Genomic DNA, 144,179 nt, shown 5'->3' with positions numbered 1-144,179 from the left:
ATGTTTGCATACTCTGTATACTGTATGTTTGCATACTCTGTATACTGTATGTTTGCATACTCTATATGTTGTATGTTTGCATACTCTGTATATTGTATGTTTGCATACTCTGTATATTGTATGTTTGCATACTCTATATGTTGTATGTTTGCATACTCTGTATATTGTATGTTTGCATACTCTATATGTTGTATGTTTGCATACTCTGTATATTGTATGTTTGTATACTCTGTATATTGTATGTTTGCATACTCTGTATATTGTATGTTTGCATACTCTATATGTTGTATGTTTGCATACTCTGTATACTGTATGTTTGTATACTCTGTATATTGTATGTTTGTATACAATAATAAATCCAAAATAAGATAGCTTCAAGTAGATCATGGACTAATTATGGCATCCATGGCAAACAGTTTTTTCTTTCAAATCAACTGTCAGAATGTTATATAGATTTGTAATTTAGTTCTGATAAATTATTTATCAGCTGCTGTATGTCCTGCAGGAAGTAGTGTATTCTTTCCATTTTGACACAGTGCTCTCTGCTGCCACCTTTGTCCATGACAGGCACTGTCCAAAGCAGTAGAGGATTTTTTAGAGGGTTCTGTTACTGATCTGGACAGTTCTTGTCAAGGACAGAGGTGGCAGCAAAGAGCACTGTGTTAGACTGAAAATAATACACCACATTCTGCAGGGCATACAGCATAAGCATTGGAAGACTTATGATGTTTAAATAAAAGCAAATTACAAAACTATATAACTTTCTGACACCAGCTGATTTGAAAGATTTTTTTTTACCTTTTATTCCACCACCATAGACAATAAGTTTGCATACTCTATATGTTGTATGTTTGTATACTCTGTATACTGTATGTTTGTATACTCTGTATATTGTATGTTTGTATACTCTGTATACTGTATGTTTGTATACTCTGTATACTGTATGTTTGTATACTCTGTATACTGTATGTTTGTATACTCTGTATACTGTATGTTTGTATACTCTGTATATTGTATGTTTGTATACTCTGTATATTGTATGTTTGTAAACTCTGTATATTGTATGTTTGTATACTCTGTATACTGTATGTTTGTATACTCTGTATATTGTATGTTTGTATACTCTGTATACTGTATGTTTGTATACTCTGTATACTGTATGTTTGTATACTCTGTATATTGTATGTTTGTATACTCTGTATACTGTATGTTTGTATACTCTGAATATTGTATGTTTGTAAACTCTGTATACTATATGTTTGCATACTCTATATGTTGTATGTTTGCATACTCTGTATATTGTATGTTTGTATACTCTGTATATTGTATGTTTGCATACTCTGTATACTGTATGTTTGCATACTCTATATGTTGTATGTTTGCATACTCTGTATATTGTATGTTTGCATACTCTGTATATTGTATGTTTGCATACTCTATATGTTGTATGTTTGCATACTCTGTATATTGTATGTTTGCATACTCTGTATATTGTATGTTTGTATACTCTGTATATTGTATGTTTGCATACTCTGTATATTGTATGTTTGCATACTCTATATGTTGTATGTTTGCATACTCTGTATACTGTATGTTTGTATACTCTGTATATTGTATGTTTGTATACAATAATAAATCCAAAATAAGATAGCTTCAAGTAGATCATGGACTAATTATGGCATCCATGGCAAACAATTTTTTTCTTTCAAATCAACTGTCAGAATGTTATATAGATTTGTAATTTAGTTCTGATAAATTATTTATCAGCTGCTGTATGTCCTGCAGGAAGTAGTGTATTCTTTCCATTTTGACACAGTGCTCTCTGCTGCCACCTTTGTCCATGACAGGCACTGTCCAAAGCAGTAGAGGATTTTTTAGAGGGTTCTGTTACTGATCTGGACAGTTCTTGTCAAGGACAGAGGTGGCAGCAAAGAGCACTGTGTTAGACTGAAAATAATACACCACATTCTGCAGGGCATACAGCATAAGCATTGGAAGACTTATGATGTTTAAATAAAAGCAAATTACAAAACTATATAACTTTCTGACACCAGCTGATTTGAAAGATTTTTTTTTACCTTTTATTCCACCACCATAGACAATAAGTTGCTGCCACCAGTGTCGGATTGGGGTACCCGGGGCCCACCAGAGGAAATTATCCTGGGGTCCCACCAATAAAGAACCAGTGAGAGGCGATATGCTGACTTGGTTTCATCTTTGATTGATCTGTATTTGTGTCCACAACTCCCTTGTGAATAACAAGTTTTCTATCGAACTACAACTTTCAGAATGCCCTACATTTAGGAAGCTCTAGGGGTATGCTGAGAGTTGTAGTTTCTTAGAGGGCAGCCCTTTAATAAATGATGGCTGTGTAGAGGCTCCTAGTGGTTAAAATCTGTGGGTCACGACTCACAACCATCAACCCTGAAGGTCCATTAATAAATCTCTCTACAGCGCTAGTGGTTATTAGAGAGTTGTCTGATATATGATTACTATATTATAAATTAGTACACACCGCACCAAGTCTGACCCAAGTTTATATACAAACCAACGTAATGTGCTGGGGACAGCACTTGAATAAACTCCACTAGATTTTGTCACACCTTCACCACTACTATTACTACCACATAGTAACTAATGCCACCATACCATTACTAAATAACGTTAACTTTATAACATTAAAGTTATATAGAGGTGTCTATACAATGTATTAATATATCTGTGCGGTTCTGCCACACTGGTAGCTGATAGAAATCCAGGAAGTGAAAAAAAAATAGCCCCTGTGCCAATCCACATTGTCTCCTGCTCCTTCTGCTCTCCCACCTTAGGAGACAAATCTTCCATGCCTCTGTCCCACATTGTGTGTGTTTGCTGAGATCAGGCTGATGATGCAGACAGGTGGCAGGGCGTGATGTCACAGAAGGCTTGGCTGGATCTGAGTGATCCCCCATTTATGACTGGCCAGAAGCAAGTGGAGCACTAATTTTACTGATTGTGATGGGTGGGGGACTGTGATGATCAGCTGAGGGAAAGCATTGCATTCTGGGAACTGCTCAAACAGGAAGGACAGAAACAATACAGAACAAAAACTCCCCAAACAAATGGATTTTTGGTAGTTTTAAAACTGGGATAGACAATAGTTTTTTGAAAAAAACACAAAATTTGCACAAAAATTAGAAAAATTTACATTTCTTTATATTCAAAATTCTCTTTTCCTAAGAACGATAGTCCTGCCACATAAACTTATTATTACTGCAACATCTACAACATGTCTACTTTATGGTGACGTCATTTGGTGAACGTCCTTTTACTTTTTAGGATGTTAGAGGGTTTCGAAATTTTGCAGCAATTTTTCAAATTTTCATGAAAATTTCAAATTCTGATTTTATTAGGGACCAGTTCAGTTCAGAAGTGGATTTGTGGGGCCTGTATGTTAGTTACACCCATAAATCCCTCCATTGTAAAAACTCCCCCCCTCAAAGTAACATTTCATAAGTTTATTAAAGGGGTTGTCCAGCAAATATCTTTTTCTTTCAAATCAACTATTTTCAGAAAGTTATATAGGTTTGTAATTTACTTCTATTAAAAAAGCTGCTGTATGTCATGAATGAAATGTTTTATCTTCAGTCTGCCACAGTGCTCTCTGCTGACACCTCTGGCCGAGACAGGAACTCTCTTGAGAAAAAGAGGCTTTCTATGTTAATCCCCATGACATGTTATCTTTATTTGTCAGGTGGGTACGGTTACAGTGATATCCATTTTATAAAGCTTTTGTTATAGTTAAGGCATTTATACTATAAAACTCTTTGTGTCTTGCAATTTGTAAGAGCGGTAATATTTTTATTTTTTCACCAATGGAGTTATGTGAGGGATTTTTTTTTTTTTTTTTGCGGCATAAGCTGACGCTTTTAGTGGTACACCTTTTGGCTGGGTTCACACTATGTATATTTGAGGCTGTATTTTTGAGGCTGTATAGCAACCAAAACCAGGAGTGGATTGAAAACACAGAAAGGCTCTGTTCACATAATGTTGTAATTGAGTGGATGGCCGCCATTTAATGGCAAATATTTGCTGTTATTTTAAAACAACGGCTGTGGTATTGAAATAATGGCCGTTATTTACTGTTATATGGCGGCCATCCACTCAATTTCAACATTGTGTGAACAGATCCTTTCTGTGTTTTCAATCCACTCCTGGTTTTGGTTGCTATGAGGACCTGACATGAGGACCAAATACAGCCTCAAGTATACATAGTGTGAACCCAGCCCCAGGGTGCATGTGACGTTTAGATTTTTTTTTACATTTTTTAAGGGGTGGGATTAACAAAAAATTTCATTTTGATAGTTTTTTTATTTATTTTTTTGCGGCGTTAATCGGGCGGGATAATGTAACAGGTTAATAGACGGGGTCATTACGGACATGGTGATACCAAATATATGTATCTCATTTGTAGGGGATCATTTATAAAAGGGAATGTGGAGAATGTGTTTATTTATTTATTCATTTATATTTATTTATTTTACATATTTATTTTATGTAATTGTGTGTATTTTGTTTTTTTTTACTTTAACTTTTTCATATATTTAATGCATTACAGTACATGATCTGTGCTCCAAAGTATTATATATTGAACTAGCTGTCAGAACACTGACAGCTCATTCACACAAATGAGGGCCTGACCGTTATATACCATAGCAGCCCAGATGCATTAAGCAGTGCCTGGGTTGCTAGGGTTAACAACCCCCCCCCCCCCCCCCCCCCGGAGCCGTATGATCGCTCGCGCGGATCCAGGGGGGAGGGTGATGGAGGGGGCGGAGGGAGCGGAAACTTCCTTCCGGATTCCCCATAGATGCTGCTGTCCCACCGACCGTGGTGCCTATGGGGTTAACTGCCAGGAGAGGAAGTGTGAGACAGCCTCCTCCCGCTGCCCAGTCGCCGCTAGGGAAAGCGGGGGGAGGCAGGGTAAGGATTACGTTTCGGGAACGTCATTTTGCAGGAACTACCTGCATTACATGATGTTCCCGATACGTCATATTGCGGCAAAGGGTTAAAATGCACAGAAATGAAGCATTTTCTCCAATAAAGTTTGTTTCTGTGCATTATAAATAAAATAATAACGATCATATATGTTATATATTTGATCTCTGGAGTTTCTTCTTGGGCAGCAGTGACTCCTAGGGAATACCTTTTTTTTTTTGTTTATTTTCTCTCTCCAATAACTACCATGAGCCCCTGTTGGGAGTATCCCATTTGTTTTACCCTGGTCAGCTTACAGAAGCCCCCCAACCCTGTAGTAGTAAGGTAGTATCATCCTGTTGGTATCCCCACCTGGAATTTAGCCCCCTCCTCCCAGTAGATAGTATCCCCTCTTTCAGATATAGGGCGGGTTCACACTACGGAATTCTCGCGGACAATGTCCGCGGAATTCCATCAGCTGTCCGCCCGCACATCTGGGCGCCTTTCCGCTGGCCCCATAGACACCATTCTATGGGCCGGCGTATTCCGCTATACGCTGAAAGAAGTGTCATGTCACTTCTTTTAGCAGATCGCGGAATACGCCGGCCCATAGAATTTTGTCTATGGAGCCGGCGGAAAAGCGCGTGCCCATGCGGGCGGACAGCTGACAGAATTCCGCGGACATTGTCCGCGAGAATTCCGTAGTGTGAACCTGCCCATAGTCTGAATCTCTCTCTCTCTCTGATCTATCTACACAAATGCAGCAGATTCACCTACACAATACACATATATACACCCTGGACCCACACACTATATCTATACACACATATAGCAGATTCACTTGCACAGATACACATATATACACCCTGCACCTGCACACTACAGCTACACACACAGCAGATTTACTCACACAAATAGACATCTATAAACACTGCACCTACACATTTCAGACCTCTCTTTACATTTATCCATCTTACCTGGCTGGATTTCTGGAGCTTTCTTCTCCTGAGACCGCCACTGGACAGGAGAGGAGGGGGTGAGGGCTGACCTCCGACCTCTGTCAGACAATTGTTCAGCGGCAGCTATGGATCTTATCAGCACACACTGAGGTGCTGCTTTATGTTATCTGCTGCCAGAAGTTCTTTCAGAGAGGGACAGCGTTGTGGGGGTCAGCAGCTACTCCCCAGAGCTCCTGACATAACTGTGCAGCATAGAGGGACTCTCGGGGGGAAACAGGCGCAGGATGTTGTGTGCTGCGGCCCACTAAAGGCCCAAGGAGAGCAGCCACTGTATTTGCCTGGTAGGACAGATTGGCAGTCGGGGCCTGACAATCCAAAGAGAAGCTGCACAACCAGTCCTGTTAAGATGTAAGTGCCAACGGTGAAAGTCCCTCAGCCTGGGTCCCTGAAGTATACAAAAGCAGAAATCCTCAGCACACCAACATGAGGTGAATGCATGATTTATTCCATCCAAAGGAGATACAAAAAAAAGTTGTCATTATCAAGCAATGGCTTCTTAATCTGTCAATCACAGCACCACAATTAACTGTTTGTCATCAGGAACACATACAGTTAAAAAGCTAGACGTAGCTGGCGGCCAATTGTGCCTCCCCAGGTGCAGGGGGCCCCAACACTCACTATCATCTTACTGGATAAGTTAGATGACAGCTAGCACACACTGACTACCTTCAGGGGAATAGGACAGTCGGAGTCAGTGTGCAGTCCCAGTGTTACTACAGCGTCTGAGGGCCCATCATAGGACCACAGGATCAGTCCTGGCACTGCCTGCCACATCCAACCTTTGACTAACAAAGAACCATAAGAAGAAGAGCATAGCCATTTCTCATTCCTCCATGTTGGTGATGACCATCTCTATATAAACTGAACTTTATGATATAAACTATTGTAGGGATCTTCCCGGGGGATGGTGTGTTTGGACACAGTTCAGGCAGCAAACTTGGGCTCATAAAACAGCTTTGGGTGTTTATTTGTAGCATAAACGGTCCAGCAACATAAATACAGCAACACCGTGCAGTGAGAATAAACAAAACAAAAAGTCCTGCCCGTCTGGGCGCTTACTAATACAGCAGGTTACCTCTCTGTCACTTCACTTGGCAGGTAATATTGCAGGGTGTGCATAAGCCCCAGCTCCCAGCGAACACACCATGCAGGCTGTTCACTCCTGTCTGAGAGCAAACCAAGGATCCTCTGCAGGGCTTTTCTCTGTCAGGCTTGATTAGGGCCAGAGACACCTGACCCCAAAACCTGACCTGGATCGGGGGGAGGGAATGGAAAATCCCACTACCAAAACCTATCTGCCATTCCATGTAAGTCCAGGCCCGGCAATAATAAATAATAGCTCAGCAGCATAACACTGCTGAGCACAGATGCCTCCTGGACTTACCATCTCACACTCCGTATTAACCTGGGTGAGATGTACACCCCCTCGAGCACTTTTCCCGTGACATGTCCACACTATTCATTGATTTAGAGTTTAATTTCACCTATTTAGGCAGGGCGGTATTACCAGCTCCTGCTGCTCTAGGTACTACACCTGCAGACGCCCCATCTTCCCTCACCAATCAGCATGATTTTCTAATTTCTGAACATCATATTGAAAACTGATCAGTCTTAGGCCACGTTCACATTTACTGTACGTCAACACATGCAGCCGAAACCAGACCCTCATGCGGTAACCAATATGCCGATAATCCTGGTAACAGCACATGACTACTAGGGACTACCATGCCCCCCCCCCCCCCCCCCTGAAAAGACACCAGATTTACTGGCAAGTCTTAAAGGAAGGTGGCAGACTAAAAAAATAAATGCCTAATGGTAAATACGGCCCTGAGAAGAGGTGGAATTTCTGCCTTTCCTATTCATTGAATAGGATGCCTCATGCACGCTCCACTATCTGCTAAAAGAATTGACAGAATTGACATCCTATTAAATGAATAGGACAGGCTGAACTCAAACGGAGTCCGTGGCCCGGGCTTAGCTTGAAATTCCTCCTTTTTTTGCTCTGTGTAAACAGGCCCTTATTGTGCATCTGTATGGTCTGGAGGAAAGAAGGGAAAGAGGAACATGATCGAAACCTTTAGGTCATGTTCACACAACGTAAAACAACAGGCGTTGTTGCAGATTTCAGCAACGGCCATGGTTTATTGACCACGGCCATCTGCATTGTTTTCTGTTGAACCATGGCTGCACTGTATACACTCTGTATAACGTGAAGCCAAGGTTCTGTGCGCCCACACAGAAAACTGACATGTCTATTTTAGAATAGACTGTGCAGACAATGTAAAGTGCGGCTCCGGCCATACTTTACATTGTGTGCTATGCTTAATTGGAGCGCCGGCACACCCGAAATCCTATTAAGATAAAGTGATTATCCAGCCGGTACTGCGGTACTGGCTAGGATGAACCGGCTGTCATACATTGTGTTTATCTGGCCTTAAATATGTTAAAGACCTAAATAAGACCCAGGAGTAAAGTGTTCTTATTAGGAAAATTAACAAAAGAATAAGTGGGCACAATCTGAGGTTATTGGGGGGAACATCAGAAACACCATAAAAGACTTTACTGAAAGAGTAGTAGATGCTTTGAGCACACTTCAAGCATATGTGGTAGGTAAATCTACAGTAAGGGTGCGTTCACACCTACAGGATCTGCAGCAGATCTGCAGCAGATTTGATGCTGTGTTCAGTTATTTAAATGAAATCTGCTGCAGAAAATCAGCTGCAGATCCTGTAGGTGTGAACGCACCATAAGTGTATGTTTACACTGAGTAAATTAGGAGGAATGTCAAGCGGAGAGCAGCAGCAGAGGAGGCATGTTAGCTCTCCCATAGACAGGCTGTGGCACAATGAGGCAGGTGGGATTCAGCGGTGGTGAGTCCCGTTGCGGAATTCCACCTAATTTACCCTATGATATAATCATACCCTAACTGAATGAAAACCTGCCTGGGATAAACATATACCTAAGAGCAGACTAAATTGACCAAGTGGTCTTTTCCTACTGACAATCTTTTTTGTTTCTATGAATAATGGCCCTATTCCACGGGCCATCTAGAGGAGCAAACGAGCGCAGCATCTGCTACCGATGCTCCTATTCAACGGAGCGACGGCAGCAGATCGTTGCTGCATAAATCGCTTGTTTTTCAACATGTTGAAAAACAAGTGACTGCAACGATAAGCCGACATGAACGATGTCGGCTGATTGTTGCACTCTATTCCACGGGACGATTATCGTCCGTTGCGGCGGATATCGGCCGAATACAGACGATAATCGTTCTGTGGAATAGGGCCTTTATCCCTTACTATTGAAGTTGTTTTTTTACAGATCTTCACAATATGGTTACCTATGTGTACTCAGGCCTGTATTTAGAGTTTATGCTGCCCTAGGCACTTTGCATGCTGAGGCGCTTGGGTGCTGCTCTGCTTTATGCCCGCTATTCTCATCAAACAGACGTGATGAGGAAAAGAAAGAGGCCGGGGACGTCTTATTTTGGGGACCGCTTCTGTCCAGTGTGGGACTGGGGTACCTGGGGCCCACCAATATAGAACCAGTGAGACTTGACATGCTGACCCGCTCCTTTCCTGGATTCATCTGTATCTGTGACAAATCCCTACATTTATACAGCTCTCAGGGTATGCTGGGAGTTGTAGTTTCTGAGATAATAACCCTATAATAAATCACTGTGTGCAGAGGCTCCTGGTGGCTGCAATCTGTGGGTGACAACCATCAGCCCTGAAGGTCCAGCAATACATCAGTCTACACTGTACTACAACTCCCAGCATATCCTGAGGGCTGCAGACTGTCAGTACGTGCTGGGAGTTGTAGTGCCTGCAGCTGTTGTAGTTGGGTCCTATACACTGGATGCTTTGTGGGAGATCAGAATACAGAGATCTGTGGGGGCTCAGTGCAGGGAAGTGATCCCAGAACATCACTAATAGGGGATAGGGGAAGATGTTTTTGTTCTATCCCCTATTAGTGATGTTCTGGGGTCCCTGCACTGAACCCCACAGATCTATGTATTCTTATATGCTACAAAGCATGAAGTGTATAATGCACCTAGGACCCAACTACAACAGCTGCAGGCACTACAACTCCTAGCATTTACTGACAGTCTGCAGCCCTCAGCATATGCTGGGAGTTGTAGTTCCTGTGGCTGTTGTAGTTGGGTCCTAGTTTAAAAGTTTGCGCTAGTGTACTGAAGTGACTGCGGGGCTGTGTCAGTACACTACCGCAAACAATGCACTGACCCATTTAGACCCCAATGGTGCACAGGCTCTGCACACTATAGAAGTGATTACAGTGCAGTTACTAATGACTCACAGGTGACATCTTCTCCGATTGCCGTCGCTCACTTTTTGCTTTCTCCATCTGGTGCAGCCATCAAGAAGACTTCTCCGAACACAACTAGTCTGCAGGCGGGCAGCTGGGAGTGACTGGGGAAGGGAGGCAGCTGGGTGTGGGTCTGGGGAAGGGAGGCAGCTGGGGGTGGCAGGGGGAGCTGCTGGGGTGATGGGGAGAAGCTGGGGTGACAGGGGGAAGGAGAGCAGCTGGGGTGACAGGGAGGGGGAGCAGCTAGGGGTGGCAGGGGGAGAATCTGGGTAGGCAGAGGGAGCAGCTGGGGGCAGGGGGAGTAGATGGGGGCAGGAGGAGCAGCTGGGGTGAGAGGGGCAGGGGTAGTAGATGGGGGCAGGAGGAGCAGCTGGGGGGGGGCAGGAGGAGCAGCTGGGGTGACAGGCTGGGGGGCAGGGAGAGCAGCTGGCTCTGCCACTGCTGTCCTTGACAGAAACTGTCCAGAGGAGTAACAAATCCCCACAGAAATCCTCTCCTGCTCTCTGGACTGGAAAGAATACACCACATCTTGCAGGGCAAACAGCAGCTGATAAGTACTGAAAGGCTTAAGTTTTTAAAATAGAGGTAATTTACAAATTTGGCACCAGTTGTTCTTCTTTGTTCTCCTTTATTATTTGGAAAAACAACGTACCTTTTTACATACAGGGTACCACTACCCAAATGGCATCTGATGGGACATGCCACAGTTTTAGTTAGTTAGTTAGTGCACATGCAGTGTAAAATATTGGTTGTTATTTCATTGGACTAATGCATTGTGGAGAATTCCAAGTGTTTCTTCAGAATATAGATGTAAGCACAGATATCAAACTGCAAAGAAGTCATAGTAGACAGCCCAAACTGTAAATGGCATCCCGGTTCACTCATGCATTTCTTGTCCAAACTTTCTGAGCTTATTTAGACTATTTAGTCTTGGATAATTAATCATTCTACAAGAGCAAACTTGACTTCAGCCTCCGTGTAGACTTTTGATATATTTTAAAGGTAATTTGGACTTTCAGCTGTTGATATGTGGCCAGCATGGGTGTTTTGGAAGTACTTTTTGTTACTTCTGCCAGCACTTGGCTCTTAGTTTTCCTTTAAAGCAAATACAGATTATTAAATAAAAATGTTAATTCTTTGTGGGTGTTTAGGGAGATTTGATTTTCTGCTCCCACACTGAATTGTCATTTGTGAAGCTTAATAATTCAAGGTGTGGCCCTTCGGCACAATTATAAATCGCTGGCATCTTCCCATAGGAATACCTGCAATCACTGGCATCCCTGACACGCTTCGGCCTGCAGCATTCTGCTGGCACATTATTTTTCTATTAAATAGGTTGAGCAATTATCATGTTTCAACAAAATTTGCTTTTGCCTACAGAATACATTTGTTCATACAGACACATAGTTGAACATTTTTGCTGTATAATTATATATATATATATATATATATATACACACATATACACACACACACACACACTACCGTTCAAAAGTTTGGGGTCACATTGAAATGTCCTTATTTTTGAAGGAAAAGCACTGAACTTTTCAATGAAGATAACTTTAAACTAGTCCTAACTTTAAACAAATACACTCTATGCATTGCTAATGTGGTAAATGACTATTCTAGCTGCAAATGTCTGGTTTTTGGTGCAATATCTACATAGGTGTATAGAGGCCCATTTCCAGCAACTATCACTCCAGTGTTCTAATGGTACAATGTGTTTGCTCATTGGCTCAGAAGGCTAATTGATGATTAGAAAACCCTTGTGCAATCATGTTCACACATCTGAAAACAGTCTAGCTTGTTACAGAAGCTACAAAACTGTCCTTCCTTTGAGCAGATTGTGTTTCTGGAGCTTCACACTTGTGAGGTCAATTAAACGCTCAAAATGGGCAGAAAAAGAGAACTTTCATCTGAAACTCGACAGTCTATTCTTGTTCTTAGAAATGAAGGCTATTCCATGCGAGAAATTGCTAAGAAATTGAAAATTTCCTACAACGGTGTGTACTACTCCCTTCAGAGGACAGAACAAACAGGCTCTAACCAGAGTAGAAAAAGAAGTAGGAGGCCGCGTTGCACAACTAAGCAAGAAGATAAGCACATTAGAGTCTCTAGTTTGAGAAACAGACGCCTCACAGGTCCCCAACTGGCATCTTCATTAAATAGTACCCGCAAAATACCAGTGTCACCATCTACAGTGAAGAGGCGGCTGCGGGATTTCGGCCTTCAGGGCAGAGTGGCAAAGAAAAAGCCATATCTGAGACTGTCCAATAAAAGAAAAAGATTAAGATGGGCAAAAGAGCACAGACATTGGACAGAGGAAGACTGGAAAAAAGTGTTGTGGACGGATGAATCCAAGTTTGAGGTGTTTGGATCACAAAGAAGAACGTTTGTGAGACGCAGAACAAATGAAAATATGGTGAAAGAATGCCTGACCCATCTGTTAAGCATGGTGGAGGTAATGTGATGGTCTGGGGTTGCTTTGGTGCTGGTAAGGTGGGAGATTTGTAAAGGGTAAAAGGGATTCTGAATAAGGAAGGCTATCACCATGCCATACCCAGTGGACAGCGCTTGATTGGAGCCAATTTCATCCTACAACAGGACAATGACCCTAAACACACCTCCAAATTGTGCAAGAACTATTTACAGCAGAAGCAGGCAGCTGGTATTCTATCATAGGTAATGGAGTGGCCAGCGCAGTCACCAGATCTGAACCCCATTGAGCTGTTGTAGGAGCAGCTTAACCGTATGGTACGCCAGAAGTGCCCATCCAACCGAGCTGCTTCTAGAAGCGTGGGGTGCAATTTCTCCAGCTTACCTCAACAGATTAATAGCTAGAATGCCAAAGGTGTGCAATGCTGTAATTGCTGCAAAAGGTGGATTATTTGACGAAAGCAAAATTTGATGCAAAAACAATGTTATTTCAAATACAAATCATTATTTCTAACCTTGTCAATGTCTTGACTCTATTATCTATTCATTTCACACCATATGTTGAATAAGTGTGACTTTTCATGGAAAACACAAAATTGTTTGGGTGACCCCAAACTTTTGAACGGTAGTGTATATAAATATATATATATATATATATATATATATATATATATATATATATATATATTATTTTTTTTTTGTTATCATGCTGTAAAACAAAGCTATACTTACTTGTATCCAGGTCCAGTCTTGTGAAGGCAGATCTTTAGTCTTGTGCTGATTAAAAAAAAGAGACCAAACACAGGAAGTCCCGGGCCAGTACACTTTGTCACGTCTCAATGTGTCCATCAATTAAATTACCACATTCGCTGTGAGTGTGCAGATGACCTGTGTTTAGTCTCTTTTTTTTGTGAGAGGTTTTTATCATTCAGTTGAAAAAGCAGGTAGATAACTGCACTGCCAAATAGTCCACTCTTCACCATGTATCAATGAGATTCTAAACAAGTATTGAACCAAAGACATTTATTGCAAGGCAAGGGGCAAGATGGCAAGATGTTGTCTTGCTATATGCATCCTGTCAGTGTAGTGACAGGCCATCTTCTCCCTCTTTGGGTCCTCCTACTGAACTCACAGTGATGCCAGACATGCTCTTCTTCACCCAAGGATACCACCATAACACAATACATTGGTTCAAACAGTGAAAGATGCCACGTGACTATAAAGGATGCCAAGTACAACCTGTTTTGTTGATAAAACATTAAAAGAGTAATTGCTCTTAGAAGGCGGAAATAACTAAAATTGGCTGTAACATTAAACTGGACCTGTCTTCATGAAAATGCTGCTTAAGCTATTGGCATCATATTATAGAGCAGATGGAGCTGAGTGGATTAATAAACATCTTTTTGAAAGATTAAGCATAACTATTGATTAAGTTCGATAATGTTTCCACCCTTAGTTTCCTATTAAACGTAGCAATAATCTGTTGAATCAGCCGATGACAATGGTCGCAACCAAATCATTGGTTGGTGAACCGCGCATCGTTGCATTTATTAATGATGCACCGACTACGGCTAATAAATCTGTAAAGATAATATTACCCTTTATACGTTACCTCTCCAGTGTCTTCCATGATTCTCCCCACAGCCAAAGGTACTCTCTGAGGTGACAGGCTTCGCAGCCAATCACTGGCAGGGATGGGACCGTCATAGCCAGTCATTGGCTGAGCAGCCTGTCACTTCAGAGAGTGTTACTTTTTTTTTTTTAATTGTACTAAACTTTAATGAGGAAAAAGGGGCTAAATCCCTTACAACACTCAAACAACCTAAATAACAACCTAAATACTAATACCACAAGGGCCTTAGTAAGTGCACCATGACTATTTCTTTATGGTGATCACACGGTCATTGCCACAGTGATCAATAACATTAAGAGCATGCCATTGCCATTCAATCAATAACAATAAGAGAATGTCTTTGTGTGCATGAGGCCTAAAGCCCCTATTACACGAGGCAATGTTTTGTTTTGGTTTTTTTTCCAGGAAAATTAAAACATTTGGTTTATTGTTAAAATCTGATCAATGGATAAACTCCACAAATGCTCTTCAGCTTTTCATAAAATTCATAACTTTTATTTCTTGTTCACGATAAAACAACCGACGCGTTTCAGACCCAAAGTCCTTAATCATGACTCTTTTCCCCATGGATTAATCTGTGCCAAAGAGGGAAGTACAGAAGGACAAATAAACCGGCAAAACTGTATGTTACCAGTGTCCTTGCAGTGGCGCGGTTAAAGCATGGTGCCGCTGTCAGCGTCCTGCCATTGTTAAAATCAAATCAAAAGAAAATAAGACTCCACATTGTTAGAGTGACGAGTGGTTAACTTTAAAAAATACCAGGGGAGAAACAAAAAGGGGAGAGGGCAAAAAAAAAATAATTACAAAATAAAAATCTTTATTTGTTGGAGACCTTGCAATATCCGCTGTCATGTCACATGTCATGTGTAGATTAGGGAATTAAATAATTTTGAGCGATCGGCTATGAGCAGGCGTTATGGGCGTCCTGTGAGCGGCTGTCGCGTGGTCTAAGCTGTGCCAGAAAAAAAAACTGAAATTAGGGAAAAGTTACTGCTCACAACTCCCGGAGGGTGAAGGAGGTGAGGGAGATGAGACATGTACAGCACCACTGAGCACCTCCCAATGCCAGGAGACCCCCAACTGTCTAGTGTCAATAGCATAGAGGATTTGGCCACTTCCCAGAATGCTCGGCGGTCAGGACTACAGAACAAAGGGCCCAGATGGTTTTGTCAGGCTTTGCGCATTTGTGTGGGTTCCTGCTTTGACAGATGGCTTGTAGTTATTAAGAGGACTGAGAGCCCAGCAGTCTTTCGATGGCAGCGTTCATGTCTCTGCCTGTTGCTATGAGTGCTTACGGTATATGTTAGCTTCACGGTTGATAAAACCCATTGTGTTTAGTTGGTCTAATTGGGACTGAAAGTGCACTTCTGGGGTCTGTCCCGGGGTGCTTCCTCCTGCTAGAAGATGGATCATCATCTGTTGCTGAGCGTTGCTGCTGCCCCTTGCTGGAGAGGCACTGGTTGGTGTAGAGGGATTGTCGGGGGCTGTGCTTCTACTGGATACAGGGGGCATCCCTAGGATTCCAAGAGGACCAAGACCGGAGATGAGACCTGGGGCCTCTATCTAGAGACTCTGAAGCCCCTGCTGGATCTGGAGGAGGGCTTGCATGGCTCTGGGATTGGTCATTATAGAGATTCAGGGTTCTGCATCTGCTATAGGAAGACGGGCAGCTGAAGCCTAAGCTGTTCCTGGAGCTGGGGGATACCAGAAAAGATTGGAATGTTTCCCATCATCTGAGCAGCGCAGTCAGGATTCTGGGAGAGCGTCTGCATCATGGTGCGCATGTACGGGGCAGAGGTCATGCTCTGTATTAGCTAAGGGTTCTCGGAGATTTACTGCAACAAGCCCTGCATTTCTGAGCTGTTAAACATGCCTGTCCCCCTGTCCTGTGGAGAGGGCTGCCCGGGTGATCGCTAGATCATCTGGGCAGCCCATATAATGTAGCAGCGATATGCTGCTGCCGCTCCTCTTCCACAGAGCGACGGCAGCAGATCGCTGATCGCTGTTGTTTGTCTTTTAACATGTTGAAAGACAAATGACAGTAACGATCAGCCGACATCATTCATCGTTATCTTCTATTACACAAGACAATTATCGGCCGTAACAGCCGATATCGTCCGATAATCGTTTTGTGTAATAGGGCCTTAAGGCTAGGTTCACACATTTTGTAAATAATGAGCATGTTCCCTGTTTGGTCATAATCAATGACCAACATTATTCTATACAATGTGTGCACTGCTGGCCAATATCCCATGCTGTATTTTTTACCGCAAAATTCCAGCCGTATTTTACCCTTATTTTATGGTGTGTGAACATAGCCTAAAAGTGATCAGGAAATATGTTTATATATCTAACAAGGTTAGAAGTAACTGTAGGGTGGGGCTCCAGATTCAATACCACTGAGGTACCAACAAAGTTGTGGAACTCTCTTATTGTATCTACAGTGCCTTGAATGGTATGATGGATGGTACATAATTTTAGGTCACTAGTATACAAGAGGAATGATGAAAGGAGAACGGAGAGATGGTAAAATGCAGGGCTATTGATAATACAGATATATTTTATTACTTTTTAGTGGAGTAGGAGGTTAATACTCCCCTGTAGGAAAACTATTATAAGATATAGACGGACCTTTGGTTTTCCCACTGTAGCACTGCAGGAGTTTCGAATGCGCACTTGATCATTGCTCATTGTTCTTAGGAAACTCTTGGTGGAGGGTGGAGCTCTTCCTATGAATTTTGTTTATGTTTACTCATGTTTGGTAAGTACATGTTAGTCTTTGATTTATTAGTTTTACAGCTGGCACTGCATTTCATATACCCAGCTAGCTACAAATAACATTTAATTAAAACAGGGAGCTTGGTTTTGTATTGCGCAACCGCAGAATTAAATGATATACTGATAATTGATAGAACATAGTATATCTTGTTGCAACATGGTGTTTAGCTGGTCTGCAGATCTTGGGATTAGGCTACAAAGTAAAATAAAAGCAAAATTCAGCACTAAAATATGTATGAAACACGGCTGTATTTTAAATCTATTATGTGCTGCAGTAAAGTCAGTCTGCACACACATTGTAAAAAAAACTGTACACTGTGATCTGTAGTTTTTATCATTAACAGCTTACCATTGGACTTTTGATTGCTTCTCTTTCTAGAATGTAATAAAGTTTTAATTTTTAATGTAGAAAGATTTTTTTACTTTTTTCTAACACTTTTTTTTACCATCCTACAGGGCCTATTATAAACAATTAGATAAACCAATGTAATGCATATGCAGTGCATTGATCTATGCAATCAGTGCCCTATATGTCAATATATATTTAATGTCTCATATTTTAAGTATTTTTGCTTCATTCTATCCCACTATTTCAATATTTTTCTCAGTGCTTCATGAATTGTCACAAAGCTTTTATGGAAACCGATCAGTAAGGGTTCGTATACCAAAACCTTTTCTCAGTTGACTGAGATTTTCTATAAGCATTGATTCACTCTATATAGTAGCTCACCAGTTAATACTATCAGGTATTTAACCCGTAGGGGAGAACCTGCTGACTATAAAGATATGTCCCTAATCTAGGAGGAGCCGCATCAGACTAAATCATACAATGAAATAAAAGTTCAGGTTCCCATGCATCCAAGAGTGACTTATTGGCCAAACCTCTCAATAAAATAGGATAGGTGCCAAAAAATGCTGCCATAGTACTTGGTTAGTCAGCAGTTTTATTGTGCTACAGGATCCACCTTTGTTTCTGGCAAGAAATGACTAAGTTTTACATAACAAGGAGAAAAGCCATTACATGTACTCAAAGTCTCTCCTGAAGCTAAATGGAGAAAAAAATATAATACAGACTGGAACTTTAAAAAGATAAGTATATTTTTTAAAGTATTATATTAAAGGGGTATTCTGTCGGGGAACCCATTTTCCACAATGCCCGGGGAGGGGGTGGATGAAAACAATAACGTCCACTTACCTCCTTGGCTGCAGTGCTAGCGCCGGCATTCTGCTGCTCCGGTCCCTGTTGTGCATACTTTTTGCCAACATACCTTTTGTAAGTTATGTAATTTTGGGAGCACTTAGATATAATTTATAAAATAAACCTGCTGCAGAAGCATATAGCCTTCCTTACCTGCCTGCCCCACTTCTGCATCCACAAAATAATGGGGGTCTTAGTTCTGTATTTTGTGGTTGTACTTCACGGTGGAGCAGTGGAGCAGTTCAGGTTCGTGTCCAAACCTGAACCCATGGAATTCACCTCCCGGTATCTGGAGAAATTGGATGCCGCCCTAGGGCTGCCAGGAAAACAAGGGAAGACAAGGATACAGCCTGTGGGGAGTTAAATGCCAAGGGTTCAGGGTTTGCCATGTGGCCAGAATGTAGCTTTCCCTCAGCTCTCTATCACAGTCCTCCCAACCTGCCTACATCCCCCCCCCCCCAGCACTCATGCCATTTTCTCCCCCAAAGCTGTTGCAGAAATCTTTCATTTTAAGTTATGTTGTAGCACCTATTTCTCACACTCCTTGTCTGCTCAGATGTAGGCCGGACAAGCCAATCAGAAATGGTGAGTTACTTTGGGGGTGGGACTAGAGTTCTGAGACAAGATCCCGCTAAGGATCCTGTGACATCAGAGGATGATACGTTGAGAGGGAGAAGTTTGGGTCAATATAAATGTTGGTGAATATGTTTTTGGTGAAGCATGCTGAAGCCAGTACTATTAGCTATAACACTATATCAGAAAGTTCTATGCCTTGGGGTGATTTAAATACAGTTTAATTTAAATACAATATTTTGATAAAAGCAGTTCCCATGACAATCCGAATTAATCCCTGGATCAACGTCCTATCACAAGAAATTAGGTAAACATAACTTGTCAAGTTAACTCAATTCATTTAAATATTATAAATTGTTATTAAAAATGTAATATTTTTTTATGTAAAATTTGTTTTTTTGGGGGGAAGGGAGATTTTATTATAAGTTTAACTTATGGTTTGTTTGTTTGTTTGTTTTCCTTTTATTGAAGCTTTGACAGACCTAGGGGCAGTTGTCATAGAGAATCTGTTGTTACTGTTAGGTAGCTTTTAGGACAAGGTGACACATGGTACCTTTCATATATCCAGCTGTGCTTCCAGCATGTAGAAAATGCTTTTATTCTCTGGTACAAAGGGGCGTCAGAGGGGCTTTTCCAAGCTCCTGATATGCAGCAAGCTGAAATGCCTCCTCTCTCCACCTCCCTAGTTAACTGACAACTGGAAGCCGAGTGTCAAGCAGGGTCAGCTATGGGAGGGGGTGTAAGGAGGTATTAAAGCTTGCTGCATATAAGGAGCTTAGGAAAGCTTTTTAATAAGAGAATAAAATAATGTTTCTATGTCATGGAAGTACAGACAGATAAATGAGAGATACCATGTGTCTCCTTAACCTAACAGCATCTAACAGTTTGGAACATGAATTGCAGTTGACAGATTCCTTTCAAGTCCCAAGCTGCTATCATAACCAGAGCTGAGAGAACCTCCCTAAATTTGTGGATTCAGAAGAATTAGCCATTGGCTCTGATACAGATTCAACAGCCAATTTGGATTTGTACAGGTGCAGGATGCCTCTCAAAAAGTAGGAGTCCCTGCTCCTGTACACTGAGGGGCAAGGCATATGCTGCGTGCCTCACTGCACAGTCAGCAACTGATGAGCTGGTCTGTCATAATTATTCATTGTTATCTACTCAGGAAAATTACTCAAGGATACCCCATCCCAGTACCATCTCCAGAGATCGTTGCCAAGTACTGAAGAGCAGCAGTGCAAGATGTTGGGAGTCTCCAAAAGGAGGGCAAAGTTACATAATTCCAGACAGAGAGTATCGATACAGTATCTCCCAATGTAGAGCAGGTGCTGCATGTTTTAACCCTGCAGTGATCTATTATGATGTCAAGTGGTTGATACTGTATCTACCCCTCTACCCTCAGACCCCCCCCCCCTTTCCCCAGTGCACACTTGTGTGTCTAGGGGAAGACTGAAAGCAGGAGGCTGTAAGTCCTCTTATATAGCCCTTTAGTGTTCTATTATGATGTCACGCCTATTGCGAGGTCATAGACAAGTAGAATCCCCAGCCTTCTGCGTTAGGTGAAGCAGACTTCCTGAAAACTTTCAGAAGAGCCAGCCGCGCATTACAGCAAGATACGTAGGCAAATGGCAGCTTTGTCCTGCTGGGGTCAGTACCATGCTCAGGTCTACTGCCCTGTATCTTGTAGAATGTATCACTGGCATGGACAAGGTGATCCTCAGAGGACATCCTTTCCTCCTGAGGGGTCTAGCACTGCATGCTAACGGACATTACTGACTTTGAACACTCTCTGTGCGTCTCTCTATCTCCAACTGACTAGAGAACTAAAGACCCTCCAACTAGGAACTAACCTCCCTTTATAGGGGCAACTAAGTCTCCCAGTGATTGGTGTGTGTAAAAGGAAGACATAAGGAGATAGGATAGAAAAAGGAGGGAAACAGGCCTGCACCTGTGCCTGGACATAAGAACAACATGTGACAAGAACAGTTAGCCCAGTTCATTCCTTCAGCGGTGCAGAACATACGAAAATACAGTAGTGACACCCAGTGAGGAAAACACAGAATACACTTAGACCATATCCCACTGTGAGAACCTGATACGAGTTACTTTACCCAGGTGCAATAAAAAGTTAGTAGCACACCTATGCTGGGACACTACATCAAGATAAAGAGGCTGTATTCTGTGCAATAACCTACATGCACTGCTCAGGGCACTTCTCTGGGCTGATCTGTCTTTTGTCTTGTCTTCTGTGCTGTGGATTGCTGCTTGGTTTGCTATGGTTTACCTGTTTGTTAAGCTTTTCAAATAGTCCAACTTAACATACATGTACATAATAGTGATTTAAGGGTAAGCTAACAGCAGTTCTGGTGCACCGATCTGCCTCTATAGCACCTATTAAGGCAGCACTCTGCAGTGACACCACTGATTTCTGCAGATTGCCAGATTATTCATGAGAAGGGGTGGTCAGGCGCGAAAATCACCTTCTTTCTCACCGTCTCCTGCTCTATAGGAACATAACAGCAGTTTAGATATTTCAAACATGCTGTTAGTTTCCTTTTAACAGATTACTCAAAATCAATCTACACCAGGATAATTTTGAAATAAATAGCAGGGAATGATCTTTTTATGTCATAGAACAGCATTTATCAATCTGCAACATTTTACACAAAATTTCACTTGGGTTTCTAAAATATAACCTAATATAGGATAGCTATAACATAGCATAGCATAACATTATAAATCATTTTCCAGCACTGCTGTGGATAAGACTGGATAAACCGGTCAGAAAATTGCAAACCTTATTAAATTGCACAATAAGGCAATGTTCACACAAGGTAAGTTAAGTATTAATCACGGCCGTTGTTGCCAATTTGCAACACAGCCGTAATTAATACTTAACTTACATTGTGCTGCAGCTAAAGGGAGTCCCGGCCAGAGTGTATACACATAGTATACACTCCGTCTGGAATTGCTAGCGGCCACGCTAAAAACTGACATGTCAGTTTTCTGTGGCCGCTATTCATTGCATAGCAGCCGCAGAGAACCTGTCAGTTCACACAATGGAGAGTGCGGATCCGGCCGCACGCTCAATTGTGTGCAGAGGTGAAATCAGATGTGGGCGCACACTAGCTAAAATCTTTGTAAACATGCAGGGGCAGTGGGGGGGGGCTGCCTGGCCAATCCTTAGATCATCCTGGTGGTCCATTGAAGATCATCCTGGCGGCCCATTGAAGTCAGCAGCGATCGCTGATATGATCAGGATTTTTTTACATGTTGAAAAACCACCATGCATGTTGGCTGATCGTGGTCTTTTAACATGCGCTACTACTCTAATTGATTATGGGCCTGAATGGCCGATAATCGTTTTGTGTAAAAGGGCCTTTTCAATACAGGAAAGAGATATGGAGACACTTAGCACTCTTGAAAACAAGTAATAGCCAGCAAGGACTATGGGAACTTGGGAACATTATATAAAAGGTCACCACAAACACATGCATAGAAACTAATTTGACTGGCAAGAGACCTGCCAGTCACACAATACAGTGCAGTACAGTTGCTGGGATATAAATTCTCTCACCAATGACGGAACCAATGGTGGAACCGCTGCATCCCAGGTTGCTAGGAACTCCATCGGGTATCTGTGACGTCACCCGGCTAGGAGCGAGACACAGAAGGTCAGAGAACAATGTTTGCTGCAGAACTATGTCTCCTCAATGAAGTGTGCCCAGCAGAACTGTTCCCAGCTAATCGCTAGTCATAGAAGAAGCACTGAGTGGCCAGGCAAGGAGCTGAGTGTTTAGTGGCACCCATTAGTGTTCAGCTATTCAATTCTGTCTACGACTGAAAGTGTTTGTCATTTAAAAAAAAACATCTTGCAAACATTTCAAAGATTTTCTTTGGTCAGGGGTCTCAATACTAAGACCATCACGATTTCCAGACATAGTCATAAGAAACTTAGATTAGCACGCTTCACTCCCCATCACTGTGCTGGGTCTGTCTCATTGTAAGAGACATGCTCTATACACATAATGAAGTCCACCTCCTGCAGTGTGATGGACTATACACCAAGCTAATGAGTGAAGAGTAAAGTACTATATCTAGAGATCCTTTAAGGTCTTAGCACTAAGACCCTGACCTATCAAAACCTGTGACATTAGGAGCCCTGAATTCTGTGTATTGAGAATTTTTCCTGCACATATCCGTTATGATTAACAAGACCAATGGTCTCCTGATTGAATGCTAGAGCTGCCAATCATAGATAAGAGGAAGGGTCAGGGAAGCTTAGTACAAGTTGCTCTGTGCACCTAACTAGAAGAACCTGCTTTCTGGACACTTACCATGGTGGTGGAAGTAACTTGAGTATGAAAACCGCTGACAGATTCCCCTTAATAATCTGTTTATGTTGGACATTCACCTAGCCCTTCCCTAAGGCTTCACAGTATCATCACAGTTAGTCTTCTGAATCAGACAGATGACATTTTTAGACACTTACTTATTCTAAGGTAAACTGAGGTTATGGCTAATATACAATGAATCACAATAAATATGTGCAGTTTACAACAAAAATGACGTTTTCCATGTTCCTCAAGTCAGTATGATTATGATGATAAACAATTTATATGACATTTATTTTATATAACTGGTTTTAAAAAATGTAACCCCTTAAGGACCTATGCCGCATGGGTATGTCATGGAATCTTGTCACTTAAGGACCCATGCCGTACCCGTTCAGGAGCTGAACTCACTTCAAAGCAAGTGAGGACTGGCTGCTATTTGCAGCCAGGTCCTCACTGTTAATGACGGGCCACCACTGCAGCTCCTGTCACTGTCCGATCGGGACCCCCGCAGGTCCCTTACCATCCTCCCGGCAGTCAGATCGGCTATCAGTGTATAGTCTGCACAGGCAGGCTGTATGCAGTGATCGCAGATTACACTGATCAATGTTATGGTATGGCATAGCAATGATCAGTGTATGTAATGTAATGCAAAAATGTTAAAGTCCCCCAAGGGGACATAAAAAGTGTAAAATATATATATTTTTTTCAATCTTTTAAAGCAAATCAATATTGTTCTGGCACGGTGAATGGCGCAAACAGTTGGGATCCACATTAGAACATCGCTGAGGCCCGGTATGGTAAGTATAAGTTTTCTTACGATTGCATCATGAGAAGCTGTTACTTCCACTACACCACCACCTTAACTGCATTTAAATGCGACTGTCCATTTTGACAGCCACATTTATATTGTTCATTAGCTTCTGCGGACGATTGCCCCATGTTGGCTGGTTGCTGATAGCAGCCTGGAGCAGCAAGCTATTGAGAGGGCTCATGGGAACTGAACACATATATGCTTGTTCGTGTACTGTTATTTTGTAATATTGTTATATTAAACAAGCAGTCTGATTGGCCAGCATATATTATATTAATAATAATTATTTGTTTACAGCTTTGGGAGGAAAGATTCGAAGATTGAATTTTATTTGACCCCTAGATGACCCCTAGCTGTCTGTCTTTTGTTCCTGGCTGCAGTAAGCCGGACAATAGATCACTTATCTCATTCATCTATGCAGTATATCTATACTGTTCTGCATAGATCTCAATGAGAGATCAATATAAAATTCTAAAATGCACAATTGTGCTTTTTTGGATGCATCAAATCCAGAAAAATTGTAATAACAAGTGATCAAAAAGGCTGGGCTTCTTTCTGTGAGCTGAGAAATGATGAAAAACTGCACAAATTTGAATGTATGTGATATAGCCTGTTATGACCCCATTAATAATAACTTTATTTTTTTATTACATATAGATTTGCTTTACTTGTTAGTGCGTTAGTCTCTAAAAATAGGGAACTGGTACAAGTGATGACCGTTAGTGACATTCTATAAAAGAAATTCCAGAAAATCACATTGTATAATTTTTTAATAATTTACATTTTATTGCATGAAATACGTATCTGATCATCTACGAACCAGTAATAATTTTTAATATGTTCAAGAAGCTCTCCTATTCTTCACTCATTACCTGTATTAAAGCGACTCTGTATCCACAATTTGACCCCCCACAAACCGCTTGTACCTTTGCATAGCTGCTTTTAATCCAAGATCTGTCCTGGGGTCTGTTCGGCAGGTGATGCAATTATTGTCCAAAAAAACAATGTTAAAACTTGCAGCCCCGTGCCCTAACACAGCTGATGAATAGGAGGCAATCTGCCTGGAACATTCCTAATGATGAGGTGGGCGGGGACGAGGGACAGAGAGGTTGTGCCTGCCTAATGCATACACAATCTAGGCCACGCCTGTTGGGAACGGGGCTGCCAGTTTAAAAGTTGTTTTTTAGGACAATGACTGCATTACCTGCTGAATAGACCGCAGGACAGATCTTGGATTAAAAGCAGCTATCTGACGGTAGAAGCTGTTTGGGGGGGTCAGATTGTGGGTACAGAGTCCCTTTAACTGCACCTGTTTAAAGTCCTTGCCTGTATAAAAAAAAAACACCTGTCACATGCTCAATCACTTACACTTCAATCTTTCCACTATGACAAACAACAAAGAGCTGTATAAGGACATCGGGGACAAAATTGAAGACCTGCACAAGGCTGGAATGGGCTACAGGAAAATATTCAAGCATTTTGGTGAGAAGGTAACAACTGTTTGAGCAATTATTAGAAAATGGAAGAAATACAAGATGACCGCAAGATCTCGCCTTGCCTTGTGGGGTGAGAATAATTCTGGAAACGTTCAGCCCAGAACTACATAGGAGGACCTGGTAAATGACCTGAAGACTGCTGGGATCACAGTCTCAAAGACTACACACTACGCCATCAAGGTTCAAAATCCTGCAGGGAAGTTCACAAATGACCATCAAGATGATCCAACGTGTACATCTATGGCCAACTTTAACACAGTGTAAAACCATCCTTTCTTGGCTTCCGTTGATGTTTTTTCTAGTGTGCATATACAGTCATTGCCAAAAGTTTTGAGAATGACACAAGTATTATATTTTCACATGATCTGCTGCCCTCTGTCTGTTTGTCAGATGTTTTTATCACATACAGAAATATAATTGCAATCATATTATGAGTAACAAAAGCTTATATTGACAGTTAGAATGAGTTAATGCAGAAAGTCAATATTTGCAGTGTTGACCCTTCTTCTTCAGGACCTCTGCAATTCTCCCTGGCATGCTCTCAATCAACTTCTGGACCAAATCCTGACTGATAGCAGTCCATTCTTGCACAATCAATGCTTGCATTTTGTCAGAATTTGTTGGTTTTTGTTTGTCTACCCGTCTCTTGATGATTGACCACAAGTTCTCAATGGGGTTAAGATCTGGGTTAAGATCTGAGTTTCCAAGCCATGGACCCAAAATCTCTATGTTTTGTTCCCTGAGCCATTAAGTTTTCACCTTTGCTTTATGGCAAGGTGCTCCATCATGCTGGAAAAGGCATTGTTGATTGCCAAACTGGGACAGTAAAGGCGGTGGGTGCAGCTCACTATAATCTCTGGGGCCGAGGTCACAACTAGGCAGTGACTACCCTGATCACTAAATATCAAACAGAGAATAAAAGAAAGAAGCCTAGACCTCAAAGCTAGTGTAGGTATGCAGATGGGTAAAAATTGGTATGTGAAATGAAAATGGATAAGTGAAAATCCACAAAATGACAAGAACAGAATAAAAGCAGTTCAGGCAATGGCAACCCTAAGTAACAAAAAAAAAAAAGGAGAGAGAGAGAGAGGAGCCTGGATGTCCAGGCAATATACCTAATGTCTACTTGATATTCCAAATAAAAAGCAATTTAATATTGGTAATAAAAGTAGTGAAAATCTCAAAGCATGAATCAATGCGTCAGTGTAAAAACCGAGATATAAATATAATTACTAATAAACACATATTAGAAAGAACAAAAAAACAAAAAACAATAATACATAGTTTAAAATGTAAAATGTGACATGTAACCATAGGGCCCTTATGGTGTTATGCTAGTCACAGCCGTGGTAAAGAGACACAACAATAGCGCATTGGAATATATTAAGCGCTGTAGAACTATAAGTCTCAGCTGACTGTGCTGCAAAAAAAAAAAGAAGGAATCACACTGAATTGGAATAAAACCACACTGGGATTGCAGGAATGGCGCTGTACTGTCACAAGTCTCAGCTGGAATACACTGCAACGAGAGTAGAACCACACTGGACTGTGATTGCTGATATTGCACTGTAGTACCACAAGTCCCAGCTGGACTACACTGCAGTGAGAGTAGAACCACACTGATAAGCAATGAAACCACCCTGGGATTGCTGGCAGTAAATGGAGTGCTGGTGCTGGACTCCTGGTTAGTCCACGGACTCTCTGCTCATTAGCATAGGGGAGAGATGTTAAAGGAGAAATCCAGACAATATTGTCTCACCCGTCCCTCGGCTTGGAGATGTCGTCAGGCCGATTCAGTTCAGGTTAGGCTTAGTTTAAGTTCATGGGGAGCACTCTCACCAGCTGATCAGTAGCATGGCCTTGTTCTCAGATAGATGCAGGGAGCTGAGGTGCTAAGTCGCTGGGTCCTAATGCCAGTGGGTTCTCAATCTGATCGTTGGTAGCAGGGCCCCTGGCTACATGCGGTGGATGTATAGATGAACAAAATGTATGCCAGTGCTGTGTATATGCCAAACGCGTTTCAGAACCACTCCTGGGTTCCTTCCTCAGTGGCTGAATTATGAAATGGTTAGTGCAATCTGTGTCTTGTCTCCTTTTATGGACCAGATGTAAGTCTCAAGAACCGGCATCTCTTCCGGATAAGGAGTTAGTCCATGTAAAAATAAGTGTTCCAGTCCATAGCTTGTACCGGGGCAATAAAGTTATACACACACATACATATATATATATATATATATATATATATATATACACACATACATACATACACACATAACTATATATATATATATATATATATATATATATATATACATACACATATACATATATACATATATATACATACATACACACATAAATACACACATACACATATACACACATAGAATCTGATTTATAGAAAGGTAATAATAGCATACTATAGTGTTCACAACCTCAGATAAACAATTGATGTCGTCATGTAAATGGCGGTATCATCGATAGACTGTATATACAATGAATATAAACCATACAATGCAAGTGGACACACGATGTATTGTCATTTTTATGGACTCTGATTTGTATATACAATATGTTGATAATGTTAACACACTATAAATATATTGATAGCCATAATGAGAACTATAGGGTTAGATGGGTTGTACTGGTAGAGAAAGTGGATGACATCAGGTGAATATCGGTGTCTTAGGGTAGTTCAGAGTGAACTGTATATAAGAGATATATGAAGAAACAGACAGGTGTACAGTACATAATGCCATATAGGTAGCCTCTCTAACAACCTGGTTGGCTTGTATTGTCAAGAGATAAAAAGGATATAATTAAAAGGTGAAAATTCTAGCAGGGGCGCTTGGTCTGTTGTGCTGACCGAGGTATGATGAGAGGTCTGTTGGTGGTAGGATCACACACTGGGCCAGTCGTCCAAGCGCTGATATGCAGCCTGGCGAGGACGCTTGCGCTATATGTGACCGTCCACCAGTTTCAAATGAATGCGTAAAGTTCCAGGTCAGAGTTGAGACCCCGGGGTTCTAGGGAATCGAACTCATATATTTTTTGCGTTTCTGCACTTGACATCTTTCTGATATAGTCTCCCCCCCTCCAGTCTTTGCACACTTTCAATAATGCAGTATATGTCAAGGAACTTGGGTCATTTTGATGGTACATGGTGAAGTGTTTCGAAAGTGGGTGTGTCTTGATTCCTTTTTTGATGTTGTATATATGTTCAACCACCCTCACCTTAAAGGGTCTTTTAGTTCTCCCAACATATTGTTTACCACACCCACATTGGAATGACACCTTTCGAATTGCATGACAAACAGTCTTTAATCTCCCAACTAAAGTCATTAGAGGTTGATTTCACAGGGTTTTTTTAGCAAATGAGGTTGCATTGCAGTTGGAACATACTCCACATCTATGGAAACCCGCTGCTTCCAGCCATGTATTGGTTTTGGGTCTCGGTTTAGGATTGCGAATAGAAGGTGCCACCTTGATGCCCAAATTTGGGGCTTTGGTGTACACCACAGGTGGCTGGGAGGGTATGCTGTCCCCTATGATTTTGTCTCCCTTGAGTATGTGCCATTTCCTCTTTAGGATACCCTCCACCTTTTTATGGTCTCGATTGAAGGGTAAAATGATTTTCGGCCCTGTGGGGTCCACAGCAGTTTCAGTTCTGGTCTCAAAGAATGAAGTTCTGTCTAACTCCCTCACTTTTTGTAAAGATGACTTATGTTTGTCCTCCGGGTATTCTTTCTCTATAAATCTAGAGGTGAGGATCTGAGCTTCTGCTTCAAATTGGTTAGGGTCTGTGCAGGTCCTCTTTAGCCTCCTGTATTGTCCACCAGGGACATTTAACAGCCACCGTGGTAGGTGGCAGCTTGTGAATAAAATAAAGCTGTTCCTAGCCGTAGGTTTTGAAAATGTGCTACATGAGAGATTAGTCTCTGACGCTGTTACCAAGAGGTCCAGAAATTCAACAGATTCTCAACTAATTTGGGGGGTGAATTGTAAATTGAATTCATTATACCCCAAGTCTAGAATGAACTCCTCTAGTTCTGTTCTTGGGCCCTCCCAGATCATAATTATGTCATCGATATAGCGCCGCCATAGGACCAGACCCGCGCCAAGCCTGGGGGTGATGGTAGATTCTTCCCAGGCAGCCATATACAGGTTGGCAAAACTGCTCTTGGACGGTTGGGAGAAGTTGCTCTTGGAGGACATTCTGGTACCATTCTTTATTCATGGCTGTGTTTTTAGGCAAGACTGTGAGAGAGCCAATTCCCTTGGCTGAGAAGCAACCCCACACATGAATGGTTTCAGGATGCTTTACAGTTTACAGAGACAAGACTGGTGGTAGCGCTCACCTCCTCTTCTCCGAATAAGCTGTTTTCCAGATGACCCAAACAATTGGAAAGGGGATTCATCAGAGAAAATGACTTTACCCCAGTCCTCAGCAGTCCACTCCCTGATGTCCCTGATGTTTTTTCTGGAGAGAAGTGACTTCTTTGCTGCCCTCCTTGAGACCAGGCCTTGCTCCAAGAGTCTCCGCCTCACAGTGCGTGCAGATGCCCTCACACCTGCCTGCTGCCATTCCTGAGCAAGCTCTGCACTGCTGGTAGCCCGAAACACTTTTAAGAGACGATCCTTGCGCTTGCTGGTCTTTCTTGGGTGCCCTGGAGCCTTTTTGGCAACAATGGAACCTCTCTCCTTGAAGTTCTTGATGATGCGATAGATTTTTGACTGAGGTGCAATCTTTCTAGCTGGGATACTCTTCCCTGTTTGGCCATTTTTGTGCAGTACAATGATGACTGCACGTGTTTCTTTAGAAATAACCATGGTTAACAGAAGAGAAACGATGATGCCAAGCACCAGCCTCCTTTTAACCCCTAGGCGACCTAGGACATACTGGTACGTCTTGGAAGTCTGTCCCCAGATGACCATGGACGTACCGGTACGTCCTGAGCTAGGAAGCGCGTTCTGGAGCAGAGCGCGCTTCATAGCAGGTGGGGGCCGGCTGCAATTAGCAGCCGGCACCTCACCATTAATGACACGCTGCAGCGTGACATTAACTCCTTAAACGCCGCGGCCGTGGCCTTTAAGTGTAAGTGACAGGGGGAGTCCCCTGTCACTTACCGATCGGGACCCCCGCAGTGTGACTGCGGGGGTCCCGATCGTTAAAACGGACCGCCGGAGGTCTCTCACCTGCCTCTGATCCGATCGGTGCTCTGGTCACTGAGCCTGCACAGGCAGGCTCAATGAGCGGAGCGCCGATAACACTGATGAATGATATGCCTATGGCATAGCAATGATCAGTGTATAAAATCAAAGTAGTGTATGTACAAGTCCCCCAAAGGGACTTAAAATGTGTAAAAAAAAAAAGTAAAAAATCACTAACACACTACCCCAAAACCCCTCCCCCAATAAAAGTTTAAAACACCCCCCTTTCCCATTATATAAATAAAACATATGAAAATAAATAAACATATAATATACCGTAACGTGCGTAATTGTCCGATCTATTAAAATATAACAAGCGTCATTGCGAACGGTGAACAGCGTAGACAAAAAGAGGGAAAAAAGTGCGGATTACCGATTTTATGTTACATTATATATATAAAAAATAAAATAAAAAGTGATCAAAACGTCCGATCTTCACAAATATGGTATTAATAAAAACTAGAGATCATGGCGGAAAAAATGACACCCCATACAGCCTCGTAGGTCAAAAAATAAAACTGTTATAAGCGTCACAATAGGCCCATTTCATTAATATTTAATTGCCAAAAAAAAGGATTTCATTCAAAAAAAAAATTAGAACATTAGAGAATCTGTGTAACCTGCATATGGTTGTGTTCGGGCTGACCTATAGAATAATAGTATCATGTCGCTTTTACCATATAGTGCATTACGTAGACACAGGAACCCCCCAAACGTTACCATATTGCATTCTTTTTTACGATTTCACCAATTTATATCTTCATAAATAATATATTTGGGATTCAGTCATACATGTTATGGTAAAATGAAAGATGCCATTACAAAGTACAACTATTCCTGTAACAAACAAGCCATTACATGGCCTTGTAGATAGAAAACTGAAAGTGCTAGAGCTCTTAGAAGGGGAGGAGGGAAAAACGAAAGCGCAAAGATCAAAATTTGCGCGGTCCACTGGGTCATTTTGGGCCTGGTCCTCAAAGGGTTAAAGTGTCCAGTGGTGTCATTCTTACTTAATCATGACAGATTGATCTTCAGCTCTGTCCTCATCAACAGCCACACCTGTGTTAATGGAGCAATCACTGAAACTATGTTAGCTGGTCCTTTTAAGGCAGGGCTGCAATGCTGAAATGTGTTTTGGGGGATAAAGTTCATTTTCTAGGCAAATATTGACTTTGCAAGTACTGTAATTGCAGTTAAGCTGATCACTCTTTATAACATTCTGGAGTATATGCAAATTGCCATTTTAAAAACTGAAGCAGTAGACTTTGTAAAAATTAATATTTGTATCATTCTCAAAACTTTTGGCCATGACTGTCATGTATGTGTTTGGGATAGTTTATTTTGCCTTCAGAACAGCAGCAGCTCTTCTAGGTAATTTGCACAGAGCTTTGGAATTAATTCAGCAGGGGGGTTGTTCCCAACATCTTGGAGACCATAGATCCTCTGTGGTATCGGGCAGTCAGAGCCTTCTTTCTCTTCATATAATACCGGGCAGATTAAATGAGGTTGAGATCAGGGCTCTTTGGGGGCCTTATCATCACTTCCAGGACTTCATATTAAAGATAGTTAAAGGGGTAGTGCGGCGGTAAAGAATTATTCACAGAATAACACACTTTACAAAGTTATACAACTTTGTAATATATGTTATGTCTGTGAATGGCCCCCTTCCCCGTGTCCCAGCACCCCCACCCGTGTACCCGGAAGTGTGGTGCGCTATACATTACCTTTCACGTGCCGACCCCCGTCTCCGATCTTCAGTCAGTGACGTCTTCTTCAGCCATCCGGCGAACAGCTCCGACTGTTCTGAGTGCCAGCCGCCCTCTGCAGCGTCATCCGATGCTCAGCCGCGATTGGCTAAGCATAACTGTGCTCAGCCAATCGCGGCTGAGCGGCTGATGACCCTTACAGGATCCTGGGAAAGTTGGGTGACCTTCAGCATGGGCATGGGAGTTACAGTCTGGCTCCCAGGGACTTAACCCCCTGGACCAGACTGTTCTGGCACTGCACCTGCACCAGCAAGGAAGGGGGTTAAGTGCCCCCTTCCTTGCTGGGGCAGATGCAGTGCGATCTCCATAGGGAAGGGGAGGGGTTGATGCTAGGGGCTAGGAGTTATCTGCTGAGTCTTCTTCAGCAGTTGGAAGCAGTCCCCGAATGTCCCGGTAAGCACCGCCCCCCGCGATGATAAGCTCCGCCCCCGAAATGCCGCCGTGATTTTGGGGGCTGGGCTTACCGTATCGGGGGGGCGGAGCTTACCAGGACATTTGGGGACTGCTGCCAACAGCTGAAGAAGACTCAGCAGGTAACCCCCAGCCCATAGCATCAACCCCCACTTCCCTATGGAGATCGCACTGCATCTGCCCCAGCTTTCTGCTTCTGGGTGGAAAACTAAGCGCTAAGCACCCCTCCTTACTGTACAGCCACAGGGGGTTAGTAGTGATGCTCCTGCATCACTACTTAACCCTTTACACACCGTGGACCAGGTGCACTGCACCCGACCCACGGAGCAAACTGTCTCCACATTATAGGTGGCGAAATAGACCACCTCTAGTGTGGAGTGAGTTTGCGACACATGTGCGACTATTTTAGATAGTCGCACATGATAAATCATGCCTACTTTCAGCAGTAAGCTAAAGCAGGCATGATCAGTCTATGTTGGGGAAAAGTCGCAAAATTTTGCGCAGCTATGCGGTTGCTCAAAATTTTGAAACTTTTCCACTCCAAAAAAAAGGTGTACATTTTTGATAACTCTCCCCAAAAGTTTTTACCTTAATAAAATAAATCCCCTCCCCTAATAAAAGTTTAAGTCACCCCCTTGTCCCATTTTATAAATATTTGGTATCGCCCTGTGCATAATCGCTCGAACTATTAAATTATTACATTCCTGATCTCACACTGTAAACGACGTAAGCGCAAAAACCTGCCAAAGTACAAAGTGTGGATTTTTGTGTCACATCAAATCCAGAAAAATTGTAATAAAAAGTGATCAAAAAGCTGCACATACGCAAGCAAAGTACCGAAAGAGATAACAGATCATGGCGCTAAAAATGACACCTCACACAGCCCCATAAACCAAAGGATAAAAGCGCTATAAGGAAGGGAATAGAGCAATATTAAAAACATTTAAAAAAAAAAAAAAAAAAGGTTTTAATTTTTTAAAAATAGCCAAAATAAAAGCTATATAAATTATGTATCATTGTAATCATCATCACTTGAGGACATATAAACATTAGACTAGCATTTGACGGCATTTGACTAGCGGCGGCTGCTGAAGTTGGATAAAGCCCTAAGGCTATGTGGAAATCATGGATATAGTCATTGGCTGTATCCATGTTTTCCAGACAACCTTAGAGCTTTATCCAAGTTCAGCAGCCCCAGCTAATCAAACACCGAACGTTCGGGTTCGGATCGACTCGAACCCGAACCCGGTTCGCTCATCTCTTATAAACATATATAACATATATAAAATGATAAAAAAAGAAGGATTTTTTTTTTCAATTTCACTGCACAAATATTTATTTTTTTTTTTCGCAACATACTTTATGGAAAAATTAAGTCTGCCATTGCAAAGTACAATTGGTGTTACAAAAAATAAGGGCCCATAAGGGTCTGTAGGTGAAAAAGTGCAAGCGTTATGGCCTTTTAAACTCGGAGGAAAATTAGCCCAGGAAGGGGTTAATGAAACCGGCTCTATGTTTGGGGTTGATGTCCTGCTGTGGAATAAAAGTATGGATTTTTACTATGCAGCATTTCTTCCACATTTTCCAAAAACTTTTACACAAAACTATAAATAGTGACATAAAAAACACTAAAATAAATAAATAAATACTAAGTAGAACCTGAGTTAAATAGGTTGTTTACTGATGATACCTTTTGCTTAGTGTTGAGCTGTACGTCATTCTCCTTTCTACAGTCAAGCATTACAATGATCTTTTCCCACACGTAAAGTTAGGTATGTCTAAAACTAACGTCATCGAAGTGACAGATTCTAATACGTCCGGAGAGAATTAGGCAATCCCTTGTACAATATTTACTGTATTAAATTTAAATTAGCGCTACAGATATAATCTCCCTTTATGGGATTATTGAAAGAGTGACAGCCAATAACACTGTCTAGAAGCTTTTAGGAGAATTATATTCTTAAATTCATTATCAGTTCAGATTTTCCGTGTGAAAGCAGTCTTTATAGTACTTATCATTTGTGTTAAAAAAGAACTCTATGTAAAATTATTGTCATGATGAAAGATATCGAAAGATTTCGGATCACTGTCTTTTGTTACTGGCTCATTTACGATATCAGAGGCTCTATTTTCATTTCTATGAAACTAGAAAACAGAAGGCTAATGGTAATCCAGAGGCTCCCACTCACGTGCTGCTGACAAGTTTTATTTGTCTTTTTTCTATAGGTTAAAACATATTAAAGAGAACTTTAAGGCTATGTGTACACACGGGAAAAAAAAATCAAAAGTCAGCAACGTTTAAAATGCAGCCGTATTTTTCATCTAATAATGCACTATATTATTTTATATTATATTTTTGCATGCATTGTAAAAATTAAGCTTGTAAGCTATAATGCCATAGTCTTTACCTTCTCCTGCTTTACACCATACCTGTACGGTGCAGCAGGAAGGTGGTAAACGCTAAGTGCCGTAACTGTACAGGGTTGGCATTAAACAGGCCCAAGTAATTGATGGCAGGAATTGTCTGTCAATCACAGCCAGGCTCCTGCTACAGCTGCTGAGACCTGCAATTTAACCCTACAGATGCAGCAGTCAGCACAACCGCTGCATCTATAAGGTTGACAGGGAAAGGGCTCCTGATCTCAATCATCAAGACCCCTGCAATGCAATTGATGGTTGACCGGAGGTCAGATCACGACCTTCAGCCTGCTATGTAAGCCTGTGAGGCCCAGCATTTGCATGTTAGCGAATAATCACACATTATGTTATACCCGGATTTGACACCTCTTGGCCCATGGCTTGTCATGGTAGTCAGTGCCACTGCTCCACTTCCCTGCCATCTGGCCCCGGCTTCCTCCTCTTGTCTCTCGTTTCCTCCTTTATTACTGCAGTTCTTGGTCTACCATATGGGGCTGTGCATGTGCACTAGCGGCAAGAGCCCCTGTGGACATCAGACGCTACCCATACCAGGACAAATCAATGAGTACAAACCCCATACCCTTTACCAGTCCAGCTTCCACATCCTGCAGTGGCATAAAGGGTGGAAATCTGTAGGGTACTTGGACAACTACACAAAAGGGATTTTGAAAACTTTGAGAAATTGATCTAGAAGTACCAGGAGCACCTCCGCATTTCGATTTGGATGTTCACCGATACCTGGAGTAAACTATCACCTAGATATCTGCAATGTCAGCAATGGAAATGACTTTGAATATTTGTAGTGTGTAGATAAGACTAGAGTAGATAGTGTGTCTTCATGTTAATCTGTTATTTGCACCATCCTTTTTAGTCACCCTGTATTACATTACTTGCACATATCCTGAGCTACAGCCTGTATCACAGCCAGCCCTATATTCAACAACAGAAATACAAGTCACATTGATATTCAGTGTGTGAACATATCCTAATGTGCTGAAGTCACTGATAACGTGTATTTGTCTGGGATTCTTATAACATATAATATGATTTCTTAGACATACATACATACATACATACAATAGACCCATACAAAAACTAATGGTTAAATTCCTGGTAAATAATTTTTGCTGAATACGTTGAATACGTTCACCATTAAACTTGTACATTTTCCCTTTTGTAAATACATTTTGCCATATGTCTGCATAAATCATGGTGATGTCAGCTTGTCATACATAGATCATTTCAGTCAGCTCCGAGCAGCAGCCACACCTTGTATGACACAGAAGTAGGTCTCTTTTATTAATGAGTAAAGTCTGTATAGTCAGTCTGTAAATAGTTGGAGACCTGAGAATTCATAGTCTAGTCAGAGTATCACACTATGACACTTATGTGCATATGTGCAGTGACTAGGACATTCAGTTTATTTTTATTACTTCTCATATACATTAGCCAGTCTCATATTATTACGAGTTGTTAATAGCCAATTTACACACTGTTTTTTATAGCTTGTATTGGTTGTAAATTAGTTCCCATAAACTGCACTGGCAAAGCAAAAACAATAGATACATTTCCTAATGGCTATATACATAGATCTGAGCAAATTATATTGTATACAATTACAATATGCATAAATACAAATCATATAGAATAATAAAATGAAGGGCTGTACTCATTTTCACAGAGAAAAGCCAGCCTAGGCAAAATGTGCACACTAAGCTAACCTTTCCATCCTTTATTGACATCTATCGGCAGTCTATTGATAAATCAAGGGTCTAACAACCAAAATAGCATGCTCTGGGATTCAGTGATTGGTCTACATTTACTGTATTAGGAGCCTAAGAAGTTAGGGATTGTTAGGGTATTCTCACACAATTTTTTTTTTTTTTGCCTATATTTTGATAATTTTGGTCGAAAATAAGGATTATGCTCTTTATTTTCAGACATATGCTCTTGTTTATGGACATATTTCCATGTCAAAATGATGTCTGTGCTAAAATATGTAAAAAAAAAAAAACAACAATGTGTATATACCCTTAGTGCAGTGAACTTTTATGCAACTTACCATTTCAAATTTTCTATACCCTGAGATTTCAAAATAAATTTTACCTTTGTCAGTTTTGCAAAAAGAGTCCTGCAAACAAATTGCACCGTGGTGTACATCAGAATACTTTTGTATTTTGAAAATGTGTTGTGAATAGGGCTCAATATGTTGTACATCTGTACCATTGTTTCCAACCGTCCAAGATCCAGCAGGACATTCCTGATTTTGGGGTGATGTTCCGCTGTCCCGGAACGGTCCCCATGTGTCCCGCTTCATATTTAAAGCGACTGTACCCACAATCTGACCCCCCAAACCGCTTGTACCTTCGTATAGCTGCTTTTAATCCAAGATCTGTCCTGTGGTCCGTTTGGCAGGTGATTCAGTTATTGTCATAAAAAAATTACTTTTAAAATTGCAGCCCAGTGCCCTACGGGCGTATCTGTGCCCTAACTTTGCACCACCCCTCTGTCCCTCCTCATCATTAGGAATGCTCCAGGCAGATTGCTTCCTATTCCCCACCTGTATTACCACAGCACATGGGCTGGATCATTAAGACACCTGTGCAATGTTCAAACAGCATTCCTAATGATGAGGAGGGTGGGGAGGAGGGACGAAGGGGGTGGTGCAAAGTTAGGGCACAGATACGCCCATAGGGCACGGGGCTGCAATTTTAAAAGTAATTTTTTATGACAATAACTGTATCACCTGCCGAACGGACCCCAGCACAGATCTTGGATTAAAAGCAGCTATCTGAAGGTACAAGCGGTTTGGGGGGGTCAGATTGTGGGTACAGAGTCGCTTTAAAATCCTGGTTTGGCCCTGCACAAGAGAGTTGATGTGCTTCTCTGTTTTTAGCCTCGGACCAGGGGGCGCTGGTCCGCCTCAGTACGCTTAAGGGCCATGGCCACCGGGAACCCTTTAAAATATGTGTGATTAGTGGCAGACATGCTGCACAGACACATCTACTTAAATATACCCTCACTGATGACATCATCTGGCCCTGCCCAGATGCACACTGAAGAGAAGTAAGGCAGGGGAGAAGACAGCGCAGGCTGGAACAGGGAACTTCTGGTGCATGCAGCCGTGTAGCAGGCTCTAAGCACCAGAAGGAGTGATAGGGGAGTATGCTCTTGCTTTGTTTATCACATGGAGACTGCTGCACAGCAGAGGGCCTTTACTATATGGGGATGCTACACAAGGGGAGGGACATTTGCTATATGGGGATGATCCACGAGGGGGGCATTATTATATGGAGATGCTACACTGGGGGGGGGGGGGGGGCTATACTATATAGGGATGCTTCACAGGAGGCAGTATTATTTGGGGCTGCTGCACAGTAGGGGGATCTTTATTATATAGGGCTGCGACACAGTGGAGGGCCTTTACTATATGGGGATGCTGCATAGTAGGGGGGCTTTACTATATAGGGTTGCTGCACAGTAGGGGAACCTTTACTATATGGAGCTGCTACACAGGGGGGCCTTTACTATTTGAGGATGCTAAACAGGGGGTTCAATATATGGGGCTGCTGCACAGTAGGGATCCTTCACTATATGGGGCTGCTACACAGAGGAGGGCCTTTACTATATGAGGAAAAGGAGGAGGGCCTGGCTACTAAATGGGGACACAGAGGAAGGCCAGCCTACTATATTGAGGCACAAAGGGGAACCTGACTACTATATGGAGGCACAGATGAGGGCCTGGCTACTATATGGGGAAAAAGGAGGGCATGGCTACTATATAGGGCAAAAGAGGAGGGCATGACTACTATATGGAGGCACCGAAGAGGGCCTGAGTGCTCTATGGGGCCACATAGAACACCCTGACTACAATATGGGGACACAGAGGGGGCCTTACTACTATATAGGGCTGCAGAAAAGTGCCCAACTACTATATAGATGCACAGAGGGGGGCTTATCTATTATATAAAGGCATGGATGGGAGCACAAAGTGGGCACTGTTACACTTTGTAGCAATATTTGGTGATGGGGCGTGGATATGAAGGAGGTGCAGCAATGAGGGCATGGTAATGAGGGGTGGCGATTGGGCATGGTTATTGGGGCCACGGAACATGTCCCTTTTTGCTCTCAGCAAAAGTTGGAAGGTATGCTATACATCTATTCCACACTTACTACATGAGCTCCAGTTAACACTCATTTAATAATGATATAGAATGGAAGGGTAATAGCTCCTGTATAGTGCAAATCCCCTATACTTATTAAAGAGAAATTATTTGGGTAATTCACAGAAACTCATAAATAAAGACATTACTACCCTAATTATGAATGCTACTTCCTGCAATATAGATGATAATATTGTGTTAATGATGGTAAAATTTTGCCAGTAAAGTTAGTTTTAATCATACAATTAATACATTAATTAAATTGTCACATTACTCATGTGTAATAGCTGTAACAGTAATCTTCATAGACTGCAAATGACCAGCTGTAATGTATTACTGATGACAGCCATAACTATTTAACATGGCATCCTGTTGCCACAGTGACCGAACAGGCCGGGAAGCACCCTCTGTGGACACGTGCAAATGTCCGGCATGACCGATACGCTGGGTAATGGCTTGTACAGGTGGTGCATTAATCAAGGATGCAAAAGGAAACCAACTAGAGAAGCCTTTCACTGTCCCTACAGATCCCACACTAGGCATAGCAGGGAGGCTTTACTGTGTTCACAACTTTCTTTAAAGGGTTAGTCCAGCAAAAAAAAAAAAAAAAAATTCCTTCAAATTAACTGGTGCCAGGAAACGCTAAAGATTTGTAATTTACTTCTATTAAATCAGTATATTGTATACTGATCTGATGGACTCTGATCCTTTCACATGCTAAGCACCGTGGCTTCCACACAAGTGTCCAGGTGAGCCGTATCCATATGACTGCTGAGAGGTGGGGAGATAGTGCCGTGGCTCCATAGTTCTCATTATATGTTACTTCTATTAAACATTTCAAGTCTTGAAGTACTTATCAGCTGTTGTATGTCCTGCAGGAAGTGGTGTATTATTTCCAGTTTTTATTAGCCAATAAACATGCGGGGAAGGGGTTGGGAGATCCTGCTATGCACCAGCCTGCCTGGCTGCAAGCAAAGCAATGATTGGCCAGATGCATCAGGTGACTTGTCGTCTGTTAGCTGACAGGAAGAGCTGCTGGAGCAGGGACAGAGCAAGTGTAGGGACTAGTGTGGTTGGTTGGTTGGTTGGTTAGTTAGGTTGGTGATTAGCTAGTCCTTGTCAGCGTGACTGAAAAAAAAAATATATATATTTCACACAATATACCAGTATTATACAGAATAGTGATACTGGTATACAGCTAGTAATAGTCTGTAATCCAGTCCTCTACTGTGTTTGGCTCCAGTACTGCATGTATGACTCTGAGATAAGACAAGGGTCTAGATCAGGGGTGGGGAACCTCCGGCCCGCGGGCCGCATCCGGCCCCTGAGAACTCCCGATGCGGCCCGCAGCTCCTGGTTACCCCCAGGGACATGCCTGATGGGGGTTAACTAGGCCACCTGGGACATGCCTGATGGGGGTTAACTAGGCCACCTGGGACATGCCTGATGGGGGTTAACTAGGCCACCAGGGACATGCCTGATGGGGGTTAACTAGGCCACCAGGGACATGCCTGATGGGGGTTAACTAGGCCACCAGGGACATGCCTGATGGGGGTTAACTAGGCCACCTGGGACATGACTGATGGGGGTTAACTAGGCTACCAGGGACATAACTGATGGGGGTTAACTAGGCCTACCAGAGGCATCACTGGGGGGGGTTAACTAGACTACCAGGGACATGACTTGGGGGTTAACTAGACTACAAGGGGCATCACTGGGGGGGTTAACTACAATAGCAGGGGCATCACTGGGGGTTAACTACAATAGCAGGGGCACTAGGGGAACAATACTGTGCCTTGCCCCGGGTGCTGCAAACCCACGCTACTAACTGCCGCACAAGGTATGCGGCCCTCAAATGATTTTATTAATGCCCGACCGGCCCTCGACATGGAAAAGGTTCCCCACCCCTGGTCTAGATCATGACCACACCCTCTTGTTTTATTAGGATTTATGAAAAACAGTGGTTCTCCCACGGCAGATATACGTCAGTATAAAACGGTATTCCAACACATAACTAGAAGATGTTACAGGAGTAATACCAGGAAGTGTTTTAAGAGTAATGCCAGGAGGCGTTGCAGTAGTTATTCCAGGAGGCGTTGCCGGAGTAATGCCAGGAGGTGTTGCAGGAGTAATGCCAGGAGGTGTTGCCGGAGTAATGCCAGGAGGTGTTGCAGGAGTAATGCTAGGAGGCGTTACCGGAGTAATGCCAGGAGGCTTGGAGGAGTTATTCCAGGAGCCGTTGCCGAAGTAATGCCAGGAGGTGTTGCAGGAGTTATTCCAGGAGGCGTTGCCGAAGTAATGCCAGGAGGTGTTGCAGGAGTTATTCCAGGAGGTATTGCAGGAATTATACCAGGAGGTGTTCATGAGTATAACTAGAAGATGTTGCAGGAGTAATACCAGGAAGTGTTTTAAGAGTAACGCCAGGAGGCGTTGCAGGAGTTATTCCAGAAGGTGTTGCAGGAGTAATGCCAGGAGGTGTTGCAGGAGTTATTCCAGGAGGTATTGCAGGAGTAATGCCAGGAGGTGTTGCAGGAGTTATTCCAGGAGGTATTGCAGGAGTAATGCCAGGAGGTGTTGCAGGAGTTATTCCAGGAGGTATTGCAGGAGTAATGCCAGGAGGTGTTGCAGGAGTTATTCCAGGAAGTGTTGCAGGAGAAATGCCAGGAGGTATTGCAGGAGTTATTCCAGGAGGTATTGCAGGAATTATACCAGGAGGTGTTCATAAGTATAACTAGAAGATGTTGCAGGAGTAATACCAGGAAGTGTTTTAAGAGTAACGCCAGGAGGCATTGCAGGAGTTATTCCAGGAGGTGTTGCAGGAGTAATGCCAGGAGGTGTTGTAGGAGTAATACCAGGAAGTGTTTTAAGAGTAACGCCAGGAGGTGTTGCAGGAGTTATTCCAGGAGGTGTAGCAGGAGTAATGCCAGGAGGTGTTGGAGGAGTTATTCCAGGAGGTGTTGCAGGAGTAATGCCAGGAGGTGTTGTAGGAGTAATGGTGTTGCAGGAGTAATACCAGGAGGAGTGCATCATGACAGCACACCTGGAGATTGATTCCAGTTAGTCCTAATAGGAACAGGAAGCAGAGAGAGGTTAAAATGCCGCAGCAATGAAGGACTGGGAGAAGCCAGGGAAAACAGACTCAAGCATCCTAAGCCTGGGTGACAGCCGGAAGAGCTGTGCCGTTGCTGTGCAAACTCCCGAAGCATGACCACAGAGGAAACGATGGGACTGGGAAGCAGAAGAGAGTCTGTAACCCGATACTGGACTACCAGAGGAGGGAGCCGGGCTGGATCGTCCTCATACAGTTGCCAGGCCCAAGACCAGGAAAGAAAAAATCTCAGTGCTAGTCCTGATAGGAACAGGAAAACACTGGGGGGTTAGTGGAAAGGGTTCTGTTTTAACCTCTCTGTGCTTTTTTTTTATTATTGGGACTAATGGGAATCAATCTCCAGGTGTGCTGCCATGACTGGATGTATTAAAAAAACCCACATTTTTTACGATTAGCAACCCACACTGCAAAATTTTGCTAATTGCTTTATGATTTTTGTCAATTACCAAACAATAGACTTTTCTCTTTTGTGTATGGTAAGTGCTTAACAATTAGCAGAAGGGGCTACTTAAAGAGGACAAATTATAGCCACCATAAAAAAATATTACAAACTGAGATTAATCTGAAATAATTGAGCTGTTTAATTGAGTGCCAGAGTCACATGACACAAAGCGAAGGTGGGTATCCCAGGGTGGATCATTTAATTAGACAGGAGGATGAGTCCTTCAGATACAATACTCTCAGGGCAAAGCTTGTATGAATGATAGAGACACACCCAATAAGCCAAGCTAACATGAGGAAAAAAATCACACAGGAAATGCTCTAACTCAGCACTTTTGCTTGTACAAGAACCAGACTGACAGATTCAGCAACAGTCTGTCAGCATTGTCTTTTAGTTTCTCATGCACCTTCTCTATTTGTACGGGCTTGTAAAACATCTTCCTGGCTTTATGTTTAAAGGTCTCTTTCACTTCTAGAGCTCCTTTACACATACTAGTTCTTCATGGTTTCTAAATGGCTGTAAAAAAAAAGAAGTAAACTTTAAGCATTTTCTAAAAGCCTTCGCTGATTTTTTTTTTTTGTTACTACAGTAAAGCCTGTGGAGAAACATAGAAAAAACAACATAACAATTTTAAAAAATACAAAACCCAAAAACATACTGTATACCGTATGCTGACTCTTCAATAATTTGCTATAGACTTTAATGCAAGCCTTCATAACTAGAGATGAGCGAACCTCTAGCATGCTCGAGTCGTTCCGAACCCGAACTTTCGGCATTTGATTAGCGGTGGCTGCTGAACTTGGATAAAGCTCTAAGGCTATGTGGAAAACATGGATATAGTCATTGGCTGTATCCATGTTTTCCAGACAACCTTAGAGCTTTATCCAAGTTCAGCAGCGCCAGCTAATCAAATGCCGAACGTTCGGGTTCGGATCGACTCGAACCCGGTTCGCTCATCTCTATTCATAACCTTTTCATATCTGAGAACTACATTTCTGCTGATCCACTCCCAGGAGCCACAATAAGACCGGGTTCACACTAAAAACCTTGGGCGTATTTCATAACAATGGGCGTAGTTGTGCAAACAACAGCCGTTACGGCCATTGTTCTGAGATATGGTCGTTGTTTTTACATAGTGTGAACCTGGCCTAAAACTGGTCTGGTTTCACAATGGCTAAAAGCGTTTTATCTTTTTGAAGCAAAAACACCACGGCCACATGTTAGTTGTGAGTCAATAGAATTTCAGGAAATTCGTTACTGTCTTTAGGTTTTTGTTCATGGCATTTTTCTCTCTTCTCTGATTTTTTTTTTTTTTTGGCTCTGTGGCACTTTTGCCAACATGCAGCATGCTGAGGGTTTGGCATTTCTCTCCCATAGAGTTCAATGGAATTTCTTCTGTTCGTCTCAAAAACACCAAAGGCAAAAAAAAAAAAACGATTACATCCAAAGTAAAAAATGCCAGGAAAAAAACTAAGATAATTTTTGGCCTTCATTTACCTCCAGATGACATAATGAGTACTTATTTAGTGCATACTTTTATTCTTGTGCTGATGCATTTGCTTTTGGCACATTAATTAACACCTGAGATGCCTACACTGGAGCAGATACTCCAACAGATGAAGCACTACTATGGATCAATTCGATGCGGAGCCCTCTAGGGAAAAGAGAGCTAAATCATTCTTCAATAAGTGGAAAAGATTTCTTACCTTTCCAAAACCTTCAGGGAGTTAGACGATAATAAGGCCCTATGAAAATATTATGTGCTATTTGAAGGCAGATGTGGCGGGATCCCTGGGTAAACTGCACCTACCTGACTCACCCCTTTGTATTGGTATGTATAGTTGTTTATTTTATATCACTACTGTCTTGAGCTATGCTATGCTAAGCTATGTTGTAATGTATACCATGACAAATGTATACGCAATGTACCTGGAAAACTTTAATAAAAATAAGTTTTGAAAAAAAAATCTTTAGCGGTTTTATGCAGTTTTTGTTGGAGTCCAGAAAAAATACCACAAAAAAGCTGTGTCCGGGGGCACCCTAAAAGAGTTATTAATTTCTGAGACGTTTATGGTATATCAAAACTATATGATAGTTTCAGATTTAATTTCAGATTTAATTTCCAGAACTCCTGCCTATCAAGAGAATGAGGGGCCCCTTCTCCCCCAAACCATCACTCTAAAGAGACCATATATGCTGGTCATGGTACCTTCTCCTCATATCAGGGGGCTACACAGTGCACCACCGTTTTTCAGACAGTCCCCACCTTCTCCAGGCAGCAGGATTAAAATGCCAATCATTTGGGTTTGTGCGAACTCGAACTTTCGGCAAATTCACTGAATTGCTCTGGAAAAATAAAAGCTGAGCTGTGATTGGTTGATATGGGCAAATCAGACACATGAGACTGATAAATCTAGCTCAATATATTTTTTTTATATAGTTAATTTAGTGCTACAGTAGCCATTTAAGTGGAAGATGGACCTATATTTATTAAACTGACATCTGGCCTTCTCCATTCATTATCATTAGAAAGGGGCTGGCCGGCCAGAGGGGATCCAGGGTGGGGGAATGCTCCTAACAATCTTACCAGACCATGGAGCTAATGATTAACTGCACCGTAACGGCACCGAGGAGGAAGGTAACAGACATACCTTCCTTCTTAGCATCTCCTGTGCAATAGGGACATATCAGAAAGTTAGACAAATCTTTAAGTTCCCCTTTAAGACAAAGGTGGCAGTCACACACTCCATAGATCATGGATGCTACGGAGTGTGAAGCTGTGAGCCGAAATCTTTGAACTCCTGGCGTCATGTATTATGATGCTGGGAGCTCCGAACTTATACAAATTTTCCCGATACTCTAGTGACACAACCGTTCTCTATGTGTCAGTACAATAGCAGGAAGATTTGAATAGGTTCGGAGCTCCCGGCATGATAATGTTACATGACGCCAGGAGTTCCTTATGCCTGCCTCAATCTTCACACTATGTAGCAGCCATGATCTACAGAGCATGTGAATGCCCCCTTAGACATGCAGATGTAACAAATGCAGATTCTGCCCCAGGTTCTCGGCAAGTTTACTCCATTACATCCATATTGTAGACTGTGTAATAGTCACAATCTTGTGTTAGTCTTTTAAAGTGTTAATCATTTGCTCCAGTATGTTGTTCCACAGGTTTGTAGACAGGTGAACTGGTGCAATATCCTTGCATGTATATTTCTTTATACTGTATCTATAGTCACTGAACCTTGCACCAAGTTCCTATCTGAAGCTATGTGTTGTGATACGAATACTCAGTTACCAGGTAACAATCTGGCGGTGTGAGTCACAGCCACTAACAATCGCCACTGCATTAATAGACCCTTCCAGATTCCTCTTTGTTAGGAAGTTATCAGTGTTAACTCTCCAAACATACTACGACAGAACATGAAACCGAGTTATACTGAGAGAGTGTCCTCAGTCCATGTGAAAAAGGGAGTGATCAATGGCAGCCTTCCAAACTGAGCTGAAACAATAATTTGGAACGTCTGCTGTGTACACACCCAACAGAAAACAGAAGCTGTGCTTCATATTTTGATGAGTGTTTAGTTTCCTTACACGCTGTACAGACGACGTTTTTATGTCAACATTTAAATTCAGATTATGCTTCATATAATGTAGACAGGCAAAAGATTATGGGCACAAAACAATGTGCTTCACATGCCAAGAGGCACAGAGGCGTGACAAGGGCTGGGCAGGAGAGGAAGGTGACCACAGGAGTCAAGAGGAACATATATATATAACAGACTGTGGTGTTTGTGTCCCATAGAATTCAATGAAATCCTTCTATTCGTCTCAAGAAGCCAATCCAACATACAGTCAAAAATGCCTGAAATAACGTCAAGAAAGTCTTTGGCAGCTTTCTTAGTGTTTTATTGGAGGCCAGAAAAACACCACACAAAAGCTGTGTCTGGGGGTACCCTAATAGAACTTTTTACACTGCACTTCTATAACTTTGTGTCACCTTTAGTAATAGGTGCAATGTTTCTGAAATAGCTTCCAATATCATATGCTTTCATTGGAACAACAAGACTGAGCAACTGAAAAGAGTGGAGCTTACCAGGAAGTGGTTGTTGTCGGTCTGTCAGGATATGGAATACGCTGAATCAATTTCCTTAATATGTTTAATTCCAAAAATGACACGATTTACATAGTTATAAATAATAACCTATAGAAAAAACATGTTGTGCATCCAGTAGGAATTCATCAATTTCTTAAATACAAAGAATTTATTCGATAATTACACACACAATATAATATAATATTTAAAAATCTCACATTAAAAAGCCTGATGGGGAACCAGGAGAATGCATTTATTAAAAGACAGCAACACGTGTACAAGATCGGTTATATACAGACAAGAAAGATCAAATATATGTTGGTGGTATATATATATATACAGGGCCGGTTTTAGACTAGATGTGGCCCTGGGCAAAGTTAAAGGTGGGGCCCCAAATGCTGAAATATTTTAGCAACAATTTAAGGTCCCCATACATTTTACTCTTTTGTTGGTGGTACCTGTTGCTCCTGGTGGGTTCGGCCATCAGTGTAAGGTGTATGGGGCTCTCTGGACAGTCCTCTGACAGATGATATCAGTGGACATAGGGGATCAAGCTTGATGGAAAATCAATGCCCAACCTCTTTGTTCTAAGAGAGATAAGCCGCCATCAGATCTGTATGGCTATGGCTTTACCCTCTCATAGAAAACACAGGAAAACTCAGATGTGCCAAATTTCTATGTATGGGGAGGACGGGACCAGATGGGAGAGATAATTGTCAGCTGAAGGATTGTTCAGCCAGCAGTTATTGGAAGTGTACGGACACTTTTAAGACCGTATTACACGGCCTGATATTCTGCAGAAGTGAGCGCCAATCTGGTAGAATGGAGCTCGCTTAGAGAGCCTACTACAGCAAAAGCTATGGAGGAGATTTATCAAACTGGTGTAAAGAAGAATTGGCTCAGTTGCCCCTAGCAACCAATCAGATTCCACCTACTTAGAATCTGAGTAATGAAAGGTGGAATCTGATTGGTTGCTAGGGGCAACTGAGCCAGTTTCACTTTACACTATGTTTGATAAATCTCCCCCTATGTGTATATATACAGTATATCATTAGTGATGTGTGTGCAATCCTTGCTGTATATAGTAAACAATAAAGATACTTATACTACCTGATCACGTTCCCCGGTGTCCTCAGGCCATGTCTGTGATATATACTACCTGATCATGTTCCCCGGTGTCCTCAGGCCTTGTCTGTGATATATACTACCTGATCATGTTCCCCAGTGTCCTCACAGAGCGATAGCGTCCTGATTCGGACTATTTTCGCTCCATGTATTAGGGCCCTTACTCAGTTCAGAAGTTTACATGCCGCTACATGTCAGGACTACCGCTACATGCCGGGACCGCAGCTACATGTCGGGACCGCGCTACATGTCGGGACCGCCCCTACATGTCGGGACCGCCCCTACATGTCGGGACCGCCCCTACATGTCGGGACCGCCCCTACATGTCGGGACTGCCCCTACATGTCGGGACTGCCCCTACATGTCAGGACCGCCGCTACATTCTGGGACTGCCCCTACATGTCAGGACCGCCGCTACATTCTGGGACTGCCACTACATGCCAGGACTGCCGCTAAATGCCAGGAATGCCGCTAAATGCCAGGACTGCCCCTACATGCCAGGACTGCCGCTAAATGTCAGGACTGCCCGCTAGTGGTGTAAATACAAGAACTATTTATATGAATTGCTTTAAAAAAATAAATTTAAAAAAATCACTATAATCAGGACCAAATATTACCTCCATACCGTTATTGAAGAAAACACACTATATATAGGCCAATATTACCACCATAAAAGTGACCGCCCCATAATGACTCTATATACACAATATACAGACCAATATTACCGCCATAGAGTGACCACCGCATAATGACTCTATATACACTATATACAGACCAATATTACCGCTATAGACTGACCACTGTATAATAAATGACTGTATATACACTGTAATACAGACCAATATTATGTGGCTGTCACCCTATGGCTGTACTATTGGTGTATATAGTGTATATATAGAGTCATTATGTGGCAGTCAATCTATGGCAGTAATGACTCTACGCTATATACGCTATATACAGACCAATATTATTGCCATAGGCTGACCCCTGTATAATGACTTTATATTCACTCTATATACAGACCAATTTTACCGCCATAGAGTGACCACTGCATAATGACTCTATATACAGACCAATATTACTGCCATAGACTGACCCCTGTATAATGACTCTATATACACTGTATGCAGACCAATATTATGTGGCGATCACTCTATGGCTGTACTATATATACTGTACTGTGGCTGTACTGTATATAGTGTCATTATGTGGTAGTCAATCTATGGCAATAATGACTCTATATATACGCTATATACAGACCAATATTAATGCCAAAGAGTGACCACTGCATAATGACACTATATACAGACCAATATTACCGCCATAGAGTGACCACTGCATAATGACTCTATATACAGACCAAAATTACTGCCATAGACTGACCCCTGTATAATGACTCTATATACACACTATATACAGACCAATATTATGTGGGCGATCACTCTATGTTTGTACTATTGGTCTGTATATAGTGTGTATATAGAGTCATTATGTGGTGGTCACTGTATGGCGGTAATATTGGTCTGTATATAGTGTCATTATGTGGTAGTCAATCTATGGCAGTAATGAGTGTATATATATATACACGCTATATACAGACCAATATTACCGCCATAGAGTGACCACTGCATAATGACACTATATACAGACCAATATTACCACCATACAGTGACCACCACCTAAGGACTGAATACCACCTTATTTTTTTCTCAATAAAATACACCGTATTGCCTTAGTGATGTCATCATACACTATACATAGGAGCTGCAGCAATTACATAGGACTGATGAGGCCGGAGTATGGCTGCAGCTCCTATATACAGTCTATTCACCTCAACACTTGGAGTCAGCAGTGCTTATACACACACACCATTTTATATATATATATATATATATATATATATATATATATATATATATATATATATACACACACACTCACACACCCATGAAAACACATTATACAGATACAAACCATCCAGTCCACACACTATACACAGGACATGTAACACACACTGCATTCATGCATTATACACCTACATTCATACACATTACACACTACATGTACAGAATACTTACTCCCTCTAGCATGCTGGTTGTAGTGGTGAATCCCCCTCATGTTCCTTGCAGCAGCAGGCTGTCATCCTCACCTGGCAGCCCTCTCCTCCATCGTCCCGACAGCTCCACACCAGAGGAGGAAGTCACGTGCAGTGAGAGGAGCTGGAGGGAGGGGGAGGGGGAGCAGACACCGAGCAGCGTCCTGCAGCCTCTGCGTGACCCCTGATAGCAGCGGCCAGGGATCACTGCCAGACGCTGGAGGACGCTGTCTGTGCTCTCCTCTCCACTGGAACTGCGGTAGGGGGCCCCTGGGGGATGGGGGCCCTGGGCATTTGCCCTGCTTGCCCCCCCCCCCCTAACGCCGGCCCTGTATATATATATATGTACAGTGGTGCCTTGGATTACGAGAATAATGTGTCATTTGTTCTGGGACGGTGCTTGTAATCCAAATCCACTGTTAAACCAAATCAAATTTTCCCATAAGAAATTATTGAAATGCAGGAAATTGGTTCCCCACCCCAAAAATAATTATTTGTTTTTATTCTGAATAACATGTAAAACAAATGAAACAAATATTCAGAAACAGTTGAATATGTTATATTATAAGTTACTGTACAGTATAGCAATCAGCATGTGGAGTATAATGTATAGTAACTGCATAAACCTCAAAAAACAGCAGCAGTTTGTAGATACAGGATGGAACTGCAGATCCACATAATGCAGTAGCGTAGTACAACAGGCTGGAATAGAGAAACAGGGTTGCTGTCAGAAGTCTGTGTGGTCACATGACAGCAATGGGGAAGGTGTGTGTTCAACATAGAGCAATCAGGAAGTGAGAATCACAGAGCTGTGCAGGAGGACAGTGACAGAAACCTTTCTATACAGCAGTGTGAATGGCTGAGTACAAGGGCAGGAATGGAGAGGATGGGAAACACAAGGGCTGTCAGAGACTGCACGGAGCATGGAGGAATGAGCAGGGCAGATGTTTGCACAGTAGAGCACCACTCTCTGTCCGGGTAAAGAGAGGTTACAGCTATGAAGAGATTACCTCCACAGTCCTGTTCCCTGACGCAAGCCCCAGCCTGAAGTGGATCTGCTATGATTTGGAAGGTGAGGGAGACTTTCCAGGTCAGAGTACAGTGCTGTAGACCCCACTGTGCAAAAAAGCTAAATAAATACTATTAATTTTATTTACCTATAATATATATATATATATATATATATATATATATATATATATATCTCATAGAGATTGAAGGTGTATGGTCAGCTTGAAGGGTTTTTTTCTGGGCAAAATGTACTGAGATGCTGAGGTTAAATAAGCACAGGAATATAGCGACAAATTGTTGTTACAGACGACGCGTTTCAAGTTCGGCCTTTAGTCACTATGTTAAGGTTGAAACTTCCTGAAATGTTTGATTCATGGTTTGAAAATAATGTACAAATAGCAAGACTATCTGAGTGCCAAATATTTTCTAAGTTGTAAAAATCAAAGTTACTTCAAAAGTACAAAAAATGTCTTCAATGGAAACTCTGGGCCCCTCCCTTGCGATATCTCTGTTTATAGATGAATCACTGCACATGTAATGATGCAATGCTACCTTACTAGAAAGGTGTGGCTATACCGAGAAACACCTCAGCTGTTAGACAGAAGAAAAACATTGCTATAAGACGCCAGCTTTCTCCCAAAACTGAGCTGTCAGTCACAGTACTATGATGTCAGGTGTGACTACATGTTAGATCATACCGAGAGGTGGGCAGTCATTATTAATATAGCTTACTTATACATCTTAAAGTCATTCACCACTCAGATTTCTATCAGTACAACTTGGTAGAAGAGAAATTTCTGTAGTAGTTCTACTCTTCTAGGTACTCAACCATTGTGGAAATAAAAAATAAAAGAAATACAGTTTATGCTTAATACTGATCAAAGCTTAAAGCATATGAGTCATTTCACGTGACATTGACGAGGAGCAGCACTTATATAACTTGTACTCACAAGCAATAGAGAAACAATCAGTCGGCACAATCTTCTCACCTGTATTATGGAGGTTACACTGTGTATGAGCCTTATCTGTGCAGCCAATAACAGGGAGCATTAAGTGTGTTGTCTGATGCAGCAAAATAAGTTGTGGTACTCAGCATAAGAAATGCAGTCTTTTCAAAAATCACACAAGCCTTTGAGACAGAACAGAAAACATTTTGTTGAGTGCCGCTTTCACATTTTTTCTGTTCTGTCTCAAGGGCTTGTGCGATTCTTGCATAACTTGTATATGGCATCTTTCATCAGATTTTTGCTCTGCCAGCTCCAGTGGGTGGGGCCTAATGTTTATGGGTGTCTGCTATATACCACACATACACAGAAGAGGTTTTTCTGCTCTTTCCTCTCATTAAAGTACACTCTAAAAAAGGAGCAGCAGCATGGAGGACATAATAAAGCAGCTGTGAACGGTCTAAGTTGTGAATCAAGCCTCAGGGAGAGATCTAGTACTTAAAGGACACTTACTAAACCCACTACCCTCCTATCTCCCTCCTGGCCCCTCCCTTCTCCCTTTCAGAGTGAATGAAAGTTTAGCAACAGGGAAGAGGTAAGCAGTTTGATAATAGGCAAAATGCATTTTTCGGTGATAAGATGCATTTGTCTGGTAGATATTAAATTATTTTAAAGTTTGAATCCACTAAAAGTCATAATGACAACACTGCATGTGACAAAACAGAATTCTTTTTCTTAGAAGTGGAATCTCAGACCCTAGGCCTAAGGACTTATGCTGCATATGCTGTATTGGGTGCTGTATACATGGAAATATTCTCCTCTAGAAAGACTGCCTCTGCTATTGTGCATATAGGAGGGGGGGCAGTCAATCCGGCGAATCAGAGATTTGCCATGAAGGAGCACAGAAGGAGGATGATAACAACACACACACACAGAATCCAATGGCATATGGCACAGAACACTTTCAAGTTAATGGCCTGCAAACATTTTGGTACTTCTTCTGTTTTTTTAGCTGAACTACTAAATAGACTATGACATTATACAAACAAGTGATAACTTAGCTGGCCATACAAAGTGCATAATGCAGCACTGCAGGTGATCATCAAAAGAAGATATTTGGCTCCAGGTGCTTAACAAATGCAACCTTACTTACCTTCCCTGATCTCCCATCACTTTCACTCCAACAACTCCCAGTCTCAGTTGCTTTCTGCTGCATTGTGCTTCTTGTCCCTGCTGGAAATAGCCAATCAGCTGATCGCTAACTAAGGCTTTTTGGGGTTTCTCAAAAAACACAAAAAATTCTCCAAACTAAGCAAAATGTTGTTAAAAAAATGCCAGGAAAAACATAATGCCCCAAATGTAATAATTTGCTCTCAGACAGGTTGATAAAGCTAGGCCAGTATTTCCTGAGTAATGCTGTTTGGGAAACAACCCTGTTTGCTACAGTTTCATTGCATGACAGCTGGTGCAGGTAAAATAATAAAGAAATCATATAATACCTGCATACTCATGAATATAATATCAAACTAACCTAACCACTATGCTCGACCAACCACCTACTTTATTAGTCAAATCAGCCAACCCCTATGGTCAGGATTACATACAATGGCCACTGGGTAGTTTATGTAAATCAAACCTTTTTCATTTGTTTAATTACCTGAATGAAAAGAAATAGACAGTAACTTTTCTGGACTGTTGTATCCATGTACAAGACAAGTGGCAATATTGATGTTAATGCTTAAGTCCCACTGATTGTACAGTACTACAAATTAAAGGGCTTTTTTATACTTGAAAAATGAAGAAAAAAAAAAGATCAAATAATTGTGCACAATATAGATTTTTTTCCATTTTTTTACAATATTGCATAACTTGAAGCATATTTCACTATTTTTTGCCTTGTAGTTTCCTAAGGTTTGGGATGCAGATTAGCAGGAAATAGTGGGAGTAATCCATCCTTCCCAATATAAGTGACATGTAACCAACAAAGATTTGTACTCCGCATAGAAAAGAATATGTGGCACAGATTACAGTGAAAACAATGGTTACAGTAAACCAGCACTGCGCATGTACTACTAGTGTTTAGTCCTTGATAGGTTTTAGTATAAAAGGAAGCATGGGAAGTCTACGGGCCAATATAATAGATACAAAGTAATGAGAATCCAGTTCCCAGATAGTGTAGAATAAAATAAAATATGCTTCCTTAGTCCTGGACTTTACTCTATCTACACAGGGTACAATGTGATACAAATCTATGATCAGTAGGTGTGGGACTGATACTAGGGGTGTACGACCTGTGTCATCACACGGTTAGCTGCAGATAGCAGACTATCGGGATAGTGATGGGCAGTTGGTGGAGTCAGTCCCTTTGACAACCTGCCCCTCTGTGCAGTCTTGAATCGCCCCTTCAGCTAAACTGCAACTAGGTGACGTACAGGAGCTTATGTGACAACAAGGTCAAGGTCCTGCACCCCAGCACTAAAGAGATGAAAAAAATATTCAGGTGAGTGGATGTGTATAGTGAAAGTGTATGGTGCATGTAGTGTGAGTTGTGTTCTGTGTGTGCCTGTGTCGGTGTGTATAGTATCTGTAATGTTTGTAGTGTATGTTCTGTGTAGTGTGCCTGTTGTACGTGCTCTGTCCATGGTGCCCTTAATGTATGTGTGGTATATGAGCTGTGTGTGATTTGAATTGTACATGTGATGCAAATCAAATCCTTTAAAAACTACAGAACATCTTACTCCTCTTCACCATTGGCACTGCTGCAGAAGATCTTTATGTGCAGCACTTAGATATGAAGAGCCCACGATAAGGAGCCATAAGTAAATGGTGAGGTCCACCCCTACCCTGGTATCTGAATACATTTTTTTGTAATTAAATCTGAATAGATTTTTGATGTTTGGTGTAAGTAAAATTTGGGTTCAGTCTGGGGTCTAAATTAGTCTTATGGGCAGGTTTTGTCTCTGGGATCTGAAGTTTGATACTCTTATTGGTTTCTACATTTTAATTTTACACTTTCCATTTATTACGTTGGTTGTATGTATGTATGTATGTATGTATGTATGTATATATTCATGAAATGGATACTCAATATCTCAAGAGGCTTAGGATGCTTTAACACTTTAAAATTACTGTGAAAAATACTTGGACCTCTGGCGGTTCTTCCGGACCAGACTCATATTAGGCTAGGTTACCACTGCATTTTTGGAGTCTGTTTAATGGATCCATTTTAAAATTTTTACTTTTAACATACTGAAAAACATGGTCATTTAAAATTTTGTGTACACTTAAAAAAAAAAAAAAATAATATATATTTTTTTTTTAATAAAAGTCAATAGAATAACAGATCCAAAGAGATGCACACAATTGCATCCATTTAGGCATCCATTTTATTCCATAAAATGGATATGTTAGACAGCAAAACTAGTGTAAACCCAGCCTTACTGTAGAACCCAACAGTCATCTAAGGGTCCATTTACACAGAAAGATTATCTGACAGATTATCTGCCAAAGATTTGAAGCCAAAGCCAGGAACATACTATAAACATAGATCAGGTCATAAAGGAAAGAGTGAGATTTCTCCTCTTTTCAAATCCATTTCTGGCTTTGACAGATATCTGCCAAAGATTTGAAGCCAGATAATCTTTCTGTGTAAATGTACCCTAATGCTGGGTTTACACGGAATGATTATCGTGCGAATTTGCACGATAACGATCGAATTCGAATGATAATCGTACGTGTAAACGCCGCGAACGATCAAACAACGAGCGAGAAATCGTTCATTTTGATCTTTTAACTTGTTCTTAAATTGTCGTTCATTGTTCGCAAAAAATTCGCCGATCGTTCCGTGTAAACAGTCGTCGCGAAAGTCCGTATTGGCACTGATTGGCTGAAGAGAAGCCTTTTGAAATTCCCGGCTCACCTCTTTAGCCAATCAATGCACGGCAGCACTGATTGGCTGAAAAGGAGCCGTTTGAAATTCCCGGCTCTCCTCTTCAGCCAATCAATGCACGGCAGCACTGATTGGCTGAAGAGGAGCAGTTTGAAATTCCTGGCTCTCCTCTTCAGCCAATCAGTGCTGCCGTGCAATGATTGGCTGAAGAGGGGAGCCGGGAATTTCGAATGGCTCCTCTTCAGCCAATTAGTGCTGAAGAGGAGCACTGATTGGCTGAAGAGGAGCTGTTTGAAATTCCCGACTCCCCTCTTCAGCCAATCAATTCCCGGCTCCCCTCTTCAGCCAATCAATGGCGGCGGGGAGGGGGGCGGTGGGGGTGGGCGATCATAGCGGCGGCGGGGGGGGGGGCGATCAGAGCGGGAGCGGCGGGGGTGGCGATCGGAGTGGGAGCGGCAGGGGTGGCGATCGGAGCGGCTGGGGTGGCGATCGGAGCGGCTGGGGTGGCAATCGGGGTGGCGATCGAGCTGGCGCAGGGGGCTGTGGATGAAAGGGGGGCCGGACTGCGGGCGGGGGGCCGGGCTGCGGGCGGCCGATCTTAAGGCGATCACAAAACGCAGGGATGGGGAACATTCTGCCCTCCAACTGTTGCAAAACTACAAGTCCCATCATGCCTGGCTGTCCAGTTATCATAGGAATTGTAGTTTTGCAACAGCTGGAGGGCTGAAGATTCCCCATCTCTGATATATAGCACCAATACAGCTCCTTGTGGAAAGACCACAAAGCAAAGGTCACATAGCACGCTCAGTAATGTTTCACATTTATCTCAAATGGACAGGATCTGTCCATTTGTTACAGTTGTTGGTACAGTCCCTTAATCAGGCACATATGTCCATTAGCAAAGTCCTGCTTAAAGGGAAACTATCAGCAGGTTAGAAGAATCTAACTGGGGCATGGGGCACTAAGGATGAAGGTATGTCTGTCTGTTACTTTCATCCTCAGTGGTGTTCCTTAGCAGTTTATTCTGAAATCCTCTGTCTCCCCCCCAGCACCAATGCAGGCCACCCTAGGGACAGATCGACGTAAGGAGGGCAGGTCTATAGCCCTCGCCAGCCCGCCCCTTCTAACGATCATCCATGCAGGGGGGTGGCCGAATCAGTGAACGGGGGAAGTAGCCCCGCCCCCAGTGCTCCTAACGGCATAGTGGGTAAAGGATTTCAGAATAAACAGGAACAGTGTCAAGGATGAAGGTAACAGACATGCCTCCATGATCAGCGCCCCACACCCACTACGGAGCTATCAGCAGTTTAGATTTGTCTAACCTGCTGATAGTTCCCCTTTAAACAGGCCATAATGTACAACTTAAAATCAAGAAACTCTCGTTTAGTTAGTTTTTTAAGGGTACACTAGGGAATAGTGACCGAAAAATAAAAATACTGTGTATAAACCCAGCCTACAAGTGCATTCTAATAACTAAATCCCAAACACTGAACTGCAGTTATACAAACTAGGAATGAGCGAACTGAACCGCTACGAACCAGTTTCGTTACGAACTTTGGAAAAAGTTCGGTTCGGTGCCGAACAAAACTTTGAGAAAGTTTGTTACAAATCTGGTAAAAATAACAACGGCGACGCAAAGTTGTACTTTTTTCACAGAAGAGACCAGGATACAAGGGATTATTACTCCTATAATCCCTTGTATCCTGGTTTTCTGTGAATATCAAGATGTGTGACGTCACCCCTGTTAGGGTGAGACCTTAAATTAGTCTCCTCAGATAAATCTGGGTGCTGCCTAATCAAAAATGTAATGTGACAGCTGTCTGTGAGTATTAAGTATTAAGACACATGAAAGCAACTTCAGTGTTCAAGCTCATCGAATTTATTAAGGGAAAATCAGTTCATATCTTTACAAAAAAAATAGGAGAACACCGTTTAGCCACAACAAAAAGTAAAAAAAAAAAAAAAGTCCGAAAAAGTCCCATCACTGTCTGAGAAACAAAAAAAATCAGATCACTGTCAAATAAACAAAAAAGTCCAAAAAAAAGTCCCATCACTGTCCGAGAAACAAAAAAAGTAAAAAAAAAAATCCCATCAGCTGTCCCATCGGCTGTCCCATCACTGCACAGTTGTGTAGAAAAATGTTGGCGACTCATTGGGTATCTTGGTGTCCAAGACCGTGCACCCCAGTGCTGATGTCTGGTCCTTTAATTATGGGAAAGGGCAGTACATGTCTGTTACTGTCCATTGGGTCATCATTCCCCCAGAAGACCACCAGAAAGTTAGCCCATTCTTGCCACTGCCACCTCCCCGATGCTTTAAGGGGCCCTTTCTGCACAAGTTCTGCCTCCACCAGCTTGCAGCCATCCACCGCTTTGACTGCAGTCCAACCTGACCCGGTGTCTTACCAACGATGTCAGGCCCGCCGCTCTCAGGCTGTCCTCCATTTTGTGAGCCTGAGTGAAAGAAGCCACAGTGGGCTGGAGCTCCTCCGGACCATCAGGTGGGAGATATATGAATGGCTGACCCCAAGTCAACTAACGGTGGGAAGTGTTGTAGCCCACAAAGGGAGGAACCTTTTCTCTGCAGTGCAGCAGGGAGTCATACACTTTGTATGACACATGTGATAAACCTCATAGTGCACAGGTTTCTTCGAACATGTCGTGCCAATTGTTGATCTCTTTTGAGGACACGACTCTGTAAGCAGGCATTAACGACATCATCCCACTCATCCATGTTCTTAAAAGTGCGGTGAACAACATCATCAGCGAGGAATCCCAGGTTACCACTCCAAGGCTGAACATCCTTCTCCATAAATAGTGTGATTGCAATAATACTGGCCTGGGTGCAATCAGGTACTGCCTCCTCCTCCTCCTCCTCAAATAGTCTGTTCTCAATCATACTGGGCTTGGTGCAATAAGGTACTGCCTCCTCTTCCTCAAATAGTCTGTTCTCAATCATACTGGGCTTGGTGCAATCAAGTGGTGTCGCCTCCTCCAATAGTATCTTTTTAACCATACTGGGCTGTTTGCAATCAAGTGCAACTGTTTCCTTCTTCCCCCACCTCCACACTGGGTCCAATACAGTACTATTACTGCTGCTGGTTCCACTGTCAAATGTCTGTTTTCCATCCTACTGGGTCCAAGGAACTTTGTTTCCTATGTCCCGTCTAATCACTTACACCTTGGCAAATTTTTGTTCACTATTTTTGCACTTTGATTTTTTCCACTTTTTTCATTGTAATAGCAACTGCAACTAAACCAAACTATACCCTATCAGACTCCCACTATTGTAGCTGCAATTATTCAGCCGTTATGGCAAGGTTCGTTTTAGGTTCGGTTCAGCCGAATCCGAACTTCGTGAAAGTTCGCCGGATCGAACCGAACCAAACCCTAAAGAAAACACAATTTGACTAATGCTACGTTTACACGGAACAATTATCGGGCGAATTTCCGCGATAACGATCGAATTCGAACGATAATCGTACGTGTAAACGCGGTGAACGATCGATAAATCGTTCATTTTAATCTTTTAACATGTTCTTAAATCGTCGTTCGTCGTTGGAAAAAAATTCGCTGATCGTTCTGAAGAGGAGCACTGATTGGCTGAAGAGGAGCCGTTTGAAATTCCCGGCTCTCCTCTTCAGCCAATCAATGCGATGAAGAGGGGAGACGGGGATTTCGAAGACATGCTACGCGGAGCAGGTAACATATGCTTGTGGCGGGGGCGACAGGGGCGATCGGAGCAGTGACGAGGGGGGGGGGGCGATCGGAGCAGCGGTGGGAAGGGGGTGATCGGAGCGGCAGCTGGGGGCGATCGGAGCGGTGGCAGCAGGGGTGGCAATCAGAGCGGCGGGGGTGGCGATCGGAGCATCGGGGGCGGCGATCGGAGCGGCAGGGGTGGCGAACAGAGCGGTGGCGGCGGGGATGGCGATCGGAGTGGGGGTGGTGATCGGAGCGGCAGGGGTGGCGATTGGAGCGGCGGGGGTGACGATCGGGGTGGCGCAGGGGGCTGCCGTTGAGCGGGGGGCCGGGCTGCGGGCGCAGGATCGCAAAACGATTTTTCCGTACGATATATTGTACCGTCTAAACGCTGATCGTTATGAAAAAAAATCGCTACTCCGACATCGTTAATCGTACGATCGGGCCAATTATCGTTTCGTGTAAACCTAGCATTAACCATATTGATGATACTTCAGCACATCCTTAACGCTAATGCCACAAGGAGCAGTCAAATCTCATCCACATTACTTATAATATAAATGATACATATTTTCTGTAGTGAAAATGTATGAACGAGATTATAGTGATTGAAAATAAAATTATACCCTATAAAACATTAATGTATAAGAACAACACAAATAAAGTGCCAATATAAATGCACAAAAAGCCATTTGGTTTCCTCCCAGAAAAACCTGAAGTGTTACTTTGTGTGGTTCTTCCAGACTTATTTTACAGACAGAACATAGACAGAGCATAGGCCTTAACCTTTGTCACTGGTGATTCTATAGGAATAATAGAAGGAATTTTCTCTAGTTTTGAGATGAAAAGTCAAAAACATGTCAGTCTCTCCCATTCAATCCCACAGATTACTGGCCTTTCTTGTATCTCTAGTTATCAGTAAAATAAAGAAAAGTTTAACCCTAAAACCACTTGAAAGTGAATGTATTGCTTAGATATTTATTTACTGATTAGGGACAGATACCCTCATTTCTGTTCTGTTATTATTATTATTATTATTATTATTATTATTATTATTAGGACAGTCATCTCAACTAATCTGTAAAAATATGCTTTACAGAATGCCCCATGGACATAGGCACAATAGTTCCTATCAATTTGTATGGAAGAGGATTTTAGACATGTGCTACAAATGTTATTCCATGGGAATAGGAATGCTGAGCACTGACCATCAACTAATGTGAATGTTGTGATATCCTGTTGTCTGCTGTATATAGTGGTGTTACTTTTCACTGTAGTTGTGTTTGTGATGATTAGAGGTAATGCTAAAGATATGTTGCTGAGGATGCTAACCATACTACTTGCCTATAACTTTCAGATACTTCCATTTTTAGGCAATTTGGGGCTGCTTACCTCATTTTCATTATCATATAATACTTCCACAATAGGCCATAAAAAAGACCAGGGAGCGCTAAAATGTCTGCAAAAATGTTTTTGTTTTGTGTTTGTGGATCTCTATGTATGTTAAATAATCATTGTGCTTCCTGGTTAAGCAATTCCCAGAATGCATTGTTTTCCCTCAACTTCCCATCACAGCTCTCCCACCCTGCCTTGACCCCTCCCCCAGCGCTCCATCCAGTTTCCCACCCAAAGCTGTTGCAGAAGATGTATTTTGACTACAGGCTGTTAGGGCCCTATAACGTCAACAGATTATCTGACCGTTTTTTTTAAGCCAAAGCCAGGAGTGGACTATGAAGAGGGAACAGGTCATAATGGAAAGATTGAGATTACTTCTCTTTTTAAAATCCATTCCCGGCTTTGGCTTTAAAAAAATCTCAGATAATCTGTTGTTGTAATAGGGCCCTTAAACCTACTAGCACCTGCTACATTATTTAGCATAAGGATGAGCCAGGAAGCAGTCCACAATACCCCATTAATGTGGTGTAAAATGGTTTGCGCATGGTGTAGAGATAGTAGGTGCTTTTCAGTTTCCCATTGTGAGAAGGCAAAACTATGCGTCCATGCGATGTGCAATAGCTGCACAATGCTGCCACAGTATCCAAAACACTGTGTATTGATCATAGCATAGCAGACATAGTTGTGCCCAGAATCATTGATTGCAACTAACACCTCCCCTTCTCATCGCCTCCTCTCTCCTCCTTGTCCCTGCCCTCCATGATTGATGTACAAGGCTTTACAAACAGCCATCAGTTAAGTGATGGGTATCATTTGTTTTATCTTCCTGCCCATATCTGTAACTCTGAGCGTTATATAGAGGAGAAAGATTCCTTCTAAGACGTGATTTCTAACTTACATTTCCCAGTACATGTATAGTAAAATTTTATTTATATTAAGGCTATGTTCACACACTGCAAAATGTATAAAATGTGGATGTAAATGGGAAATTAGCCAGCAGTGCAAACACGACCATCCAAATAATGAACGTGCCCATTGTACAACATTAAACATGTACAACCTGCTTTTGTAAAAAAAGAAATATTAGCTTTTAATGTGTGTGAACCTAGTCCTAAGTGCAAAAGTAAAACTTTAAAACAATTTTTTTATCATTAAAATTCATAGTTAACAACTGTAGGGTCATTACAAGTTAGGTGGTACCTAATATGTGTAATATGTGTTGGTTGAATGCTTTATATGGTTAGTCCTTTTTTTTATTCTCCAGAGGTTACTTTCACGTATTTTCTGTAAACCATAATGTACTGTTATAAATCTATGACTGTATATTACTGTCCATGTATTTAAAATGCTTTGCTGTGATTGCTACAGGTGATTACTACAGGGCAGCTATCACTCAAGAGTTTTAATTTGAAAAAAGTGTAATCCTAAAAACTAGAGTTCATGGTTCGCCATTTTAGGTAAAAAGCTGTCCTTACTTGTGTGTGAGTGATCTAGAAGCCCCAGGCTACATTCACATTAGTGTTCGTGATTCCGACACCATTCCGTCATCCTTTTCCGTTTTAGAGAAAGCAAAACGGAAATTGTTGGATCCGTAATAATCCCCATAGGTTTCAATGATATTTTATTGTGCTCCGTTTGACCGAATAATGCTCCATTAGCATGCTATCCGTTCAAGTTCCGTTTTTCTGAACGGACGAAAAAATCGTGTTTGCAGTATTTTTTTTTCCGTTTTCAAAAACGGAACTTAAATAGATCTATTCAATCCGTTTTTTTTCAATAATCATAGTCAATGGTGACGGATCGAAACGGAAGGTTAATCCGTTTGCGTCTGTTGTTCAAGTTTCCGTCCCATTCCGTTTTCTAGTTGGAGGATGCGCAGAAGGGGAGAGAGGACAGGAAGTGCTTCTGGGAAGGAAGGGGAGGAGCAGAGAAAAAAAAAAGAAAAACGGACACGAACGGAATTACAAACGGATGACAACGGAAGCAAACGGATGGCAAGCTTCCACTAATTTTACTAAAATAAACGGATACACTAACATTTTTGGCTATCCGTTTGCATATATTGACATCCGTTAGCAAATCCGTCTTAAGCTTTCCGTTTATAAAAAATTAACGGATCCGACAGTTTCATGTAAAAACGCTAGTGTGGCCGAGCCCTAAGAAGTCAAATAAGCTGAATATACATGCTACAAATAAAGCTGGTCCGTTGTTTGTTTGTTAGATTTGCTCATTGCATACTGTAGTATTTCATACAAACCCTCTGTATAGTTGTCCATAATTTTGCATAGACACAGCCTGTACATGCATACAAGTACAGACACATCAGTATGCAGATGGTTACATTTTACTATCTCATTAATTTTGCTCTACCTTCATTGTCTTGACATGTTGGGCATCATGTAAATATGCAAAAAAAAGTTTTATTCTAGTGGGAATATGTTTGTATTATACTAGTAAATAAACAAAAAGCAAACAAGCATCACTCCTGATACCTTATCTATCTCATTAGGTAGTGCATTTGTATTCAGCTATGTGTGACATGACAACAATGGATCACTTCTCTGTTTCTACAGGAGTGGTTTGGTTTTCTGGGTGGTAGCATATTTTCTCAGTGTGCAGAATGTTGATATTAAGCCACACCTGTCCCCTCCCGAAATTCTGGTGTGTGTGTGTGTGTGCGGGCTGGTCCCTCTGCATCTCGCTTAGATAATTGCACATGAGGAAGAAGAGCAGGACCTGGAACATAAGATGTGACACACTGGTTTTATTAGCTCATGTGCTGAATGAAGCGGTAATACTGAAAACATCCCCCTTGTTATATTAACAGATTAATGTAAGCACAGTAAGCTTTAGTCATATACATGTCACCGCTTTGCAGAAGGCTTCCTAAACTTAAAGTTTCAAAAGAAACCCCAGACCTTTTTATTCAGAATAAGCCATATGATTGACGTAATCTTCTTAAAGGGATATTACAGTCAAAGAAAATTGTTTCCTACAGGATATTAGAGTGATAACAACATAGTCAAATGGGGAAAAGAAAGGAGATCCCACAGCACTCCGAAATATAGCGTCACCAATGTGGCGGGAAAACAGCAATATCTCAACCCATCAATTCTCAAGCAGCATATTCAACTCTCCCAGCATTTTGTCTTCATTGTGATAGTCACTGACTAGTGCTGCCAAATGTGGGTTACAAGACCTCCTATACTGCCAAGAGGAACCCAATCACATTATGTGGTATATCCAATAAGTATGCCATACATTTCTTGGGTTGCTCTGCAGAATCTGTTGGCGCTAAACAAATAAATATTGTTATTATTATTATTATTATTATTATTATTATTATTATTTTCTTTGGTTTGAATAATTTGATTAATTTATAAATTTTTTTCTTTTATTTCTCAAAATTAATTGTTTCTGAATAAAAATGTAAATGATTTCCCATGAATACAAGTGTATCATTCATCTGTTGGGTGGAACGCTATAAGGCTACTTTCCCACTTACTAGTTTCTGATTCCTATTAACCTGCATGGAATGAGATACAAACAGACATGCCCTTCTACAGAAACTCTACATGGTGTATTGCCAGCTTGCTCCAAATGTAGAAGCTGCCATAGAATTAATGAGTGAATTACTAGAACTAATGACTACTAAGTGCACCTACTCCATGGACTGTGACCTGGAGAGCTCCATTAAAGAAAACTGATTTACAGATTGTGGGCCACTTTAATAGGTGTATTTAGGGAGCATTAGTGCTACTCACTGTTAATGCTTATGAAGAATACCATAGGTTATAGTCAGCTGTTACAGGTCATCCTTATACCCAATCATCTCCACATACTTCTAGTGATACGGCATAGACAGTTATTAGTTTATACTGACTTATTCTGGATTTTAAAGATGATTCAGAAACTTTGTGGCTTGAGGATTGGAAGCTTTCATTGGCTGTTGATGGGTAAAACATGGATGACTTGAATCTTATACGGCGGCTTTCTGTTGTGGCTCACAGAGAGGATTTCTGAGTAAAGACCGCCTAAGTGCAGAAATCCACAGCAGATTGCCCTACATCCACATTACCATGTAAATGTCATCTACACACAGCAGAAATGTCCCGACAAATTCACCAGTGGTATGGGTATTAAAATCTGCAGAATGTCAATTCATGATGTGGAAATAATAGGGAAGGTATAATCCGCAGCATTCCCACAGAAAATCGGCCCCCACAACCTGTGCAGATCTAGTGTGCATAATCCTAATACTGCATATATGGCTCTCACTATTTAGCTGATCGGCACATCCTTACAACCCAGATATTGACAGATTCCATTCATATGCATCACAAGTAGCAGAAATGCTGCAATTTTTTACAGGCACATTTGCACACAGAGGGGAAGAATTTATTAAGATTGGGGTACCTGTATGCCGGTCTTTGTTTAGTCCCCACCAACATGCCACATGGCAGATCTTCACAAATCTACTTCTCTATAAGAGCCTGCTAGCAGCCATAAGTCATGATAAATCAGGTGTGGAAGGAAACCATGCCTCCTCCCCATCTTGCTGCACCCCCTACCTGCCCATCAGGTGAGCAGAGCATACATTACCAAAAAGGCGCTGAATTTTTTTTACTTGTGGTTCTGCGCTAAATTTGGTATATCCAGATAGAAGTTTGAAATAAAAAAATAACAGTAAAGTCACCTTAACGATTTCCTGGAGAGGTCCTTTGCTGGTCCCCATCCATGACGTGTTGTATCGAAAAGACTACTGCTGCTAATCATATAGTACAGAAGTCACATGTGTCAAAATATAATTGCTGAAGCTTTGCTCCAGAAGCTTCAGGCAATTGGTAACATCAGCATAGTTTCTAATTATTTTAGATCAGTGGTTTTCTCGTGGGAAATCCACAACAAAAACCATACGATTTGGTGCAGATTTCTCAGCTAATTTTGGTTAAAAAAAAAATAATAATAAAAAAGGTGTAGAAATTTTCTGCTGCGGTTAGAGGCTATGTCAGCTTACCCCAAGGGGGGATTTATAAAGGCTTGTGTGCCAGCTTTCTATTGTATAAATTCCTTATTGTGAATTTGAAGTGATTTTTCACATTGTTGCACCTTGCACATTGTTGTACTTGCACCAAAATTATTGCAATGGCGCATGTTCTTTAGAAATAACAAGTGTTGTGCAGACTGGAGTGGGAGTGTGCAAAACTTTGTGACAACTTAAAATTGTCACATATGATAAATCAGCTACCACTGCAGTCAGAGCAAAGTTAACTTCATCTTAAGGAGTTTTGATAAAATAACCGAAGTGGTGTGGAGGTGAAAGTCCCGAAACTTTGTGTTTGTGTAAACCAAATGCTGTGTAAATATAATGATAAATTCCCCTCTAGGTGCATGCTATGGGGAAACTTATTGATGCTTTCACCACAAAACTGGTGTGAAAAAAACAGAATATTGGTACACCTGTTTTGCAAGAAGCTGTTTTGGGGGGAGGAGTGTCTTTAGAATTTTATTTAAGATTTAAAAAGGTTAAAAAGATAGAGACCAAATATATAGTGTGGCTGTAAATGCAGAGAGGGAACATAGCTTTGCTGACAAGTGCACTACTTTACAATTCATGTAAATCAATGGGATTTGGTTATGGGCAGAACTGGTTTTTTTTACCATACCATGCAATGTTTTAGAAATTTCTAAGGCACTATGGACATTTTATTTTGCAATTTTTAGTCAGATAGTAATCTGCTGGCCCACCCGCTTCATTATGCTAACTAAGGATAAATGAATGTACATAGTCAGAGATCAGCACGTGTAGGTGGTAATCATGTGTGATGAATAACTGATCAATGCAGCAATGAGTGCAGAGTAAGGAAGAACGGTATCATACTAATTATATTACTAACTAACCAGAGGGTTGGGGAACAAGTCACAAGATAAACATATACTCTAATAGTCTAATACTCTAATATACACTAATAGTCTAGAATATCACTGTGATTATAGTAGTAATATTCGTCTATACTCAATAAAGGGTATTCCAATCATAGGAATTTATCGCTGACATATGCCATTACTTGTGGAGCTGAAGAAAGGGGCAGAAGCCTCTTAGACGAAAAAATAGGGGGACGATCACGGCATGGAAACCCCCCACACACACACACCACCCAGCAGCAGAGATGACAGGAGCGCATAATCTGACAACTACTCTCCTACTCCTCCCGTGCCAGCCGGCTTACACATGTTCACCAGAAGTGGCATGGTCTATGCTGGTTAGTGCACGGGGAGAAGAAGGCAACAAGGGACCACGCCACTTCTGGTAAGTGTGGGTAAGCCGGCTGGCACGGGGGGAGTAGGCAAGTAGTTGACAGATTATGCGGTCCTGTCATCTCTGCTGCCGAGCGGCAGGGGGGCTGCACTTCTTTTGGGGATCCATGCCGTGATCCTCCTCCGCACTAGGACATGTCCCATTTTTTAATTGTGGTGGTGGTTGCAGCAAGGATCATGTAGATGAGTGCATTCATTTGAATGACACCTAAAATTGTCCGTGGTCGCAAATCCGGGACATGTAGATGCAGCCTTAGGGTGCTATTACATGGGCCGATGGGGGCCTGATATTACCTGTAAACGAGCGCCGATCTGCTAGATCGGCGCTTGTTTACTGGGCCTATTACACGGCCCAATAATCGTTTAACAAGAGCTGCAGGGACATCTTTACCGATGTCCTTGCAGCCTTTGTTTAAACTGTATACATTACGTATCCATGTTCCAGGGCTCCTCTTCCTCTGTGCTTCTCCCCGGGTCCGCGCGCTTTAGCTTCAAAGCGGCTTGTCTCAGCTGACAGGCCGCTCGGCCAATCACTGGCCGCAGCGGTCCGGCCTGTGATTGGCCGAGCGGCCTGTCAGCTGGCACAGGCCGCTGTGAAGCCGGAGTGTGCGGGACCCGGTAAGAAGCACAGAGGAAGAGGAGCCCTGAACCATGCATAGGTATGTATTCCTCTTTTCTAATCGTCAGCATCGGACACGCACCGCTATTACACGTAGCGGTGCGCGGTCGGCGCCCTACGATTATAGGTCTGAACTTATATCAACGATCAGCCGATGACAACGATCATCGGCTGATCGTTGTCTTTATTACACGGAATGATAATCGGCCAAATCGAATTCGTTCCGTGTAATAGAACCCTTAGACTATGTTCCCACACAGTATTTTTGCTCAGTATTAAGTTCTGTATTTTGCAACCAAAACCAGGATTGGATTGAAAACACAGAAAGACTATGTTCACACCCTGTTGAAATTGAGTGGATGACCGTCATTTAGTGGCAAACAACAGATGTTAATTCAAAACAACGGCTGTCATTTTAAAATAACAGCAATTATTTGCCATCAAATGGGCAGTGTGTTGTAGCATCTGCCTGCCACTGGATCGATCTGCTTTTGCTATGCATTGTAAACACAGTATCTGTCTATCTTTCTATGTATCTACCTACGTATTTATCTAGATTGACCCCTTCAGGACCGGGCTTATTTTCGTTTTTGCGTTTTTGTTTTTTTCCTCCTTGTGTTTAAAAGGCCATAGTGCTTGCATTGTTTCACCTACAGACCCACATGAGCCTTTATTTTTTGCACCACTATTTGTACATTACAATAGCTGACTTAATTTTTCCATAAACTATGCTGTGAAACCAGAAAAAAATTATTTGTGCAGTGAAATTAAAAAAAAAAAATGTTTTTATTTTGGGGTTTGGTGTTTACGCCATTTGTTCTATAGTAAAACTGACATGTTATCTATGTTCTTCAAGTCAGTACAATTACAATGATATGTAATTTGTATAACTTTTATTTTATCTGACTGCTTTTAAAAAATTAAAACAAAAACAAAAAACTAAATGTGTTTAAAATTGGTCTATTCCCAGCCTTATCACGCTTTTATCCTTTGGTCTATGGGGCTATGTGATGTGTCATTTTTTGCGTCATGATCTATTCTTTCTATTGGTACTTAGATTGCATATATGTGACTTTTTGCCCACTTTTTATTACAATTTTTATGGATTTGATGTTACAAAAAATGCGCAATTTTGCACTTTGACTGGTTTTTGCGATTACGCTGTTTACCGTGCGAGATTAGGAATATGATAAGTTAATAGTTTAGGTGAATCTGCACACGGAGATACCAAATATGTTTACTTATTTATTTATTTAGTTTTATTTCTAAAATGGGAAAAGGGGGGTGATTCAAACTTTTATTAGGGGAGGGGATTTTTTTTATCAATAAAAACACTTTTTTTTTTTACTGTACACTGTAACTTTGAGTCCCCCTGGGGGACTTTCAGTATTACTGCATTGATCTCCCATAGATCAGATCATTGCTGTAATAGTCTGGTCTGCAGCAGACCAGACACATCAAGTGCTGAGCCGGGATCAGTGTCAGTGCGACGCTGAGTCTCCACTTGGTAAGAAGAAGTGATCTCCCCTCCGCGATCGCTTCTAATGATCCAGGGAAAGGGGGAAATCATACATTTAAATGCAGCTGTCAGTTTTGACAGCTGCATTTAAATGTATAATTAGCGGGGGCTAATAGCCACGGTCCTGGGCTACAAACGGCACCCAAGATCGTGGCGGTTCAGAGCGGGGTTGCCGCGTGCAGTTACGCCCTGATGCAGGAAGGGGTTAAAAAAAAAAAGGGATGAAACAACAATGTCTCCTTTATCCTACACTACTCAGGAGAGGCTGTTGTTTCAGCCCAAACACAGGAAGTGCCGTGATTTCCATTATAACTAAAAAAAAATAAATGACGAATGTAATTTGCAAACTTGCGTTATATCACATCTACTGCTGATTTAGATTTTGAAAGTTATAACGATAGGTACACTGTCTCAGAAGGGAGGGGGAGGGGCCAATTCATGTAATAGAAACCTGATATAAATAAGCTTAGAATTTAGGTGGGGATTGAACAGAGTTAAATCTTTCTTAGGGTATGTGCACACTACGGGATCCCAACGGAATTCCTGTGGCGGATTCCGCAGCTCGTACCTGCTTGCAGACTCTGGACGGCTGCACAAATCTCTGGTGCTCCCATAGACTCCATTCTATGCTTTGCCAGATTCCGCTGCCGGCCCTAAGAATTAACCAACTCATTCTTCGGGGCAGACAACAGAATCTAGCAAACCATAAAATAAAGCCTATGGGAGCAGCAAAGAAGCCAGAGTCCGCAAGCAGGTGTAAGCTTCCGTAGTGTGCACATACCCTTACCCAGAGTTCCCCTTAATTTCATGACTATATGGAGAACATTCTAAAAATGAACATGATGATATAATAAGCATTATATTCTCACTCAAGTGCAGTTGATACTATTTTCTATAGTGTCTAATTTTCAACTTGCACCTAATTTAACCCCTTCGGGACCAGGCTAATTTTCGTTTTTGCGTTTTCGTTTTTTCCTCCTTGTGCTTAAAAGGCCATAGCACTTGCATTTTTACACCTACAGACCCACATGAGTCATTATTTTTTGCGTCACTAATTGTACTTTGTGATGACAGGCTAAATTTTTGCATAAAGTACACTACGAAACCAGAAAAAAATTCAAAGTGTGGTGAAATTGAAAAAAAAAGCATTTCTTTTATTTGGGGGGAATGTGTTTTTACGCCATTCGCCCTGGGGTAAAACGGACTTGTTATGCACGTTCCTCAAGTCGTTACGATTAAAACGATATACAACATAATATAACTTATATTGTATCTGATGGCCTGTAAAAAATTCAAACCATTGTTAACAAATATACATTCCTTAAAATCGCTCTATTCCCAGGCTTATAGCGCTTTTATCCTTTGGTCTATGGGGCTGGGTGAGGTGTCATTTTTTGCGCCATGATGTTTACTTTCTATTGGTACCTTGATTGCGCATATACGACTTTTTGATCGCTTTTTATTACATTTTTTCTGGATTTGATGCAACCAAAAATGCGCAATTTTGCACTTTGGGATTTTTTTGCGCTGACACCGTTTACCGTGTGAGATCAGGAATGTGATTAATTAATAGTTCGGGCGATTACGCACGCAGCGATAGCAAACATGTTTATTTATTTATTTATTTGTTTACTTTTATTTATAACCTGGGAAAAGGGGGGGGGGGATTCAGACTTTTATTAGGGGAGGGGGCTTTTTACTTATAACAATACTTTTTTTTTTACACATATACTAGAAGCCCCCCTAGGGGACTTTTAGTATATATACTTTGATCTCTCATTGAGATCTTTGCTGTATAGATATACAGCAAAGATCAATGAGATCGGCACTCGTTTGCTTTCGGCTGCTGCAGCCGGAAACAAACGAGTGCCGAGCCGGGGATGGCGCCATCTTGGACGAGTCCCCGGCCGGCATCAGACAGGGAGATCGCTCCTCCGGGAAAACGTCCCGGAGGAGCGATCTCCGCCACTAGACACCAGGGAAGTGCTGCAGCCGGTAATCGGATGCAGCTGTCATGTTTGACAGCTGCATCTGATTACTGTAGTAGCGGGCACGGCGATCGGACCGAGCCCGCTAATACCGGCGGTCCCGGGCTACAAGCGGCACCCGGGACCGCCGCAGTTCAGAGCGGGGTCGCCGCACGGCCCCGTTCTGAACGCCCGCACCCACGCGAGGACGTACAGTTACGTCCTCGTGCGGGAAAGGGTTAATGGTGCATGAAGACTTTTAAATCATGGCGATACGTACAGCGGTGACTACCAGTCTACAGCAAAGCACTGTACATTTGCATTTGTAATGTAAAGCAATGTATAGTATAGGACCAGTTTCATAGGACACAAATTAATCTAGAAAAATACTATTTAAATGATGGCAATGAGGACTTACAGTATACAAGGTTATCAGGTGTCCGTGAAATTACGAAGTAAAGTCTGTTTCATCATTTGACTAATGATGAGCGAACTTTTGAAAAGTTCGGCTCAGTTCCATCCGGCGAACTTTCGTGAAGTTCGGATTCGGCCGAACCGGACCTAAAACGAACCTTGCAATAACGGCTGAATAATTGCAGCTACAATAGTGGGAGTCTGATAGGGTATAGTTTTGTTTAGTTGCAGTTGCTATTACAATGAAAAAAGTGGAAAAAATCAAAGTGCAAAAATAGTGAAAAAAAATTAGCCAAGGTGTAAGTAATTACACGGGACATAGGACACAAAGTTCCTTGAACCCAGTAGGGTGGAAAGCAGACATTTGACAGTGGAACCAGCAGCAGTAATAGTACTGTATTGGACCAAGTGTGGAGGAGGGGGAGAAGGAGGCAGTAGCACTTGATTGCAAACAGCCCAGTATGGTTGAAAAGAGACTATTGGAGGAGGCGGCACCACTTGATTGCACCAAGCCCAGTATGATTGAGAACAGACTATTTGAGGAGGAGGATGTTCAGCCTTGGAGTTGTGGCCTGGGATTCCTCGCTGATGATGTTGTTCACGGTACTTTTAAGAACACGGACGAGTGGGATGATGTCGTTGATGCCTGCTCACAGAGTCGTGTCCTCAAAATGGATCAACAATTGGCACGACATGTTCGAAGAAACCTGTGCACTATGAGGTTTATCACATGTGTCATACAAAGTGTATGACTCCCTGCTCCACTGCAGAGAAAAGGTTCCTCCCTTTGTGGGCTACAACACTTCCCACCGTTAGTTGATCTTGGCTTAGCCATTCATATATCTCCTACCAGGTGGTCCGGAGGAGCTCCTGCCCACTGTGGCTTCCTTCACCCAGGCTCACAAAATAGAGGACAGCCTGAGAGCGCCGGGCCTGACATCGTTGGTAAGACACCAGGGCAGATTGGACTGCAGTCAAAGCGGTGGATGGTTGCAAGCTGGTGGAGGCAGAACTTTTGCAGAACTGGCCCCCTAAAGCACCGGGGAAGTGACAATGGCAAGAATGGGCTAACTTTCTGGTGGTCTTCTGGGGGAATGTTGTCCCAATGGGCAGTAACAGACATGTACTGCCCTTTCCCATAATTAAAGGACCAGACATCAGCACTGGGGTGCATGGTTTTGGACACCAAGATACCCAATGAGTCGCAAACATTTTTCTACACAACTACACAACTGTGCAGTGATGGGATAGCCGATGGGACTTTTTTTTGGCCTTTTTTTGTTTCTCGGACAGTGATGGGACTTTTTTTTGGACTTTTTTTTTTTTTACTTTTTGTTGTTGCTGCTAAACGGGGTTCTCCTATTTTTTTAACCTGATTGTAAAGATATGAACTGATTTTCCCTTAATAAATTCGATAAGCTTGAACACTGAAGTTGCTTTCATGTGTCTTGGTTAATACTCACAGACAGCTGTCACATTACATTTTTAATTAAGCAGCACCCAGGTATAATTTAAGGTCTCACCCCAACAGGGGTGACGTCACACATCTTGATATTCACAGAAAACCAGGATATGAGGGATTATAAGAGTAATAATCCCTTGTATCCTGGTCTATTTTGTGAAAAAAGTACAATTTTATGTCGCTGTTGGTATTTTTACCAGATTTGTAACGAACTTTCTCAAAGTTTGGTTCGGCGCCGAACTCAACTTTTTCCAAAGTTCGTAACAAAACTGGTTCATAACGGTTCGGTTCGCTCATCCCCACATTTGACTATCACAGAAACTAAATGTGTTATGTTTTTTGTAATTATCATCATTTACAAGTCTCAGTAAATACTTCATTTAAGAATCTGACGTATAGACGTATTACTCATCATATTTAGCAGTCATTTTGCTTTTTCATGATGTTAATAAAAATGTTAACAATGTTGTCCAAACAAAAAATGACAAGCCTGATCACATGTTCCAAAGATAGACCGCTACTTGTTCTGAACCACTCATTCCTGTCTCTAAGATTTTTGCTTGTGCTGCAGCAGTTCTCTGGGTGTGGGTCTTGCCCATCGAGTCACCTCTTCCTGCTTTCGTTGGGTGCTGCAGTCTATGTATTCAAGCCCTCCTTTGTGATGTCATTCGGGATGAGGGATGCATTACAGTGCCGGACCAAAGAGGGGTCTCAACGAGGAGAAGCTCCACCTCGGTGACAACTGTAAATGCTGTTTTGGACATAAAAGAAAACAAGAACATCATTGATAGTTTTGCAACGTGCAGCAGACAATGTCACTGATGGTGCGGAGAATGGCACTGGGCTGACAATATGGCTATGTTCCCGCTACATCTTTTGTACGTGAAATACATTCTTCTTTTGATAAAGACAAGATAAAACATAAATGCTTTCTTCTGTAAACAGCATCTCTCTGGTCCTCAGTTTGATTAAGTATTGCTTCTCAGTTACATTTTAAGGCCGGGTTCACACTATGTAAGATACCAGCCATTCTGCGACCCGGCTGTGTCACAGAACGGCCGGTTTCTGTGAAGATCATCCCGGCCGGTACTGCAGTACTGGACGGACGAACTTCAAAGGGGAATTTGATCAGGAGTAGGAACTCATCTCTCCCCATGCCAGTGGTGAGCGGCAGGACCAGACGCGGGACGCTCACCAGGCTTCGGGATCTCTGGAGCTGACAAATCACGACCCGACTGATGGGCTGGCCGCTCAGCCAATCAGTAACCACAACGGGACACCGCTCCAGTCACTGATTGGCTGAGCAGCCAGTCCATCAGCCGGGACAGGCCTCTTCCCCCCAAGACGTGACATCATCACAACTGGGGGAAAAATGCCTTTTAAGGAGGGAATTACGGCCAGTCCTGCCGCTCACGACGGGCAGGGGGAAAGGTAAGTTAGTAATTGTAATCAATTTTCCCCTGAGTTTTTATAATCCAGTATAAAACAGTATATTATACACACTCTATACTAAAGATACTACTTTACTTTGATCCATTCCACTTGGCAATATTTGGGATGGTGCTCTGGTGTTCATGCTCCTAGGGAAGAGTGGTAGCAAGGAGGTGGAGATAAGGCTAATTTTTTTCTCTCTTCCCCTCCCTATTTAGTTCTCATCTAATGTAAGGGTAGTGTATGAGGTAAGTTGTTGGAGGGTTTCCATTAGTATCTACATGCCAGTAGAAAAAGCTTCAGCAGACATCCATGTTAAGGTAATCTGTGGAGACTGCAATTAAAAGGAAGGAGTCTTGTTGATAACGTCTCTCTCTCATTTTCATGTTATGCTAAAAAAAAGAAAATCAAGCTTCCTCTAAACTCTACTTCCGACTGGTTTCTATAATCGGTTAAATATGCATATATTAGACATATACATAGGATGTGAACGGGTGGAAACATGCACAACTATGCACAACATTAACAGTAAACGCAGAATCTCTTTGATGAAAGACGCCAAAATGAACTAGGTATGTATATTATTTTATATATTTCTTTTAGTGTAAATGTTCTGGCTTTATTCTAAACATATTAAGCATAATGTTCCTAAGGGTCGTGTGAAATACGAAAATGAGATTTGTCTGTCACATGACAAGCACAAAATGTCTCACATTGTATAAGGTATAGGCTGCATGTTTCTATCACTCCGGCTTAAATGTCAGATATATGTCATAGGATGACTTCTGCACGGTTGTATGGGAGTTACATTAGGTGCCACAATACACACTTACTTTACTAGATAATGAAAAAGATAAGATAAAATAAAAAAAAACTAAACATAAGGACAATCTGGGGGTAACAGGGGGAAAGATCAGAAGCAACATGAGAAAATATTACTTTACTAAAAGAATAGTAGATACTTGGAACAAACTTCCAGTGGATGTGGTAGGTAAATCCACAGTAAGTAAATGTAAATCTGCCTGGGATAATCATATAGTTATCATAAGCTAAAAAGGAAAAGGAAATAATGGGGCAGACAAGATGGACCAAAACAGGCCAAACCAGTACCTGCATTAATTATTCTTTCCGTTCATATAACTCACTAAAGAAAATTTAATGCAAAGTTGCATGAGGGTGGTTGTGAATGCCTTGGCACAATGTTGGAAGACTTCCTAGAGAGCAGGAAAGTACCATAATTTATTCATACATTATTTGTACAAACTCTCTGCTTTCTAGCGACCACCCTGCAGGACTCACACAGCCGCCATATTGTTGGGGCAATAGGACGGGAATGAGCATTGTATTGTGGCATTACTACAAAAGGAAGGAGCAACAGGAAACATATTAGAGGAGGGTAGTGAGCAGCAGCAGTGCCAGAAAGAAATGTTGCATATACAGTACAGCTCTCATGGGCTGGATAAGCAAACAGTGAATAGCCATAATAACATTAGCCAGTGACCTGAAGCAAGGGAATGAAAGATCACAGTGGCTAGCTGTCCTGAAGCCAACTACAATACTTACAATGGGTTATCCAGCATTAGAAAAACATGGTGGGTGGCGTTTGGTAACTCAGTTCCATTTAAGTGAACGGAGCTTAAAGGGGTATTCCAGGAAAAATTAACTTTTCCCCTATCCACAGGATAGGGGAAAAGTAGGAGATTGTGGGGGTCTGACCCCTGAACCCCCCAGCGATCTTTGTAACGCACCTTGTGGATAGGGGAAAGGTACATTTTTCCCCTAATACCTCTTTAACTGCAAACCACACCTGAACTGAAGAAAAGAGCTGTGTTGTCTCTGAAAGTGGCCATGTTTCTCTAATGGCAAATAAGCCCTTTAAAACCCTTTACTCAGGCCAATGATCAATTGAATTAGCATTCATAGAAGTACTTGTTCCTGATAATTGCCCTATGTAAAAGGACCAACATTCATACTTGGCTGATCATATCTTTTGTGTGGCCAATAAAATCCTCATTGCTGGCTGTACATCAGCCTGTTTATATAGCGATTGTGCAGCCAACACTGATGAAGTGAAGGTTAGCACAAATTATTGAGTCTTGTGATGGCTCAGCAAATGAGTGCCAGTCATTGAGATCAGTGCTCCATATTGGCAGCCTGGGAGACCATTTTAAAAAGGATGTGAAAATCTTAAAAGTTAGCATTCTATTGTGCAAGCTTTGAGGATGCTATGTTAAAAGTCACTGATAGTCTACGACTACACAACATCGTTTTTTGGCCGTTCATGCCTTTTTTTTTGGACTGCCATCATTTTGCGGCCAAATAATTTCAGTTATTTTAAAATTATGTCCATTACTTGAGTTCGGATCGTCCAAAAAGACAGCTGTCAAACAGCCAAAAAAGACGTTATGTGGTCGTGGCAATATACTGTTGCTACAGTTTATATTTAGCAGAGATTAAACCCCCTATTATAAGGATTTGGATAGGTTGTGTAAAGTGTTATACATCAGCTAAGGGTAGTTGGGATGGATAGTGGTGCTGCAGCCACTAGGAGACACAGGGCGGCAATTCCCATACTGACTGAAAAATACTTAGTTGCATAAAAGTGGGGAAGGCAATGGTAGAGAGTAGACCTAGAGAGTAGAGAGATTTATCAAACATGGTGTGAAGTGAAACTGGCTCAGTTGCCCCTAGCAACCAATCAGATTCCACCTTTCATTTTCTAAAGTGTCTGTGAGGAATGAAAGGAGGAATCTGATTGGTTGCTAGGGGCAACTGAGCCAGTTTCACTTTACACCATGTTTGATAAATCTCCCCCATAGTGACATGGTAGGACAGGCTGGGGGTTAACAATTACTTTGGTGCAACCTAACTTGGTGGCACCTTTAGGGTGACAGAGGTCCCCAACCCCATTTTAAGAACCACTTATAAAGGTCTCTCCTTTGATTTATAAACCTTATATTTTACCACACAAAGAACTAGACACCACCTTTATTGAATAGTGATAACATTTACATGATAAGATATTTAAAATGTATACATTTATAGTTGACTATATTGACACATCCCTAAGGCTAGTTTGCCACAGTAATGTCCATTTCCTAGTGATTTCTATTATTGGTAACTATATGTCTAGAAGCAACTCATGGATAATATAGATCAAAATTTTAGAAACATAGAAGATTGTCAGCAGAAAAAGACCACCTGGTCCATCTAGTCTGCCCTATTAGTATATCCTTTCTTAATATCTTAACCCCTTCCCGCACGAAGGCGTAACTGTATGTCCTCATGCGGGTGGGGGCATTCAGAGAGGGGTCGCACAGCAACCCTGCTCTGAATCGCTGCGATCCCGGGTGATATCTGAAGCCCGGGACCGCGGCAATTAGCGGGTCCGATCACCGTGCCCGCTAATTAGCCTTTTAAATGCAGCTGTCAAAGCTGACAGCTGCATTTAAAATGCTGCTTTGCCACTTCCCTGATGTCTAGTGGGGGGATTGCCCCCCGCAACATTGTTGCAGAGGAGCGATCCCAGCAATTGTTACCGGCCGGGGTCTGCGCCGTAATGGCGCTGATCCTGGCTTAGCATTCTTTTGTTTTTGGCTGCAGCAGCTGAAAGCAATAGAATGCCTACCTCATTGATCTATGCAGTATAACTATACTATCTTCCTTAATAAAAGGGGTTCTGTGGGGGGAGATACATGGTGTGGCCACGGGTGAGCTGCGAGGGGGTGGGGTGGCAATTGCAGGCGGCCACTGGGAGACCTGCAATAGGGCCTTAACTTTAGACCGAAATGTATGCAACGGTATAATCTACACTTTGCATCTCATAATCTGTACGCATGTGCGTAGACCGACACGTACGCTTCTACTGTACATTTGTTATTTGTTCGGCAAACACGAACCAATCCACATCCGGATGTTCGCTCATTACTAATGTACATACACCTTCCACTAAGGTCAGATGAAACTATTGCCAGGTTCAGTTGACAGTATAAGGTGTATGGAGGACTCTTCAACAAAAGATAATGTTGGTGGATAGAGGGGTTGGGCATGCTACATTTTTGCCGCCTTACCCTCCCATTAGGCAGTGCTGAACATTCATATTTATGGGAAAGCTTTTTTAAATATCTTAAGTTATAGGAAACCTCCTTTACATATCTTAAGGTTTCAGATTTTCACTAAGTGTACTAAGGACTGAGGAGCTACTGAACTCCTGAGATCAATTAGGCATATTATCGCTCCGTGTAATAAAGATATCACTTAGCCAAAGAAACAATCATGAGCTGATCTCTGCCTTTAAACATGTTTAAAAATCATCAGCTGCTGGCTCTGCATCGCTACATGTATGTGATGCATGGCCAATGGCTGATGCTTGGGTAAATAAAAAAATAAAAATAAATACTTACCTGTCGAGGTTCCCCCAGTGTCCTTCTGCCTTATTCCTGTGTTCTCCACTCACTGCAGCCATCTATGGCACTTCTGAACCTGTCTCTGAAGTGACAGACTGCTCAGCCAATCACTGGCCTTGGCATTGTCCCAGTGGCCTGACAGTTCAAAGACAGGATCAGAAGTCTCCAAGGTGTCTGTGGTGAGCGGGGAACACAGGAACAAGACTGGAGGGCACTGGTGGGAAACTGGACAGGTAAGTACATACCTTTATTATTTTTACACCAAAACAAGGGCTGCACGGATATAGCTAATGGGCACAGGGCCCTATGGCAATTGCACTTTATTTTCCCAAAGTATTCAATCTTTATTGGGTCCCATGTTCCATGTGTGATTTGAAATAAGCCATAATAGTCAGATGGGGTGGTACTTTTTATTAATATAAACACATTTGCAGTATTGTATCAAAACCGTCCTTAGCTGTCTACTCACAAAGTTAAAGAAAAGCTATTTCATGTTTGTGGTCAGCTATGTCCTTCATGCAGTTTATCAACTGTGAGGCACAGTATGTAAAGTCAACCCTGTTAAACCACCTATATGTTCTAGCAGTGTAAGTTCTTTTACTATCCATACTTCCTTGATACTTATTACAGAGATTAACTTGTTTCTATTCATCAACCAAATGACCTAGTCTTCACCTTCTTCTGTAAACACTGTTAGGGTGCGTTCACACCTACAGGATCTGCAGCTGATTTTCTGCAGCAGATTTCAGTTAAATAACTGAACACAGCATCAAATCTGATGCTGTGTTCAGTTATTTAACTGAAATCTGCTGCAGAAAATCAGCTGCAGATCCTGTAGGTGTGAACGCACCATTAAGAAGACAGAAATATGGAGGTCAATTTTTCTTTTTGTTACTCTTGAGATACACCATATTCTCTGTTTTTATATTCTACATTACATTATGATTATATAAACATAATCTATACATTTCCTTTAGGTTTCCTTATGTATAGTTTATTAATAGTTTTTTTCTTTTGCATATTCTGGACTCGGTTGTTGGGAGCAGATTTTGATTTCTTCCTGTTACATCTCTGTCAATCCCATTATTGGTCACATGACTCGCACAGATTTGGGAAATGTCACAGGGTTAGCGTAAGTTTCCTTTTTAACTTGATATGAAATGCCAACTTCAGTTGCAAAAGAAAATGTGGTATGAATGACTGACCATCATTTTTTAAAGGGAACCGGTCACCCGAGCTGCCGGGGTGAAGCCCGCCCGACCCCCGGTGAAGCCCCTTATACTTATCCCATCCTCGAAGTCCCGATCCCGGACCCCATCCCGCTGCAGATAAATCCCAGTCGGAAGCCGTGCGCGCGCTCATCAGAGATGAGCAGTCATTCGCTATAGGCGTCAGACTGAGCAACAGGACGGGGCCCGGGACCGGGACTTCAAGGAAGGGGTAAGGGGCTCCACCGGGGGGTCGGACGGGCTTCACTCCGGCAGCTGGGGTGACAGGTCTCCTTTAAAGAATACTATTTCTTTTATGGTAAAACCTCAGAATTTTTATAGCACTTTATTGAAATAATAAATTATATATATTTTTATATATTATATTTTTTTTTCAGTGTAAACACCCATCATTTACAGTACATAGATATAAAGGCAATTACAATCATTCACAGTATGTATACAAACAGAATTACAATTGTAATTACAATCACATCAGGGACTTTTTATAGTGATTTATCTTCTCGTCTAAATGCCTATTGTTTAAAAGAACAAATCATTGCTTGCCATTCGCTTAACAAACGCTTAAGTGATTGATCTGATTTATTAGATTTGTCTAACCTGCTGATAGTTCTCCTTTAAGAAGCAATCAGTTTGAATATTTACTTCTACAATCATTAATTTTGTAACAATCATTCACCTACATACTGTTTAGATTCTGATTGATACTTGTATTATCAGCATCTGGGAATTTTTGGGGGACGAGAAATGTTGGGGCTAATATTCTGGACCCTGTATAACCTCCCATGCCCATCTAGTTTCAATTGCCCCCCATCTTCAACAACACCTGTTCAATGAGCTGCAGGGTATTTGCCATCTAGTTATTGTCTCATGTAGATCCAAAATCTAGGTCTGTAGGTCACACGTTCCTCTCTGCAAATGTTGTTGCAAGAATGGAAACGGTACATAAAATATCATATTAATAATGCAATTCAAAGCAACAATCACATGGAAAACCAGTCACAAACTGACCTGACCACTCTCTTCATTTCTGTGTCTTCATATGCGTATTGTGTCGTTTTTTTCCCCCAAACAACACAATGCATTGCTCTAGTAGATGTTCGTACCATGTATACCTGTGTGCAAATTTACATTTTTAATAGTAGACCATGACTTTAATAAACAAGACAGATCACTGCACATAAGGGAGAGATTCTAAAGTGGTTCCTCCAAATGGACATGTGATTTTAGTGAAAGAGAGCAAATAGGATGGGACAAGTCATAAATAAATATATATTGCTAGCTTCATGCCCACAAATATCTACACGTGACCAAGAAAAAACCAGTGGTGGGGGAAATATTTTTTCATCTGCAACATGGAAGATGATTCTTTTCTACTTTGGGGGATGTAATAGTAAGTTTAGTAATTGGACTAGCGTGGCCTCCTGCTTTACAATATTTAAAGGAGAAGTCTGGCAAAAAAAAATTATTTAAGTATTGTATTGGCCCCTAAAAGTTATACAAATTACCAATTTACACTTATAATGGAAAATGCTTATAAAGTGCTATTTTCCCTGCACTTACTACTGCATCAAGGCTTCACTTCCTGGATAACATGGTGATGTCACTTCCTGGATAACATGGTGACGTCACGACCCGACTCCCAGAGCTGTGCGGGCTGTGGCTGCTGGAGAAGATGATAGCAGGGGGACACTGAGGGACACAGGGAACTGGGGGGACACTGAGCATCCCTCTGCCATCATCCTCTCCAGCAGCCACAGCCCGCACAGCTCTGGGAGTCGGGGCGTGACATCACCATGTTATCCAGGAAGTGAAGCCTTGATGCAGTAGTAAGTGTAGGGAAAAAAGTACTTTATAAGCATTTCCTGTAATAAGTGTATATTGGGAATTTGTATAACTTTTTGGGGGCATTACAATACTTTAATAAAAATTTTCACTGGACTTCTCCTTTAAGTGTCACTGTCATAATAACTTTCAAAATCTAAATCAACAATAGATGTGATATAAAGTAATTATACATTGCAATATACATTCTTTTGTTGTTGTTGTTGTTATCATGCAGTAAAACAAAGCTGAACTTACCAGAAATCCAGGTCCATTCTGCTGAAGGCAGATTTTCTGACTGGTTGGAAAGAAAAACAGACTAAACACTACAATACAAAGATATCTGCTCATTACATATCATGTACAGTACACATAATTAATTATATGTACAATGTCTCTACTTCCTCTTCCATCCACTTCTTCCACCAAACAGAAGATTATCCCCATATCACTTCTGTACAGCTCATCACTGATTGGTCAACCAAACACATTCCCAATTTGAGCAAGTCAGAATATTAAGACCAATAATGGTGAAGAGAGGACTAATATAATGTGGAATTATTGAAAACTCCGGCCCTTTTATACAGATTACTGTATATACAAAGGGGTCATTTCCCTAAACCCCAGTTGTACACAACAATGTGCGATTTCTACCATGCTACTGTTTTTTAGGTTTCTTAATGTATTGACAGCTTAAAAGAACTATTGCTACTTTTCCATCATTGTACCTGTAATACTGGTATCTAAGGTTAGGCACTTTTATAAGGAAATACCACAACTACATAGCCTACATGAATGTAATGTATAGGAATAACCCATGGGTTCCCCATTGGTTATGATGTAGGGCAGAAAATGATGGCGCCCCCAAATCGTACTTTTTATTGAACCGTCAAAGATTACACAAAATGGTTTGTCTATCCTGATTAATTTGTAGATTTGTCATAATACATTACTCGGGAATGGTTTCATAGCAATAAGATGCAAGGTGTGTCAGAATAGTGAATTATCCAGCTGCAATAATGATGCTGTCATGTGTTTCAGGTGAGACCAACCCAAGATTATGGGTGGAGAAAAGGACTCGGCTGCACAGCATCCACGCTCATCCCTCACTGAAGGAAACCTTTAACATCTACTTGCCAGAGCAGCCAAGAGGGAGCATCCCTTTATTCCAACAGTGAGGTTGGGACATACAGCAGGCTCACCAGGGACTGTGCACCACAGCACAGCAGAAACACACAATGGACTGGAAGTTCTGCACACCTTTTAATGTCTTCATCATTTTACTGGTAAGAATTTGTCTTTCTGAATTCAGAACTAATAATAAGTCTCTAGGTAACACTCGGCTGGTAGATACTGAGGTCAGAGCAAAGCCGTCAGTTTCTATTAAATACTTTGAACTTCATATTATAAATCTCTGACATACATTGGTGGTATATACAAGAATTGAGCAGCATGTATGTATATGTTGGGATCAGGTGCATCCTATGGCGGTTGTCACTATGAGAAATATTGCTGCCTTTATACAGGTATATTTACCTCCTACGGTAGAAGTTCCCACCTATGCATAGCCATGTTTCTCTTCTCATTTACAGTGTGTATATTCACTCTATTTCACAACGCTGTTTGTATTTCATTAATCCCATGTTATTCTAGATGCTTGGCTTGTTATTTCAGACAGACAAAGCAGCATTGCTACTCTGTTCTGTAATGTCTGATGTTATAAACCAAGGCTTTGCTGTTCTGATCGCCCATAACAATTCATTTATCTGCATATATTATCTAATAAATAATTAATAATAATAATTAATAATGGATGAGATAATGCCAACTAACATTATAGGCATCTGTATGTGCAATGGAGAACTAATCATATTTGTTTAGAAATGTACTGGGTTTTTTTGCTGATCAGATTTTCTAAATTTCTGTGGAATGGTTCATGTAGTTTCTGAGTGACGTGATCGTTTGATATGGTTTCTGAGATTCCCAATAATTGCAATATAGTGTTTTATACTCAATGAGGATTACAGTGTTGGCTGGTTGGTTTGTGTAGTGAAAAATTGATTCAAAGATACCAATGGTACTCAAAGAATTTCATGAACCAAAACAGTAATGATGAGCAGTTCTGTGCAGAAAGTGTGTCACATTGGATGGATGGATAGATGGATAGATAGATGGATGGATAGTTTGTGTTGCTTGTGTTGTGTATCTTCCAAAAAATTGACATGCACAAGACACATATTCCAAATGTATGTAACTTTATCTAGTTAACTTTATGTTAAACAGGGCAGTACACAATGGACTTACCACATAGGGTTTAGAACCCATAGCCAGAGTGGGCCTGTACACAAGATAAATCCTTTGCAAAGAAATTGGTAAATGGCAAGGAGCCCGACCATTTTTTCTAGGGGCTTATACCACACTATGTCCACCTCTAGCAAAACTATATAGAGATGTTACAGTATGTTAGCAGTATGGATAGTTTTAGAAGAATGCGGCTGATACAACTATCTCTCCCAGTTACCCCCTCATACACACGCATGGTTGGCTCAGCCAAGGTGAGGCATGTTCAGATTTATTTCTGCCATCATGGGAGAGTCAGAAGGCCCCATAGGGTGTTCTTGCCCAAATCAGTAAGTTTGGGCGACATTATTCTAATATATACAGAACTTTAATTAGCAGTAAAGTGCTATAGCTGACGTCAATCAAATATTATTTCCACATTATTTGAAACATTATTCCAAGAAGCCTTTATGCATTGTGGACATGAATACTTGCTCATCCTTGCTTTAAAAGTATTTGATTACACATACCCAAGCTTACATCAACAGCTTTACTCCCTACTTCTACATTGCAACAGTGATAAAGGCCTGGGAGGGCCGAAATGTCATCTTATTTGTGTCACTACCATGTATATGTCTTTTGTCTTTTATCTTAGCATAGATATAGGTTTATCCCAGGCATGCTTAAATTCATTTACTGTAGATTTACCAACCACATCTGCTGGACATTTGTTCCATGCATCTAATACCCTTTCAGCAAAGTAAAAAAAAAAAATTATGTTGCTTTTGATTTTTGCCCCCAGCTAAGCTCAGATTGTGGCCTCTTGTTCTTGTGTTCAGTTATATGCATCCAATTTGAGTTGTGCTTCAGGTTTTTGAATGACCTATATTAAAATTCCAATAGATCATATGTATAGCATAACGTTTTTTTCCCATCATTTTCTACAGCGGAATCATTCCAAGAAGTCTTTGAACAATGAAGTAATAGATGTTTGTTTTAGATAAAGTATTTAATTACATTCCAATTTGATCTTTTTTTTACCACAACTGAATGCCCTGCAAATAGATACAGGCAGCCTGAAATCTGGCAGAGCCCTATGGCAGTGTTTGCCGGGATCTTCAGTGGAGGGGAATCAACAAAATGGACTTGGGCACAATAAACAAGGAACTGTTTGCAGGTCTCATTCAAAGCCAAAATTCTATGTCTTTAGGCCCAAAAACATATTGAAACTAACGCAACTCACCATCTTATGTATCAAACTGTTTTAGGCGCCAATTATTTTTTAATTATTATTTAAGGTTTTGCTTATCTTACAGAATTCTTAAAAGCGTTTACATTCAGAAATGTAAAAGAAATAAATAAATAATTAGCAATATTCATGGAAAAGAATTGTCAGCAAGCTGATGAAGCTATGACTGAACATGTTAAGAATTGATTCAAGCTACACCCAGGATTTATAATTACAGTTTTGCCTAATAGTGAAGCTCAATAATAGCTGGGGAAGCAGATGACACTATCTGTAGAAAAATGTGGAATCAGTAAGTCTGAGGAATGTCACATTTTCAGGCACTTGAGATAATAAAGCAGAGCGATCCCTCCATTGTACAAAACGCCTACAAACTGTCTAGTTCCCCTCGCCCCATTTATGTGACGCAAATGAACATAATATTAGGAACTGATGACAGTCACAGAGTAGTGTGAACAGTTTCCAAATACCAAGAATATTTTACTTTACTTGACATTAGATTTCATATGCATGAATTATCCAGATACCATATGTGTCTGAGAGAGGTACTTATGACATAGATAGATAGATAGATAGATAGATAGATAGATAGATAGATAGATAGATAGATAGATAGATAATGTCGTCTTTAGTATGTTTGTACAGTTTGCTGAGATTTTAATTTGATTTATGACAACTTTTGGTCCTTAAATAGCCAGCATAATAACAGATGGTGGCTCTTCACGAGAACAGTGTAACAATGTTTTTCGGGATACCTTCTATTTACTAATTTGCATTCTGTGGTTTGGAAAAATTCCTTCTTTGTGTGTGACATTATTGGTCTGGTTAACTATGTGGGCCTGCACATCACAGCCTGCATACCAGTGAATGGTTATTGTATATCAGATACTGATTTATTGGTTTTATTATGTGGTGATTATTGTATACATAATAATGAAGAAGGGCATGGTTTGATATGGGAAGATATAAATCCCCATATATAACTTTTTGTCACTTATAGAGTTGAGCGAATTTCAAGCATGCTCGAGTTTGTCCGCACCTGAGCGTACAGCATTGGGTTAGCGGTGGCTGCTGCAGTTGAATAAAACTTCTAGAAGTTTGCTTAACTCTAGTCACTTACTTTAATTTAAGGAGTTGGAGGTCATGAGATATTCTCCGCTCCCTGGCACTTTCACTCCTCCCACATCTTAGAAGTATACATATTATCATTGACACTGCGCAGCTATTGGACATTGCAAGCTGGTGTGGTTTCACCCGCACGTGACAATCGGGACTTACTTACACCCGCCCCCGGAAGTAAGCAACAGGAAGCAGAAGGCATGAGATGTTTACTGCTCCCCTGACCAACCCTTTAACTGATACAATATATGTCAGTATCGTAAAATAGAGTGAAGAATCGGATGGCACTCACCAATTCATACAAGGTCATTTATAGTGGATACAATTACCGATCAGGAAGGAAAAATAAAGCAAGCTGGAGCATTCCACAGGCAACGTCCCGTTTCACACATTCAGCGCTTCTACTGGCGCAAACGGCCCGTGTTGCCTGTGGAATGCTTCTGCTTGCTTTATGTCTCCTTCCTGATCGGTAATTGTATCCACAATAAATGACCTTGCATGAGTTTGTGAGTGCCATCTGATTCTTCACTCTACTTTACGATATTTATTGCTTCAAAAAGACTAAGCACCACCATAGGTCAGCCATTGTTGGTCCGGACTGAGTTGGCAGCTGTTCACACTCCCTTTGCATGCTGCATGACACGACAGCTGTGGAGCATAGAATAGTGCCGGGTTTTCTTTTCTACTTGCCTTTATCAATATATGTCAGTGCTGAACAGTTATACTGATCTTGATTGTAATGTGGTGGTCAGAGTTTGTGCTGCTGCCGCTAATAGACATAAGCAAAGTCATGGAATGAATAGGGTCAGTAGGCAGAACTGATTACATCAATCAACAGTGTCTGCCAGCTCCATTTTAAAGCCAGGAGCAGGAGAGAAACAGAGAAAAATTTATGTTTATTCCCGTGTTATGACTGTCCAGTGAGGTAAGTTACAGTAAAAATGATTCTGCCAAATGAGTTCTTACCACTATCCCGATCTCCCGATCTTGCAGTACAAGTGAGCCTGGCTTGACCAGCACATATGTAATATGCATGGTCAACCAAATATACATAATATAGAAATAAATAACAACAATTACCCCAAATTGCATTCCCCATGCATTTATTGCACCTTTTTTCTTTTGAGTTCGTTGAGATCAGGCCTAGAGACCTTAGTCATACTAGGTCAGAGTCAGACTTAGTAAGACCAGAGTCAGACGTAGACTCATTATGGATTCATGCTTAACAGTATTACACTGATTTTGAAAGATATCTTTCCAGGATACCTAAATTTACAAAAAATTAAGATTTTAGACCAAATGTTTGACAGTACTTTTGTAGAAACAAGGATTAAAGGCGGCCATACACCTTCAACAGCTATTAGCCAAATGTTCATTCAACTGACAGCTGTGTGCCCTTACACATGGACTTTTGGCATAGCCAAACAATTATGCATTACTAGTAGAGGAAGAGATGGATACAACACGTCCATACAGCTCTGATGGAAGCTTACTGTATCTCTCTAAGAACAAGAGAGCCAAGAAGATGAAATCCAACATGCCACAACATCATCTATCTTTGTAGAGTCAGGAGCCCCAGACATACACTTTAAATCTAGAGCTGGCCAATTAAGCCAAAGTTGGTGGGTCTGGCTAAATTCTATTTAAAGTATGTGGGGATTTCAATTGGATACACAGTGTATTGTCACAAATTATTGATTAAATAATTTGTCAAAGATTATTGTCATTCGAACCCACTGACTTTTGAAAGTACCAGTTGACCATATAATGTTCCAGACTCCGGACTTTTCAACAGATTTAGTAGTTGGAATTTAACATGCCCAATCCTTATATTTCTCAGAAGAGATAATTCACTTCCAGACAAATCTGGAGATGGCTTATCTCCCTTCTCCCCCTGAAAACACATAATGGCTTGGCCAAGCTCTCTTCTCACCAAAGAGCTGCTTTTAACTATCCCTAAACAAGTGTAAGACCTGTAGTGTGGTCACCAATGATATACAATCCGTAAAAAAATGGTGGCTCCTTCAACTTAATTTAGGGGTTCTACTGTCTCTATCTGTTCTACTGTTCTCTGTCACCATTTAAAGTGAATGTGACGTGTCATAAGGTTTGGTGGTGATCCAGATGCTAAGTAATACTATGATCTAACACCTACTCATAAACTCAGTCATACACTATCCAAATACATTAACAGACTAAGGAATATATGTATGGAAAGTAAGTTATAAACAGTTTTCTAATTAGGTGATTTTGAAAGATTCTAAATAACAGTGGGATCAGCCATAGATAAAGACCATAGACAGATGGTAAAATATCAGTCACTGGAAAAAGGTGGATCATTTTACTAGCAGCCATAAGTCATGGTGAAAATCTACACCAGCTCAGAGCAGCGTATGGCAGCCTCAGTTTCACAGACTTTACATAGAGAGGCATGCGCTTCTAAGTAAATCTAGGGTGGGGCATGGGGGCAGGGCTTTATATTAGATCAGCATACTTGTATGCCAGACTTGATTTATTCCTCCCATATAATACTTTCTATAAATCCCCATTGTCCCAATCAGCACAACAGAGTGTAACGGCACACTGTTGTGTCCGTTATCCCATACCTGCTGTGTGTCACACTACGCTTTGCTCTTCTGCCCTTTTTAAGTGTACTTGTCTTCCGGCAGCTTCTCACCTGTGCTGGCTTCCTGGAGGATTAAGCACCCTCTAGTGGCAGGTGCATGCCAGATCACCTGTATTTAAAGGCTCCCCCACACAAGTTCTAGTAAATTCTAGGCTGATGGCCTGAGGGTATTTATTGCCATTAGCTCCATACCTCTCTGCTCAGTTGTTGGTGTTGTTCCAGTCAGCAACCACATCTGTGCTTTCTGCTATTTTCCTTGCTTCCCAGCAACACTGCACCAGTTTGGATCTTGTTCCTTCCCTGGTTCTCAGCTTTGGTCTTGTCAACGTCATATTATTGTACATTGAAGTTTGCCATCTCCAGTACTCCTTCATTCTCCTCCAGTACTCCATCATTCAGCGTTCACCAGGACCTTCTTTGAGGGTAGCGACCTGGGAGTTTCCCACAGTGAAGCTCATCCTGCTTTGCGGCAGCCTCTGGGAAGTACTGGGGACTCCTTAGGCTCCGCTTCTTGGAGAGGGTACGTCTGCACTCCTCAGTGATCCAGGGAATCTGCCTCCTCATGCCTGGACCTTCTGTTACACAGAGGACATTTAGGTATATGGAATACATTGCCCTTGATCCCTAGTTTTTCTGGCCACACTGCTCCACTTCCCAGTGCATGCCTACTTCCTCCCTCACAATCCTTATAAAAAAGCTTTATGTCACTATTTAAAGTAAATCTAATATAAAAAAAAATGTATTTTGAGAGAAGGCAAAAACAATTGACAGATGCAAAATAAGTATGGTTCTCTGAAGCAAGTCTTGGTCACTTTGTTCTAACGCTTTGATGGGCTTATGCATCATTTTACTGACACATCGGAAGACAAAATTCCGTTTACAGCAATGCACATAAACCTGAATTACTGGAGACTACAAAACCATGCACCTTATTTTGCAATTCCAATAGCACCCATGTAACCAAACTACTAGGTTTTTGTAGGCACACAATATGTTGGAGGTAGGCAATCCTGGCCTAATGCCCTGCAATCACACAGCCATGCTCACAATGACTGCATCAAGGAATGAGTGAAAAAAAAATCCAATATAGCGACTAACTTGTTACAAAGGGTGTCAATAGTAAACAGTAATGGTCTAAATGGATCTTTTTTTACCATTTACAATGTATGATGTACGGCCAGTTTATAGGACCACTGAACATCAGAAATTGTTAAAGCGATATTTTATCCACCAAGGCCCCCCCCCCCCCAAACCGCTGGTACCGTCCGTTTGATGAGAGTAAATCCTTCCCAATCATATCTTTTCAAATGCACCATATGCCTTGGTTAGGGTAATAGGTGATCTATAAATCTGCAGCAGCCAAGTCAATGTGGCATGGCATGGTGTGTCTGCACCCTAGGCATGTGATACCTCTCCTTTCTTCCTCCTCACCCTTCTGAAAAAACATTCTTTGGCAGGATTTCTCATATTCATTGCTTGTCTAAACAGTGCACATGTACCATTTCACATCATTAAGGCACATGTAAACTGCCTCACCACGATAAGGTGGACTCATATCGAGGCAGACCCTACACTGTATGTACACTATGGCCTCTCCATGGCGTATAATACGCCTATGCTCTGGGCATGCAAGATCCGTCTAATACCTGCAAAAATAATTGCATCACCTGTACCTGACATGAAGTATGCTGACCCAACTGGTCCGAAATTCCTTCTGCCGCCAGAAGTTTAGGTATTCATAGATACAACCACGCCTGGTCTGTACTGTTCACAAGCCCAATCAGAATAGGGATTGTGCACAGTACTGACCCAACGTGGTCGTATCCATGGACACCTGAATAATAATAATAATAATAATAATAATAATAATAATAATAATAATAATAATTTTTATTTATATAGCGCCAACAGATTTTGCAGCACTTTACAATTCTGGAGGTACATACATAGACAAAAAAATCTACATTACAGAGATACATATAATTATCCATACATGAGGAGTGAGGTCCCTGCTCGCATGCATGAGCTTACACACTATCAGGAGGGGGTGCGAGACAGAATGGCAGAGGGGCAAAGTGCATCGTTGTTCTTATGGTCCGGCCATCTTTATAAATAAGGCAGTGCGGGTAAGGGGGGGTGAACCTGTCACCAGCCAATGCCTGCATGCACAGGTCTAAGTGCTTAAATGCTTGGTGTGTGTGTGCGTGTATGTATGTGTCTGTGTGTGTGTGCGTGGTGGAGGTGTCTGTCTGTGTGTGTGTGTGTGGAGGGGGGGTTGAGGGTTGAGTCAAAATTAGGGAACCTGGTAAGCCTGTTTGAACAGATGTGTTTTGAGGGCACGTTTGAAGCTTTGGGTATTGGAGGTGAGTCTGACAGTCTTGAACTTCCGGCAGCAGAAGGAATTTCACTTTGATGACAGAGACATGGAACCATGAAACCACTTCACCTTCTTATTTTTCCCTCCTCCATTTATTCTCCCTTTTTATTATCTACTGTGACTATTAACTGCACCCAGGCCCAATTCCCACTATTATGCATGCCACCCTGGTAGTCATGCCCTTGATTAGAATACCTACAGGAGATAAGCGAACCTTGAGTGCATTTAAATTGTTTAATGGGAGAAACGTCATTGACTTTGACTGTTTTAATACAAAAATCTTTATTTTCAGTATCATAATATCATATAAATGACGGCACTAGTACATATACCTGTAGCCAACCTACTTGTTGTAAAGTAATACTATAAGTAAGCATTCATTGTGATGATGGGAGTGGTGGGTGGAACCCAAACCTTACTCACCATTCATCAGACTCCCTTGTAATTGATCACTGAAAGCACAATGCCAATAAAAGAAGGTTTAAGTCATGAGAACTTGTGTAAGTTTCAATTATACCTGGTCCTACCAGTGAAACTAACTGAGAACCCAAGGCATGTCATCAAAAGAGCGTCAATTTTGTAACTCAGATATTCAGGAAATTCAAAATGAAGAAGAGACTTTAAATAAAAGTATTTTTAATAAATAAAAATCCAGGTAGTTATAGTAGTTATTTCTATATTACAATTAGGGATGAGCGAATTTACAGTAGTAGCAAAGTGCTTTGCTAGGCTTGGCAGTCGGCTTGCAGCCACTTGCCTTTGAACTCCGGGTGCTTGGAAAAGCTGGATCCTTCTTCTCCCAGCTTTCCAGGAATGGATTCAGCTTTTCCAGGCACCAGGAGCGAAGAGTTCAAAGGCAGGCAGCTGACAAGCCGATCGCCGAACCTAGTGAAGTGCTTCACATTGCTAATACTGTAAATTCATTCATTCCTAAATACAATCCTAAGGACTGGTAATGTCTGAGGACCAGTTGTAAGTGAGTTGCCCTTAAAGGGGTTATCCAGTGCTTTAAAAACATGGTCACTATCTTTCAGAGACAACATGACTCTTGTCTCCAGTTCAGCTGTGGTTTGCAATTAAGCTCCATTCACTTCAATGGAACTGAGCAGCAAAACCCCATCCAAACTGGAGACAAGAGTAGTGCTGTCTCTGGAAGAAAGTGGCCATGTTTTTGTAGCGCTGGATAACCCCTTTAAGGATAACCTGCTAGAAGATATATGTTAAACTCTTTACAAAAATAAAGAAACAAATACCTTAATAAATACATAAATATCTTATGCAAGTACGAAATTCTCAGAAGTGGGACATGTAAACCTCCTGTAAGAAGAGCTCTTCTGCTTGGGTCCCCATAACATATTTTCCTGCCATCATGCTCTTACAACTAAATCCAATCATACCTGGACTCATAGGAACCAATAAAATCAGGGACAGGAACTAATATATTGGGGACATTTAATATTGCATACCCCAAAATACAGTACATATGTTCTTTTTAATCTGTTTTTCCTTTCTAATTGCAGTTTTTTTATTGTATTCGGTACATGATTGTTAGGGCGAGGCCATGTCGCCTTAGCTGCTGTTAACAGAAGCCACTTAGACCATAGGAACTTGAATTTTAGACATGACTCATTGCTATGGGAGAGTGTTCTAGGCATGCTTTGTCATTGGTGCAGAGAGATGCTGGGAGGGGGTATGTGAGTTCTATCCATCACCTATTTTGAATGGTTGTCCTGTGTTTTTTGTGTATGTGTTATTTTTCATTGTAATTCTTTCTATTGTGATAATGAGATACTTCTGGAAAGTGATCTCTACAAAACAGTAAAGGCAACCAAACCGGATTACTCTTATAAATTATATAGGGGCCTGCTGACTCTTCCCTGATGGCTGATATAGGGGGAGAAAGGGGTAAGGCATGTTGAATTTCAATAGCCTGACCCATATGTTCTCTGATTGATAAGCTGACACCAGAGCAGTCTGACTGCCATATACCCCATAACACATAAACATTAACCAATGTGGAACATTTAAGCTTCTCAGCTAAGGATCTTTTAAGGACTTCTTTAACTTGTAGTACAGTAAGACTGTAGAATAGTCTCAATGTCACTCTAGGTCATTTTAGTGTGTTACAGGTTAAAACCTTCTTCACTGTATCCATCTGTAATTCCACTACCAAGTACCTCTTATCTTCAGTGACTTACAGGACCAGTTCCCACTCAGTTTACTTTACAGTTCATGGGACAGCAGTTCTCCCTAGTTGTAAAGACACTTATATGTGTCCACGCCTAAAGAGTTCTCACAGTCCATAAAGGCTGCCCATATGCCATTTTTTGACATATACTGATAAAGGTGGTGCTGTATATCATGGCCTGCCAGTCCATACCACTTAATACGCCAGGTGTTCGGAGTGCACTGGGCACACAATTGTACAGTAGGTACATGACCATATATACATATTTACATGGTAAAGGGGACACATTGAGTCTTTTATGTAAGGTGGAATAACATTTAGTGCCTTACATGTAATATGCCCAATTTGTAGCTATTTTAGGCTGGGTTCACACTACGTATATTTCAGTCAGTATTGTGGTCCTCATATTGCAACCAAAACCAGGCGTGGATTACAAACACAGAAAGGATCTGTTCACACAATGTTGAAATTGAGTGGATGGCCGCCATTTAATGGCAAATATTTGCTGTTATTTTAAAACAATGGCTGTTGTATTGAAATAATGGCAGTTACTTACTGTTATATGGCGGCCATCCACTCAATTTCAACATTGTGTGAACAGATCCTTTCTGTGTTTTTAATCCACTCCTGGTTTTGGTTGCAATATGAGGACCACAATACTGACTGAAATATACATAGTGTGAACCCAGCCTCAAGCTATATGGATGTTTAATCAGTGTTTAATTATTGTAGTTAATACAATAGCATAGCATTGGTAACCTAGTTGATCAGCAACCAATTTGTGGTAATGCAAGTACCTTCATTTATTCCCTAGTGACCCATTGGTATAGCATTCAATCCCTGATTACCAAGTGGAACAATGTGCAGGTCATTAGGAGAAGACTTGTTCCTGGTCAACAGGAAATACTGTTGCCATTTATTTGATTCAATGTCAATGAAGGTTCTTCTCATTGTTCTCTAGTCTTTATTATTGCTTGGACCCCTGCACCATGGTGTTACCACAGTGTAATAGTAGGAGTCATCCAGTCTGAAGAGAAAGCAATAAAAAGCTAAATATTACAGTGAAGTTACACTGTGGATATTTTTTATCAAACAAGTAAATAATATTGTGTTTCTTGATGAGCAAGTCCTTGATGAGCAAGATGAATAATGCCTCTGTCTTTAAGATGTCTATTGTTATAGTGTCTATTGTAATATTTTGCTTCATTCCTCTTGTTCTTATTCTACAGTGCCTAATATAGTGCCACTTAGAAACACAAATTTTCCAGAGGACAATTACATAAGTAGTATTTATTGTGGCACCAAACTATGATGTATTCTGCATTTGCTTAAGCACGGTCATAATTACTAGATTGTTATTCCTCCTTGGCAGCTCCAGCCACACCCTCAAGCAGGCAGACCATGGCTTAAAGGTTTTGACTCACAAATGTACAGATGGTAAAAATGGGTGGTGTGCTTGATATATGCCTCTAGCACTTATCTGAAGTATGATTCATGAAATAGGGTGCGGATTGCTTTTCGCTGATGAGACCTGTGTTTGTGCCCAGCCGAAAGCTTTTTACCTTCAAGCAATCTCGGCTTGAACCATGTTGTCAGTATTCTTATTTCAGTACTGTGTGTTATATAGAACACAATTTGAACTTGTTGACACAATATAAAGGGACTAAAAGAAAAAAAATCCTTGTCTGTATTGGATGTATTCTACACCTTTATGTTTGCTATAACTCTATACCTAGCTCTACATAGTCACACCCTATCTTCTTATGGGTGAACTTATGGCTATGCCAGGGGGCTAAAAGGTCAGAAAGGTTAAGATCTGTCTATTAGGCAACATCAAATAACTTTACACATGAGACACAATTCTATTGAATAAGCCTTTTCAACAGACAAATCAATGATAACATTTGAGGATAGAACGTTCCATTTACGAGGATGATGTTTTAGCACTTGGACCAATTTGGACCGTTAAACTGCATCTAGTTTTAATGGATAGCCATAGAAGTTTCTGTAATGTCCAACACAGCAAAGAAAGGACTAATAGACAGTACAGGAACTTCTTGTTTAGCTTTTTATATCAGTGGGATCTGTGTTTTCTTACGCTACGTGATGTGTAATTATAGTTATTATCTGTTGCACAACATAGGAAATCAAATAAATACTAAAGAGGTGGAGATGGAGAATGAGGGAGAGAGATGGGAGAGTATAGAAAGGAACAAAGAGGAGACAGAGGAGATAGAAAAGAGTCGGAGAGGGAAGCTCAAGAGTAAACTAAACAAACTGTACATAAAGACCTGTGTATATATGGAAACTACTAACCACATATGAAGGGTGTAGTTTCTTTCTTTACCAGTAACACAAACTCTTTTGCTATGATTGTGTTTATAGGTCATCATTTTTCAAAGATCAATCATAGTAAATTTTGGACCCAGTATTTCTAGTAGCAGGGGGGTGAAGCTGTGTGTCTGTTCACTCACTTTCAGGCTTTTGGGCCTAGCTGCATTGAGCAGCATGTGTCCTCTCTGCATGCAGTATAGATCCGGCCACTAGAGGGGGAGTGTGCGCACCCTTCCCAGATTTAAAGGCTCAGTACCTTAATTAGCTCCACCTGTGGCTTAGTTATATAAGGAGGCGTCCTGCACATGTGCCCTGCCTGAATGTAAAGGTCCTTTTGTCCAGCTAAGGTCTGTTATTGCTGGTTTTTCAAGAGCCTTCTGTACCTGTATTACCCAGCTTCAGTGTTCCTGTAGCCTCCATCCTGGTTTTGTGTTCCCACTGTGGTGTTTCTGTATCCTGGTGTTACTGCAGTTTGGCCCTGCACTCCCAGTTGGTTCCTATATTTCTGTGTGTTCCCATCCTGGGAGTGAACCTGACCTGACTTGTGTTTGTACCATCTATCTCTGCATGTGGTGTGTCCTGTGTACTGTCTGTTTGGCAAATTGAGTGATTACCACCCTTGCCATCTGGTTTGCCCAGACCAGCTGCCATGTGTTCCGTTTGTCTCAAGAGGTAGCAACCTAGTGTGCCCTCCGCTATCAGGACTATCTTGTGAAGAACTAAGGATACGCTTAGACAATGTCCTTAGGGATGGATGGTCACATGGCACAGTGGACTCATGTCCGCTTAACAAGCTGCACTATGTTAACCCTTTTCCTTATCCCCTCCAATATGCTGATATGCCTGTCAACGAGAGCTTCCTAAGGAATCTTTATAGGAATCTAGATGGTAAAACTGTGATATGGGCGATCGCTTACACGGTCACTGTTGTTTCAAGAAACACGTCATAAATCAATAGTAAACGATAACAAACATTGCCACTACTCCCCTACACTACTCACTACACTGAACAATTAGTGAACAAATGAGGAAATACAGCGGAGAAATATGGAATTACAGCGAATGATTAACAGTGATTTTGGTGTCAGCACCAAACGAACAATGAACGATTTCTTGTTGGCCGTTTGATCATTGCTGCATTTACACAAAACGATTATCATTTAAATTCGAATGATATAAGGATGATTCACATGATAATCGTCCCGTGTAATAGGGCCTGGATTGGAATCAGAGAGTGCATAAGAGTTTAAAGCGAGTATTAGATCTCATCCAGGCTTGGTTTATAAAGCCCTATTACACGGAATGATTATCAGCTGAATTCAGCCGATATTGGCCGCTACGGCTGCTTATCGTCCCATGTAATAAAAGGCAACGATTAGCTGCATGAACTATGTTGGCTGATCGTTGCTGTTGTTTGTCCTTCAACATGTTGTAAGACAATCGACTGTGATAGCAGCGATCTGCTGCCATCACTCCGTGGAACAGAAGCGGCAGCAGCAGACCGCCGCTATCCTCCATGGGCTGTCCAGACAATCTAGCGATCACCTGGGCAGCCTCTCCCCCCCTCCCGCAGCTCACGCGACCTCCCCTGCACTCACCCCTCCGCTGCCGCGTGTGTAGTAGCAGCAGCTCCAGCCAGCGGGGACGGAGGAGCAAACGAGCGCTGACAGCACTCGTTTGCTTCTCTATGTCGCCCTGTGTAATAGGGGCTTTAGTCTACACTTTTCAGCACTGCCCTATAATGTCTTCTGTGGTGGTGGTAGTGCTGCTGCTTCTTACAGCGTTTGTAATGATATAGAAGAGCAAAATCCATGTGTGTGTGCATGCGTATATGTCCAATGTATACAGAGCCAGCATAGAGGTTAGGCTTCACAACCAGCTGAGGGACAACTAAAATTACAGATGAAGCCTGCAGGCCAGACGTTTGTTGAAAATATATACAAGTTACACAATGGCCACTCCTCATGTACTCACACATAACTGCCTGAAACATTTCCCAAAAGGTTCTACATTGTTTGTTTGTTGGGGGATAATTGAAGTATACAATGACATCTCTTCCATCCTGGTTGTAATGCAGTATGCCAGGCAACATGCCAGGTATCTGTTACTCTACAAGCAGTAAATAATGCAGCGACACAGGCGTGAGCAATAGATAGCTGTTGGCCAATCTGCAATCATAGAAACGTGTATTTTAAGTGATGCGTTTATGGGTGCCCTTACATTTACAGATTTTTGTAGAGGCCTATCAGTGTCATTTAGGTCTGTATCATCTGCCAGAAAGCTGATCCGACATGCTTCTGAGCCTTTCTATGTCAATTTCTCTTTTCATTATGATTGTGTAATGTAAGCAGCCTCTGAATGATAACTCTATTATACGCAACAGGACGGTTTTATTCTTACAAACTCAAAAGATGTGGCACTGGTCTGATTGGTTAGAGATCAGATAGTAATCTGGTTACAGATAATAATATAATATATACGGTAATATTATTAATAAAATTATTAGTATAAATGTATAAACTGTATGAGTAGAAAAAAAATGACTGGGAATGAGTTGAAGTATAAGCATAGGTCACGTGAACGCTTGGCATTGCTGTTCTAACCAAAGTCATTTTTGTTTTCCAGATATGTTCACAATGCAGCTGCCACTGGAAAGTTCAGGTATTTAATAATATTTCTTAAGTAACACTGTTTACATTGTGAGGCTATGTTCACACACAGTCTTTTTTGGTCATTTGATGGGCACAGTGTTTACCAAAATACTGTGTGTGAACATAGCCTATCAGTGTAGGTAAAGTGTAAAAAGATTGAAGTTCGGGGCCCTTTATCCCACATACAACTGTCTAAGATGGTCCTCAGAGGGGGCACAATGCATCAGTCATAATTTGTGGTTGAAATTAGATGTAAGGGACTCGGGAGGGTGCATGGGCAGCTCAGATGTGCCAGGATTCATTTCCAGACATGTACCTCTAAACCGAATGCACTGGCAGGGAAATATATGTGAGATGCCAGTCTTAATAAGTCCCCCCCCCCCTTAAATAAACAGCGCAAAGCATTTTAGTTGGTGTTTCGGAAAACACAACACAATGCCAAGGTACAAAAACAGTGGTCTTACAGAAACCAGAAGATCCCTGCAAATTGAAACATTGATAGGGGTAAAAAGAGAAATTCCTGAGACTTCTGGTTTCTTTCATTTATAGAAAAAAATAACACTGGTCAGATCCTGCTGAGATAGATGGAACCCTAATGGAACAAAACAAATGTCTAATGTCACTTCAATTTAGATTGATGTGTCCCAGAACATTTTTGTCCATTGTGTGCATGTAACCTAAACACTATGCTGCCACTCAAACAACATACCACCACAGCACATTTAGTGACCCTGTACCCACAATCTGCCCCCACCCCCCACCCCCGCCAAACCTCCGCACCGTTAATACAAGATCTGTCCTAAGGTCTGTTCAGCAGGTGATGCAGTTCTTGTCCTAAAAAAACAACTTTTAACGTTATAGCGCTGTGTAAAACTGGTGTGGCCTAGAGTGTCTGGGCCCTAGACCTAGACCTCCGCCTCTCGGATCCTCCTTACCTCCCTCCTTAGGAATGCCTCTGCCCAGGATTTCTCCTTATCATCCATTCTCTGAACACTACACATGTGCCTAATCATTAAGAGACATGTGCCGTGTTCAGACAAGTGATGAATTGGAGAAATCCTTCCAGTGGCGTTCCTAATGATGAAGAGGGCAGGGAGGAGGGATGAGGGATAGACACTCTAGGCTACGCCAATTTGACACAGGGCTGCAAGTTTGATAGTTGTTTTTTAGGACAATAACTGCATCACAGAGTCGCTTTAAGATACATGGGTTACCTAAGCTAGTGGTTGACTCGCTGAATTGGATGCATTATTATAAAGTATAAAGTCACTTGTATAGACTATTTACCAATTAGTGGACTCGATCAGATTAAAAGTGAAAGCTCATGCCACAGGGCCCTATACATGTCTCTAATTATATGATCTTCTCTTCTAAAAAAAAAATATCACAATGCAGGTAAACATAGGAAAAAATGAAACAGGCAAAATATCATGGGAAGATTATCAGTATAAACGTCAGAAGCGTGAATGGATTGCTCCCCCACTGAACGTAAGAGAAGAAGAAGACAACCGATATAGAAATCCTATAGCAAAGGTAAGAGCTTAAACTGTAAAATGCATCATGCTTCATTTTTTGTTTTATATAAAGAACAGCGTTTATAAAGAATAGTGGCATATAAGACAATATCAGTTATGATTTAGATCAGTTTCCTACAACCCCCCTTGCTTGCAGGCTCAGTGGAGACCAACTGCTAGTATTTCCTGGAGATTGCAGTTGAACTGAGCATGCCTGGCCCACCTTAGTGAGTCATAACCAAGGGCAGCAACACAAAACAATGCAGGCTCAGGGAGGTTAGTAAATCTATATATCTTAAACAATACAGTTTTATAAATGCTTGTACATTTGAAATATGTCTAATTTTACATAATGCATCAGTTTACACCTAGTTTTCCTAATTACACAACCCCTTTAATGACCAGAACTTAGTCAACTAACAAGTACCTTGGGGTAATTTTCTGAATATATAGATGTCTGTACTTGGACCCTAAAGCATGGATTACTGCGCTTTAGAGTTTGAGTAAAAATATGTATATGCTTTGAGAATGACATGAACGTAGTCACTAGCTAACTACGTGTGGGCCAAGTCTACATGGCCTATGCCTGTCCATGCATGTATACTTCAGCATCCCATGCATAGATATACAGTGGTACCTTGGTTTAAGAATAACTTGGTTTAAGAGCGTTTTGGTTTAAGAGCTCACAGTTTTTCAAAATTGTGACTTGGTTTAAGAACATTGCTTTGGTTTAAGAGCTCCCTGTACTGGGTGGGAGGTGAGTGGGTGAGGGGTATGGTCTGCAAAGCGGGGTCTACAGCACTGTACTCTGACCCAGAAAGTCTCCCTCATCTTCCAAATCATAGCAGATCCACTTCAGGCTGGGGCTTACATCAGAGGACAGGACTGTGGAGTAATCTCTCCATAGCTGTAACCCCTCTCTCCCCAGAGAGAGAGTGCTGCATGTATGTGCCCACATCTGTCCTGCTCATTCCTTCATGCTCCCTGCAGACTCTGTCCGCCATTGTGTTTCCCTTCCTCTCCATTACTGTACAGTAACTTATATTATCACATATTCTGCTGTTTCTGATTTGTTTCATTTGTTTTACATATTATTCAGAATAATAAATCATTATTTTGGGGGTGTGGAACCTATTGTCTGCATTCCTATGATTTCTTATGGGAAATTTTGCTTTGGTTTAAGAATGGATTTGGATTACAAGCACAGTCCCGGAACAAATTATCCTCGTAATCCAAGGCACCACTGTACATATAATACATATAATTGCCACATATGTCACAGTTATGGTGTGAATGCACCCTTACTTTGGGCCACTTTGCCATCTGGAGATCAAGGACCCCAGTCTCCTGTTAGAGTGGAGTCGTGGGTCGCTTATTATCTAGCAGATAGGGGGTAACTTAATCAGATACAAAACCATTTAGGTGCAGCTGTATTGAAATCAGCAGTGATTGTAATAAAATGTCTATAATGTATATCATCTTCATGTTGACAGGTCCATTCTGACATTGAGGTGAAAAAAGGTGTTATAAGGTATCATGTGACTGGACAAGGTGTGGATCAGCCCCCTTATGGGCTTTTTATAATGGATCCTCTAACTGGATACCTGAATGTGACTGGAGTTATTGTGGACCGTGAAACAATCTCAATTTTGTATGTAAGTTAACATGACTTAATGCACACTGCAACAAATTGGCAATGTTTGGTGTCTCTGTTCTATGCCAAGCATTAGAGCAAACTAAAATTAGGGCCTAAATATCTTATAGACAGATCTTCTTTGTTCAAAACTACTCCATTTCCTTAGCTATAATTTTGTAACATTATATCATTCATCACAATTAGAACAATTATTGTCTTGTATTGTTATTTATTTTAGATTACGGTCCATGCTGTATCGGGTACTGGTACAGAGGTAGAGAAGCCATTACAGATGCGAGTGCGCATATTGGACATCAATGACAATCCACCAGTATTCTCCCAGAGTGTTTTTGTTGGTGCCATTGAAGAAAATAGCAGAGCAAGTAAGTGCAGAATGCTAAGAGATACAAGATAATTCAAATACCATGAAGGCATGTTCAATTCTATCACTGCTTTGTGCACTGTGAAGACCGAGTACTGCATGCTGTATTATTTGATATTAAAGGGAATCAGTCAGCTCTATATCATGCTCAGAACTTGAGGGTCAAAAGGATGTGCTGAGCCTCAGGATGCAGCCCCCTTCCTCCCCTACCCTCCAAACTTTGCCTAAATGATGTACACAGCTCTCTGTCAATCAATCAAGGCACAGGAGGGTGGGGGAGGGAGGAGGCTGCATATTGCAGCTCAGCACAGCCTCTTTGACACTTTATCTCTGAGCATGATATAGAGCAACAGATTCCCTTTAAGGCTATGTTCAAACTTTGTTTTGTGTTTATATTTCAGTTTTCATTTTAATACATTTAATTTTGCTGTGGTGATGCATAGATGAACATACACCAGGCCTAAGCAGGCAGGATGAATCTTATCTGGCCAGAGTAGTTATTTCTGTAAGCCATGAATGTTGAATGAACTGTATACATCCATCTTGATTCATCAATTTGTGTATTTTAGATACTCTAGTGATGCAAATCCTCGCTACTGATGCAGATGAAGAAAATACTGTAAATTCTCAAATTGCTTACAGAATATTATCACAGTCTCCAGGTGATCCTGCAATGTTCATCATGAATCAATATACTGGTCAAGTCTTTACCATGTCTAGTTATCTGGACAGAGAGGTAAACCATTAACTCTTAAAAGGTCACTGAGTTTTTAAAAAGTTTTCAACACAAGAAATGAGCAAACTCACAGTAAGTTCAGGTTCAGAAACTCCCGAACGCTCTGCATTTTACTTCCGGTCACTGGAGAGGGTGGATGCAGCCCGAAGACTTCCTGGAAAACATGAATACAGCTTATGGCTGTTTTCATGTTTTCCAGGTAGCCCAAGGACTGTATCCATTTTCTCCAGTTTGGTAGTTTGCAAACCCAAACTTACTGTAAGTTTGCTCATCTCTAATAGGGATCTGTTAAGGACTGAGTGTTCACAGTGTCGGACTGGCCCACCAGAGGATCCTCCGGAGGGCCCCCAGCATTAGAACCTGCACTAACACTGACTGACATGTTGTTTCCTCGCTGGTTCTTCTTTGGTGGGCCCCCAGGATCATTTCCTCTGGTGGGCCCCAGATACCCCAGTCCCACTCTGTTTATACACAAAGCAATTCTTGGTTCTATTCAGATCCAGTCCAAACTTTTAACAAGTCCCTAGGACATGTCAAATGTTTTTAAGACACTAAGGTACCTTGCAAAAAAACCTGAACCCTAGAAACACATAATACAGATTAAGTAAAAAAGTACCCTTACCCCTAGTATTTTTCAGCCTGCAGAATTTTCCGCATGTTCCGGAAATATGGGTGAATTCATTGCTAATCTGTTCCATTTTTTGTCTGGAGAATCGTTGTAGGGTATGGCTTACTCAACAGGGGAGGCCATGAAGGGCAAACAAGACTGCGGGGGGAGGCCCCTGCTGCAGTGAGCAGTTTTAAAACTAGTTATTAGATTATAATGACACTAGAAATAGGACCTGTCCTGACTATGTATAGCTGATTATAAGCTTAAAGCACTATATTAGGAGGTATAAATGTTGGGCAGGCGTTCACATAAATGTATATAAAATCATAATGCACTAAGTGTATTCTGAGTACTTATTGAAGGTTTGTTTTGTATTTCAGACAGTAAGTGGTTATAGCCTTATGGTTAGTGGATCTGACTTAAATGGAGCCGCTGGAGGACTATCTGGACAATGTGGTGCTGACATCAAAATCATAGATGTGAACGACAACTTCCCTACACTTGAGTTTGATTCAGTGAGTATACTGCACAATTTCAGTAATGTTTTCAAATACCATGTGAAATTAGGGGAGAAAATGCCGATCTTTTCCATATGATTTGGCAATGTCCAAAGGTCTTGTTTTTTTGGCAGTCTGTTAAATCATTTTTGGAGGAGACACCGGAGATAAGACTGGAAGGTACTAATATAGAGATGATTCTGGGGGACTATGTGGAAGATGGTAGTGTGGGATTCTTTGGAAACAAGGTCTATGCAATTGGTAAGGTACTAATTGCGAGAAAATGGTTCCATAGGGAAGCCCCTAATTTGAAGGAATGGAAGGCATTAATGGGGAAAATCAAGTATTATGAGGAATGTTTAGCTAAGAGGGTATATATAAAAGCGCTAAATAGGCACAGTAAGATTTGGGTTGGATGGAAAGACTGTTAAAGGGCATTAATGGATCTGGGTACTATTTAGATTTTTTTTTTCTTTTTTTTCTATAACTTCAACAAATCTGTCACTGTCATTATAACTTTTAAAATCTAAATCGATAGTAGATCTGATACTAAGCAAGTTTGCAATATACATTCATTATTTTTTTGTTGTTGTTATCACGCTGTAAAACAAAGATGAACTTACCAGAAATCCAGGTCCAGTCGCCTGAAGGCAGATTTTCTGCTAGTTGAAAAAAATAGGCTAGGCTAGGTTTAAACAGATGCGTTTTTTTTAACATACAGAAAAGCAGTGTCAGCACTACTTTTCTGTCCGTTACGATCCGTTTTTTTATAATGGAAGTCAATGGAAAACTGATTCAAACGGATGACACACAATTGCATCCGTTTTTTGCATCTGTTTTTTTGCATAAAACGTATACGTTAAACAGATTGCAAAAACGCAGTGTGAACCCAGCCTAAACACAGGACTTCCGGCCAATGTGTCCATCAGTCACACGACTGTCTCCTCCATGAGGGCTCAAATGACCTGGGAAGCACAGGAGTTCCTGTTTTCTGACTCTTTGTGGAAAAAAGTCAGAAAACAGGAAGTGCCGTGTTTCCCATGATAACTAAAGAAAAATAATGTAAATTGCAAACTTGCTTTATATCACATCTACTGTTGATTTAGATTTTGAAAGTTATCAAAGTTAACAGCAGTGACACTATAAAGCGAATGTTCCATTAGGTCCCACAATCCTTTTTTTGAACCACCACTCAGTTCCTGCGCACTGTGCTAGTCCATTCCTAAGCATCGGCAGGCCCGCCCCCAGTGCTTCATGCTAGGCCGCTGCTCTGGAATAGACTGCCACTGTCCATGGGAACCGTGCGGTGGTTCAAAAAAAAGCTCTGCGGCAGAGGAATCCCCACCAATCCATTCATATAGAAAACTTAATGGTATAATGGTACATTCGCTTTAAATTTGTATCTATGTTTCCCACTAACAATACTGCTTCAAACTAGATTAAAAGATTCCCATGTACATTATATTTAAAGGGATCTTTTCTGGACAGCTATTTTTTTATTTAAAAGGGCTCATGGTATGGTGATAAAGAAAGAAAATTGTAATAACCTGCCTCCACCAGTGTTAGCTCTGTAAAGGAAATACCCACTCGAGTCTGTCGAGTCCACCCCAGCTGAGTGGGCATTCCCCATGAGTTGACAGGAGAGGTGGTAACAGGAACTGGCACCATTGCAATGGCAATAATAGGGGCTTAGAAGCAGGTGAGTACAGACATTTTTCAGCCCACCAGAAGCTCATTTAAAATTTCTGTCCAAAATACTCAAAGTTGATAAAAAGAAAAATTCCAACCAAAATAATAATTTATTAGGTAAATTTAACAACAAACGATTATTTTATTTAACAGACTGACTGTTATTGTCTGGGAAGGAGGTTTTTCGGGTAAAAGACAAAAGATCTTTTAATAAAAGATAGAAGTATAAGTAAGTACTGTATACAGGATAAGATGAGAACTATCTTTCTAGGAAACAAAGGAGATGGAAATTGACAAGTCTGATGATTTGAAATTTTTTTCATCCAGCAGGGGCAGCGGGGAACATAATATACAATTACAAATCTTCCCATGCCATAGCAGCACTAGATTGCGGCTACAGGATCTTCTTCACAGCCAGGCTAATGAGGCTAATGGATTGCCCACTCAGCCAGTCATTGAAAGGGGCGGGACACTGTTGCAGTGACTGATTGGCTGAGTGGGCAATCCATTAGCCTCATTGGGACATTGGCTGTGAAGAATGGGTCATACATTTTTCATGTCATGAGTCATGAGGTCATCGGAACTTAGTAGAAAATGCCCTGTCGCAGGGGTCCTGTGGTTCAGCGCTTCGCAGGCATAGAGAGAGATACTGTAAGTAATGATTGTTTATTATGGTTCTGTGTTTCTGCCGGCTGTGGAATTTTTCAAATCACCACACTTCTCCATTAAGGGGAATGAAAGACAACAGACAAAACCTAGCATGAAAACAGGGGGCTCATTTTGTTCTAATGCCAGTGTATATTGGCATTAAAATCGATATGGAAAAAGAGGATATACAGTAACTTCCAAAAAAGCTAAAGATTTAGTTTTTTTTAAAACAAAATATTGAAAAAAATATTTTTTTTGCCGTATCTAAGCATTTCTTTATTTTTTCATTTCCAGTATTCAGTTCAAATCAAGGAGAACATGGTTGGCTTAACAGGCCTAAGGATGAAAGTTTTTGATGCAGATGAAATGTTCTCTGATAACTGGATTGCAGTATTCGATATTGTATCAGGCAATGATGGTGGATGGTTTGCCATCGAAACGGATGCTGAAACAAATGAAGGCTATCTGAGGGTTGTCAAGGTAAATATTCTGTAAATATGATAAATATGTACCCAGATCGGAACATCATGGCTGACATTACTGTACACATTGAAAACTGGATCATTTATCTCTCAAGTAACTTTATTGTATACACATTTTTTACTCCAGGGCTATCACACATGGTGTAAAGTGAAACTGGCTCAGTTGCCCCTAGCAACCAATCAGATTACACTTTTTATTCCTCACAGACTCTTTGGAAAATGAAAGCTGGAATGTGATTGGTTGCTAGGGGCAACTGAGACAGTTTCACTTTACACCATCTATATCATAAAAATGAAAGTCTGTCTGTCTGTCCCATATAGACTTCCAAACGCCTGAACCGTTTGACCCCAAATTTAGCACACAGATACATTGGGTGCCCGGGAAGGATAGAGCGAAGGTCCTGTCCTTGCCAGATGTACAGGAGGGGAGGGGGAAGGGGAAGACCACCCTATAGAAATGAATGGGAAAATCTCCACACTGCACACACAGGTGACATAATTAGCTGCAGCTTTGCCCAGGAGAAACGGCAGTTGGGAGCCTTAGCAAGCAATAGGATTACTACTTTCATTTTCACAGGGAGCTGTGGTTGCTAGGGCAGTTGCCTCACAACATCCACAGAAATAACTGGTAGATCCCCTACTCCATCTATACAGTACATGTATATACAGGACCCCCTACTCCATCTATAGAGTACATGTATATACAGGGCACTACAGGTATACAGGACCCCCTACTCCAACTATACAGTACATGTATACAGGGCAGTATTACCAGCTGCTGCTGCCCTAAGCACTAAACCTGAGGACGCCCATCTTCACTCACTTATTAGCATCATGATAGATTGGTAGATAATAGCTTCAGAGGTCACATTTAACACCACCATATCAGACCTGACCAATACCGCCATACCAGACCTGACCAATACCGCCACACTGTGACTGGATAACACCTCCATACCAGACCTGACCAATACCGCCATACTGTGACTGAATAACACTGCCACACCAGACCTGACCAATACTACCATCCCCCTTCGAAAAGACCCTAGATTTTCTGGCATGTCTGAACAGGAGGTGGAAAAATAGAAAAATAAAAAGTTGTTTTCTTCCCCCTGCTCCCTGGTGCTGCCCCCATGCAAGGTGCTGCCCTAGGCAGACCACGAGTGCCTAATGGTAAATACGTCCCTGCAGGTATACAGGACACTACAGGTATACAGGACCCCAAAACTATACACTACAGGTGAACGGGACCTCCACCAGCTATATAATACAGGTATACAGGACCCCAAACTATACACTACAGGCATAAAAGAACTCTACCAACCATAAACTACAAGTACACAGGACCCCCAAACTATACACTACAGGTATATAGGACCCCCAAACTATATACTACAGGTATACAAGACCTCCACCAACTATACACTACAGGTATCCAGGACCCTTAAACTATAAACTACAGGTATAGAAGACCTCCATAAACTATACATTACAGTTATACAGCACCTTCACCAACTATATATTACAGGTATACAGGACCCCTTACTATACAGTGCAGATATACAGCCCCCTCCAATTATACAATACTGGTATACAGGACCTCCCTCAACTATACACTACAGGTATACAGCCCCCACCCCAACTACACACTACAGGTATACAGCCCCCCCACTATACACTACAGGGTACATTTTCTAGTCTATATAATAAAAATGAAAGTCTGTCTGTCTGTCCTGTATAGACTTCCAAACGCCTGAACCGTTTGACCCCAAATTTGGCACATAGATACATTGGGTACCCGGGAAGGTTATAGCGAAGGTCCCATCCCCGCCAGATGTACAGGAGGGGAGGGGGAAGAGCAGCGCCCCATAGAGATGAATGGGAAAATCTCCACACTGCAAAAACAGGTGATATAATTAGCTGCAGCTTGCCAGCAGTAAGTGGCAGTTGGGAGCCTTAGCAACCAATAGGATTACTACTCTCATTTTCATAGGGAGCTGAAATCTGAATGGTTGCTAGGGCAGCTGCCTCACATCCACAGAAATAACTGGTAGACTCCCTACCCCATCTATACAGTACATGTATACAGGACCCCCTACTCCATCTATACAGTACATGTACACTGTGACTGGATAACACTGTCATACCAGACCTGACCAATACCGCCATACTGTGACTGGGTAACACTGCCACACCAGGCCTGACCAATACAGCCTTACTGTGACTGGATAACACTGTCATACCAGACCTGACCAATACCGCCATTCTCTGACTGGATAACACTGCCATACCAGACCTGACCAATACCGCCATACTATGACTGGATAACACTGCCATACCAGACCTGACCAATACCGCCATACTGTGACTGGATAACACTGCCATACCAGACCTGTTCAATACCGCCATACTGTGACTGGATAACACCGCTATACCAGACCTGACCAATACCACCATAGCCCCCCTCGAAAAGACACCAGATTTTCTGGCAAGTCTGAACGGGAGGGTACTGCCCCTCTGCAAGGTGCTACCCTACTCACCAGACCATGGGTGCCTAATGGAAAATACGACCCTGCAGGTATACAGGACACTACAGGTATACAGGACCCCAAAACTATACACTACAGGTGCATGGGACCTCCATCAACTATATACTACAGGTATACAGGAACCCAAACTTTACACTACAGGTATACAGGACCCCAAAACTATACACTACAGGTATAGAGGACCTCCATCAACTATATACTTCAGGTATGCAGGACCTCCACCAACTATATACTACAGGTATACAGGACCCCAAACTATACACTACAGGTATACAGGACCCCAAAACTATACACTTCAGGTATACAGGAACTCCACCAACTCTATACTACAGGTATACAGCACCTTCACCAACTCTATACTACAGGTATACAGGACCCCCGAACTATATACTACAGGTATACAAGACCTCCACCAACTATACAATACAGGTATCCAGGACCCTCAAACTATAAACTATAGGTATACAAGACCTCCACCAACTATACATTACAGGTATACAGCACCAACTATATACTAGAGGTATACAGGACCCGCGAACTATACAGTACAGGTATACAGGACCTTCACCAAATATACACTGCAGATATACAGGACCTCCCTCAACTATACACTACAGGTATACAGCCCCCCAACTACACACTACAGGTATACAGGACCCCCCCAACTATACATTATAGGTATACAGTCCCCCCAACTATGCACTACAGATATGCGAGACCCCTAAAAACTATACACTGTAGGTATACAGAACCACTCCAACTATGCACTACAGGTATACACTAATTCCACTGATTAACTCAGATGAAAAGATACCTTTAGCTTGGCCTCCTGGGCACCTTAGAGCAAATCTAATTAACATACTGACACTTTATACCCGGGCAGCGCCAGGTACATTTTCTAGTGTTTGATTAATCTCCCCCAATTTGTTTTTTACATTTATGGTCTATATTGTTTTGTGCAATCAATTTTCCTCATTTACTTTATCTCTGCATGTCTGTTACAGACATACATGTGATCTTGTCAGAAACATAACTTTAAACAATGGGGCCCTGATGCAAAACCAACACCAAGGTCTCTGAAAGCCATTAATATTAGATCAGATCTGACTACCTGCACCCCTGCCGATCAGTAGTAAGAACCCCCACCCCGAGATGTGAGATATCTGATCCCTACATTTATGACCTTTCCAGAGGATAGGCTATCAATTTTAAGAGCTCAGATGAGCCTAACAGGCAAAAACTTCATGTTAAACAAACATGTATACAGCCTTTATTTGTATTATGAGATCACTTCATAGATCTGTGCAATTAGCATAATAAAAATAATGGTCCCTCCCCACGTATAGTGCTACGTTCTCTTACGTGAGGGTATATGCACCTCTGCCACCTTCTGCACTATTGGCTATGCCATTGGTGTGTTATTACCATTTTGTGAAGCAAGAATTGCCTCACAAGTGCCGAAGCAACATTAGGAATGATCTTGTAAATTCCACAGTAACAGTTAAATAAGCAGCAATCATATCAACTCATGGTGCAGATGACAGTAAAACTTTCAGTCTAGGAGAAAAACTAATACTAAAACTAAGAAAATTTGTCTTTCTAATTCCATGTTTTGTTTTGTTTTTTGTTTTTTTGTGTCCATAGGCATTGGATTATGAGGCAATGCAGTCAGCCAAACTAGCTTTTCTTGTAGCTAACCGGGCAGCCTTCCATTACTCTATAATGTCTGAATACCAAGCAAAAGTGACTAACATAAATGTCCAAGTACAAAATGTAAGAGAAGGGCCTATGTTTGTTCCCTCCACCTATAATATACAGATCCCAACCGGATTATCAGCAGAACAATTAGTACAATATGTATTGGTCAAAGCTGTCGCTATGGATTTAGATACTGGAGGACCAGCCACAAATGTTGTGTAAGTTACAAAATTCATTAATATGTGACTATGAAGTATTAATAGTATAATCCAACTTAAAACACACTGTATGACTATGTTTCCACTTTGGGAACATATCAGGTAAAGGCGTCCATCTTCTTAAATAGATGGCCGCTAATAATGATCATGGTCTTTATTAGCGGCCGTCTATGTTAGAAGACGGACGCCTTCCCCGATATTTTCCTGATGTGGGAACATAGCCCATAGGGGATCTATGTCAGATCATAGGGGTCCATTCGCAACTCACCACTTGACCCCACAGTCCATCTTGGGTCATCATTTACAAGAATACAGGGGATCCCAGGAGTCAGACCCCTGGCAATCTGATGCTTTGACCTATTGTGTGGGGATGAGTTTCAAGTTTAAATACCAGTACAATATTAATAAAAGGATAAGACTTTGAAAACATGTTCTCATAAGAATATGTCATGATAAGCCACCAATTGTTTATCAGCAGGGTGCTGACACCTGGCACTCCCCAACAGTCAGCTGTTCAGGAGAGTCATGGTTTATGCACAGTGAAAGGAATGGGAGCAGGGCTGCAGTAACGGCCCCACCACAACGCAATGAATGACGTGTGACTTGCAGCCCTGTGTCAAACTGGCATGGCCTAGAGTGTCTATGCCCTAACCTTGCAACGCCTCTCCTTCCCTCATCCCCGCCCTCTTCACCGTTACGAATGGCCCTGGAAGAATTTCTTCTATTCCTAACTTGTCTGAACACTGCACATGTGCCTTAATGATCCAACACATGTGCAGTGTTCAGACAGATGATAGATAGTAGAAAACCTGCCTGGAGCATTTCTAATGATGAAGAGGGTGGGGAGGAGGGATAGAGAGCCGGTGCAAGCTTAATGCACAGACACTCTAGGCCACGGCAGTTTGACATAGGGCTGCAGGTTTAAAAGCTGTTTTTTGGACAATAACTGCATCACCTGCCAAAAAGACCCCAAGACAGATCTTGGATTAAAAGCAGCTATCTGACGAAAAAAGTAGTTTTGGGGGGGGGGGGGGGGGGGTTAAGGGCCTATTACACGGGTCGTTTAGAGGAGCACACGAGCGCTCTCAGCGCTCGTTTGCTCCTCGTTCCCCGCTTGCTGCCGCCGCTATTCAACGCAGCTGCAGCGAGTGGGTGAGTGCGGGAGGGGGCGGCGGGGAGCTGCAGGGGGGCTGCCCGGGTGATCGCTGATCGTCCGGGCAGCCCATAGGATATAGCAGCGTCTGCTGCCAACGCTCCTATTCAACGGAGCGACGGCAGCAGTTCGCTGCTATATCAGTCACTGGTTTTTCAACATGTTGAAAAACAAGCGACTGCAACGATCAGCCGACATGAACGATGTCGGCTGATCGTTGCACTCTATTCCACGGGACGATTATCGTCCGTAGCGGCCGATATCGGCCGAATACGGACGATAATCGTTCCGTGGAATAGGGCATTTGGATTGTGGGTACAGAGTCGCTTTAATGACCCATCCTATGGGAAAAAAAAACCTGTTGTCATCCTAAGGTAATACAGGAACTTATTCAGGACTTCCAATAAGAGAGTGGCTAAGTGTAGATTTACAGTGGACAGTAATTAATTTGCGGTAGTTTGGCACTGTTCTCTGTAGTATTGTTAATACTGTCAATCTCAATAGGTATTCATTGGATAAAGAATCCAACAAGTGGTTTATAATTGATTCTACAACTGGAGAGATCAGACTGACTTATGAAATGATTCGAGATCTTGCAAAAAACAATGGCACCACCAATGCCATTAACGGTGGCAAAAATTTAACTGCAACAATCTTTGCTGGCTCCAATGGTAAGGCAATGACCGCTCCTTATGAGTATTCTCATTCTTTGTGAAAGCCTATGTCTTCACTAATTTTACTTATTTATTTTTTTGTAGATGATCCTAACCTCCCGCTAGGAACTGCTATTGTGAATGCAGTGATTCCAAATGAGGGTACACTACCAACTCAAACTTGCCCTACAGTTACCCAAGAACCCCGTGTGGCATGTTTGGATAGGAAGGAAGTCATTATTAATGCATATCAAACCCCATCAAATTCTCCTTACACTTTTACTATAGCGCCAAATACGGACTGGACTGTCAGACAACTCAATGGTAAATACTAGACTGAAATGATAGTTATACATACAAATGACTAGCTGTTGTTTTCTCTGTATTTTTCAGGATTATTCTGCTTAATATACTCCTCTGTATTATACGGTTAACTCTATTGCAAATAAATTGTAAAGTATGTAGTTATGTACTGTATAAATGAGCACCTGAATGAATGAATAAATAAATAAATAAATAAATGGATGGATGGAATAGATAGAAAGGTACTGTGTGTAGATAGGCAGAAATACAGGCACGCAAATATATCAAAGATTACTACATGGCTATGGTCACATGATGTTTTTTTACTGTCCATTTTTTATTGTTTTGTCTCAAAATGTAGTCCGTCATTTTGCGTTTTGGGCGTCCATCATTACATTGACGGCTCTTGGTACATTATTCTAGTTCAGGCCCTTTTGGGTGTGGTTCTTTTTAGAAAGTCCATTTAATTTAGTAGTAAAAACAGTGAAAGGAAGGTGGTAAAAATGGTGTGAATGTCTACGAAAATAATGTCCGTTGTTTGCAAAATAACATGTCATGAACTTTAATTTGACGTCTGTGCAAACAACGTCCATTATTCAATTCACTATGGGGAAGATTTATCAAACGGGTGTAAAGTAGAATTGTCTTAGTTGCCTCTAGCAACAAACCAGATTCCACTTTTCATTCCTCAGTGATTGAAAAATGAATGGTGAAATCTGATTGGTTGCTAGGGGCAACTAAGACAATTCTACTTTACACTAGTTTGATAAATCTCCCCCTATGTCTATTGGCCAGCCATCATTCCATTGACATTAATGCATTCAGTAATAACGGACGTTACTTTTTTTGTTTAAAAAGCAGACACTTTTTCTCTTTTTTTTTTACAGTTTGAACATAGAGAGGGGCTACCCGGACGATCTTTAGATAATTCGAGTAGTCCATAAGACATAGTGGCAGTCTGCTGCTGCCGCTCCTATTACACAGAGCGATGGCCAGTAGTCACTAGTGGCATTGTTGTCTTTCAACATGTTGAAGGAACACTGTGCATGTTGACTGATCGTTGCCTTTTAGCCCATTGATGCACGGATGTCCAGGTCAAATTAATGCAGTGTTCCTTTCCACCTTCTAAGAGCCATACCTCTTTTATTTTTCCACCTACAGGGCTGGTTGGGGTGTCATTTTTTTATAAATTTAAAAACTTTTTTATTACACTTTTTTTTTCACTTTAAAACTTGCAATCAATAGATATTGATTCCATAGCATAGATCAGTGTTATCGGCGATCTATGCATAGAATTAATAGGAATTAATACTGTGCTCGATTGATTTTACCATGATTCCAAAGAGAATTTTTTTTCAATAAGTTGGTCAACCTCTTTTTTATTATTATTATTAATTATTATTATTATTATTATTATTATTTTATGATTTAAATCATTGAACCTTCTTATTTTTTAGCCACTGCTGTAACTTTGGTCGGAGGTTCATCTGTTACTGCTCGTAATTACTCTGTGACAGTCACTGTTAGGGACGCACGTGGTAATACCTGTCCCAACCCATTTACCATTGTTATACAAGCCTGTGAGTGTACCTCTGCTGGATCGTGTGATGCTTCCAAACTGACAGGCAGGAATGTGTCCCTAGGTCCTGCCGCAATAGGCCTCATGGTTCTGGGGTTTTTAGTTCTTCTGTGTAAGTAACCAGTGCAAATTTCACCTATGATTATACAAATTGCATTTTTTGGTCACTAGGATGTGGTCGGAATGAGAACAGTTCTCAAATTTACTAAAAGAATTCATAATGATTTGTTTTATAGACACACATGACAAACACCTTTACTGTAGACATTATGAATGAGATGTACAGTGACTGACTCCTCAATATATATAAATATTCTGCTTAGTCAAGCTTGGTTCCTGATTTCATAGGGGGAGGAGAATAAACTTGTCAGTTATCAGGGGAAAGCTTTGAGCCCCCATAGACATGAGATCATTTGACCAAATTGTCAGGTTTAGGCGAGTCTGGAACTTCCAAAGTAGATTCAAATTCCCAGAGCAAACCTTTACTTCTCTGAACAGTTTCTAACATGGACAAAGGTGGCAGCAGGGAGCACCGTGTTAGATTGGAAAGAACTTTGTGACACAAGTTAAAGTGACTCTGTACCCACAATCTGTCCCCCCCAAACCACTTGTACCTTCAGATAGCTGCTTTTAATCAAAGATCTGTCCTGGGGTCCGTTCGGCAGGGGATGCAGTTATTGTTTTAAAAACGACTTTTAATCCTGCAGCGCTGTGTCTAACAGCCGGGGCTTACATTAGTATATGCATTAGGCTGGCACAACCCCTCCGTCCCTCCTCCCCACCCTCCTCATGATTAGGAATGCTCCAGGCAGATTGCTTCCTATTCCCCACCAGTGTGTATAATGAACATGGGCTGGATTGTTAAGACACCTGTGCAAAGCTCAAACAGCAGTTAATGTTCCTGGATCATTCCTAATGCTGAGGAGGGTGGGGAGGAAGGACGGAGAGGTGGTGCCAGCCTAATGCATATACAAATGTAAGCCCCGGACGTTAGACACATCGCTGCCGGATTAAAAGTTGTTTTTAGGACAATAACTGCATCTCCTGCCGAACGGACCCCAGGACAGATCTTGGATTAAAAGCAGCTATCCAAAGGTACAAGTGGTTTTGGGGGGTCAGATTGTGGGTACAGAGTCGCTTTAAAGGGGTAGTTCACCCCCCCAAAAAAAATCTTTCAAATTAACTAGGGACAGAAAGTGCCAGAGATTTGTAATTTACTTCTATTTAAAAAAACTTAAGTCTTGGTGTACTTATCATCTGCTGGATATCCTGCAGGAAGTTGTTTATTCTCTCCGGTCAGACACAATGCTCTCTGCTGCCAACTTTGTCCGTGTTTCTGCTGTGATTTTCCTGCAAAAGCGATGTTACTTTACTGCAATTTCCAGCAAAATGATGGGAAGATTGTGGCAAAAACAAAAGGGCCATTTGTAAACATACTCTAAAGATGGGCTTGTCTATAAGTTTGCCTTTATTACCTTATAAATGGTGTCATGGCCTGGAAAATATGACATATAGACTGTGTGCCTAAATTAGTAAAATAATTGTATAAACAGCGAATACGGCTTTTTTTTTTTTAGTCTTGGCTACAGATGCCACATAGGTCTTGCTCCAAAAATTAAATAATACTTTTAAAACAAAACCCCAACGATCCCTTACAAATCAATATAATATGTAGACTTATTTGGAAATGTTCTTTATCATCATCCATTGCAAAATATATCGCTAACACATGTAACTTTTTCTTATCAGTGGCTCTGCTCCTATTACCGCTATGTGTATGTGGATCTGCGGCTGCTGGGGGTAAATTTGTGCCGGTGGCAGCTGGGTATGATGGAGCTTGTCATCAGTGGGGAACAGAAGGGGCCAAGCCTGAGGATGTGGTCAGTTTTCTTTGCTATTATGATGATGATTAATATAAAAATGATTACTTTACTATTAGGATTATTACTTATTTATATGAAAAACAAATAATTATGTCATAAGCATTAATATAAATAGGATAACTAGAGTACAGAGCTGCACTGTATATAATTCTCTATTTAAAGGGGGTTTCCAGACAAAATGTCCAGGCCAATCAACTGTTCGCTGCACTACACATTGAACAAAGTTTGCTTCCTTGTGTAGTGGTGGCGATGTGTAACTGCAGCTCAGCTCCTATTCAAATGAGCTGCAGTTACACATCACCACCACTACACAATAAAAGCAGATAGCTCATCAGTAAGTTTTGTCCAGAATGACCCATTACTAAATAAAGGATAATTCGTGACATATTGAAAAGTTTTATAATTTTCCAAAGCAAATATTGTATCAAGGTTTCTAAGATCCTTCATGCAATTATTTAGTAAGAACCATCTGTGGATACATCTGTCCTGGTCATGTAATGGACACACTGTTAAATAGCTGGGAAGTAACTTTATTTTATAATGAAGCTCAGGCAGGTTTAGGCCTCATTCACACATTCAGCGATTTTTCTGGGCTGCAAATTGAGTATTTTTACTCCGTGATCCTTGGAAAATCATCCAGATTTGCATCCGTAATTGCATGTGTTTCCGATTCCATATGTTTCTGTAAAATAGGGATGATACTAGTTTGCTTAGATTTGAAATGTGTTTTTTTTACAGGCGTCACACAGATTTCACATAAAAAATACAGATCCTATAGACTTCTATTGGTAATCCGTACCACAATCACAATTCACACTAGGATATGTCCTATTTTTTAATGGAACAGATTACGGATCAAAATTAAAAGGGACTGCATAAATAGCTTAATATAAATCAATGTGCTCTAAGTTGATCAGTGATTATGGATCCGCAATTATGGACAACTTTCTGGGATGTGTGAATAAGGCCTTAGGATCAGCATGTGGTATTGCCCACTCAGCATTGTCACTTATAAAATAAATTTACTCCTCTTTAAATGGAATCAAACATAAATCCTGGAAGCCGTAATGAAACGATAAAGAAAGTGTGAAAGAAAAACTTACTATGTTTGGGTACCTTTACACAGGACATATCGCAGCGGAAATCTTGCTGTGAGTTTTGCAGCAAGATCCGCTACGATGTAAGGTCCTGGCAGGTCCCTGTGAATAGATACTTGCAGGGGTCTGAAAAATCGCTGCAAGTATGTACATCACCTGCCCCGTAACCCCTTAATCGGCTCCTGCTGTATACAATACATTACATGTCTTCAATCCTTTCTGCACGGGGTCCCGGCTTCCTGCTCTCCCGCCCGGCCAATTAGTGTGTTGCCCAGTCGCAGCCACTGATTGCCTGGGCGGGAGAGCAGGAAGCCGGGACCCCGTGCAGAAAGGATTGAAGACAGGTAATGTATACAGCAGGAGCCGACTAAGGGGATAAGGGGCAGGTGATTTACATACTCTCAGCGGTCTTAAAGACAGGGACCTGCCAGGACCTTATATCGTAGCGGATTTCACGGCAAAACTTGCAGCGAGATTTCCACTGCGATACGTCCTGTGTGAAGGTACCCTTTATGTAAAGGATTACTTCCTGAACCTGTTAATGCTATAAATATTGAAAACAATAGTGACACAATAGTGAATATACATAGGAGTCATATTCATGTTATGAGTCAGGCATATTGTAGGTTCTAACTTCCTTACTACTACCCACCCATATTACTGCCTTATTATCATATCAGGACTAACAATGGCTTTTTACCAGACCAAAGGTAGAAAAGAGCATGGCCTTCTATCCATGCCTCAAGTGAGCTTGCTCTTTTATTAGCCTAAAACACAAAAGCAATCCTACATGTTCTGACTTAACTTGAAATATTCATATGTTTAACAGTGAAAAAATATAAAACTAAATCCGAACTTCACATGCATCAGGCAGCATACAACATGTGTTGAACAGCTTCTGTTTAAAACAATTGGCATGTTATGTTTATGGAATATGCTGAAAGTGTAGTATTCCTAATGGTTCTAGGACAAAGCCAAATGTAGATATTTAGTAGAAGTTAGAAGTATTAAGCAAATAGGTCTAAAGCAATAAAGGTGATAGTTACAGATACTAAGAAGAGAAGAGATACTACTAAGAGACACTATATTGGCAAAGGTAATATTGGGCTGAGGTGTGTCAGCCACACCCATTGCGCACAGTGACATAACATCAAGCACACAGACAGGCAATCTCTATGGGAGCTGCCAGAAGGGATTGTCATGATGCCATCCTGGAGTTCAATGGAAGTTAGCTGATCCAGGACAGCTCACCTACTGAGACCGATAAATGTAATTTTCTAGTGGTCTGATTGTTGGTCACATGACCTAGCTACAGTACTGAAAGTTAGGGTCCTATTCCACGGGCCGAGGAGGGCCCGATCAACGATGTAAACGATCGGCGATCTGCTAGATCGCCGCTCGTTTACTGGGCCTATTCCACGGCCCGATGATCGTTGAGCGAGGGCTGCAAGGACATCGTTACCGATGTCCTTGCAGCATCATATATTACCTGCAGGTCTTCTCCTCCGCGCTGTCTTCATCCCCGGGTCCTGCGCGCTCTATCTTCAGAATGGCCTGTCAGCTGACAGGCTACTCAGCAAATCACAGCTCGCGGCGGTCCCGGCCTGTGATTGGCTGAGCGCTCCGTCAGCTGACCGGCCATTTTGAAGATAGAGCACGTGGGACCCGGGGATGAAGACAGAGCGGAGAAGAAGCCTGGACAGGTAAGGTATGATGATGCTGCTGCTTCTTCTCAAATCGTCGGTCGCCCGCCGCGCACCGCTATTCAACTGTAGCGATGCGCGGTGGGGGAACGATGATTTTAGGTCTGGCCCTAAATGAACGATCAGCCGATGACACGATCATCGGCTGATCATTCTCTCTATTTCACCAAACGATAATCGGCCGAATCGGGCCAAATGGGGCCGATCCGGAAGATTATCGTTACTGTGGAATAGGGCCCTTAGAGATGCAGTAGAGCTAGAATGAAACAGATAACACTGTTACAGCAGTAAAAGGGGCCAAACCCCCTATTAACACTCATAGTTTAGGAATGTGACTTCTAAGGAATGTTTAGGAATTTAGGAATGTAATTTCAAGCATATATAAGTGTAATAGTCATGTGTGCACATAAACATATCTATACAGTGTATCTTTATGTAGTAAATAAACAGCATAAATGCATTTTGTACCATTCTGTATAAACAGTTAATCATTCGTTGTTTCCTATTCAGGATATGACAAGTCCATTTATAACTTCAGGGGCCCCTGACTATTCTGGTAAGTTTATTAACTGTTCAATTTTATTAGTTTTAAGTTTTTGATCACATATTGCAATTTTTTTACCACAATTTCCGTAAAACTATGGAAAAACTTACCTACAGCCTGGCAGTAAAAAATAAAATAAAATAAATAAAGGTGTTTAATGGAATGGGATATGGGGTTTACTAGTCTAAAACATTTAAAAATCGTTTTTTTAGTCATATGTAAATTGCACTGCCACCACATACAACAAATTCTGGCTAGTAAAGTTATTGATACTCACACAAAATATATACAAAAATCAGATGTGGTTATTAAATCCTATCCACGAAGAAAATGCCTAGTCCTGTGTCTTCTAGCTCAACTAAATGTTTTATTTCCTATTACATTTAATTGAAGGACGTGTCTACCACAATCTACATCTTTATACAAACTATCCCAAGTACTAGACACAGGCCTGGACACTATATACCATGTCTAGGCTTGTACAGTGTATGGAAACTAACATTTCTAGCACCCAGGTTTGTATTATTTCTGTCATGTTGTTTTTGTAGAGGTCCAAGCAGGCAACATGTCACAAGGAGCTGGTGCAGGAAGCACATCGGGAACAGCAACAAGAGCTGTGATAAGAGATGTGTCTGCTACTGGGCTGGAGACAGCCATTCATCAAGGAGAAGGGTTTGATGCAACTGGTATGGGATTTTCTGGCGAAAGCAATGTGGCCAATTCTTTTCTGGGAACCATGCCACCACCGTATGAGAAGAGTGGCACATTGAATATGGCTTATGTGGAAAACTACTTTGCTGAGGTAATATGCCTGATATTACTAAGGTTGTATAAGGCTGGAAAAGACCTCCTCTTTTCATTCTGTATTGACTTGTATTACCCTAATTTTTATGAACACAATAATCAGGTCATGTGAGCAGATATTATAAAAAATAGATTTAGTAACATTTTAATAAATTACCCCAAAATCGTTTTTCTTAAAGGGCATGTAACATCTTCATTTTCTTTCACTGAATAGTGCCAGATATTATAACATAGTATTTTTTCCAACCTGTTCCTATTTTCTAATTGTGATTTGGTTTATTTCCTTGTTTGTATGTTGCTATGGGGGCTGCCATCTTGCCTAAGCTGATTTAAGCAGCATTTAATGATATGCTTTACAGCAAGTCCCATGGACATAGACAACAACACACAGGACATGTCCCATTGAGGGGAATGTGAAACATTACAGAGCATATGGAGGTCATTCCACAGGGAGCTGCTATTGGCTTATACTGAGCTATCTATCTACTATTGTTCCAATACATTTTATACTTTTTTCGGCCATACGCACCGCTCACATAATGTTTAGCCATCACTCATCACCCATTCATCGACAGATTATGTCAGTGGAGATAGGGGCCGGGCATGATGGAAAATCACTGTATGACCCCATTTGTTCTTGGAAAGATAAGCCATAGTCAGAGCAATCTGGCTGCAGCTCAATCCTTTGCTCCCCATAGAGAACACAGGAACGTTTGTCTGTGCTGAATGTTTTTGTGTATGGGGAGGATGAAGGGAGGACAGCAGAGATAACTGTCAACCATACAAACCAGTGTAAAGCAATTTCTGGCTGTATTTAAGTTGGAATGATCTAATTTTATGAAATTATGTGATTGCTATATTTCAGAAAGCAGAATCGTATGCCAATGAAGATGAGAGTCGTCCGGCAAATGATTGTCTTTTAATCTACGATAACGAAGGCGTTGGAAGCCCAGCTGGATCCGTCGGGTGCTGCAGTTTTATCGCTGATGACTTAGATGACAGCTTCTTGGACACATTGGGACCCAAATTTAAAACATTGGCAGAAATTTGCATTGGTTCAGAGATTGAACCAGAGTCGAGTGGTGAGGAGCCAAGATTATTTCTAAATGTTCCAATAATAGAAACAGAAAGAAATGTTATGGTAGATGATGTGACTCTTAACGTTCCAGTAAACCGCTCTGTGCCAGTTACCAGCTCTACATATATAACTGAGAGCTCTGTATCATCTGCCAATCTTCAACCAGTAAGACCTATGCCAGAAACTCTAGTTCCAGGTAATGTAGTTGTAACTGAGACCTACACAACATCTGGGGGCACACTAAGACCTGTTACCCGTAATGTAGATTCTGGCCTCCCTAGTAATACTTCCCTACTGGTAACAGAAAGAGTGGTTGGATCTGGAGCAGGAGCACATGGAGTATTTTCTGATTTACCCAGTGGCTCCAATGTCATTGTGACAGAGAGGGTAGTCCGTCCTGCATCTGGTGTTCATGAATTTATAGAACTACCAAATCTGACAAATCTAGGAGATGCATCAAATGTCGTATTAAGAGAAAGGGTTGTTGCACCAAATAGTTCACGGTTGTCCAATTCATTTAACATCCAAGATTTCGATTTGGCCGATGGACAAAATGTTGTGGTTACTGAAAGAGTCATACAACCCATCTCCAATGTTCAGGGAAATTTAAGTATCCGTCCAGAAATGGGAAGCTCTCAAAATATATATGTAACAGAGAAAACTGTACGATCTGGTCAAGCCGTTAAAGGCCAATATTTGAGTGCAGAACCTTTGTTAACTCAAACTGTGGGTTCTACGTCCCCTAGTTTAACCCGCAGCAAAGTCACAAAATACAGCACAGTCCAGTACACTAAAAAATAAAATGTTACAATTGCACTAGACATTGGTTTAAATAATTTTAACCCTTTAATACACATGGGAGTAATATGCTAATTTAAGCAGCCATAGCGTTGCTTCTATTAGTCCTTCAATTGACCATTCAAACCTAACAGCTCCAAAAAAAAATTTTTTTTTTTAAACTCTGGTCTTAATGTTCAACAAATAAAACGAAAAATAGGGTTAGAGTAAAAAAAAATCAATTGACTATTTTCCAATGAATTTTATGTTATCCAATTTGTCTTTCTCTATGTTTGGGCAGGTGTATCCCAAATTTGTTTATGTCCCACTTTGTGTAATATATGTAAATTAAAATTGTGTTCCTGTGCTGTAAATATTATTACATTCCAAACAAAATCTGCTGCACGTTGCATTAAATTGCCTGTTATAGCCTAGGTTACTTTACTGCTTGTCCTTTAATGTTCCCAACTGTAGCTTCTCTAGAGATATACAGGAAAAAAAATACAAAAAAAAAAGTTTATAGCAAGTATTTTTATACAGTTCTATTCTCTTATATGCAGTTACCCACCTATTAGGGGGTTCTAAAATAATGAAATTTTTATTTTTGGAAATTGTTTATTATTGTTATTTAAAACCCATACTCAATTATGTTTTCACTAAAATGAAGACAGCAACATATCTCTTCCATTCTTTTTGTAATCAGATGATGCATTTGGAATTACTAATGCAATAAATACATCAATTATGTAATTTTTTTCAAGTAACAAAAACTTGCACTTGAAGGGGTTGTCTGGCTGGATAAAAATTTCAAAAAGGGGGATTCCTGGGTAATCAATACCTCACTACCACCTCTATTACAGCAGTGCCTGGGTTCCTGCTGATCTCCACTTTCTGATCCCCATCTTAACACAAAGAAATGCATGTTCAGCCAATCACTGACAGAGGTGTGTTACCACTTCAACCAGTAATTGGTGCAGTGAGCATGTCCTGTGTGTCCATTTTATATATATGGAAACTGGGTTCTCAGGATGGTATTTTAAGGCCCCAATGACTGCTCTGAAAGATTTTAGGTGTACAGTATTTAGTTTAAGGGCAGCCAGCTAGTAGCGCACCTAAGGCAGTATTTGGACATTTTCATGTGAGAATGACCACTATGTTTTGTTTTGTTTTATTGTATATATTTGCTGTTTCTGGTTTTGTACTTAAATGCTTTATGCTTTTAGCGCCTAGTTTTTTTTCTGTTACCTGTATTGTCATGGTTAAGTAATCAGCTGTGCATCATATTTTCTTGCATGTAGTTACCAGTGTTCAGCTGATGGGCAGATTTCCTATTTAGAGACCTGATCTGCCACGTATGTGATACTGGGGGCTAAAATAGGGATCTATGTTTCAGTTTATCAGCCATACAGCATATATGGCTATATAATAGGACTTTTACTCACCTATTTTTTTTTTTTTTTACAAAGCAAAAGTTTTATCTTATCTGGAAAAAGTGACTAAAATTTCTAATTGTGTGTTCTGTGACATATGTTGGTATTCTAAATACACTGTACTAGATGTTCTGACTGGTGTGTAGCATGCATATGAATTACTGGTATTTAAACATAATTATTTGAAAATATAATATAATGCTTACACTTGAATTATTAAGAGGGCTTGGCCAAATTCTAATAAAATTCTTAGTTGTATTTTATTAGTAATGTTATAGCTCCTACTTACAGTGCCCCTGTGCCCCTGCCTCTTATTGTCCTGTCCTTTCAGGCACTTTGGAACAGCAATTCCATTCGTAAGGTGGCCAAACATGTGACCATGCTCTTCTCTTGCCGTCCTACACTGCACCTGGATATGCCTATGTAGAACACAGAGGGACTAGTCACATGTCATGGTCACATGCTCCTCCATGCTCTGCCATCTTATAGATGGTACCACCATTCGAATGTGTTAGGAAGGGTGCGGTAACAAGGGGGGGGTAGCTTTTTATATCTCAAGATAAGGGCACAGAGGCAGCTAATCAATGAAGATAGAAGCCATAAAATTACTAATAAAGTACACCTAAGAATTTTCATTAGAAATTGGCTAACCCTTTTACACCAAACGCAAACAATTAAATCTAGACCTTTGTGTTTATTTCCTTTACTACCCAATATGGCTAAAGTACTGTGTAGTGAAAAAGGTATCTAATGTATTGTCAAACATAAATTTATTTACAACTTGTAATTGATTACTATTATCTAGAAAAACAATTGAAGTGATGTTTCCATCATGAAAAATGATACTGATATTGTGCTAGCGTGAGATCCAGTTGACAGTCTTAGTGCCAATTATATTGCTCTGGGCTGCTAATTTGGAAAACACTGGCTTATACGTCACTAACTTTTCACTACTGTACGAGAAAACTAAAAAGTATCAAAATTAGCTATAAACTAATCATATATATTTTACTTCAGAAAAGCATCAGAAGTGATCTACGCTCATCTCCCTCAGGCTGCTGACTCCATGCAGAGGGAGGATACCACCCAGGGACCACCTGGAAAACATGGATACAGCCATGGCTGTATCTATGTTTTCCAGGCAGTCCCTGGTGGTATCCTGCCTCTGCAGTCGGCAGCCTGAGGGAGATGAGCGCAGATCAGTTTTGCTCGTACCAATCAAAACGAATCTGATTTGCTCATCTCTAAAAAAAAATTATTGACTACTGTTCTAACTTCCAATTTAATAATTTATGGTCATTTTGGGTGCATATAGGTATAAAGGTGCCAAAAACATTTGGCTTTGTATGATAATATAAAGTACTTTTGCACAGATAAAGATCAGCTAAAATACAGTAGATGACAACACTGCTACAATTGGCCCTTATCTATGCATTTTTTCTTGTAATAGTCATTTGTATTTAGCTTAGCATTTGGTAGAGTGCAAAGAAGTAATTAAAGGGGCATTCTAACCCCTAAAAACAGTTCCAAGTTTCTTACCTTTTAAATTCACTACCTGCTGGAGTCCCCACTGCATAATTTTAATGACACAGCCATAGCAAAGAATGACTGGCAGAAAACCCCAATGACCAATCATGTGAAAAAGGTGCTAAATATATATATTTTTCAAACATTTGTAGAAGCTCAGAAATGGTTTTTGGAGTTGATAAAGCCCTTTAAGCATTTAGGATAGTTATTTTGCTCTAGTCAAAAGAAATCAATTGATCTTTTACACTGTATTGTGAAGTTCAGAAGGGACCCGCATTTGTATGAACTGAAACTTTATGCAATATTTTTGTATTTTCCAGAATATATTAATAAAGCACTTTTAAATAATTTTACATTATCAGTTTTGTCATTATTATTACTATTATTATTTTAGAAAACTGTTTAGATGTATACAGTATGTGTGCCCCAAAGTATTGCATATAGTGCTTTCTTCTTGTTCTTAAACACAATAGTATTAGAATTATGTGTGCAGCCTTTGCTCTCAGTGATAAATATAGCACTCGAACATCCCGTAAATGTTTATGCTTTTTGTGCTGCACCATCTGTGTGACCTTGGGTTAGCAACTTTGTGCCTTGAATACCAAATACACAGAATTAAAGATAGTCTTCTGTATTTAAGCAATTTAACTGTATGTTTAATTGTTGAAAGCAAGGATGCAGCTCTGTATGACTCCTTCATAGAGCAAATACTTAAATATCTATTCTAAACAACCAACTTAATTCTTACACTGCATGTTTAGACGTGCACCCAACCAATTGCAAGATCTAAACAGGCAAAACAGATTGTCTCATAAGAAAAAGAACTGGGAGCATGTTGGCACTGGCCTTTGTCTTTTTTTTTTTTACGGAAAAAAAATGCAAAACAATATGATCCCTAGACAGATCCCACTCACTATTGGGATGGGATAAATCCTTGTTATGAAGTATCTTTACTAGAGATGAGCTAACTTTGAGCATGTTAGAGTTTGTCCAAACCCAGACTCTCTGCATTTGATTAGCAGTGGGATCAGAAGTGGGATGCAGCCCTATGGCTATATCCATGTTTTCCGGGCAACCTTAGAGCCCTATTACATTAAATGATTACCTGTTGAATCAGGACAATTCAGGCAGATATCGCCAGCGTTATTAAAAAAAAATGATCAACTTGCCTTTCAGCAAGGTTACAAATGATTGGCCGCTGGCTGCACATTGTTCCATGTAATAGTGAAGGACAGCCTACCGCTGATAGAAGTATATAGAGAATAACATAGGTATACTTACCTCTCCATGGTGCCAGTGTCCTCCTGGCTTTACCTCGCTCACCACAGCAGCCACTGACACTTCTAAACCCAACTCTGCAGTGACGGCCGTTCAGAAAATCACTGGCAGCAGCACAGCCCTGTCTCAGTCATTGATTAGCTGAGCAGTCTGTCACTGCAGAGACGTGTCAGAAGTGTCAATGGTGGCTGCAGTGAGAGAGGAATGCAGGGAAAAGGCAGAAGGACACCAAGAGTGTAAAGAGGTAAGCATAACTTTCTTATTTTCTATATCCGCAGCAAGGGCCAGCAATACCAGCAATGGCTGCATTGTCTACTACTAGAGATGAGCGAACTGGGTTCGGGGCGATCCGAACCCGAACGTTTGGTATTTGATTAGCAGTGGCTGCTGAACTTGGATAAGGCTCTAAGGTTGTCTGGAAAACACGACTAATGACTATATCCATGATTTCCACATAGCCTTAGGGCTTTATCCAACTTCAGCAGCCACCGCTAATCAAATGCCGAAAGTTCAGGTTCGGATGGACTCGAGCATGCTCGAGGTTCGCTCATCTCTATCTACTACTCATTCGGTAAAATAACATTTTCTAACATTGCTTTCAATCATCCCACCATCAGAGATTAGAGATGAAAGAATCTAAAGCTCGGGAAGTTGGATGCAGCCTAAGGGAGTCCTGGAAAACATGACTACAACCCTAGGGCTGCATTCAACTTCTTCAGGTGTGGATTAACCCGAGCAGGCTTGATATTTGCTCACCTCTAATCAAAGCATTTAACTATATTAAAGATAGAAGCGTGCTCGAGATTCACTCATCTCCACATGTGATCATGCCTTTGTTTGCTTTCTTTTCTTAGGCTTAAAGCGACTCTGTACCCACAATCTGACCCCCCCAAACCGCTTGTACCTTCAGATAGCTGCTTTTAATCCAAGATCTGTCCTGGGGTTCGTTCAGCAGGTGATGCAGTTATTGTCCTAAAAAACAATTTTTAAACTTGCAGCCCCATGCCCAACGGCCGTGGCTTAGAATGTCTATGCACTAGGCTGGCACAACCTCTCTGTCCCTCCTCCCCACCCTCCTCATCATTAGGAATGCTCCAGGCAGATTGCCTCCTATTCATCAGCTGTGAGCTGTGTGAATACTGAACATGGGCTGGATCGTTAAGGCACCTGTGCAATGTTCAGACAGGAGAAAATGTTCCAGTGGCATTCCTAATGATGAAGAGGGTAGGGAGGAGGGTCGGAGGGGTGGTGCAAAGTTAGGGCACAGATACTTTAAGCCCCGGACGTTGGGCACGGGGCAGCAAGTTTAAAAGTTATTTTTCAAGACAATAACCGCATCACCTGCTGAACGGACCCCAGGACAGATCTTGGATTAAAAGCAGCTATCCGAAGGTACAAGTGGTTTGGGGGGGGGGGTCAGATTGTGGGTACAGAGCCACATTCCAAACTGCTGTTAGATACCTATTGGTGCAAATGATACCATTTATATATTCGACTGGGATTCTAGAACGTAAAAAAAAAGTTTTCATTCCCTGGAGAGATGCTTTTCCTAGGTCCTGACCCGCACCTGGCACCTGAAAGCTGAGTCCTAAAAAGGATCAGGCAGGGGAGTAATAAGTGGTGAGGAAGTAGTACAGCTTGGTGCACTTCTGGAGGCACAGACAAATATTTTAAAGGTACCATGTGTCTCCTTGTCCTATCAGCATCTAATAGTGTTAGAAGTGTGGGCAAATTCCATTTAAGTCTTACCTTGCAGCTTTTCAGTTTCATACCATCCACCATTTTGTCTTTGGAACAGTTCTATTTTATCAATATCTTCTTGTAGGTGAGGTCTCCAGAGCTGGACATGGTATTTGGACTCGAGTTCTATACAGTGGGATCATCACTGGATACTGAAACAATTAGAAGTGGTACATGCACTCCCCACATAAAGGGAGTAGAAACAATGCAACAGATAAAACCCCCCAAACAATTATATACTGATAAAATATATAAGCTTCATACAACTCTAGTGTTAAAAGAAAGAGTATATCAATTGACAGACATAAGAGACAGAGATAAGAACATACACACATACAAACAAATTAAATATTAATAATTAGAATAGTAAAAGACCAGGTATCCCTGGTATTACATTGGGGAAGAAGCTCTCAACAGAAACGTGTATAAGTGTATAAAAGACAAGGATCTAGCAGAATTTGTCTGGATAAATATAAGAACAGAATTAGCTATAGAGCACAATGTAAAGTACAGCAAGAAGCTGTCTTTATCTAGTGCGGCGACTGTGTACTGAAAAGCAACAGCACAAAATAGACCTGTCAATTATTTTCTGCGGCCGCAGAGAAATACGACTGTAGTGTATACTGTACTGTATCCTGTATACTGTAGTGCAGTGCTGTTAAACAACGGCAGTTAACGGACAAATACACTGTGTGAATGAGGCCCTAACTAATAATGTTGTATATATATTGTTATTGTTTAAAATTCTTAATATAATACTAACTTTACTTTCCAGTATAACTATGCCAGTTTTCTTATAAAAAGTAGATGCAGTTCATTACAGTAACTAGTAAGTTTAAATGGAGCATGCTTTCATCATGGAATGTATGAGATATTCATCACAGGTATGATGTCTATTCTTTTTTTTTTAATTAAAGACTCTTAACAGTGTATTACAATAAGACTAATAAATCTTTTATCTCTTCTTACAGACTGGCATTGCACATTTAAAAATAGTGCTAACTCTCTGGTAAGTCATCTTCCATATCTGTATAAATTGAAAGCATTTAGCATATAAAGTATGTGGTCCTAAAATATTTCAATATTATATTAAAAGCAAAAGTAATTTGTCTTATGCGAAAGACGTGACAAATAGAAAATTACACCATAGCCACAATAAGTCTAAAGAAAAGTATTCGGTAAAGTGAAAAAAAACAACACATTTCTAAAAGAAATTGGCCTAAAAAGCAACACCACATGATGGACAAGCATGTATTGTCTCTGTACTATCTAGCCTATGGTCAAGTTGCCAAATCCCTACCTAGTGGCTTAAAGGGGTAGTGCGGCGGTAAAGAATTATTCACAGACTAACACACATTACAAAGTTATACAACTTTGTAATGTATGTTATGTCTGTGAATGGCCCCCTTCCCCGTGTCCCACCACCCCCACCCGTGTACCCGGAAGTGTGGTGCACTATACTCACCTGTCACGTGACGACACCCGTCTCCGATCTTCAGCAAGTGACGTCTTCTTCGGGCGGACGGCGAACAGCTCTGACTCTCCTGAATGCCGGCCGCCCTCTGCAGCGTCATCCGATGCTCAGCCGCGATTGGCTGAACATAACTGTGCTCAGCCAATCGCGGCTGAGCACAGTTGTGACGCGCCGGAGGGGTGACGGGCAGCAGCGACTGGGCCGTCCGTCCGATAATGACGTTTGGCACAAGATGGCGGACGACCCTCGACAAGGATCATGTAATGTATAATGCACCAACACTTCCGGGTACACGGGTGGGGGTGGTGGGACACGGGGAAGGGGGCCATTCACAGACATAACATACATTACAAAGTTGTATAACTTTGTAATGTGTGTTATTCTGTGAATAATTTCTGAGCGCCGCACTACCCCTTTAATGGAAGCAAGTTATTAGGAAGTCTGTCTATTTTTGTAACCACATAATTTTAAAATTACTTTTTGCTTTTAAAAATTGCTTGCTTTTGCATTCCCTATCACCTAACAAAAGTTTAGGTGACAGGAATACCCAGGGGCGGATTAACTTCACCATGGGCCCTGGGCTGTTCACCAAGGTTTGGCCCCTCCAACCCACTGTAACTATGGCGACAATAGCTTTAGTCTTTTTCCTTCATAATGCAGCCTGTAAAGGACCTGGGGTGACATCATTGTCACATGATAAGGTCCTTATGTATGTCTCTAATGTTACTGCATTGTCTTCTGGCTGCAGTTTTGCCCTGATTTGTGCAAAATTGCGGTAAAAAGAAGCAATTTTTATGCAAATCATGGCAAAACTGTAGCCTGTAGATAATACACCACTGAAAGTAAAAGTCTGTTTGGAGGGCCATGGGGAGCTACTGCCCGAAACATACCTATTATATTCCGCTACTGGGAATACCCCATTAACAAAATGCAAAAAAAATCTGCTGCATTCTAAGCATGGAAATTATTCTGCACATGTGGGCAAGAGAGGTCACTCAGGAGTCACTCAGTTGCACAGTACTTGTACAATCTATGCAATTTGAAAGCCTTACAGAACATCACAAATGTGACTATACAATTTGACTTCCTGTTTATCTATTGCCATTGTCTGTATCCCCGGCAAGATGATATATGTCCCAGGTGTACCAATATTTTTAGGTTGTTTGTTTCAGTTCTATTTCTCTTGTGGTCCAGTTGGATTCATTTTGTAGTTATGATATTGAATTTAAACATTGGGGCTGATTTTTTAAAGAGTCACAGTCGTTTTCTTTTTGCAGAAATCAATAGTCCAGGCGATTTTAAGAAACTTTGTAATTGGGTTTATTAGGCAAATATGCCATTATCTGCATTCAAAAAGACATTTCCCAGCCCCCCCCCCTTCCATTCACTGCTCATTATTAGGAAATCATGTCTTGTTGCATCAGACATGCCCCTTTCTGTTCTATGGAGAGGGGAGGGGGAGGAGGAAGAAGGGAGATTAGTCGGCAGCAGAGAACAAAGGATTACACAGCGGGAGCTATGTGAAAGCCATTATTCAGAGGTCAGTGCTGACTCCAGGGAGATAGCCCAGTGATAAAGCTCTTTGTTGTCCTGTTTTGGTGCCTAATCTCCCTCCACCCCTCCCCTCTCCATAGAGAACATTGAAGAAAGGGGGAGAGCTTCAAACTGCTTTCTCATGATAAAAATGCATTTTTCAGCTAATAAACCCAATTACAAAGTTTCTTAAAATCGCCTGTTTTATTGATTTCTGCAAAAAAAATTAAACGACAGGTACACTTTAACGTGTTCCCGGCAGCAAATTGTCAGGTTTTTGTCCATTTTCCCAGTTGGTTTAGTGTTACGACAAATTTACAAGAGGTGTGCAACACAATTTTCCAAGAACCCGACAAACCCGTCATTTTTGTCCAAAAACCTGCCAACTAGACATTTTATGGGTGTGTCCTTTAAAACCCACCACTACTGTTATTCAGCAAATCATTATATTTATGGGTTTTCTATTTTATTTCTAAACCAGCCACTTCTAGTGTGGCGGGATGGTCTGGTTTTAGTTTTGGCCTGTGAAAAACCCTCCAGATTTACATAGGGCATGTGCCACATGCAAAAAAACAGACACAACCCACGGCATAATGGCTTAAAATTGACACATTCTTAGTAAATGAGGCCCATTGAGATCATTAGAATTTTGATACAAACTGCTACACAGAGATTCTTACCAAGTTTACCCACTCCAGAGAAGCAAACATGCAGAAATAGTGTTGCTTTTAGCCTGAATATAGCTGGGAAAACAGGACAAAAGGACAGAGCCGCATAGATTTATGAGAGAAGTGAAATGACGCCTGCACTTTGTAGTTTAAGGATATAATATTTGCACAACCAGTGACCCCGAGAGTGTTTACAGATCAGCTTTCAAAACAGAAATACTGGATATAGGTAGTGCGGAGGACACATGAACAAAATAAGCAACAAGACGCATTGCAACTTTGCTTGTAAGACAGTGCTAGTGTGTTATTATAAAAGCGGGTCTTTATACCACAACATGTTAAGACAGATGCATTTACTCGTGTGTAAATGCGAGTTTATGAAATGCAAACAACAAAAGCAACAAACGCTCCACCCTAACAACACCGGTCTACCCTGGATCTCCAGCACTTTCTGTCGGTGCACATACCTTTCTTCCAAGCCAAGTTTAAAAAATGCAAGTTATTAACTGTGCTGTTTGTTCTCAAGGTGGAGTCATTTCCATCTGTAGTATATGGTGTGCAGTCAAGGTAACAGGTCAATGCAGAAGCAATATACAATCATCACTGAAGGTCTGCATTTTTAGTTAACTGAATAACGAAGCAAGCAATCTGTTAAATATTTGCCATATTGGATTTACAGTCTAAGGCTATGTTCACACAACATATGTTCTGCAGTAATCACGGGCGTTGTTGTAACTGCAGTACCGGCTGGGATGATCTTTTCTAAGACCTGCCAACAGCCGGTCTCATACAACGTGTGAACATGGCCTAAAGCTAGCGATACACATATTACAACTTTTGCCCAATTCACCCGCAATGGGTGAAATGGGGGTCAACTGCTCCCTGACACCTCTGGCGGTTACTTTTCTACCCAAGAACAAAAGGATCAACCAGTTAAAATTAACATTCTCAATCCTAAGTCCCAGGAGAGTTGGATACATTGGTATGTTTGGCCAACATATATCTAATGTGTATGGAGCCATTAAAACAGGAAAACAAAGCTGCTTTTCCTTCAGAAACAGAGCCACTCTACTCCTCAATTTGTGTGTTGGCGTCGCAGCTCATTTTCATTGTAGTTGATGGCAGTCTCATACAACAAAGTGTTTTGGGGGTGCCAGACCCCTTTCTCAAGTTTAAGAGATGTGATGATGTCTCTTAAACTTGAGAAAGGGGTCTGGGACCCTCAAGTCGTTGTTGTACAAGATTGCTAATAAATAATTTAAATGAAGTATTGGGATCTTCTGCCATTCTTGACTGGCTCTGGACCATAGGCTTATTTGGAAGCACCGCTGCTTTGGCACTTGCACACATATGTGCTACTAGATGTGCAACTCATCCAGGTGAGTTGGTCTTTCACTCACCTTGCCTTACTTTGTGTTTGAAGATTTACCTAATGGTGAGTCTTACTATGTTCTTATAGTCTACTTTATTGCAGTGAATTGAGTAAAGTGATAATACCAAACACAACCTGAGGACATGTGCTCTTTTTGTAAGCGAGCAGCTATGTTTTACTACTCCTGGATATCCCGGGCCTGTAGACATTGGTATATATACTGTAGCTGTCCTTTTAAAATAAACAAATGTTACAGATTTCTTCTCTTGCTAGAATATACAAATTCCTTGAGAAAATAAGCTTAGTGTGCCAATTTGTTAGATAGATGTATATTGCAGGAGAGCTTCAACTAACTAAACCAGCTAAGTCACTTTTGAGGGAGTGTTTTGTCTGTCTGACATAGGTGTGGCAGTATCAGCCTTCTATCGGCTGGCTGCTTGCCATTGTCCTTATATTACAGAGGAAGGACAGACGGAATGTGCACAGTGTATAAGAGTCAAATGACAGCAAAAAACTTTCACCTTGTACCCAATGCAGGGGGTCCAGTTTATGCTCCCCCCTACCTGCAGTATGATTCTGATAAATAATTAATTTAGGTTCCAGATAATAGAACTGATTCTTCCAAGGTGATGTATTGGACAGTGTATGGTTCTAAGAGATGCTCCAAAACTTTTATTTTACAGGGTTTGCATAAATTTATTAAAAAGACACATTGGGAGAAATGAAAAGGCCTTTTTTCAAACAGATGAAAAACTATATCAATCTATTGGGGCAGCATAGTGGATAATGGAATATCTTCCAGTTACTCAGCACCCAATAGATTGACCCTACAAAATTCAATGTTTTCTTAATTGTTTTTCCTTTATAATAAGATGTTAAAAATAAATAGAACACTTATGGTTCCATTTCTGATATCCGATTGATTCTGGATACCAGCATTGCATTACATAGAGCTTGTGCTTGTCCCACTGCCGTGTGAAATAGCTGGCCAGTTACTGACTGACACTCCCACATATAACATTGAGCTGTTAACATAACACGAAAAACACACGTTACAAAAGCATTTTATTCCCAAGATAAACATATTACTCAGACCCTTCAGATAGCTACTTTCTTTGGTTTTGTGACTTAGAATAACACTCGGGAATATTCCTGTCTGCAGCAGTATTTAACTATTGTATTGTATATTAAGGAGTAAACTCGCACCTACAGAGGTGTTTGGGTTTACACAGTTTTAACATAAGCCTCAGATTTTTTATATAAATATACAGAGGTTTTATTCTCTCCAAATCCTTACAGAAAAAATATGGTATGCACCAATACAAATCCGCAGGGAAAGATAGCTGCATTCTTCCAGAATATTCTCCATTAATGCGTTATTGTCATTTGAAAAAAACTTTTGACATGTCATGCAGATTGTCTATTGTGGGTTTCCTTAGGTAGCACCTTATAGGCTGCGTTCACACTAAGTATATTTCAGTCAGTATATGTATATTTCAGTCAGTATTGCAACCAAAACCAGGAGTGGATTGAAAACACAGAAAGGATCTGTTCACACAATGATGAAATTGAGTGGATGGCCGTCATTTAATGGCAAATATTTGCTGTTATTTTAAAACAACGGCTGTTATATTGAAATAATGGAAGTTATTTACCGTTATATGGCAGCCATCCACTCAATTTCAACATTGTGTGAACAAATCCTTTCTGTGTTTTTAATCCACTCCTGGTTTTGGTTGCAATACTGACTGAAATATATGTAGTGTGAACACAGCCTATTTCTGTGTTACTTTCTAGACACTTGTATTGTGTGAGGCTAACTTAGGAAGCACTTTTACTAAGAAGGTGGCACCTTTTATGTGAGGGGCTTTAAGCAGTGTCGGGGCTTAAGGCCCTATTCCACGGAACGATTATCGTCCGTATTCGGCCGATATCGGCAGCTACGGATGATAATCGTCCCGTGTAATAGAGTGCAACGATCAGCCGACATCGTTCATGTCGGCTGATCGTTGCAGTCGCTTGTTTTTCAACATGTTGACAGCTTGTCAACATGACAGCTTGTGGGGTCCAGGAGTGGGACATGGCTCTGTACGGACATCAGGACAGATGACTATCACTACCTTTTTATTCACACACACACACACCCACTGTAATGATTTTTTACTTCCCTGTTGGACTTCAGCTTTAAGGGGGCAAAACTTCTACTAAAGGGTACTTCTCATGATGTTTCCTATGGATACGACAACATAGGACAGAAGAAGTAATAAAAAGTAACTTAGTCTGCCACAGATTAGCCTCATTGAATAGTATAGTCTGCATCCATTACAGCTAGTAAGATACATAAAGAAGATTCAAGGCTTCTCTCCGAATTTCTTTTACATATTGTTCGGTGTATCTTTCCCTTTCTGGAGAAATAGGCCATGTAAATATAAGCATATAGCAAAAGTTTAAAAGCAGCCAAGCATGGATCAGCTACCTACTCATGGATAGAAAACCTTCTTGGTGATTCTCCCAGCTAGAACATCCTTGTATATAAAAAGCCTTGCCATTCAGGACTAAACAAAATTCTGGGCGTCAACTCTTTATCACCCAGCTTTCTCAGGAACTGATATACACCAATATACTGTACATACGGGTTCTGTTATTTATTTTAGGGGGGAATAGTCATTAAGGTTGCATTCACACATAGGGGAGATTTATCAAACTGGTGTAAAGTAGAATTATCTTAGTTGCCCCTAGCAACCAATCAGATTCCACCTTTCATTTTTCAAAGAATCTGTGAGAAATCAAAAGTGGAATCTGATTGGTTGCTAGGGGCAACTAAGATAATTCTACTTTACACCAGTTTGATAAATCTCCCCTATAGTGTTTTTGGCAGCATGGTTTTGCTGTGTTTTATCTTTTGTTATGAGTCTCAAGCTAAAACAAAACAGACAGGAGTAGAGCTAATAACATGCTTCGAGAGCTGTATGTGTCAATGTACCCTAAAATAACTTTGGACCAAAACTGTAGCCAGGCTCCTGAATCACGAAACATGTACATACATTCCAACACATTTATTCCTAAACCATTGCAGATAGCCATGACGTAAAGTGTGTAAGTCTAAAGTAACAAAATGATTTTTACTTTACAGTAGACTGTTCTGTACATTCCCCCCAGCTATAAAGCAAGAAATACAAAGGAAAACAGCCTGGTTTCTATGGGGACACCGTGACTCACAGCCACACCTGTGCTTACCGTATCTGCAGGTTAGTGCAGCACATCTATAATCCATGTACTCGCCAGTCTTTAGCGTTATATGGCAGAACAAAGGTTTCTTTTAATTCCCCTTTGTGCGTTTGCTTTGTTGAAGCTAATGGCAATACAGAACATATCTACAGACATGCTTTATTGTCAAAGAAAACAAACTCACCTGGAAGTAGCAAAGACTTGTACATACCATGAACCTGGGGCACACTCAGAACCACCAGGGTTACATAATATTTTAGATAAAAATAAAAAGCTATTGAAGGTCTCATAGCAGAACCAAGAGCAGCTGGTAGACTATTATCCAGTCCAGATGGATGAGGCTGGATCAAGTGTTGCCAACATGCCCACTGACTTCATTGGATAAACATGTGAAAAAAGGGGTGTCCTTATACATACATCTGGTCTTGATACAATGGAATCCTATAGCCCCAACTGTATTGAAGTATTTTTATAAAAGTGGTATTCCGAGTGTACTCACCTCTCCTATTCCAGTGCTGGTGCTCCGGTCCACCCTGGTCCCTCTCTTCTCCTCATGACATGCTGTCTGTGCCCTGCTGATGATGTTCCGAACCCACTGAAGCCTCAGTGATTAGCCTCAGTGACTGGCCCCAGTGATTGACCTAAGTGATTGGCCACAGTGACTGACCTCAGTAATTGGCCCCAGTGACTGACCTCAATAATTGGCCCCAGTGACTGACCTCAGTGATTGCCCCAAGTGACTGACCTCAGTGATTGGCCCCAGTGACTGAGCTCAGTGATTGGCCCAAGTGACTGACCTCAGTGATTGGCCCCAGTGACTGAGCTCAGTGATTGGCCCAAGTGACTGAGCTCAGTGATTGGCCCAAGTGACTGACCTTAGTGATTGGCCACAGTGATTGACCTCAGTAATTGGCCACAGTGACTGACCTCAGTAATTGGCCCCAGTGACTGACCTCAGTGATTGGCCCCAGTGACTGAGCTCAGTGATTGGCCCAAGTGACTGACCTCAGTGATTGGCCCCAGTGACTGACCTCAGTGATTGGCCCCAGTGACTGACCTCAGTGATTGGCCCCAGTGACTGACCTCAGTGATTGGCCCCATTGACTGACCTCAGTGATTGGCCCCAGTGACTGACCTCAGTGATTGGCCCCATTGACTGACCTCAGTGATTGGTCCCAGTGACTGACCTCAGTAATTGGCCAGAGTGACTGACCTCAATAATTGGCCCCAGTGACTGACCTCAGTGATTGGCCCCAGTGATTGTCCTCAGTGATTGACCTCAGTGATTGGCCCTAGTGACTGACCTCAGTGATTTGCCCCAGTGATAGACCTCAGTGATTGGCCCCAATGATAGACCTCAGTGATTGGCCCCAATGATAGACCTCAGTGATTGGCCCCAATGATAGACCTCAGTGATTGGCCCCAATGATAGACCTCAGTGATTGGCCCCAGTGATTGGCCCTAATGATAGACCTCAGTGATTGGCCCCAGTGATTGGCCCTAATGATAGACCTCAGTGATTGGCCCCAATGATAGACCTCAGTGATTGGCCCCAGTGATTGACCTTATCGATTGACTTTAGTGTATTTGGAATGTCACACAGTATATGGGTCCTTTTACATTACCCAATCTTTGGCCATCTGCAGCGGCAAGCAAGAGATGTTTACACAGAGAGATGTGCTGCCTAAACCAGTAAATTTTAACGCAGCAAAAAGAAAAATTGGATTAGCCGACAAGCAGCAGTTTCCTGCCTATTGGCTGATTGCTGACACCTTTGCACAGGCTTATTATCGGCCGAATGAGAATTTCTAGAAATGCTCATTGCCAATAATTGGCCATGTAAAAAGGCCTCAAAGTGATATTTCCACTCCGCTTACGCTATGTGCAGTTCTCCACACAATCCACATTTAAGCCCCTATTACAAGGGGCGAGGAGAGGGAACAAGTAAGCGCCGACCTATCAGGTCAGCACTCGCTTGCTTCTTGTTCCCCGCTCGCTGCCGGTGCTATTACACCCGCTGGCAGCGGGGGGAGGTGCGGGGGGGCTGCCCGTATGATCGCTAAATCGTCTGGGCAGCCCATAGAAGATAGCGGCACCGCTGCCACCGCTCCTATCACACAGAGCGACGGCAGCACATCGCTGCTATTGTTGTTATTGCCGTTTCAACATGTTGAAGGACAACGATCAGCCGACATCGTGCATGTCAGCAGATCATTGTCTTCTATTACACAAAGCGATTATCGTCTGTAACAGTCAGTATCGTCCGAATGTGGATGATATTTGCTTTGTGCAATGGGTCTTTTAGATATCTACCTATATAAAACATGTCTGCGTCTTCTTCCTGCTCTAAAACCGCTTCATTTAATCAGTGGACAGTGTCAAATTGTAGGAGCTTCATGACAGTTGGGCCCTCTCCCCACCCGGGAGATGGAGCCCAAATGCCATAAAGCCCCGCCTAGTTGACACTCTTAACCAATGAAATATAGCGAGAAAAAAGGGGGGTGACAGTATCACTTTAAGATATTCCTGTTTTGTCCCTACCAAAGCTACCAAAGGTATTTTTGTAAAAACAGGAGGAATATAGTACTACAAAATGATTTTTCAAACGTCTCCATCTGGTAACCACTGGGCTACAAAATGAGGCAGGAACATGTCAGATACAGCCATGTATAAATATCTTGTAATGCATACGGTCAATTCTATTAAATCAGTATAACGGGAATCTATACTTGTTAGGGAGTTGAAAATTGATATCATATTGGTCATAATGATTCCAGTAAATAAAATCTTTACTTCTGCAGCAAAGGTGGACTGGCCTTATAAGTAATGAATGTCGGAAGGAGATGCCTCAAGGTACAAAATGCATGAAATATTCCCTGGGACACATGGAGAACTGAGAAGGCAACAGTTTCCTTCCTGTGCTGCCATGTTCTGCATGTGTCTGGTCGCATAGAAAGATCTTGGGATTGTGGAGATGAGTCAGACAGATGGCATTTCTCCCTTTCAGCCACCTCTGACATCACAGTGCATAGCAGACAGTAAGGAGAGGTTCCCGCAGCTTGAGACTTGTTCAGAAAACAAAATGCTGACAGGGCAAAGATAATGGATAGTAATGTTTAGAGACAAAAAAACAAACATTTCTTCTAGGACTGCAAGAAAGAAAAAAGAAGCTTTGCCAATAACCCCCATTATCCCTTTAACTGGCAGTACTGAAAGGGATTTCATGATAAGAGACAAATCCTGAAGCATATAGGTTACGGCACAGGACAGATACATGCCAGCTCTAATCTTGGGTGAATTTGCCAGCAAAATAATCCTGGGAGAAAATCAATTAATCTTTAGATCAGAAGATATAATCCAATATCCTTTTGGTACAAGTATGTATAAAGATTTGCACAGATTTTCCGACATGCACCTCGAACATATAGCTATGACGGATGACACTCAGTGCCATCTGTCACACATAGGGTCCCATGTTAAAAAAGGTATACTGCACAGTAAAGCAAATGCTCACCACTAGGGACCAGAATGCTGAGGCTACCACTTACCACTAGGGACCGGGATGCTGAGGCTACCACTTACCACTAGGGACCGGGATGCTGAGGCTACCACTCACCACTAGGGACCAGGATGCTGAGGCTACCACTCACCACTAGGGACCAGGATGCTGAGGCTACCACTCACCACTAGGGACCAGAATGCTGAGGCTACCACTCACCACTAGGGACCAGGATGCTGAGGTTACTGATTACCACCAGGTGCTAAGATGCTGAATATACCAGGACATCAGCACTAAACCTACACCTGAAAACCAGCATAACTCTACCTATCACTGGCCACCACTGGAAAACTCAATATTCAGTGAGAACCAGTGGCGGGGGTGCCGAATTAACACTGACGATAAATGTAGCTGTATTTACCACTGACCATTGCAAACCAGGAGGATGAATCTGCCACTAATTTCCAGTAACTGAGATGCTGTATGTACCACTAAGCACCAGCGACAGGGATGATGATGTACCACTGACTGTACAACTCACAAACATCAGTTATATCTACCCTTGTCTAACAGGGACTGGGATGATTAATCCTCCGGTTACCAGCACGAATCTGTATCCAGAATTTACCCCTCACAACCAAGAGCTAGATCTACCACTAACAACTATGGACTGAATTGCTTTATGAACTACTGACCGCTAAGAACCCAAGCGCTCAATCCACCACTGATCAGTAAGGTAGTATGACCACTTGTATGTTTAAAGCGTATGTACCACCAACACATTGCTTGTTTTCTTACATGAATAGACCGGTGCCTGTGTGGGGATGCCGGTGCCGCAGTCCTTTTTTTGAACCACCACCCGTCTCCCTTGCACGGCGACGGTCTATTCCCAAACACCGGCGGGGCATGAAGCACTGGAGGCAGGTTTGCCGGCCCCCAGTGTGATGTCCGACCCTCCACTCTGTGATGTGGCTCCATTCATTCTGGAGCCGAGCCACAGAGGGGAAGGGGCTTTGTCACACCGGGGACTGGTGAACCTGCCCCCAGTGCTTCATGCCCAGCCGGTGATCGGGAATAGACCATCGCTGTGCACGGGAGACTGTTCAAAAAAAGGACCGTGGCACTGGCATCCCCGCACCAGTGGCAGACTATTCATGTAAAAAACAAAAAAGTTATGTACCGGTGGAACATTCTCTTTAAGCTACTACCGATCAAGAAGCCAAGCTGTATTCACTACTGACTACCAGAGACTTTGACTCTCCAGATGAAAAAAGCAGAGAAAGAAAAACTGAAAATGCACAAATTTACGGTGGCCATGTCCTCAAGGGGTTAAGGAGATTGTCTTATATAATAACATCTCTAATAAATTTCCTAGCATGTCAGCTTAGTGTCCATCCTACTAATTTATGTGCATCTTCTCAGCACTGGAAACGGTTTGGCTCATGTTCATTTGCTCATCTGACTTGCCTCCTGCATTCATTCCAGGTCACTTTGTTCACTCTCTGGCCTCTTGCTCACCCTGCCCCCCCCCCCCCTCCCTCCCCCTTTGTCTCAGACTTTTTGTTCAAGCTCCCTCCTTACCACATTACAGAACAGTCCTGGGGGGAAGGAAGGAGTACTGTATACTGTGCAGATGCTGGACACCTACAGCAGAGAATCCTTACCTTAGGCATGGGATTCATACTGGTTTGCTAAGGTTTTTCTGTAGGCTTCGGAAAAAAACACTGATCAGACAAGTTGGATTTCTAGCTGAGCAATCCCCTTGTTTCAAGAAAATAAGCTGAGCTACCTGCCAGTGGTGTCTGGTAGGTGACTAGTTCACAATTGTCCTTGAAGTCTTATGTCGCCTGAAGAGAAAGCATTGTCAATTATATTCAATCAGTCAAAAGATCTCCCCTACTCCACAATACAAATTCTGGACAGGAGTATAATGGAAAGATTTATTATTACTTATGCATTGTAGAAATGGTGCACCAGTATGTCCCTAAGGACAGCTTGCACCAGATTCGCCAAGAGGACGCTCTGTAAACCTTGGGGATAGCCTGTTACACAGTTTGATGGCTAAGGGGCTGCACGGACAATCACTAGATTCACTAGTTTTTGCGGCCCTAGTGTTAATCAATCTTTGGCCCCACATCTACTATTACGCAGGGAGATGTTTGGCAGCAGATTATTTTCTAAATGGTTAAAATTGAGCGATGAATAGAATGGGGAAAAAATCGATAAAAATGTAATTTCTGCATTGTGTTTTTTGCTTCAGAAATGCCACAGCCTGTTATTAGTTGAGTCAATATGGAAATATGAAATACCATAACCACATAGCGTTTTTATGTTTAAAGTTTTTTCACAAATTATTAGCATTTTTAGGCTCAATTGCTGTTTATTTTTTAAGGCATTTTTTTTCAAGAAATACTCTGAAAACAAGACAGGGTCTTATATTATTTTTTTCTCTGAAAAAAGGGCTAGGGCTTGCTGTCGGGGTAGGGCTTATTTTTGGACAAACAGTATGCTCATACACTGTAGCCCTACTCTGTACAGTAGTTAGCCAAGATACTGTATGTGCCACTGTTAGGCTCCTGTACTATAAGTTCTCCTGTAGTTAGGCCTCCATAGTTTATAACCCTCCCCCCCCCAATAGTTCAAACCCCATACTGTACACCGTACTTGTTCCCTCCTATAGACTTCTATGGGGGGGGGGGGGGGGGGATAGTGCAATGTCTATATGCACATTGGTGTTTTTTCCAGCAATTCTTCAATAGAAACCCTTGTGTCACATGAAAAAAAGAATAATCATTTGTAAAGAAAAAAACTAGACCAATAAATACAGAATTGAAAATTGAAAAAA

General features: G+C 41.4%; 1 protein-coding gene across 1 annotated transcript; it reads left to right on the top strand.

Annotated features, from left to right (window-relative positions):
• Positions 1 to 83,587: 83,587 nt before the first annotated feature.
• LOC138783223 (desmoglein-4-like) lies at positions 83,588 to 126,895 on the top strand. Its single transcript, XM_069957669.1, has 16 exons — positions 83,588 to 83,817; positions 99,327 to 99,362; positions 100,748 to 100,885; positions 102,360 to 102,521; positions 102,741 to 102,885; positions 103,454 to 103,620; positions 104,611 to 104,745; positions 107,359 to 107,544; positions 111,740 to 112,011; positions 113,669 to 113,835; positions 113,923 to 114,141; positions 115,578 to 115,811; positions 117,449 to 117,579; positions 120,893 to 120,938; positions 121,475 to 121,728; positions 122,596 to 126,895. Exons 1-16 carry the CDS (start codon positions 83,770 to 83,772, stop codon positions 123,607 to 123,609), a joined length of 3,354 nt encoding a protein of 1,117 aa, XP_069813770.1. The 5' UTR covers positions 83,588 to 83,769; the 3' UTR covers positions 123,610 to 126,895.
• Positions 126,896 to 144,179: the final 17,284 nt, after the last annotated feature.

Source organism: Dendropsophus ebraccatus, chromosome 2, assembly GCF_027789765.1.
Source record: "Dendropsophus ebraccatus isolate aDenEbr1 chromosome 2, aDenEbr1.pat, whole genome shotgun sequence".
NCBI lineage: Eukaryota > Metazoa > Chordata > Amphibia > Anura > Hylidae > Dendropsophus > Dendropsophus ebraccatus.
This window is presented reverse-complemented; position numbering and strand designations above follow the sequence as displayed.

Coding starts and splice junctions, on each gene's coding strand:
- LOC138783223 (XM_069957669.1), top strand. CDS start 83,770: ATGGACTGGAAGTTCTGCACACCTTTTAATGTCTTCATCATTTTACTG. Junction 99,363..100,747: donor GCTGCCACTGGAAAGTTCAG/GTATTTAATAAT, acceptor ATCACAATGCAG/GTAAACATAGGAAAAAATGA. Junction 115,812..117,448: donor GGGGTTTTTAGTTCTTCTGT/GTAAGTAACCAG, acceptor TTTTCTTATCAG/TGGCTCTGCTCCTATTACCG.